The 144,179-nt window shown below is 41.4% G+C and overlaps 1 pseudogene; it reads right to left on the bottom strand.

The window, feature by feature from the left end:
• Nucleotides 1-116,587: 116,587 nt before the first annotated feature.
• On the bottom strand, nt 116,588-118,937 carry LOC142838883 (SIN3-HDAC complex-associated factor pseudogene; annotated as a pseudogene).
• Nucleotides 118,938-144,179: the final 25,242 nt, after the last annotated feature.

The raw sequence follows: 144,179 nt of genomic DNA, 5'->3' as shown, positions 1-144,179 counted from the left end.
TTTGTAACATATAGACATATAAACAAAGCAAAAATACATATAGCACAAATATGCTTAAAATCGTAAAACACATAAAAGCATATGTGTGTTATTAATATGTATATATACTCACACACGAATAACATCAAAACATGAAACACAGCAAACTTATAGTGGATGTTAGGGCTTCATGCTCTCAAACTCCATTCTACCTTTCTTACAGCTGAAGAAATTAGGAAACTTAAGACTAAATATTTAGGTGTGTTTGCATTTAAGATTCTTGATGCAACTTAACCTGTGTCAATTAATTTATGTGTCCACATGAAATTTGAGAAACAAAAATAAACTGAAAGATGGATGGTCCTGCCCCTCGCTGGACACTGCAGCAGCAGAGTTGTATAGGAGAGAGGGATGTTTTTTCATGCTGGCCACCCAAAACTGAAATAATCACACAGAAACGGTATCAACTAAATCATTGCATGGCCTATTTGCTCTAGCTTCTTATTGGCTATCTCTTACATATTAATTTAGCCTATTTCTATTAATCTGTATATTACCGCAAGGTTGTGGCCTACCAGCAAAGTTTCAGCACATCTATCTCCAGCAGTGGATCCATGGCATTCCCTGACTCCGCCCTCTTTTCCCAGCATTCAATCCAGTCCTCCCCGCCTACCTAAGTTCTTCCGTATCAACAGGCCAAGGCAGTTTCTTTATTCATTAATGGCAATCAGAGAACACAGAGAGGACTCCCACATCAGAGTTGCTCCTTCCCCTCATCGTCCCTCTTCCCCACCCCCACCCCCACCCCATTTCTGATTCACATTGTCCCATAACAATGGATGCTGTTTTTTAACCAGTGATCTATCGTGATGCATAGTCCATCGATGTGCTACTATAGGAGTTAGAGACACTTTATATATGCATCTTATTCCTGGCTTTCTGATCTTTGGATTGCAGCTGCAGGTGCCTTCCCCAGATTCCTGTGTGAAGAGAACATATTGCTTGCGTCTATGCTTGTACTTCCTGTCTGCTTCCCACCAACCTCAAGACGACAGTTCTAGGGCACGTCCTGGAACTCACACACCAGTGTGCGTGGGACTAGTGTGCTGGGAGACTCGCGGAGACTCGTGGATTTCCTGGGAAATCGTTTCCTGTGCTAGTCCCTAACTGGAAGGCACAGTGTTTTTGTTCTTACACAAAACTCCGGTGGGTTTCATATACTCTTCTGTGTGGTTTCTTCAATGTGTTCATCTATTCTCTGGTAATTCCCCTTGCCACAGCTGTGCTGGCTTTTTTAGGTGCGTCCTGACAGATGAAGGCACTTAGTGTAATATTCTAAGAATTCGCTTCCATTGTTCCTCTCAGTAATTGGCTCCCATCCAAAGCTGTAGTAACTTTCATTGTCCAACATACTCTAAGGATATTTGCTTAAGAATTTTTTTCCCTGAATCTTATCATTTTAGATCTTATGTCATTTGCTATCTTCCTCCTTAAATTTCTTCTTTATTCTAATCTTGATGGCACTTTTTTGCTCAAAATACTTAGAAATCAATATTTTTTTTTTATCTCTGATAAAGTTATTTTTCTTTCCTCTTTCCTCTTGCGTATAGGCAAATTTTACAGAAAATCATTCTGCTTTGGGTTTTAAAAAAATAGCAATAACAAATCATCAAAAACCATCCACTATGGTTCTTACTCCCTGTGTGGTGAAATGAACCAATAACAAAGCCAGTTGGTGATTCAGAGTTAGCTCCACAAATAGCTTTTGTAAAGTCTGCATTTCTCTTCTCTACTTGGAATGTCAGGGATTTTTCCCCCCACATCTTTACCCCTTTCTTCTGTTCTTAGGACTCCCAGGGGCAAAGCCCATCAACACTGTGGACCAAGACTCCTAAGAGAGACCATGGGAAAGCAAAAACAAGGACTGTTGCCCCAAACATTTGTAAAAGGCATCTATGTTCTTTTAAACATGGGGGTTTAACATTCATTTTCTTTGGAAAACAGTCTCTTGCCCACTCTATGAGATCTTATTGGAAATGTCACAGATAATAATCGACCATGTCCTATCTACAAAGTAGTTTCTGGTTCTGGATGGCCAATCAGTCACTCTTTCTCTCTCTCTCTCTCTCTCTCTCTCTCTCTCTCTCTCTCTCTCTCTTTCTCTCTCTCACCCTCTCTCTCTCTTTCTCTCTCACCCTCTCTCTCTCTTTCTCTCTCTCTCTCGCTCCCTCCCTCCCCCCTCTCTCGTTCTAACATGGAATGGAAAGCAAAATCCTGAACACAGATAGCTGGGCATGTATTTTGTAGGTACTCTAAACATCTGTCCTCCTTGTATTCCTTCACATCCCCTGGTGTCCTGTGATTTTTGAGGGGTATTTTTATGTGTATTTACTCCACCTGCTCTTGATTGTGTTTTGAGGTTTGAATTTTGTTTCTTTTCAACCAGAGGACCCTAAAATGTCCCTTGATCTAATGCTCCCTCCTTGCCCTATTTCACCAGAGTTGAATCAATGCCACAAGAAGTAAATTTTGAGCTTCCTATCAGTCAACATTCCAGTAAACACAGATGGGGATTTTTCTGACTGCTGATGGAAGCTCAGCTTCTACAAGAGATAACACAATGCAGAGTGAAATTAAAGGAAAGGGTTAGCAGAGGAGACAACCTTAGAATTCTATTGGAGGGAGAATGCACATTTTATCAGACGGAATTAAAGCAGGGTGGGCAGGCTGGACTAGGAAAGGATCGTATCCAAACTAGGAGAAACTTTGCCTTGCAGACTAGTAGAGATACGATAAACTAGAATCCAGATGAAAACTAGGAAGTGAGGAGCAAGTGAACTGGAATGAGGAAACAAAATAAACCAACAGAACAAGACTTTTTTTTTTTCATAAGCTAAGAGAGCGAAGGACAGATACCATTAGAAGTTACCTTTTCTATTCAACTATTGTTTCCAGGTTGCTAATCTACTTTGTAAAGAGAGCCACGCCTCTGATAGACAAAAAAAAATGTGTGATAAAAGTCTATAAACATTTCAAAAAATTAAATTCTTTTCATTTTTCGAGACGATATTTCTTTGTGTAGCCCTAGCTGTCCTGGAACTCACTCCGTGGATGAGGCTGGCCTCAAACCCAGAGATCCACCTGGCTCTGCCTTCCAAGTGCTGGGATTAAAGGCGTGCTCCACCATAGACCAGCTAAAATAAAATATTTTTAAAAATTAACTTCTCACAGTCTCCTCCTCCCTCCTCAGAGCATTTGTAATTTTACACTGCGCATACCAATGCAAAACCCAAGAATACATGTGCCAGCTTCTCTTCTCCCTAGTGATGTCTTTTCTATTAGATATTATAAGGTAATGATATCATTTCCTCCTTCCCTTTCATCTCTCCAAACTCTTATGCCTCTCGGTATTCTCTTTCAAATGCATTGCTTATTTTTAAAAATGCTGTTACACACACACACACACACACACACACACACATATATCTGTAATATGTTTGTATATGGTGTGTATGTATGTTTTCAGGGCTAATCATCTGATATTGAATAGTCAGTCAGCTTTATGTAGCTTAAGCCTTAAGTAGTCACAGCAGATGAAGTAATAATCCAAGTGTAACAAAATAAGTTTCAGTTAAATTCATGCCTTAGGACAGACATTAGAAAGCTGAACTGCAAACCAAAGTCGACCCATTCCTGCTTTGGAATAAGCAGTACAAAAAAGAATGACATTTCAGAACACGTGAACATTGTATGAAGTTCATCGCCCATAAAAATGTTTTACTGGAATACAGTCACATCCATTCATTTATTTATTGTCTATAGCTGCCGGTGTCCTGTAAAATCCTAGCTGAATATTTGGAACATGTATCATGTGGTCTGGAAGTCTACAATATTTACAATGTATCTATCCCTTTAGAGAAAGAGTTGGCCAACCCCAGTTTCCCATGATTGCTTCAGTAGGTGAAGCAAATTTTCTGAGGACAACGAGACTAGAATAAAACAAGAGCCAAGAAGAGAATAGCTCAGCGAGCAATGGGGAAAAGACGGAAGGGAGAAAACCAAATTTGGAGCAGTGGAGAAAGCAAAGTGTTTAAGGGTATGCTCAGCTAATGACACAAGCACACCTGAGTCTCAAACCCACAGATGCACTGGGGACAAATGAAGGTTACCCTTCCTATAAATTACATGAGCTTGACAAACTGTCAAGCTACAAGATGATGATGTATATTTAGCCTTTACTAGGTATCATCTTAGAAAGCTCAGAGTCACAATTATCGGCTTCTCTTGGCTTTATAAACACTTATTTTCCCCCATCTTAATCACAGTAATCTCTGAACTTTGTCCTCAGAAGAAACTTCCTTTTCTCTGGCTTGTCTGGACACTTCTAGAGAACTTCTCCCCAATATTTATTGCACACAGGAGCAGGGTGACCACTATGCCATCTTCAATCCTGGATCCAACTATTTCCTTCAGATTTCAAAAAAAAAGGCAAAAACAAAACCACCACTGTTCTGGGTTCCAAACTCTTGCCTGTGACCAAAATTACTGCATATGAAATTGCATAGTTATCACCTGGCACCATCATGTGTGTACCTTCTCTTCTTTTATAACTAATAATTAAGTCAAGCCATATGTGAGCATATTTTTAACCGGTCTACTAAAAATAATCTTTACAGTCATGTTTTAAGGCCTCATAAGCAATACTCAAACCCCAAATAAAAGTCGCATACCCTGCCTTGGCATTTTGCTCTGATGGTTTATTGGGGACATGACTTCAATGGATGGGTCTCTACTCTGAATGCACCAACATGATATAAGCATCGCTGAATTCATTCATCATCCATTCATCCAATTAACAGCATCTTTACATCATTATTATGATTCAGGAGGTCCGCCTGGCACCAGCAATCCCAGACAGATACGGCTCCTTTTAGTAAAAGGACCAGGTTATTACAGCCTATAATGATGGATAGGATCTAGAAAACAAACATCCAGCACAGATTGGAGGATGTGGGGGGAGAATTCTTCTTAGAATGACTAAACTGAGAAGCAGAGCCTGAGTAGAAGGCATCCAAGAAAAAGAGGAAGAGGGGGAAAAAACATACAGGAGTGGCAGCAAGAAAGAACTGGAAGAATAACAGACTCTGACCCCTACATGAAGTGTGTGTCTCCTCTTCTATCACCTCTCTGCCCCTTTCCAAATAGATACTACCTTGATGCATGAATTCAGGGACAACAGCTGGTATTTTGTGCCCCCCACACATACACACACATCACCAACAACACCAACACCTGTATTCTTGCTGATTCCAGATATCCAAATCGTAGCAAATGAAATCGTAGCAAATGAAACCCCATGAGGATGTACCCCCTGGAACTGGGCTACCCACCATCAGCTGATCTACACATTGGATTCATTGGTGGTTTTCTGTGATGGTCTCCATCTTCTGCAGAGAGAGGATTCTTTGATGATGGGTGGTAGCTACACTTATCTGTGGGTGCAAGGTAGGATTTAGAATGTAGGAAGGAATTAGTCTGCTCTAGCAAAATGGAGGCAAAACTTCTTTTCTAAGGTCTGTGACCTCACTATAGGTCTCTAGTACCAGGCATGATTTCCATCGTGTTGAATAGGCCTTGATTTCAATTAGACACCTGTTCGTTGCCATGCGGGAGTGCCACTCCGTGTGCTTTTATGCTTATCTTGCCGTACTAATCAATGTCATGGATCATAGGTGCTTCATGGTAGGACAGTTTTAGATCAGATCCAGCTTAAGTCATCAGAGTCGTGTGTCCTAAGTGTGTGGTGTCTTCAGCAAAAGGCGTCTACCCTCAACCCCTAAGAGGCAATAAACTATGTTTCGTGGAAATCATTTGGACTACCCTGACCAACCATTTGAAAGATTTCTCATATCTGGCCCCTGGGTCTTTGTTAGTCTCTGGTTCCTGTGGGGAGCACTGTCTGTATATGTGTGCGTGTGTGTGCGTTTGTGTGTGTGCACGTGTATATGCTTATATTTTATTCATAATTGAGATGGAAGTGGTGGAAATATTGTAAGAGTAAGAATATCAAGATGTATGTGATTCTCTTTTAGAAATGACTTCATAAACAACAACAGAACAGTGGCAATGGACATGCTAACATGTTAACACAAAGGGGGGGGGAATTTTATAGAGTTCAACCCCTAGACAAAGAACTATAGGCAACCAAGAATTAGCCTCTGCTAGGGATGAACTTCTTATTGGTTGTCCAAAGCAAAGTGGTCGGCCATGTACATATATATATATATATATATATATATATATATATATATATATATTCCAAAAAAAGTGAAGCTATCACCTTGCCAGTGGAGGTGAATATGGGAAGGGTTTGAGAGAAGACAGCTGGGAGAAACTGAAGGGAGGAAAAGGAGGAAGAAACTTACATAATTCTGTTCCAATTTAAAACATTTAGGGGGAAAAGGTAGAAAAAAGAAACTCCATATGGCTGAAAATCCGTGTAAAGGAGCGTGTGAGGCAAGAACAAGGGCAGAGTCTGACAACCTGGGATTTCTGTCGCTCTGGCTTTGACAGCATCCATTTGCCTGGGGGCGCGGTCCAGAAGCACCATTCCTGGTACCTGCTGGCCAGTAATACCTGCCTGTCACTAACTGAAAAGAACAACCACATGGCACACCCACGCCTGCCTATGCAGAGGGAGACAGGAAAAGGGTTTCCCAGCCCCTGTGATGTTATGTATGATCCAGAACAGGGGGAGGAAGAAAACAGAGAGGGTAGAGTTATTCTATGATCAACCATCACTGATCATATTGTAATGATGAGGGGCTTGTCTTCCTTTCGAGGTAAACATTAGTTCAGGCTTTTTTATGGGAAGGTGTGCTTTTCTCTGGACAATACACAGTCAAGGACTTGGCAGCTGCAGTCTTCCGGAAGATGGAAAGACATAAAAGAGAAGTCAGAGCATTGTGAGTTTGGAACCAGGAGGCAACATTAACAGGAAGCTAAGCTAGTTTGCTTAATTGTATTCCTGTTTTATATCGGGGGGGGGGGGGCAGCGGGTGGACTCACTGTACCTAACTTCTTCCCTTCATTATCCACAGCATTTTAATGTCCTATTTCCCCCACTCCAGCCTATGGGACCATGATTTGTATTGTTGTTGAGAGACGTTTTCCATAACATAAGCAGAGGAAAAAACATAAGTTGAGAATTCTCAGAGCAAGAATTTATAAGGAACAGAATAGTTACTGAAAATTACTTCGTGTTCATTGATATCCTGACAAGTTTGATTTAGAAAATTTCAGTGGCACGGCAGACAGACAGAATTGGTGGATTTGGCGGATTTTCTCTGGACCTTCTCGGCAGCCACCAGTGAAATAGTTTATTTCTTGATGGATAGATGAGTCCAGACTGCAGACAGTTAATATGGAAAAGAGCACAATTTCCTCTCTTAATAGTTTGATGTAAACTGGACGTAAGTAATGAAAACAAATGGCAGGGCAGCCCAGCAGCGACATCCACTAGCTAAGCCTGCAGAACACACAAGAGACAGAGAGAATTCAGAAATCTCTTTTCATGCACTAGTGACTAGGACCTTGTTGAGCCACCACAGGAGTCAAGGGGCTGAATACAGGAATTAGAAGTTGCCAAAAGTGCTATTTGATCAGGTTTATAAATATGTGTGATCTGTCCTTGTTTCTTGATACAAACAGACAAATCATATCTTCCATTTGTCTCCTTCTGCTTATATGGCAGAATACTAGGTTTCATCCACACTTTTCTAAAACCTAAAAGGTAAAAGGAAAACAAAGAAAATGGGAGGAAAAAGATATTACCAAACACTTTATGTGATTTTGGTAGACCAGTTTTATTAATCAGTTTACTTTTTAAATTCTCTCTCTCTCTCTCTCTCTCTCTCTCTCTCTCTCTGGTGTGTGTGTGTGTGTGTGTGTGTGTGTGTGTGTGTGTGTGTGTGTAGGTGCACAGAAGTGGAGGCCAGAGGACAATCTCAGCTGTGATTGTTCCTCAGACACTATCTATACCTTGTTTTTGAGGCAAGATCCCTATTGGCCTTGAACTCACCAAGTAAGCTAGTCTGGCCAGTGGAATTTAGGGATTTCTCAGCTCCATGTTCCTGGTGAGATTATAAGCACATACCACCACGCCCATCTTTTTAAGAAATGCTAAGGATTTAAGTTCTCAGAGCTTGCAAGGCAAGTATTTCGTGACTGAGCCCAATTGACTCATTGGCTCATGAAATGAATGATTCCGCAGTCTAAACTTGCTTTCCTCAGGAGATAAAAAGTTACAGAGATTACAAGTAGGCTATACACACAAAAACAGACAGGGTCCTAGAATTGCTATTTTTATTGCTATGTTTTATTTATACTAAAATAAAAATAATTTAAACTCTGGGAAAGAGCATCAGGAAAAATTAGGATTGTAGATAATATTAAGGCATTAATTATTGACTTCAGATTGTGAATGGAGTAGGAATTATCTTTGGCTTGCTGTAATTTGTAATTGTGTTTATAATTTGCTGTATTTTCCACCCAATACTCCTCAGATGTCTCAGATTGTTAAATCATTTTGTTGATTCTTACAAATTGTTAAAGTGTAGGTTTGTTTAGTGTGTATTTCTGTAGATTAAAAGGCTAGTTTAGCCTGATGGTTTACAGCTTTTTACCCCTTTATGTACATTTCTCATTTCACTCTTCCAATACCGCTGAGAGAGATTTTTCCTTCCTCTTACAGATACAAAGGAGAGAATCAGTGGAATTCAAAAGCTAGCCCACTGCCACACATGCAGAGAAAAATGACAGAATCAATATATAAACCCATTTCTTCTAGCTCTCTAACTTTTTTTCATAAATGAAACAAGGTATCAGTACAGTGGGTAATCAAATTATCACCAATTCTTACTTAGATAAATGAAACTGATATGTGGCTACATTGTCATAATTCTGAGTTAGAACTCTAAGGTACACACAGAATGGCATGCTACCAACAACATACATAGTTACACCCATGGTTTAGGATCTGGGTGCTAATTGTTGTCCTTTCTTTCTGAAACTGAAATACAGCAATTTATCCATGCCTTCCCCCTAAGATGGATGGAAGCCCTCTGAAACCAGGAGCCAAGATTTGTGCCCCTAGATAGTCACTGTTAGATACGTTGTCACAGAGATGCAAAACTTGCTGACACCGTACTGAAGGGCTAGTTTGTCATGTTATTAAGGAACTCATTTAAAAACAATCCAGTCCATGTACTGGAGCAAATGGGAAGACTGATGTGAACTGAGATGCTGTGTTCATACATGATACTGTAGCAGAGAAGTCATGCTAAAGGTGGTGTTTGCATGTGAACTTTGTAGCTCATGGTTTTACCTTCTTAAAAACTATGCTCTTGTCCAGGCAATACTGGTGCATGCCTTTAAACCCAACATCAAGAGGCAGAGGCAGGTGATCTCTGTGAGATTGAGGCCAGCCTGGTCTACAGAGCTAGTTTTAGGGCAGCTAGGGCTACACAAAGAAATCCTTTCTTGAAAACATAACTAGTAACAACAACAACAACAACAATAATAAAAGAAAAAACTGTCTATTGATTTATCATATCTGCCCCCTCTGTATCCATCTCACTCTGATCTTTTCAGTCACCATGTAAACATGCACATAATACCAATATGTTCAAATGCACACCCACATTCTCCTCCAGATCCTTGGCTTGTTAGACTGGATGGATTGTTTGCACTTGCTCCCTTCTCCTCCTACTCCTTGGTACACTCCAGTCTGCTTTCATCTCACAGATTTCACTGAAGTCAAAAGTGATCCCCACCTCCTCTGAGCTTCCTGTCATCAACATTTGGCATGATTCCTCTTCAACTGTGTCTCCCCTGACTCTAACAGCACACATTCTCTGCCCTCCCTTTTGTCCTTATCCAGGCAGTGCAGTCTCAATCATCTTTAAAGATACAACCCCCTGCATCTTTCTGCATCATCCTGCATCTTTCTGCATCATCCTGCATCTTTCTGCATCATCCTGCATCTTTCTGAATCCTCCTGCATCTTTCTGCATCCTCCTGTATCTCTCTGCATCCTCCTGCATCTCTCTGCATCTTTCTGCATCCTCCTGAATCTCTCTGCGTCCTCCTGCATCTCTCTGCATCCTCCTGTATCCTTCTGCATCCTCCTGCACCCTTCTGTTCCCTCTTATCAACAGTGATTCTCAAACTCAAATGTGCATCAAAAATACCTGAAGGCCAATCACTGGGCATGATGATGAGCCCCATTTCAGAGTTTTAGATGCAGTGGGATGTTTTTGGCTCTCTCTCAGATTTCCAGATGGTTGGCCCAAGGGCTAAACCTGAAGAGCCACACCATTAAACATTATAGCTCCTTCAGGCTCAGGTTTAGGTCCCTTCCCCTTTCACTTTCTCTTCCAGCTGGGGACTTCTTGGACATGCCCACTTTCAGTTATTCACTTGATATCAAGTGCACAGACTTACCTTTCTATTCTGCACCTCTTATCTTAGATGCGTACTCACATGGAGTGAAGTCTCTACTTGCATTTACACGAATTACCCAAAACTCTAAGTATGTCTTCAGATGAACTGTCAAGCCCATTTCTTTACCAGGATTCCGTCCCAAATAAATCAAAGTCTTGTCTATTATACTGTGGAGTCACCCTCTTACTATGTATAAAACTCGAGTATTTCTTCTTACTGTAGCTCCTAAGCATCTCTCCACAAATCCCTGCCTCTCTGTGTATTTCATACAATACTCGTGATGGAGATGAAAGGAACCCCAGTTGTCATCGAAGAGGCAGCGTTAATGGCCGGAATGAAACTGGAAGGAAGCATGAAGAACGCTGCTGGATGGAAACTGACTTGAAAAATTCAAGTGCAGTAGGTGCCAAACAAGGGCAAGCAAAGATTGTACCGAGCAATTGGAAACAAGCAAACACAAAATATTCCATGGCACCTTTAACAACTGGGAACCTCCCTCCCTGCTGCCACCAATGCAGGAAGCGAAAGAGACCACTGACAGTATTGCAAATCCTGTCAGTAGGATCCCTGTCTTCACCAGATGTACCAACTCTCTCTGGAGTGGTCTTTGTTTTAGATTTTATTTGCACACGCATGCATACACACATAAGCAGGCCCCAAGTGGTTCTACATAACGAGCAAGCTCTTGCTCGTCGGACTTCTGGGATCTGTAGTTAGAGAAGAAAGAAAGAGAAGACTGACTTTGGAACTGGGAACAGTCTCTTCAGAATCTTGCCACCCCTGAAACTTCTGTCACAGGCAGGGAACTCATCTGTTGCCCATTGCTTCAGCCCCCAGGGCTGCACCCACAACTGCAGACACAAGACTCATGCCCACACTAGCCGCTGGGACTATGCTGTAGCTGAAAATCAGAATTCATTCTTGCTGGAGGACTAACCTGTTCCTTGACTCCCAAGATTCGCCACTCCTGAGACCTGCAGTTGTAGCCCCTGGCCCCTCGGGAGCTGCAATACTTCTTCAACATGAAAGACTTCTAACATCGTCACCTGGCTCTTGGCTAGCATGCCATTCTGGGTCTTCTCTCATTGTTTCATGAGACTGTCGCTCCACAGACAGCAACCTGCTTTCCCATTGGACTGTCAATCCTGTGTTAATACGGTTCTCCTTGTTTGATCGCCTCTCTCTGCCTGCCCGGTTAGTTCTTGGAGAGAGCAAGATAAGAACCCATTTGGAGAGAAGGAAACTAACCACTTCATTTGTCCAAATTACCATACACTCCCCCCCCCATGACTCTGGCCACAAAAATCTTGACTTCTCCCAAGCTTTCCTTCATATTTAGCCTGGAAGCATCATTTCACAAGACTTGTGATACCCCTCTCCCTGAATGTCACTGGTTTTTCATTATTTACAGAAAAAGAAAGAAAGAAAGAAAAATCTTTGTGGCCTGCCTGGTTTAGTGCAGCGGTTCTCAACTTTCCTAATGCTGTGACCCTTTCAGACAGTCTTGTTGCTGCTTCATAACTGTCATTTTGCTACTGCTATGAATCATAATATAAATATCTGATAGGCAGGATATCTGATATGTGATGCCCGTGACAGGGTCATTCAACTCCCAGGGGTTTACGACCAACAGGTTGAGAACCACTGGTCTATGAGCTGCCTAGCCAACTCTGTCTCAGTTCATAGCTTACTCCCTCTGACTCTCCTGGCTGTCTTAGTCTCTTAAATCCTTGGGCCAAGACTCTTGACACGTATTTTCCCCCCTTGCATGCCTCGTTCTATAAGTCCTAACAATGCCTCATATCCCTTTAACTCCCTTCCTGGTCTGAGTATTTCCTCTGATAAATATTTTTCCAGCACTAGACGCCTTTGCTCCAAAGCGATTTTCCTAGTTTGCAGATGCACATTGAGTTATACGGATGGCTCGTTAAAGCCCATCTCCCTATAGTCTTTAAACTCCGTGAGGTAAAGATAGAGTTTGTAGTTTCTCGCTTGGGCCTCTCCAGGGTGTAAGCAACACTGACATAAAGGAGGGCTTCGCTAAGTATATGTTGAATGAATAAATAAGATTCACTGTTTGCTTTGGAAACAAGGAGTGTATCCCTGGTTTCATAGAGAGCTTCATTGTGAGCCTTTGGGGCTCTACTTCAGCATCAGAATTTCATCAGCACATATCAGCATCTTGGTTATTGTTATGCAAAAGCTACTAAGTGTGCATCCCTGAAGTCTGTATTTCCCTTAGACCCTCCTAGGAAACGTGAGTGTGTGCGTGCACACAGACTGCGGATATTGAATATTAGCTGACCTCCTCCTGTGTTGCTCAAAAGGCAAGTTGTGATCTGCCACCGCTTTAATTTTCTTCCTAATATTGTATCATGACTTCTGAATCCTCGACGGGTTTAGAGCAGTTGTTAGGGGATATAGGAAGTAAAATTTGATTGTGCCTGGGAAATTGGCTTGCATATGAGACAAATAGCTTTGGTTTCTTTTCCCCATTTACTGTAGTGCAATTATCTGAAATCCAAACCTCATTGGGTTGCAAGAAACTGCAGCAGCTTTAATTAATGCTTTTGCCACTGCTCCTATTGATTATTGCAAATGTCTGCATGCCTCCCTGAATGTTGCTTCAGAGGGTTCTGGATACTTCAAAGAACTCCATTGTTGCTGCAAGAGAGAGCTCATTACGGCTCCTATGAAAAATGACCCCTCTGCCCCTCTTTTTCCAGATTTTACAACAGCAGGTCCCATGCTGGTTTCAGATTCCATCCCTGCACCCTGATTGGAGAATTTCTGCCTTCCTACGATGTACCCCTGTGTTTCTAAATATCAACTCACATTCCATTTGTAGCCATATTGTTTAGGGGACACTTGTTATAAGATCCCCGGGTGTATGAGCTTTCAAATACCATCTTACAGTTTGCTAAGTGGTATCATCAATTACAAAGAAAATCTCTGAGAAGTTTTGGCTTTGTGTTTTGAAAAGGCAAAATGTGACACTGTTTTAAGAAACCTCTTCCTTGATTGGCTGCTGATGGAGGGAAAGTCAGTTTGGGGATTTGGCTCTTGCAAGGCTATCCATGTTCCAGTAGATGCTCCTACACCATGATCATACAGAGAGCACTAATGGGACTCAACGGATTCTCTTTGTCATGAAATCGAGATTGGAAAGTGGTGGGAGCAGAGGGAAAAGATTAAAAGAGAAGGATAGGAGAATAGATGTTTAAAACATGTTATAAGCATGTACAAAATTCTCAAACAATAATAAATAAAACAATATACATAGCAGTTTGAAAAAAGAAATCTCTTCCTTAAAAAAAAAAAAGTCAGTGTCCTGACTTGTTTAAGGGGAATTATGTGAACTATAAAATGCGTAATTTAAATTTTCAGGTCACTTGAATGGTTACCCTTTCAGTCTAATTAGGACCCATAGGTTGTGGAATGCCTAAAGCAAATCCATTAACACTTATGCACTGGCCCCCAAGATGTGATTGTTACACACTTGATGGAGACTAATGACATACAACAGTCATGATGTCAATGTTAGAATGTGCACCATTACTGTAAGAATGGCAGGGAAGAGAAGAAACATTTACAGATACGTTCCTCCCTCCTTTCACTGGAGCGGTGGCAGTGGTAGAGAAATCTCCAGTTCATATCTGCGGTGGCAGAGAAAAGATCCTACGGTATCAAGGTCTTCTTTGTAATGATGTCTGTCTGGAAACGCAGTATGTGAGGGGAGGGCTCACCTCCCTTGTATGTGGGCGAGGATGTATGTCAGCATAGATTCTGTGTTCATCAGTAACAGCTTCATCTTTAGCTAGGCTAGGTGATGAGAGATCTCTGGGGGCAGGGAGTAGTGATTGCAGTTACTCCCCAGTGTTCCCAAGGGTCAGGTAAGGTGACAACATGCTGTAGGATGTTGCGAGGAAGATGGTATTGAATGAATGAGTAGGAAGTCTTTCCCAGGAGACAGGATGGCTTCCGTGACAGTCAATTGTTGGAACCAAGACAGATTATAGCAGAATAATAGGAGGAGGGACAACTTCCTGGCCATTCAGAGGTACAAGTAAAAAGTCAGTCAGTCAGTCTCTCCATCTATCTATCTATCTATCTATCTATCTATCTATCTATCTATCTATCTATCTATCTATCTATCTATCTATCATCTATCTATCTATCTATCATCTATCTATCTATCATCTATCTATCTATCTATCTATCATCTATCTATCTATCTATCATCTATCATCTATCTATCTATCTATCATCTATCTATCTATTTATCTATCATCTATCTATCTATCATCTATCTATCTATCTATCTATCATCTATCTATCTATCTATCTATCATCTATCTATCTATCTATCATCTATCTATCTATCTATCATCTATCTATCATCTATCTATCATCTATCTATCTATCTATCTATCATCTATCTGTCTGTCTGTCTGTCTATCTATCATCTATCTATCTATCTATCTATCATCTATCTATCTATCTATCTATCTATCTATCATCTATCTATACACACACACCTTCCTCTTACTCTCTTTCTTTGACTTATTAGAATTTAATCACTATTTATTCTTATCATCTTTAAATTGGCAAACAAAATTCTAGTGACTGTAAAGCTGCAACCACCAGTTGGTTGAATTTTTAACAAATGCTTTTACATTATATAAACAAGTCCATCCCTCTTTTATAAAAAGAAGCTATTTCCTTAAAGCCTTCTACTGGTCTTGCACCTATTTAGGAATGGCTCTGAGAACCTGTGACACAGTCTTTTGATACTGTCCAGAGCAGCCAGTCTGCACTGACTCGGGTTCTATCTAAAACAGAAAGATGATGATCAAAGAAGTCATTCAGAGACAGGTTCAGTGACTAAAACAAACGCCTAAATTGGAACAAGGCTTCAGTCTGGCATTTGGTTCGACACTTAAGGGTCTGTTTTTCTCTGTCTGCTGGTTGACCCCTCCCTCTCACCAGCCCACCAAAGGTAGCCACGCACCTCCCACTGGTGTGTGTGTGACTTTTATCTAGAAACACTCCTCTGCCTGTCCTTGGACTTTCACGTTCGGAGGGATTGCTCGGTTCTCTCATCTCCGCCCTACTCCAAACTTTCAGACCTTGGCTATAGAACTGGATATTACCTCCAGGTGTCTGAACTGGGTGCTGAAAGTGTTTTCTCCAGTGGATGATAGGACTCTGGCTGAAGTGTAGGCAGAGGCTGCTTGTTCTTTTCCTGGATGCCCCAGTCCAAAATCATCGCATGGAAACTGTATTAATTAAAACACTGCTTGGCCTATTAGCTCGGGATTCTTATTAACTAACTCTTACATCTTAAATGAACACATTTCTACTATGTTATATTTTACCACGAGGCTCGTGGTTTCCTGGTAAAGTTCTGGCTTGCTTCTTTCTCCTTAGTTGGCTACATGGTTTCTCTTTCACTCCGCCTTCTCTCTCCATATATCTCTTTCAGTCTGGCTATATTCTGCCCTGCTACAGGCCAAAGCAGCCTTATTCATTAACCAATAAAAGCAACACATATACAGAAGGACTTCTCACACCACTGAAGGACTCCGAAGGATCAAAGGATTCTAACCAGTATAAAAAGTTCCTACCTTTTATTGAATTTTTCTTTCACAGTTTTATACATGTATATAACACACTCCATTTACATTCCCTGCCTGCCTTCTTTGATCTCCCTCACATGCCGTTGTGTATGTCTCTTCCTCTCATTCACATCTTTTTTGCTTTGTTTTGTGACCCACCAGTTTAACAGAGCAGTCTGTGGAAATGTGTGTATTCTAGGACCACAGGCACATGCTGCCACACCCAGCATTTTATGCGGGCACCGAGGATCTGAATGTAGATAGTAACACGTGAGTGTTAGGCATTTACCTGCTGCACCATCTCCTCAGCCAGACCTTTAATGTACAATTTTTAATAGCTCCTACCCATGTGTAACTGTTTCTGTTTATTTGAAAGTGTTCCCTCAGACGTGGTTATCTAAACCAGGAGCTAAACAGGGTGAAGACACAACACTTAGTATGCCTCTGTAGGATCTTTTCATCTTAACATGTACAGCCAATTATAAAGGAAAGTTTACCTGTTGCATTTAAGTAGAATTTCATGGCTGGATTGAGCATACAATTCTCATAAAAAGCATGTTGCCATGAAGGGAATAAAGGAATAAGCTCTACAACCTGCTAAATGAAGAGGCGACAGGTGCCTAGGACCTTGATTTTGATTGACCTCATATTTTAGCTTCTTCCCTTCCAATTTCAATTTATAAAATACGAATGCCATTTTAGAATAAATTTAGTGTTTATAAGCAATATTTGTAAACATCTGCCTCTTACCTTCCAGTATGAGCTTGCAAAAGTAGTTTGTCCTAATGCAGGCGCTCTGGATTACATTATCTTCCATCCCTTTATGCTGCACGGCGGGATCCCTGCAGCCTTCACAGTGTAACAGGAGTCAGTCGGCAATGTGGGTTCACACTTTGAGATTCTGACCCCAGGAATCTGAATGTTTCCTTTAGACATATTTAAATACAGCACAATCTGATGGGAACTATTCTTGGGATGATTTTCTCAATCTTGCATGCACAACAGAGCATACCTGGGGTTTAAAAGAAAATGGCCTCCAAAGGGAATGGCTCTATTAGGAAGTGTGGCCTTGTTGGAGTAGGTGTGGCCTTGTTGGAGTAGGTGTGGCCTTGTTGGAGTAGGTGTGGCCTTGTTGGAGTAGGTGTGGCCTTGTTGGAGAAAGTATGTTGCTGTGGAGGTGGGCTTTGAGGACTCATATATGCTCAAGCCATGCCCAGTTTTTCAGACCACTTCCTACTACCTGTGATTTGAGGTGTAAGAACTCTCGGCTCTTTCTCCAGCACCATGTCTGCCTGCATACTGGCTTGCTTAACACCATGACAATAAAGGATTAAATCTTTGAACTGTAAGCGAGCCACCCCCAATTAAATATTTTCCTTTATACGAGTTGCCATGGTCATAGTGTCTCCTCACAGCAATAATAACCCTACCTAAGTGTAGTAATATGGAGCGGCAGGGCTGGGCTGCGTCCCCAAATCCCCAGCCGCCTGGCTCGGCTAGCTTATGCCCCAAATAATTACACGGACACTGTATTCTTTTAAACACTGCTCTGGCCCGTTTCTAATCATCTGTGTAGCGCCCCTAGGTGCGCTTACCGGGAAGATTCTAGCCTAAGTCCATCCTGGGTCGGAGCTTCATAGCGTGCGTCTTCCCTGGAGCAGGTAGCATGGCGTCTCTTCACTTCCTGCTCCGCCAGCGACTAGACTCCTGGTCGCGTAGAGGGCTGTTGCCTGGGACAGTGATCTGTAAGTTTTTCCCCTTTAAATAAATATCACCCTATTAATCATAATCCCAAATTGGGTGGCATTGTTTGTGACTTACGCCTTCACCTAAGAACAAAGTAAGCTAGATAGAGTTCAGATGTGACTACATCAAAATTCCTTGTAAAGTACCTGCAACACCTACCGTAAAGATAGGTCCTGCAGTCTGACTGAGATAAACAAGTTGATGAGAAGGGTCTGGAGAAGGGTCCAGTGCTGGCTCTGGCCACACAGATTATGCAAAGGTCACCAGGCTTGAAAGCACATCTATCTGCCCTAGCTTTCTGGTTAGAGAACAGGCTTTATGTCCTCTCCTTGAAGGAACAACCTTGTGTCTTTAACATTCCAGGCCCCTTACACGTCCATGAGCACAGAAACCTTCATGTTCCCTACACTGCGTAAATCTGGAAGTCCATACACTCAATATACTGCATAACAAAGAACATTTCACATAAAATTGGTAGATATTTTCCAAAACAGTATCCAGTGAGAACAATATCGTTTAATTTCTATAAAATCACAATAAAGCCCTAACTTCTTGCCTGATATAGGACCTAACTATAATCTAACTGGCAAGGTAGATGAGGTAAGAGGATTGGTAAATTGAGGACAGGATGGAGTACTTAAAGGGTTTAAGTCAAGAAAGTAAGTTCACTAAAGAGAGAAAGAGAGAGAGGAGGAGGAGGTGGTGGTGAAGGAGGAGGAGGAGAAGGAGGAGGAGGAGGGGGAGGGGGAGGAGGAGGAGGAGGAGGAGGAGGAGGAGGAGGAGGAGGAGGAGGAGGAAAGCAAGGAAAATCCTATTTAACTGCCATCAATTTTATGTTTTAATTAGCTGCACTTAAACTACACGTTTACCCTGCCTTCCCCTGCCTTCTTATATCTCCAGTTCGTGTTGTCCTTCTCCAGGGTCTATCTTCCATCTAAGTTTTTCCACTGTATCCAGATTCCACTGTAGCAACACAAGTAAATATAACAAAGCACATAGGTTTATCTTCTTAACATGAATGCCATCTTGGCTTTTACAGACTCAAACCCTTTGCCAGAGTTCCATGCACAATTGCACCTATGACAACAGTATCTACATTTCAGGAAAATACCCATGCCTGTTATCTGTGTTTGAAATTTATTTTACCTAATAATATACCTATAATATAGGTATTTATCCAAATATATACATAATATATTTATATGTATATTTACATATACATATGAATTTACTTAAATATTTAAGTAGCTATATAATATATTTACATTGAATATTATATAAACATAGCTATATTTTATATAAATGTGTCTGTGTATATATGGTGTGAAATATATATATGTGTATAAATGGTGTGATGTCTGTGTGTTTAAACAGTGTGATATATATATATGTATGTGTGTATAAATGGTGTGGTATATATATGCATGTGTATAAATGATATGATATATATATATGTGTGTATATAAATGGTGTGATGTATAAATAAATACATTAAAATTTATATAGCTATTTAAAGTATATATATTTATGTAAATATATTACATAGTTATTTAAAGTGTGTATACACACACACACACACACACACACACACTCACATTTTTCCTGTTCGTGCTGGGCACTAAATCCAGAACCATGCACATTCTAGGAAAGTGTTCTACCACTGAGCTGCGCTCATATCCCACCCCTATTGTTTGACTGGTAAGGTAATATAGCATCATTATCCCAACTCTTATAGATATGCTGTATGCATGTGCAAACACATGTAAACATACACACCTAAAGTCATACTATAAGCTTGAGGGAATTACACACAAAACAAAGCAGTTAGACTCGGGACTGTAACACCTGTAGAAGAAATATATATATAAGAGTATCCATCTAACATTCTGATCACTTTTTAAATAGTAAACCTTTAAGACCTAGCAAGAATTCAATTTACTTGCTCTCTCAATGAGTTCTCTTGAAAATTCTCTTCAGCGTGTGTTTTAGTTCAAATGGGAGACTGATTTTTCAAAGAACTCTCAGGGCAATTTCTTCCATATACAAAGGGAAGAAAGAATACAAAAAGGAAAGAAGAAGCAACCCTCTATCTTTCATCCTGTGACTAATGATCTGCGAGATTGCTTATACACTTCAAGCTTTGTAAGTTTCTTCTAAAAGAAGGCTCTGCCAGACCTTAGCATTGTTCGCGGATAGATAATGAATTCCGCAGATTATTGAGAACAGCTGGCCAACTGTGGCTTCCCCACCTGAGGCCTCAGCAGGTTGCTAGGCCAGGACAGCTGGGAAAAGCCAGCCAAGACTCACACTGAAGAACTAGAGAAATGAATGGCCTGGTTTCCAGGGCATGTACTCCGATGCTTCCCAGAAATAAATGCAATTTATTCTTACAGCTTTATTGTTGTTGATTTGAAAACCCCGGTCTAATTTGCTCCTTTCCACGGCCATTTCAATTAATATAGACAAAAGAAAGTAAGCCACTGTGGGTAATGGCATATATATAATCTTTTTCATTAGTCCAATTATTTATTAGACATCTAACATTAAAAATGTAATACAGAAATTTAAAGGCCTAATATACCAGAAGATACAGAGGTTAAAAGATATTGATGGAATAGTTTGTGTAACAACTTATAGAATACAATAAAAATAAAAAGCAATTGAGAGATACTTTTTACTAGCAATTAAGTTTGAGTTCTTCTAGACAATTAATCACGTTATTCAGAAAGGTTATAGATTATTAGTTTTCTACCACTCCTAATCAAGATTTTGGCCCCCATCTCAGGTCACCTCGTGAGGCTGGGGATTCAGCGCAGAATCCAGCCCCATACCCAGTCACCACCCCGCTCTTACTGCCCTCTCCAGCAATTCTCATTCATGTAATACCCATGGTCAACATAGGAGGCCACCTGGTCCCTCGCCGTCTGTGCCTCTTTCTCCCTTCGTATCTTATTATCTTCCTTTTATCGCTCCCAGAGAACACACAGTGTCTAGTTTACAGGCTCTATGACTCAACCTCCTGAGAAAAGAGACTGTTCTGCATTATCTGAGTACATCTTAGCAGAGACTCCCACACCTCCCCACCCCTCTTTTCTTTCCTTTCTTCCGTATTCACCTTTCTTGACTTCTTCCTTGACTCCCCTTCCTCGACTTCCTCCTCAGCATACTACGAATCCTACTCACTAATCACAGTGCGGTTTCTATTTATTTTTTCCACTCTTACCCACAGTCATTAATGTACTAGTTCACTAGTACAGGCTCCCAAAATGTAAGTGACTAATGACGGTTTAGTAAGTAATCCACTGACACTGTGGGTTGACTGCTGGACAGTGTCCACAGTCTCAGACAACACTTATGTCATGGTAGTGGTCTGGAGATATGACCTAGTGTCCTGAAAAACAGCCTAAGAGAAGAAAATATAACTTGGACCCTGACACAACATAGTCCCTCCTGAAAACTAAAAACACCTCTTCTAAAAGTGAATTGGATTAAAAGACAATTAACAAAAATCTTAACTGATGGTCTCTTCCTAGGACAAAACAACAAACGTGAAAAAAAAAAAAAGACAACTAGTCTCCTCCAGAAGTTATCAGCACCACAGTAACAGCCCCCAATGAAAATGATATAGATAAAACTCCAGAAAGAAGAATGATAGCTGTTTTCAAACAAACCAAATGGTAAGGGAACATCAATAGCTGCATGAATTAAGATGGTCAATTTGTGGTATGAAAAGAGAACTTAATAAAGAGATAGAAATACAGAAGTGAAGAGCAAGCCAAAGTGACGGCAGAAATAAGAAATTCAATCGGTCAAATAAACATTTCACTGGAGAAAGCTTCATCAACACGATGCATCTGTGGATCAAGTGGAGGATAGAATCTCAGAGCTGGGAGACGAGGTAGAGGAACTGATCATACAGCCAAGGTCAATAATAAGTTTTAAAAAAAAAACGTATCAGTGGGACATTCAAAATCTCTAGGAACATGTACAAAGACAAAATTCATGAATTATGAAAACATAAGAAGGATTCATGCCAAAAAAATAGGAAATATTTTCAATAAAATAACAGAAGCAAATTTATCAAATATGGGGGAGGGAGCATTGCCCACCCAGAACCAAGAGGCTCACAGGACACCAAGCAGAACCAGGAAAAAGCACAGCTAAAATACCAAATAAACAAAACAAAGAAGGCCCATTGCATATTGCAAACTTCAATGGAAAAGCACCAAGTCACTGAGAAAGGCAGGCCCATCAGAGTAACTCCCATTTCCAGGGAAAACCTTAAAAGTTAGAAGGGCTTAGAGAGATATATTTTAAATTCTGAAAGATCATAGCTGCCAACCCAGCATAATATACTGGGGAAGATTATCAATCATAAATGAAGGACAAAAAAAATCTATGACAAAAGCAGACTGAAAGAATTTACGACTACCAAGTCAACCTATAGAGGGCATTGGAAAGATTGCTTTAGATAAACACACCCAAGAGGGTACAGGGAGACATGGATGAGATGGAGGCAACTGTGAGACAGAGGAACACAAGAAAACACACCTATGAAACTATTGGGATCAATAAACAACAAGCAGCTTTCAATAATAACTCTGAACTGAATATGGACCATCTCAATTCCTGGACCAAAAGACACAGATAAATGGAATGAATTGGAAAAGAAGATGAGCCTTTTGATGCCTCCAAGAAACATCCCTGGTCATCAAACATAGGCACTACCTTAGCGTAATGGAAAAGGGTCTTCAGAGCAAATGGGGTCCAAGGCAAAGGGGCATTGCTACTCTATAATCTGAGAATATAAACATAGACTACAAACTGAATCTAGTCAGGAGCCACTTCATATGATGAAAGAAACGATCCATCAAGAAGAAATTGCAATTCTAAAAATATACATACCAAGCACAAATTCACCCAATTTAAAACAAAAAATACTACTAAGATATAAAGACACAAATTAATGTCAACACAGGGATAGTCTGTGATTTCATTACTCCGCTCTCTCTACTGGACAGATTAACCAGTGTTCCATGTTACACCCCCACAGAATAAACAAACTCTGTAATTAAATGACCCCATCGATCAAATATAGCCTTGATTTTACCAGAAGCACAATATGTTTGGAAGGTCAACATTGCAGCATGCAAGACCCCACACTGGGTAAGACCATAGATGTCTTTTCTTCCCTGACGTTCTGCATAGCATTTCCTGGTACTATAAAATTTAGCCAGAAAGGGAAAGTTTCTACTTCGTCTGAGATTGGTTTTTCTACATCCTGCTGCCAAACTGTGTGATATCTTCAAAAACGGGGTCTTACAGTATAGTCATGGTGTGGAACTGAGGGCAATGGCAATAGCCTGTGTCGTTTTTGAAGACTTCTGGAGTCTCTCTGACCCATAGCTGACAGCTCCCATATCTCCTACTGTAGTTTTCATTTAACAACCATCGTCTTCTGGGAGTGACCGAGTCCACCTGTGCCTACACAGTAATTCCATTCTAATTTTTTTTTTAGAGTTGGACTTTGGGTCAAGGGTGAGGAAGAATGATTTCAAACGTTGTCCTCTGGACAAGACATACTATCAAAATCATGAATTCATAGCTGCTGTGGTTACCTTCACAAAACCTATACAAGATTAAATGAGCCAAATTGTCAGCATGGACCGGGCAGAAGCTCTCCAGATCACATCCTTTGCTGAGAAGCAGTGGGTGGTTGCTAGGGAGGGGGGAATCATTCTGTTCTGAGGATGTGGCTACTTTTAGGTTTCCCAGGCTTCAGTGCATAACTCAGTATCCATGACTATATGAGCAACACTAGCTGGACTGGAAGGAGTGTATGTTTTTAAGACATGAAACTGAAAGGGAAGAATATTGGGCGATATGGGGCTTAGATAGGAGAGATGGGGTTGGATATGATAATATTTTATTGCATACTGCTGTGGGACAATGGTCTTTTATCCTGTCACTTATATTATTTTTAAGAAAATGCTGATTGGCCTATAGCCAGGCAGGAAGTAGAGATGGGGCAACGAGAATTCTGAAAAAAGGGAAATTTAAGTCCCAGTCATGACCCAGCTGCAGAGGAAGCAAGATGTGACTGCCTCGCCAAAAAAAAAAGGTACCAAGCCACATGGCTAACTCAGACAAGAATTATGGGCTAATGTAAGTTATAAGAATTAGTAAATAAGAAGCTTGAGCTAATGGGTCAATCAGTTTATAACTAATGTAGACATCTGCGTGATTTCTTTGGGATGAAATGACTGCAGGAACCAGGCAGGACAGAAACCTCAGACAACAGTATACTATATGGAATTCTCAAAAATTAAGAAAAAATGTTATAAGTGTAAAGTGTCACTATCAGAGAAACTCAAATTAAAAGTGCTTTGAGATTTTTGTCTTACAGGCTGTCAGAATAGCTGTTATCAATTAAAAAATGGCAAAACTGGCAAGGACTTGGTGACAACCGAACTAAGAATATATTGAAAGATGCATAGAAGCATATTATGTTATTTCATGATCTTATTTTAAATGTAATCAGGAATAGAAATGTTTGAACAGAGGCATACCGTCCATGAATGGAAATTGTTCCTAACAGAAGCCATTGGTTGTTAAAAGAAAACCCCAGTGCCAGGTATGAGAAACCTCCCATTGAGCTGCTCACCAGAGAGATCCTATCATTTTTTCAAATTAATGCTAGCACTTGGTATTGCTCTTGGTTGATCATCAAAACTTGATGGTAAGGGCTTAATGCTGTAGACACTGTACACTTTTGTCATAGGACATGGAGAATTCAAGCTAAAGCTGAGTTAGAAGCCTCTACCCAGGAAGAGTCCTGCAGGATCCTGGAAGGAAAGAATCATCAGCAGTTGTACACAGCTGTGCAAAGCATACACGCTAGCACGGTGGCTCTCAGCCTGTGGGTCACAACCCCCAAAGGTCACACATCAGATATCCTGTACATCGGCTATCTACATTACGATTCATAACAGTAGCAAAATTACAGTTATGAAGCAGCAATGAAATAATTTTACGGTCGGGGTCAGCACAACACGAGGAACTGTATTAAAGGGTCACAGCCCTAGGAAGGCTGAGGACCACTGCCTAGCAAAATGGTGACATGATGGGTCTGGGAACGACCGATGACCTTCTGAATAGATGTGCAGCCTGTATAGGCAGGAAGTCATGACTGTTTCTGTGAATCCTGCTGAGGTTATCGGCTCTAGTAGGGAGGCTAAACGATCCTGCAGTCAAACTGTCTTCTAACACTCAGGTTTCTGCACCTGTTCTTCGTCACAGAAGCATCCTAGGGCAGCAGATGGAGGCTAATGCAGAAACCCAGAACGCATCAAAATGCAGAGAGTAAGTGATGGTGAGGTGCTGAAGGAGGCAGTTACATCACCCCCTCCAATGCTCAGGGAACATCGCCAGAGAAAAGGTGGAGAAAATGTCAGAGCTAGACAATGAAAGGGTGTGTAGCAAAGAGACATCTTCTGGACACATATTGCCTTTCACACTCATAAACTCAAGTTGTCTCGTCATCTGCATGAGACCTGCATCTGGCTAAACCTGTCAACATGTCCATGATGCACCACTCTTCTTTGAGGGGCTCTTGGCTGCTAATGACTATTGGAGAAGGGGGTTCCTTTTTCATTTTTCAATGATATAGCCTCTGATATGCTGCCCATGTTCCAGTAAACAGTCTCCTACCAACACTAAAGGAAGAAACTAAATTCATTGGTTCACATACACACACACACACACACACACACACACACACACACACACGACTGGAAAGGAGGAGGGGAACCAGTTGGGAAGAGGGGTTTCATCGGAAGACAGATAAGAGCAGAGTCTTAGGGGTGAAAGTATCTAAAATTCATCGCTTCAGTGTATGAAACTGGCCAGACAATAAAAAAAATATGAGTTTTGTTTTATTGTACTATTATTACAATGTATGAAAAAAGAGCATAAAAATTGTGGTGATATTTTGTCTGTGCTTTAACAAATAAAGCTTACCTAAAGATCAGCAAGGAAAAGGAACTAGCCACTAGAGAGACCTTTTACTGCTACTGAATCCTCATACCAAAGTGAACAAGATCCTGTTTTCACAAATCCTCAGACTGAATGGGCTGAGCTCCTGTCTCCTCCCACCTTATATTCCTCTCTCCGCCCAGCCATATCCCTTCCTGTCTCTGTAGCTGAGGGTGAGTGTTACAGCTCTGAAGCTGTAAAGACATCCTGACCTATCAGGAAGCCAGGCTATTCTTGGAGCTGCAATAGGACAGCTCTGGAGGGGTAGAGAGACACAGTAGGACAGCTCTGGAGGGGTAGAGAGACACAGTAGAACAGCTCTGAAGACTGGAGCCACTATAGGACAGCTCAGCCCTAGCGGGAAAGTGTACTGACTTGTCAGGAAGCCAGGCTACCTGAAGTTGGGGTGCTTTGGGGTATGGTCTTCCCACAGGATAGAGCAATCCCGTTCCCCTCCTGGAGAGCAGCTACAGCTGAACTCTGCTGTGACCCTAAGGGAATATCCTAGCAGAACTATCAGCTTCTTCTTCTGCCCAAGATGTTCCTTCTTTTACTAACACTCTGTTAAAGGGGAAGCAGGTATAGAAATGCAGCAGTCTCCTCTGGATCCGGCAAAACTTTTTCTGCTCAGCCTTGCTCAGCCCAGCTAAGGAAGAATCCCAGCAAGGTTCCTCAGCTCTGTTCTGCTCAGCCTTGCTCAGCTCCCCTAAAGGAGCATCTCAGCAAAGTTTTTCAGCTCAATCCCCTAAGGGACATCCCAGCCAGGTTTTCCTATTCTACCCTGGCAAATTAAGATCTTCACCCAAGATTTTATTTGGGAAGGAGGAGTCCAGGGGAGTGACTGCCTCTGCCACGGTGTTGAAAGACAGCCTCCAGCTGAACAGGCAGAGAGGCTTATATAGGACTTCTCAGGGGTAGAGTTTTACCTGGCAGAAGAGGGATTGGTTAGTTTAGTTGATCAGGGGCAGAGATGGATGTGATTTCAGGATCAAACCATGTTTCTTCATTGATCCTTTCCAGCCTTTTGGCTCTAATTTTAGGGCCAGGGCATATTTCTTTCACTGGCTCTGATTCTAGGGACAAAGTGTGTTTCTTTGGCACTGGTCTCAGATTCAGGGCATGGTTCTTTGGTTCTGGGTTCAGAGCTGAATGTGGTTGATTCTCAGGTGTCAGATCCAGGATGTGTTTCTTTCACTGGCTCTGTGTTCAGAGTCTGGGTGTTCATGGATTGGTTTGTTTCCTGGTCAGGGATTGGTTAGTTTTCCCACTTCAGTTGGTCATTTTACCCTATAGTCTCCACCTCCCTACTGTTGTGATTAAAGACATATAACTCCCAAGTACCGGAATTAAAGGTGTGAGCCACCAATGCCTGGCTCTCTTTCTCTTCTAGACTGGATAACTCTCGTGTAGCCCAGGGTAGCCTTGAACTCACAGAGATCCATCTGCCTCTGCCTCTGGAGTGCTGGGATTAAAGGTGTGTGCCACCACTGCCAGGTCTCTATGGCTAACTAGTGTGGCTACCTCTGTACTCTGATCTTCAAGCAAGCTCTATTTATTAAAGCACAAATAAAATGTCACCACAAAAAAGTAAAAAAATATACTTGCATTTGTAATATTCCTCAACCAAGAAATCATTCCAGAGAATGTCTTATACCTTAAACCACCCTCAAATCTATTAACACATTCTTTCCTAAGAGAAGACCACCATAACAGATAGATAGATAGATAGATAGATAGATAGATAGATAGATAGATAGATAGAACATACATACATGCATACATACATACATAGAAACATAGATACATAGATAAATGATAGATAGATAGATGATAGATAGATAGATAATAGATAGATAGATGATAGATAGATAGATAGATAGATAGATAGATAGATAGATAGATAGATAGATGATAGATAGATAGATAGATAGATAATACATACATGCATGCATACATAGAAACATAGATACATAGATAAATGATAGATAGATAGATGATAGATAGATAGATAGATAATAGATAGATAGATAGATAGATGATAGATAGATAGATAGATAGATAGATAGATAGATGATAGATAGACAGATAGATAATACATACATACATACATGCATACATACATACATACATAAAAACATAGATACATAGATAAATGATAGATGATAGATACATAGCTGGATGATAGATAGATAGATAGAAATATACATAGACACATAGATGGATGATAGATAGATAGATGATAGATAGATAGATAGATAGATAGATAGATAGATCATCCTTTACTATCTGCTCTGCTTCTACAGTTATCTTCTGAATGGGAGCAATTTGCAAAGTTCATAAAACATTTGTTACTTCTATAGGTATTAAAATATTTTTGTGGGTTAAAGTTGGTATTAAAATAATTTGCTGAGGGGGTTGAGAACACTTGCTATGGACTCAAGTTTGATTCCCACACACACTTGGCAGCTCACAACCATCTGTAACTCCAGTTCTGGGGATCTATCATCTTCACAGGTCCAACATGGTGCACAGACACACACATAGGTAAAACACTCATCTCCTGGGTAAATTTGGGGGGGGGATGGGAATGGGGTATGGGAACATGAGGGATCCGGATGGTCAAGCTGGGGGAGGAACAGAGAAGGAGAGCAATGAAAGAGATATCTTGGGCTGTTGGTAAGACAGTTACCCCTGCCTGATGCCTAACCACTCAGCTGGGGTCAAGCTGGCAGTGGTCCTTAATGTCCTCCAGATCCAGTTGCTGCCATGCTGGGGTTCATGGTTTTACCTTGTCTGTGCTCTGTGCTGAAGTCTGGGCCCTGCACTGCCACCAAAGGTCACACTGAGGTCCATGCTTAGGGCCACAACCTGAGGCCTTGGTGGTGTACATATGGCCACAGGAACCATTCCCACCTGAGTGGCCATTCCTTCCACCTAAAGCCACCTGGGTCCAAACTGCTGCCGAGGACCATGTCTGGGTCCATGGTCATGTCTGTGGCCCATGTCACCTCAGAGGGCCTTAGGAACCATAGGAGATGAAATCAGAGGGCCATGCTGAGCCAGCCCAGGCCTTTTCTGGCCCTGAGAAATTGACCTTGCCTCTCGCTGGACACTACAGCAAGAGAGCTGGTCTCTGAATGCTGGAAAGATGCTCCCACCCCTCACCACAGGCCAAAGTGAACCGACCCTGTGAGCATGCGCATAGGGGACCAGACCCAACTGTTATCATTTCCACCATCCAACGTTGCCAGCGTTCTGGCAGAATGCTTAGCCACCCCAGGCACTGGCACTTCCAAGGTCCATGACCACGCATGTGCCATCAAATATTCGGGCAACTTACACAGATTCCCAGGGTCCGCAAGCCCTATGTGATCTGCGTGGGGCATGGTCACGTGATCTGTGCATGACATGGCTACTTAAGCGCCTGTGCAAATGTGCTAGATGGCCTGTAAAAGCTGAACATGCTCACTCCACACTGTCTTCCTCCACCACTTTGCAGACAGGATTGAACACTCCTCTCACACTCCTCCCTTCTCTGTTAATAAACTCTTAAAGTGGGTTCCATTGTGTGTCTTGTGATACCTCCTCGCACCTGGTAATCTTTCATCCACCCCCTTACCCAAGGCAGGTGGCCCCAGGGGCCTGGACTGGCCAGCTAGGCTACCACCCAAGCCCACAGCCAGGCCTTGGGTTGACCCATCTTAGCATCTACTCCCAACTAGGACCTACTGGAACTGGTGAAGGGACTGGTTCTGTGGTATGATACCCGGAAGATCTCCAAGGCTCCTGGACGCCTCAGGATGCTCCAAAAGAGTTCACATAAGGATGCAGTGATGGTGGTGTACCAGAAACCAGAGGCCCTGAACCAGACCAGTGTCTCAGTGCAGTAAACATTTGCCAATAAAACTGACAGGACAGAGAGGTATACTATACGGCACACTGAAGCTTCCAGTGCCACCAGGATGAATGAAGAGGTATTGGAGAGGCAGGAATGAAGAAAAAGAAAGGAGGTTTCTCTGTTGTGGTTTTGTTTTTGCTTTTGTTTGCTTGCTTACTTAACACTTTGATTTGTTTCCTTTTGGGGGGCAGGGATGAGGGGAGGATTATGGGGGTCTAGGAGGTGAGGAGAATTGGGTTCAGGATATGAAACTCCCAAAGAGTCAATAAAGGTTTTAAATATTAAAAAGGAAGGAAGGAAGAAAGGAAGGAAGGAAGACAATAAAGACATATCTTGATAGAGAGGGCAACTATGGGGTTAGGGAGAAACATAATGACAGAGAAAGTCCCAGGAATCCACAAGGATGACCCCAGCTAAGACTCCCAGGAATAGTAGAGATATCTAAAGGAGCCTTCCCCTGTAATCAGATTGGTGACTATCCTAATTGTCATCATAGAACCTTCATCCAGTAACTGATGGAAGCAGATGCAAAGATCCACAGCCAAGCACTGGGCCAAGCTCCCGGAGTTCAGGCGAAGAGAGGGGAAAAAGCAAGGGAGTCAAAATTATGATGTGAAAAACCACAGAGACAGCTGGTCCAAGCTACTAGGCGCTCACGGAATCTAGACCAACAGCGAGGGAGCCTGTCCCGGACCAACCTAGGACCTCTGCATGTAGGTGACAGTTGTGTAGCTTGGTCTGTTTGTGCGACTCTAGCAGTGGGACCAGGATCTATCCCTGGCCGTGAGCTGGCTTTTTAGAACCTATTCCATTTGGTGGGATGCCTTGCTCAGCTTTGATGCAGTGGGGAGAAGCTTGGTCCTGCCTCAACGTGATATGCCAGGCTTTGTTGATTCCACATGAGAGGCCTTACACGCTATTGGAAGAGTGGATGGGGGTGGGTAGAAAGGAGACAGGGGAGGAAACAGGAGAAGAGGAGGATGGAGAAACTGTGGTTGGTATGTAAAATAAATTAAGGAGTTAAAATAATTTTTAAAAAAGGTTTTAAAACATAATTTGCTGATAAGGAACTCTTGGTATGCCAATATGAATGTTCTAATCCTATTGAGTTTAAATGATATCAAAATACCATCAGAAGAACATTAGAAACCAATACTACCATGGAAATAAGAAACTTCTATTGCAGAGTCATGGAGAAACAATGAAACAGAACGTACAAAATGTCTCTCATTTTTATTGTTCATTGAAGCAAATCTCACAAATGCTGCTTAGAATATCCTAAGGACAGCTCCCTTCAGTGAAGCCATTTCTGTCTCAGTTGCTGTCCCTTCTGTCCGTCTGTGACAGATGGCTAGGCTGCAGGCCTTCCTGGTGGTCTGGCACTAGCCTTGGCCAATATTTAAAACGAGACAATATTATTTTGACTATAAAGACTCACACCAGAACACTTACTTTCCCTATACATAAGTATAAAAATACACACAGACATATATGAGCAGAATCTTCCTATATATAAACCTGTATTCTTAGAGCTGCTATTTTAGGCACCTCACAGAGCCTGTACCACTTGCTGTTTAGCTGAAGTGCACAGAAGCTTAGACACAATTTCCTCAAATGTCCCTCAATGTGGTCATGCACCAAGCCCCCATAGCATTGCTCCTACAGCCCAGAATCACACAGTTCAAAGGTCTCGTCTTAAATTTCTGGCTAAAATTCTTAACCTTCCAGATCTACAGGAAAGCAAAATTCTTCATTGGGATTCAAAATGTGATCTGGCATCCATAACAGATTTTGCTTTCAAAATCTCTCAAGGAAAACATAAACTAGATGTTTGGGAGAAAGAAGAAAGATATTATGCGTGATATTATATGGGCTGGAATTTCCTACAAATGTTTCATGTAATAATTATCTGTGGAAGCAATTGCACCATTTAGAAATGTTATAAAAGTCAGAACTCCAAAGAAGATAAATTCCCTTTACAAGTTAATTTACTCTTGGGTAGTATCTATATCTATACAATTGCAGTAACTCATTATCATAAAGGAACTTTAATGGTATTATTTATTATTAGGGTAAATAAAATAATACCTTTAAAAGACACTTCTAGCACATGTTATACCACAGTACTAAATGATGTGGAATGTCCTACTGTATTATATGTGTTGCTTTTATTGGTTAATGAATAAATCTGTTTTAGCAGAATAAATTCAGGCAGGCAATTTGAAGAGAGAGAGAGAGAGAGAGAGAGAGAGAGAGAGAGAGAGAGAGAGAGAGAGAGAAGGCAAGAGGCAGTGTAAAAGGAGACACCATGTAGCCACCGGAGGAGTAACATGCTGCACTGGTAAGCCACAGCCTTGTGGCAATATACACATTAATAGAAATTGGTTAATTTAAGATGTAAGAGCTAGATAGGAATATGTCTGAGCCATTTGCCAAACAGTGTAGTAATTAATACAGTTTCTGTGTGATTATTTGGGTCTAGGTGAGATGAAAGCACAGTCTCTGTATATACCTACTAAAATGTAAGAAAGCTTAGATCAAGGGAAGAAAAAAAGCAAAAATGCCAAAACCAGATCTTTATAGTTACTCTTCCCTCAGAGGCAAATTTTCACCACAATAAACAATGGAACCAAACTGAAAGACACATCTGTAGTGTAGAAATATCTGCCTGCCATGCTGCAAGTAGGCAGGTGACATTTTTCCACCTTCCATCTTTCCTCTGCTTCATAAACACAAAATTTAAATCAAGCAGAAAACCCAGTGGCTATCTTTATACCATGTGGAAAAATAAAGGAAATTAAAGTGTAACTGTTCTTGCTACAAATATTTTTATCTAATATTGCAAATGGAAATTTCAAATGCCGAAATACAGAGTATGAAGCTGTGGACAGAGGTCAAATGTGATCACAGCACTGGAAATCAAAAGATTGCTCAAAATCCAGGCCCCAAAATGGAAATGAAGCCAAAGACTAAAATTTATTTAACTTAGAAACATGCCAGCATTATAAGTTGGTTGCAAAACTAAGTCTAAATGTCACCAGGAGTACTTTAAAAAATGATGAAAATGTAATTGTATAAGGATAAGTTAGGTTTTGAGTCCTAGACTGTATAAACAAGTGGAGAGTTGGTGCAATGCTTCCTCTCTTGTCTTCTCAGATCCAGTTCATCTGTGAGTCCCACTGGTCCTGCCCACCTTCGAACTGTGTGCAGACCCTAGCCACTTCCCAACCTCTACACGAAGGTGCTTTCTTCTTCCCTTCAGATTGCTACAAGCAGCCTGGTAGTTCATGGTCCCTTGTTCCCTTCTGTCATCCCTTTGCAACACTGGACTCAGCAATGGCATCCATTTGCGTTTTCTAGTCTTTAATCTGCTTCAATGTGTAGACTAAAAGTTGAAGCCCTACAGTGGCCACGGGATTCACTAGAAGATGACCACTGTTTGCTTCTCCAACCTCGGTTATCTCCTTCCCTGAACTCACTCTCTGCCTTGAACAGGCTCTCTACAGTCTAGACCAATATCCTCATACACGGAGGACTCTTAACTGCTTCTCTGGGTATTCATCTATACTGTTCTCTCCCATGGCTATCAGATAGTCTGGAAAACTAGCACTTCTCAGTGGGACTAGCAATCTGTCAAGCTAAGAAGCATACAGTCTATGCAGTACCACACCCTCCCCCATAGTTTCTCTCTCTTCTCACAGGCCACCTCTTCAGGAAAGCAGCCCTTTGTGCTCCCGTTTAAAATGTAGCATGTCTCTAGAAGTCCCCATCCCCCTTCTCTATTTATTTTTTTACCATAGCACCCATCTATCACTACTTGACAAAATACTGTATTTCATTTAATGAAAGATCTCATCAATTATGAGCTCACCATTTTAAAAACACTCTACTGAAAAAGACACAGCCAATTAAACTGTGATGTGTCATCAATTGTAAGTGGCATCTTGACTTTCAAGATGTTAAATTGTGAAGAAACTGTATTTTATAAATCAACAAAATATCTTTATTCCTTATTATTTATTATCCACATGGCCATTAGAATTAAGTTCCATGGAGGCAAGGGTTTTATCATTTAGTTTTGTTTGTTTGTTGTTTTGATTTTGTTTTGTTTGTGCAGACCAAACAATGTCAAGACATAATTCAAGAAAAAGTTTTAGTTGAATGAATGAAATTATATCTGAGAACTTTAAATTTTCCATATGGGACAATCTCCCCCATTTCATATAGGGAAGATTTAAAAATTGATAGTTCTGTACTCTAAAACTGGTCCAGTCTACTATGTCTCTCGGTTATAGAAGAGAGAGGGGCTCATGGACCACGCCCCTCACTACTGAACTATGGGTAGATTCAGGAAGAGGAAGGGGTCATCGTCTTTAGTTGCACGCCCACTGCTGGTTTCACTAGGCTCCAAAGGCTAGCTCCAAACCCTCACGCAAATGGCCCTGATAAAAATCTGTGGTCGCAAAAGAAAACACATACAGAGGAATGTGAAGAAGAGATGTGGAGGAAGTGTAGTATATAGACAGGGTGGAAGGTCATTAAGGGAAAACGAGACCACAACTGTCTTTGCCCTGACCAGTTCCAATGTTCCCTTGGAGGTCTCTCAAATTCCTTATTCTGCATGAGACACCAAGAGAACAGAAGGTAGAATCTTGGGCCTACCCCAGTTAGGAAGTTAAAAAATAAAAAGAGACATTCAGGTAAACACTCTGCCTGTTATCCCTCAATCCAATAATAAATAAAAAGGCAGGGGAAAGCCTATAATTCTACTTCTTATTTGCCATCTCATCTTTTAAACTTTCTAGATAAAATACACGTTTGTTAACATTTAGACAAGATTTAATGCATAAACTTCTATGAGAGCTTGGGGCAAAGAGAAAGAACACAGACCAGGCTCTGGCAGTTTACCCCTGGTTACCCTCTCATCTGCTTCCTTCAGCTTCATGCCCTTGTAGGAGGTTCTTCTGCCTATGTGTTGCTTTCATGGGTTGAATAAAGAAACTGCCTTGGCCTTTCGATAGGGCAGAATTTAGATAGGTGGAGTAAACCAAACTGAATGCTGGGAAGAAGGGCAGTGTGGCAGATGCCACGGTTCTCCCGCCTGAGATGGATGCTGGTTAGACTCATGTCGGTAAGCCACAATCAAGTGGCGATACCCATTAATGGAGATGGGTTAAACTAATATGTGAGATTTAGCCAATAAGAGGTGAGAAATAATTGGCCAGGCAGTGATTTAATTAATACAATTTCTGTGTGATCATTTCGGGTATAATCTAGCCAGGCGGCCAGGACAAACAAAGGGCCCCCTCTCTCAACATGCCCTGGCTGGCTGTCAGGGTCCTTTTCTCCTAGTCAGGTCGTTTGGATGGAGCTCATTGTTATCCCAGCACTGATGACATAACATCTGACCTTGATGATGAAGGTCAGCCACAGTGACAGTTATCAGTGCCAATCACAGACAAAATTTATCTCAAGGGTTTCATAAAGCAACAAATAGAGACGCTGACTCTTCTAAGGGAACAGAATGAATGTCTACGGCCACTGGAAGTCATCTTATACCACAAGGAGCCAGCCCTTCTGAAAATGGAGCCAATGTAAAGAACTAAGATGGAGAAAGAGAAGGCAATATCATCTGAGTCCCTGGAGCCTGTGTGGACCAAACCAGGACTTCTCTGGATGGATCAGAAACGTGCACCAAAAACATAGTCTCCTGAATTCCTTAAAGCAGTGGTTTTCAACCTTCTGAATGCTGTGGTCCTTCAATACAGTTCTACATGTTGTGGTGACCCCCAGGCATAAAATTAATATCAGTTCTACTTCATAACTGTAATTTTGCTACTGTTTTGAATTTTAAATACCTGATATGCGGGATATCTGATATGGGACCCTTGCGCAAGTGCTGTTTGATCCCAAAGGGGTCATGACCCACAGGTTAAGAATCGCTGCCTTAAAACACGACACAATGTGTTTTGTGTGGTGGAGTAGATACAGAGCTGATACATAAGTGTGTGGCCGTGCCACTCGTTTCTGGGACAGCTAAGTGAACGGCTGGCAACTGTTCTGACTGATTGGTGACCATGCCATGCTTACTGTTAAATCCTTTATTCTGTCTGCTTTCAGTCAAAACAATTCCACTAATACCAAAAGTATAATTTAGAAGCACGAATACATCAAGGGTGAAGAGAACATTTTGGTCCATAAAAGAGATTAAACAGGGTATGTTGGCATATGTCTGTTTAGTCCAGCACGCGGACAGCTGAGGTGGGAAGCTGGGAAGTGTGAATCTAGTGTGGCCATGACGGTCCTCTTGTCTGTTTAATCAAGTTATAAAGAGTCCAACCCACTATTTCAGTCCAGGAAAATAATTCGCTCCCTAAGAATGAGTTTTATTTTGAAATAAATGGAAATATTTTTTAAAGACTGATCTGTCTCTCCTTTTAGCATTATAAGTGTTAAATGGGATTCTACATACAAAAACACTTTAAAAAACCATTTGTATGATGGAATAATAATAATGCTTCCTGAACACTTCATAAATGTAAGGTATTATTGTCCCATATGGTTCTAATATTCTGCATTTAGGGTTAGTTCTGTTTCCTTTTAAATATAAAATATCAAGTGAGTTGTCGTGTTAGAGAAGGACTTTGTCATTGCAAACAACAGTAGCATTTTAACACCTTAGTCTTTAAAAAATCATTCCCACTTTATTCTTGGTACATTTTCTGTTTCTGATTCTCTCTTCTCAGTTCTCTCTATAACACCAGTCAGAAAATTAGGAAGTTGACTCAGATCACAATCTTCCATTTAAAACCATCCAAATTCTCTGAGACCCAAAGTATGTTAATCTTCTTGCTACATCGCATGATCTCAGTGTCCAGAAAAAATGACTAATAGCTTTCCAAGACTAAAGTGGTGTTTCTCAGCCTGCCCATGTTATATAATGATTTTACATTGTAAGAATAACATATACATAATTTTGGATTACTTTAACTGATATGTTTATTAACTCTTTAAGAATCTTGTAAAAGGAGTTTTGATCATATTTACCCTAATGTCTGCCAGATACATCCCCTGTCTCCTCCCAGATTCATGTCTTCTTTATTTTTATTCATAGTCTATTGGGTTTAAATTTTGCTGCCCATATACTTGTGGGTATGGGGCCATCAGCTAGGGCATGTTCAACCTAATGGGGGTCACCCCTTTATAAAACAACTGACTCTCCCTTCCTAGAAGTCATCAATTAGCACTAAGGATGCTTGAAAACACACTAGTTTATAAAGTTCCTATATAAATATATAAAATGTGTATAATATAGTATATATTGATATATATCATATATATATATATATATATATATATATATATATCACATAGATGAGTACAGTTGAAGCTACCCTACATGGGGATAATGCTCCTCTCAGAAGCCACAGGTTACCAAATAAAAAGCCCAGTGCCAGTTATAAACACCTTCTGCCTCCAGTTGCTGACCCTAGTGACAATTGTTTTAGACCTCCAAAACAATTCAGGTTATTGCCATTGCTCTAGATATCCCACCAGAACTTAATGATAACACTCTATTCCTGAAGACTACACACACTTTGGCCACAGGACATGAAGAAATCACATTGGTGATACTAGGAATCCTCCTCCATGATGACAAGCTTTCACAGTACTGGCAGCTGCTATGGAGCCAGCTCAAGGGATAAAGTCATCAATAGTCTTGCCCATTTGTAAATCCTTCCTTATTAATAACTGTTACTTTAAAGAAGTCTCTGGTTCGTATCTTAAAGTAGCATTGATTATTATCACTGTGTTACTCCATGCAACCAGAGCATAAAACATTTTAGGAAATATACTAGGCCACATGCCAAAAGATCAGTTACACTAGACAATTTGAGAATGAAAGAATCAATAATTCTTTGATCTACTTTACTTTAAAATAATTTATTATTAAATTTGCTATAGTAGCCCACAGAAATGGGTCTGTTCCACATTGACTAAAAGTCAAAGACTTCAGGCCTATTCTTGCTTCCTAAAGCAAGAGACTTGAATTAAGGTGTGGCTATTAACAAGATATTTTGACCTGGGGTGTGATTACTTGGTGTTTTTGGTTATTTAGATGGCCCACAAAGGTAGGTCCATTTCACCTTGACAAAGGTCAGAGGGTTCAGGCCTGTTCCTGCTCTTTCAAGCATATGACAAGAGGTTTCACCCAGAGAGTGGATGCCTACAGGATGCTTGGCCTAAGGTGTGGTCACTAAATATTCTGCCTTGCAAACAGAGACACCATTTTCGTCTACCAGCTGCCCAGACCCAAATAATCACACAGAAACTATGTTAATTACAAAAGTGTTTGGTCAATGGCTTAGGCATATTCCTAGCTAGCTCTTACATCTTAAATGAGCCCATTTCTATTAATCTATGTATCACCACGAGGTTGTGGCTTGCTGGTAATCTTTCTCCTCCTGTGGCTACATGGCATCTTTTCAACTCCACCTACTTTCTATCTCTGTTCACATTTCCTGCCTGGCTTTTCTCTGCTAAGCCATTAGCCAAAACAGCTTTATTCATTAACCAGTAAAAGCAACATATATACTGAAGGACATCTCACACTGCCTAAACAACAGAATACTTAACTCAGGGTTTAGTTGCTTGATGCTTCAGGTATTGAAGAGATAATTTCTCTGTTTGTTTTTTGTATCATATTACATAAGTCTTTTGCATTCTTCCCATTTTTTGGATTGCTGTATATAAGCTTATGGAAAATAAACGTGAGCAAATTCAGTATTCACTGAGTTGTCCTCCCGACTCTATTCTATGTCTCTGTCTTTTTCTTTCATTTCTCTGTTTCTTCTGCCAAATATTTCTAATCCACATGCACCTACCCTGAAAGGTGCAAATCCTGTGGAGGATGGACCCCGACAATTTGCCTCATCTAGGGGTACCATGAACTATAATCTTAATAGCAACCGCCATGTTGTTTGATTTTTAAGAAGGAAGGCCAGAATAGAAGTAGTGACAGTCACTGATACAGAAGTTCCAGTGGTCCAAATCCATGTTGCATAACCACCATGTCTTTCAAACACAGCATTCACCAGTTCAACCCAAACCCCATTTACCAGCTTGGGAATGACTAGAAGATATTCTACAAATGCAGCATAATTTAGTTATGCTTTGAGTTAAAGCCATTAATGACTATTAGAGAGAACTAGATTTGAAGTGTAAATTAATATCTTTATTATTCAGTATGCATGTTGACTCAATTTCTAGAACAATGTGCTCAAATAAATCATTTGTCAGTTCTTCAGCTCATCAAATATGTCTCCAGGGACATCACTGGATGGTAACAATCGCTGGCAAACTGCACAAAAGCCTCTTGTGTGAGTTACAATTTATTCAACAAAATATTTCTTAGACAAATTTATCTTGAACGCTTTTTAGCTTTTGAGGAATTATCAACATTAGCCTTTAAAAGTTATGACGTGGGGCCTAAGAGTATGTAGATAATATTCAAAGAAGCAGTTCGGCTACCAGTCTCTCGGAGCTTTCAATTCCGTTGTTTACACGAGAGAGCTAATATGCTCTCTTTAGCAACATGAGACTCCGGTGGGGCCCGGGGAAGGAATTTACTGAGTGGGGTGCAGGGATGCAAGTGGCATTGGCAGTGACTGGTGGGCCAAAGGCATGCTGGGACTTCTAAGTCAGCATTACATTTCATGAGATAGTCTCAGGGAAATGTTTTACAGAGAGCTGGACTTAGAGAGATGTCAGAGTAAACCTGTCTATGGATTAATCAATCAATACAGAGGCAGAGATTAAGAGTAAAAGGAAATCATCTATTCTTTGATCAGATGGAGAGGTGAGATTCAATTAACACATTTTCCATTTTCTATTCATTCTAATAAGATTTGACTCAGTAGTCCAAGAAATGTATTATAATTTTTTTAAAAGATGTTTTGATCAAACTCTTAGATCTTTTCTAATATAATAAAACAAAGGAGAAAGAAATAGAAGTTATGGAAACTTAGGAAAAAATACAGAATTGGATTCCTTCAAAGACTGCCCTGCACTAAAATGTTTGGTTTTGTTTTAAAAAACTAACCTTTGATCTGGTATAGAAGTCAGAATTACTGCGCTATGCATCATGTAGACTCAGGAAGTTTATTAGCTGCTTAACTTCTCCTAACCTGTCATTTGAGGAAGGTGGATGAGCTATTCCCTTTTAGTTCAGGAGCGAACACAACTCAATTCTAAGTGCTATGCACGCAGCTGAACATTCACGCTCTTCATCATCGAGCGAATCCTTCTCACTACCCAGCAATCCTTTTGTGCCTGTCTTGGCACATTCTTCATAGGAATCTTCAAGGCTTGGCCCTCCCTATCATCCACATCAGGAGAGTGTGAATTCATGCTCTGCACATGGGCACAGGCCTACCCCTAGCAGCTGGTTTGTAAGGAGCAGGAAGTATGAAGATAAGACCTCTCAAAACTGACTTGGCAGAGTTAGCTCCTGCCCGGTCTTGATGAGCAATGCATGTGGGATGCAAGGCTTTTTCTACATGCTGATGCAACTGTCATTTTTCCCCCACAGGCATCTGCTGAAAGACCAAAGTTGGAGAAACGCATTAAGTGCCAAGAGTTGTTTTAAACCCTAGATGTATGCCAATTATATTAATTATATTTTACACCTTTATTTTGCCCTAATTGTTAACATTAAACGGTTGGTCCTGAAAGCGGAGCCACTTCACAGTAACAGCGGAACTGGGATATTATGTTAAAATTAGAATAAGCTTTATAAGGAATTACACATTCTGACCAAGGTGGGGAAACCGGCTAAAAATATCTGCCAAAGGAAAATGGGAAATTCTAAGGCACCAGATGTCTCTGTGGGCTCCAAATTTGGAATTCTCTGCTGCCTCTGAACGCTCCTCTCCGAAGTAGCGAGCCTTACAATAGTACATGCGGCTGTATATGTGCTGTCATCTTCTGCTTCTAGAGTCTGAGTCTGCCTTCTCAGTCAGGATCTCAACAACTTCACAAAGCTCCCTGGTAATCCAGGGGTACCGCGCTCTCAAGAAAATTAGCAAAATTCTGTGTGCACGAGTGTGTGAATGAGAGGGAATATCCCAGTCTTCATTTCCATTTAATCATAAAGAGCCAGCAGACAGGACTCAGAGTACACTCTTCTTTTTAAGAACGTCTTTTTATCGCCAGTGATGGGGGCTCACGCCTTTTATCCCAGCACTCAGGAGGCAGAGGTAGGTGGATCTCTGTGAGTTTGAGGCCAGCCTGGTCTGCAGAGCAAGTTCCAGGACAGCCAAGGCTACATAAAGAAATCCTGTCTCTAAAACTTAAAAAAGAGAAAGGAAAAGTCTTTTATACTGTTTATATTCAAAGTAGAGTAGTAGATACAAACAGACTCCCCATATCAAGTCTTCATATATATATATATATATATATATATATATATATAAAAAATCTTTTAATAGAGGGCATTTTAGACCACTATACGAGAGCCATATATTTCTCTTCAGTACAAGCAGTTTGTTAGTCCAATGATGTAATAAAAACAATAGGTGGGGATACGGGTGAGCTGGGGGGTTTGGGAGGGGGCTAGAGCAGGAGAGTTGCCTCTCCCTCAGATACCATGGAGTGGCAAGGAAAAAGGAAATATGCTCTGCCTCCTGCCCCTCACCATCTGCACCATGCAGGCGACCTGGCCTCAGGAGCATGAGAACCGAAGAGCTGGCCCTGCCCCTCAGCAACTGCAGCAATCGGGAGAATGAGCCCTGCACCTTGCCTGAGAAAAAGAGCAGAGCTGCTTCTGTGGGTGTGGGTGTGGGTGTGGGTGTGGGTGTGGATAAGCTGGACCTAAAGGCGCGACAGCACAAGAACTGCCATGTTCCTTGCCGTCTGCTACATTGGGTGAGCTAGCTGGGGCAGCGCTGCAGAGCTCTCCAGGGTGGAGAAGATGAGGGAACGCTGGCAGGCTGACCACCACAGCTCCTACCCACAGCCAGAACCAGGTCTATGAGTCAGCCCACCCCAACATCCACCTCATCTATGATCTGCTGGAGCATGTGAAGGGGCTGAACCCGAAGATCCAAAGCTACAAGATTTCATGACACAAGGCGATAATAAAATATCCAAGAGGAGTCCAGTGAAGGCCCAGTATCAAGGGTGCAGCAGAAGCCAGAGTCCTCTAAGCAGACCAGTGTCTCATTGCAATGAACTCTTGCAAGTAAGGATGTATGGACTAAAGGATAAACTGTGTGACTCACTAGGCTACACTACAGCTTCCTCAATGTGATTGTTTTTATTTGTTTGTTTTGCTTTTTAGGTTTTGATTTTGGTTTTTGTTTATGCTTTTAAATTTTGTTTTGTGGAGGATGTTGCGAGAGCAGAGGGTGGGATCAGGATGCGTAAGGGGAAATCCACAAAGAAGCAATAAAAAGTTAAAAGATTATTGCCTTCCTTATTTTAAGTATTGCTTTCTAATAAACACAGTAAAATAGTTCTTTAATAATAGTGACAAACCTTTTTGAAAAAGGAGTTCTATAATGAAAAAAAATTATATATACATACACACACACACACACACACACACACACACACACACATATGACTAAGCATTCCTGGAAATAGTAGAGAAACCACAAGAATGTCTAACGATGGAAGAAAATACAGATGCTCCACACCACTAGCCATTCCCAGCAGAGGTTTTTGGATCCAGAAACTGGAGGAGATAAGAAGGGATTATCTTTCCCTTTAATCTTAGACACAGAAGCAGCAGCCATAGGGGACGAAGAGATGTCAAAGACCTATTATGAGCCTAGGTCCTCTTAGGCTTAAAACTTAAAAGTCAAAAAGGAAGCACGGAAGTACAAGGTTGTTGATCATACGTGGCACGCCATGCAAACAGCGAAGTAGGAGAATAGAGGAACATCTGCCTCTCTGGCTATAATCATGAGACTTACTGATTGGAGCAATGGGTAAGACGAAACCCACATCCTAAAGATCCCCACTGCCATCTCACACAAGACTGAGGGAGACATCACAGAAGTGGTGGTCTGGGAACCTGGCCAATATAATTACACAACAGCACCTTGATGTGCATTTGTGCTAAGGAAATGACAGTGCTGCAGGGGAGGCGCATGTCCGCATCCTGAACCTCACTCGGCGGCTGGCTCCTGCACTGTCTTTTGCATCAAAGCCAATCTCATTCCTTGCCAATCATGCTTCCGTGTTTGCCAATATACCTTATAAGGGGTTGTGAGGGCAGGGGCCACACTGTCTAGTTCTTGCCAACAAGTCTCGAAGAAAACTCTAAGAATCGGCTAGAATATTGACTTCCTTTTTCAGACCCAGGCCAGCTGGCCTTGGTGAGTTCCCGATAGAACATCCCCATTGTCTCAGTGTGTGGGTGCACCCCTCGCGGTCCTGAGTTCCTTGCTCGCGCTCCGTCTCCTTCTGCTCCTGATTTGGACCTTGAGTTTTCTGTCCGGTGCTCCAATGTGGGTCTCTGTCTCTGTCTCCTTTCATCGCCTGATGAAGGTTAATATTCACGAGGATGCTGAGAACTCAAGAACAATCGCAGTGGGTTTTTGATCCTACTGCACGTACTGGCTTTGGGGGAGCCTAGGCAGTTTGGATGCTCACCTTAGGAGACCTGGATAGAGGTGGGCGGTCCTTGGGCTTCCCACAGGTCAGGGAACCCTGATTGCTCTGCGAGCAGATGAGGGAGGGGGACTTGATCGGGGGAGGGGGAGGGAAATGGGAGGCGGTTGCGGGGAGGAGGCAGAAATCCTTAATAAATAAATAAATTTAAAAAAATAAAAAATAAAAAAAACTGAAAAAAAAAAGAATATTGACTTCCTGACCTAGAAAAGTCCCTTTCTCCAGTCCATCCTCTGGACCGAGCGTGATGGCACCAGGCGACAGTGCTTCCTTGGCAGCCGCCCTGTAGCTCCGGGTCTCACCCACTGATAAGATGAAGACAGCAAAGCAGAGCATGGAAAACTTCTGGCTCCTTGATAGTCTCCAAACCTAGCACCACGTACTCCCACACTGACTACTTCGGGAACTAATTAGCGATATTTTTAAAGTAGTCATCTACTCCATCTATGAGCTGCTGGGGCTCATGGAGGGGCCGGTGCTGTAGAAGCACAGCTGCCGGATCTCTATGTCACAGGACAACAAGAAGATACCCAAGAGGAGACCCTGGGACACTCCAGTACTAATAGTGTAGCAGATGCCAGAGGCCTTGAACCAGACCAATGACTCATTGCAATGAACATTTGGAAGTAAAGTTGCTTGGGACATGCCATGATACAGCACAGCTTCCATGGTGAGAGTTTTATTTTAAAGTTTTTTTATTTTTTTTTAATTCTTTTCTTTTGTGGGGAAGGTTTCAAGGGCTTGAGAGCAGATATGGAGGGAAGGGGAGAATGTGGGATTGGGATGCAAGATGTGAAATTCACAAAAAATCAACAAAAGTTTTTTTAAGATAGTAATAATGCTTTTTCCTTTTCTTTAGCCTAATGTTTTATTAATTCTTTGAAAAATGTTATTCATTTTGACTATGTTCATTCCCCTCCCCCAACTCCTCCCAGGTCCACCCCTTCCATCCTCACCTCCTTGCCCACTTAATTTTGAATTTTCTTCTTCCTTTTTGCTTTTTAAATCTAATTTGGATTACCCAACAACTCTTGGGAAAGGAGCCTATCCTTTAAATATTAATTAATATTAATCAATTAATTTAAATCAATTAACATTGATTAAAATGTTACTATGTATCTTTATATAGCTGGTAAAATTATATATTACATATGATATTTTAATCAATTTTCTAAGAATTTTACATGCATATAATATATCCTTACCAGACTCCTCCCCTAACTCCTCTCAGATCCAGCCACATCTTTCATTTCCCCAACCCACGTCATAGCCTTCTTTATTAGGATCCACTGAATCCAGATTTTGCTGAGCATACACTCAAGGATGTAGAACCATCTACTGCGACAAGACCAATCCACCAGAGACCGCAACCTTAAAGAAAATCGACTCTTCCTCTCCTAGCAGCCATCAACCATCAGCAAGGGTGAGGGATGGGAGCTACTTCTCCTTCTGTCCTGGAATGTTGGGTGGCTTGATCTTATTCAGGCCTGGTGCAGGCAACCACAGCCACTATGAATTCAGGGGTGCAGAATTCTTTATCTGCAGAAGATGCTGTTTTGCTCCAGTTCCCCCAGCCTCTACCTCTTACAACCTCCACACTCCCCCTTTCTACAATGAATACCCCATAAGCCTCGAAGGCTGGAGGTATGACACAGATGTTTCACTTACAGCTGAGCTGTCTGTGGACATTTATGCTCTGCGCTTGAGCCACTTGTGTGTTTCTGTTAACTACTGTACCCTGCCCTAATAGCTTCTCTGATGAAGACTAAAGGATGAATTATCTATGGGCTTACTGATATTTTATCTCCCAAGCTGCACACAAATCAATTCCAAATATATCCAAGGAGTCAGTGCTAGATCTGAAACCCTGAAACTGCTAGAGGAAAGAGGAGAGTGTATACCTAAGGACATGAGACCAGATTAAAAACTTTCTAAACTGAACCCCAGTCACACACAAGATATAGGACTAAGAAGCAACAAGTGGGACCTCACAGAATTAAAAATCTTCTGTAGTCCACTGGAAAGGTGGGCTAAAGGTGTATGCGTAGGGGCAGGGAATCTTTGCCAGCTATATGTCTCGCAGAGGATTATTGTCTAGAATATAAAAAAAAATCTCAAAAAACTAAACACCAAAAAAATTAAGAGCCCAATTTTTAAAATATATGGAATTGAACAAAGGCTTCTCAAAAGAAATATTTTTACAAGTGTTCAATATCTTTAGCCATCACAGAAATGGAAATTAAAACTACTTTACAGTTTCATCTTACTGCCATCAGACTGACTAAGATTAAGAAAATAAATGACAGCCTAGGTTGGTAAGGATTCAGGTAAAGGTGATCTCCAATTCACTGTTGGCGTCGAGGGTGCAATGGTACAGCCACTATGGAAGTTGGTGTCAAAGTTCCTTAAAAACCTAAAATAGATCTACCATATGATCCATTCATACCACTGCTGGGCACACATTAAAAAGTCCCTCAACATCTTATTATATTTAAGATTTATATTTAAAAGGTCTATTAGTTGAGAATTGCATTACTTGCTGGCAAATGGGATATCTTAGTTTGAGATTTTTATTGCTGTGAAAAGACACCAAGATCACAGCAATTGTTATAAAAAAAAAAAAAAACGTTTAATTGAGGGTGACTCACTTAGAGTTTCAGAGGTTCAGCCCATTATCCTCATGGTGGGGAGCGTGTCAGCACGCAAACAGATGTGGTCCTGGAGCTGAGAGTGCTCCATCTTGATCAGAAGTCAACAGAAAGTCGATTGACACACTGGGCAGCATCCTGAGCATAGGAAACCTCAAAGGCCAACCCCACCGTGACACACGTCCTCCAACAAAGCCATTCCCACCCCAACAAAGCCACAGGTCCTAAGAGTGCCTAAGAGTGCCAGTCCCTATGAGTTAATGGAAATCAATTATCTTCAGACTACCACATGAGCCCTCACTGATATGGAGATTTCAACTGATGTTTTGCCACGAGCAATAAATGGTATAATAAAATGCAATTCTTTTCATCTAAGAGAAGCTTTCTTTCCATGATTTGTGGGAAATGGTCCTGCTTTGCTCTGTTTAACCCAGAGACGAGTGGGGAGAGATGAAGAGACAATATTCTGCTGGGAGACAGAGGGCAGAGAATCCATGTTCAGGATACATGCCTATGCTAATTCTCTCACTGGTAATGACCGTCCCTATAATCGTGTATGAGAGGACATGTTCTTCTTTAACAAAGGAAGTTAAAAAAAAAACTAGCAAAATAGTCAACAGACTCTTCAATCTGTTCTGTATCTTGCCTGTGACATTTTGTTTCATTTGGCCTCTATATCAATAAATTAATTAAAGATAAACATTTTGCTTCAAAGAGATAACAGGGAATTCACTAGTGCCTAGAAATCTCTCAAATTTTGGTTTATTTGTGTAGAGCTTTACATATGCTTTGTGGTTTCATTTAAATATGTATTACACATGCGTGTCTGTGTCCATGTAGGGCATGGAGGAAGAGATAGAGGTGAGAGGTTATGTTTAAAGATGGGAGATAAACTTCTTATTTTCCATTTTAAACTCCCCAACCTCAGTGAACAACTGCAAGTCAGTGTGTTGTATTTACTGGACAAACTAAAATCTCAATAAATATTTATTTTGCATTATAGACATTACTTGGGTATTATATAATATTATGTCTATGTTCTGCATAATTTTTATGTCATAAATATCTAAGGAAAGAAATGAAATGATGATAACAGACTCTCAGAGCTTCCTTTTGTCAGTCCTGGGTTGGATTGTGTGATTGACTGGGAATCTAAATTTTACTGACACTTCCTGACTCTTCAAAGTCTATGCCAATGCCCAACTTTGCTTTTTTTCACCCTTTGCCTTTATTGTGAGTACCAAAAATATACAGGAGCTTCCGTTTCTAGACTTTGGGGGAAACATTTTCACACTTGCATAACTCATGCAGTAGAAACAGCTTGAAATCAACAGTCTCTAGAAAGGCAGCCTTGAACATAGAAAGAGCTTTTAAAAAAATCAGTGTTTCAGAGAAGGACTGGAAAAGAATAGTAACGGGAGTTCCTGTGACACAGGACATGGAAACTAACCAATACCCAGAGTGGGAAGAACTTCATTCTGGAAACACGGTTGTTTAGATATTTTCACATGTGTGAACTGGGGGTGGGGGTGGTCATCACTAAAATTTTCCTGAGTTTACAAATGTTTGAAGTGGCCATGTCATCTCAACGCCTCTTAACAGTAGAATGCAGTTTTCAGAATAGCTTTCATGGTGACTACAATATTTAGACAACTGGCATATATGAAAAAAATAAAGATTGAAGATGGCTAGGCCCACAGGAAAGGAAAGAGGGAAAATGTGGAGTCAAATAAATAGCAAAGTCAATATGATGGGTTTGGTGGTATGGGAGAATAAAATTGTTGAAACAGCTGAGGAAAAGGGCACAGTTGGGGGAGGCTGAGTGAGAAACACCTGAAGGAGATTTGCTCAGAAAGAGAAGTCTTAACAAACCTAATACTCTGAGCTTCTCCGTGTGACTTAGACAATCGGGCATGCGTGCATGCTAACACACAGTTCCCTATAGGGGAACAAGGCTGATGCCCAATGTCTGTGTGGGCAGATAAAGGGTGCCAGGGCAGCTATAAATTAACATTCCCAGGAAAGCACAATTAGGCACTTGGGTCCCCAGGACCCAGCAATACCACTCTTGGGAATATACCCAAGAGATGCCCTATCATATTACAAAAGCATTTGTTCAACTATGTTCATAGCAGTATTATTTGTAATAGCCAGAACCTGGAAACAACCTAGATGCCCTTCAATGGAAGAATGAATACAGAAAGTGTGGAATATATACATATTAGAGTACTACTCAGCGGTAAAAATCAATGACATCTTGAGTTTTGCATGCAAATGGATGGAAATAGAAAACACTATCCTGAGTGAGGTAACCCAGACCCAAAAAGATGAACATAGGATGTACTCACTCATAATTGGTTTCTAACCATAAATAAAGGACATTGAGCCTATAATTTGCGATCCTAGAGAAGCTAAATAAGAAGGTGAATCCAAAGACAAACATATAGTTATCCTCCTGGATATTGGAAGTAGACAAGATTTCCGGGCAAAAATTGGGATCTTGGGGGTGGGGTGGGATGGGGGTTAGGTGAGATGCGGAGAGAAAAGTGAGAAGGGGAGGATTGTAAAAACTAACATAAGGGACTTTCTAATGGCTGTACCTATTCTGGGGTCATATTTCATTCACCTTGTAAATGACAAGGTGAAGTGTGATCCAGAGATGAAACATGAGGTTGGATATTTTGTACATAAACTGACTAGGTATACTGATGCATCCACTTGGTCTATAACTGTAGAGGAAATCTGGTGTGTATTCAGTTAGCTGGCTCTCAGAAACTCCTTGTTAGGCATTGTTAGTGAAGAAGGTGGGAGACTACTTTGTTTTTTCTGCAGAATTCCTTGACCAACTGCAAGAGATTTATACAGATTGGGAGTATCAAATTGCTGTGGGATAATAGTCTGTACGCTGTCAATTGTATTTTAATAAAACGCTGATTGTTGAGTAGCCAGGCAAGGAGTATAGGTGGGGCAACCAGGCAGGAAGTATAGACTGGGCAGTGAGAACAAGAGAATTCTGGGAATAGGAAAGAGTCAGTCTACAGTCGTCATCCAGACACAGAGGAAGCCAGACACAAAGCAAGCAAGATGTGACTGCCTCGCCGAAAAAGGTACCAAGCCACGTGTCTAACGTAGACAAGAAGAATGGGCTAATATAAGATGTAAGAAAGAGTTAATAGGAAGCCTGAGCTAAGAGTTTATGATTAATGTAGACTTCTGTGCATTTCTTTGGGACTTAATGACTGTGGGACCTGGTGAGCCAGAAACCCCTATCAACATCAAATAATCCCAAATGTGAGTTTATGGGATGATTATTCAAGTTCAAACTCTACAAGAGTGTAGACAACCCTTCATACCCACATGCATTACATGGCACTTACTGAGACATTTGTTTTTTTTTTTTTTGTTTTTGTTTTTGTTTTTGTTTTTGTTTTTTGTTTTTTTTTTAATTTATTTATTTATTAAGGATTTCTGCCTCCTCCCCGCAACCGCCTCCCATTTCCCTCCCCCTCCCCCAATCAAGTCCCCCTCCCTCATCTGCTCTACGAGCAATAAGGGTTCCCTGACGTGTGGGAAGCCCAAGGACCGCCCACCTCTATCCAGGTCTCCTAAGGTGAGCATCCAAACTGCCTAGGCTCCCCCAAAGCCAGTACGTGCAGTAGGATCAAAAACCCACTGCGATTGTTCTTGAGTTCTCAGTATTCCTCATTGTCCTCTATGTTCAGCTTCTTGAATTTTGCATACAAATGGATGGAAATAGAAAACACTATCCTGAGTGAGGTAAGCCAGACCCAAAAAGAGGAACATGGGATGTACTCACTCATATTTGGTTTCTAGCCATAAATAAAGGACATTGGGCTTATAATGCATGTTCCTAGAGAAGCTAAGTAAGAAGGTGAACCCAAAGACATTTGTTTTTCAAAACATTTCCTAAGCACAATTCTTCATTTTTGGCCTTATCTGATTTCTAGCAGCCATGAAGCCTTAATTGTTATTGTCACAGTAACCAATATTTTCTCTTGAATTTTTTTAACTAATAATCTCTTGAAAATCATGTCCTAGATCTTTTACAGAACCAATTTGAGTCTGTGTCAACACAAAGGTATTCCTGAACCTGCTTTTGTAGAAAATGTGCTATGCTTCTATAAGACCAGTATCTAATGTTTCATAGGAAATCACTTTTTATCTGTTTGAAAAGCAAAAGTCATTCAATAGATCATGCCTGCTCATGATGTAATGACAGAAAAGGCCAAAATATAACAACTTTGAACTTTCAAAAACACCAACTTGCATTTCTGAGAGGCTCTCCTGCCCCTTTTATTTCTCTATTTATTTTCAAGTCCTCATGAATGTGTGTGTGTGTGTGCGCGCGCGCATGCATGAATCTACAATGTATGTATGTGTGATAACGCTGTGTGTGTGTGTGTGTGTGAGAGAGAGAGAGAGAGAGAGAGAGAGAGAGAGAGAGAGAGAGAGAGAGAGAGAAAGAGAGAAATTACCTTTTTAATGAAATAAAATGGAGAGCTGAAAAAAATCAACAAAAGAATGAGAGTAACCTTAACAGTAACTCCACATCAGGACCATTTGGGTCATCATTCCAATCACAATGAGTGAGTACCAAATATCATACTGTGTATGTCTGATTCATCTACTTGAGCCAGTAAAGACTTTCTACTTGGTCAAGATCGTGCAAGTCTTTTCCAGACCTTCTGTCCATCAAGCCTCACACTATAAAGTACAAACCTGGATGTTCCTGCCCTACAAAAATACATACACTGAAGGGAGAGCATTTCATCAACAAAAGGTGTGATGTTATTGAAAGATACAGATTATAAATTGAAGGCTGGGAGTGAAGGCTTGAACAGCTGTATGTCATAGATACTCCCAAGTGGCATAATCATCGTACACATGAAAGGGGCTTGGCAAATATTTGATAAATACTGAGTCAATAAAGTCCTCCCACCTCCCAAATTCTAGTGAAAGGTCACCTTGAGCCGGATTACTTACACAGTTATTAATTTTCAAGTCCGTTCTGCTGTGGTTTCTTCCTGGAGCAAAGCCAAATGAGTCTCTGAAGGAAATAAACTGTGAGGTCAGATACGGGGTGAAGTGAAGACTGCAGGAGATGGGGAGCGAAGCCACAAACACTCAAGCTCTTTGTGCTCCCCCCGTCTCACTCACTTGTCTCTCTAGTTCTGTCACCTTCCATAACTCTTTAACTGTTTGGGACACCCATTGTTTCTGTTTCCTGCTTCCAAGGCAAAAATGGAGTTTGTTATTTATTGTGGGCTAATGTCATACCACAGGACTCTGACGAGAAGTAGTCACGTTCATTAGAAACTTCTATGTGGGAATTCATTCCTTTAACCAACACAGTTGGCTTTTTTTTAACGTTCTTTGAAACTGATTTTATTTATTTTTTCTTCATCAGAACACAGAGCAGCACTTGGGGAAGGAAGCCCTGGTAGACCTGTACTTAGTGAAAGATGCGCATCCCTCTTCTCTTCCGTGGTACCCTTCCATTAGTTCATGGACTAACATTCAATTATTTTTGAGAATGTAACCTTTTGTGTGTTTGCTTCCAGTGACAATCTTCTTAGTCACGGCTTTCCTTCACCATGAAATGAAAGGCAGTCCTTCATTTTCTTCTGGAAACTGATTATGACCATTAGTAAGTGCTCCTTCCCCAGTTCCTTCTCATGCCACTATGTCTATAACCAGTGAAACCAATGGTTGGTAGGAAATTTCTCAACTTGAGAAATTTTTTTGTGTCCTGAGAAAATTAGTGTCATCAGCAGTTATAGCCAAATGCCTGACATAATCTTCAGGAAAGAAGGCTTCTTTTGATCACAACTTCACAGACTTTGGTCTGTGGTTTGTTGATCATGCATGAGTTTGGTATATGAATTGTTGATGGTGCATGCTTGAGAAGACCATCATAGTGGTAGAATTACATTAAAAGGAATCTCTTCCTCGTTCTCCATTTTTATTGGCTGGGATGTAGATAGAACCTTCATAGACATGTCCCCAGCTAGGTTCCACAACCTCCCAAAATAATGTCACCAACCCAGGACCAAACGCCCAACATACAAGCCTTCATTTTCAACTGTTACCATAAACAGTACTAATAATCCATTAATGATAGAAGGAAACAAAAGTAAAAAATGTCATTCAATTATTACAATTCAGTTACTTTTGGTGTAAGTTCGAATACAATTTGGATAATTGTTTCAATCTAAAATATGACAAAGTTGATGTATGTATTCTATAATCAAGGACAAAAATAAAGAAGTGACAATCTGAGCTCAAACTTTTCAGAACTCCAACATCTAGAATGCCACCTTATGCCCTTTTACAACTCCAGTCTCCTCAGAAACAAATACCCTTAATTCCTCTTTCAATTTAACAAACAAACTGAGATCCAGAGCAGAACCTACAATGGGAAAAGACACACAATCAAGGAAAAAATGCTCATGTTCTATCTGAGTGGAAAAAAAGCAGCATGAAGCAAAGTGTCCAAGAAGGTGGTTCCAAGTCTGTCTTCCAAACCACACATGTGGGGAAAGACACAACAAATGCTTTCAGATCTGTCAGTCCACTGCAACTCACCTGGACACACCATGGACCAGTTGGCTGGAAACTGTGAGCACATAAAAGGAATGTTATCATTGCCCCTGGGAAAAATCTCTTTCCATATTTCTGCAAACATGAGGAAATATGCTTACAGCCTCTTTACTTTACAGGCTTCTGTGGGCTGGATTTGTGATATTTATAAAGGTTTAATTCTCCAAAGGAGACTGCAAAATGAAATTTGACTTCTTAAGCTAACACCGTAAAATACATAAAAAATATTGTATTTCTAACACATTTCCTTGCATAAAAAAATTAATATAAAATAGAGAATACCACTTTATGTTTCAATAAACTATGAAAAACATATCTATTCTGCATACAAACAGAAACAAAAATAGGCAGAAATCAGTGGTACTTAAAATGCTGGGTACATGCCAAGAGTGGCCTCTCATCCCTCTAGCTGCAATAAAAGATTATACTAAAGAATCTGGATGTCATAGAAACAAGGACCATCTCATTCCAGCATCCCAAAGCTTATTGAAAAGGTTGGTGTTGAGTTGATGATAAGACTTCAAGAGTTAATTTAAAGTGAATGTGTAAAAATCTACTGAAATATTTTGAAAGGAAGAAAAAACTCAAAATAATTCTGAGTAAATTCAGTCTGTATAAGACAGCAGTTCTCAACCTGTGGGTTACAAGTTCTTTGGGAATTGAATAATTCTTTCAGAGGGGTTGCCTTAGACCATCATAAACCACAGACAATATTTACATTACAGTTCATAGCAGTAGCAAAATTACAGTTATGAAATAACAACAAAAATAATTTTATGGTGGGGGGGGTAGTCACCACAACAAGGGAAACTATATTAAAGGGTTGCACCATTAAGAAGGTTGAGAACTGGGGGGAGGGGGAGGGATATAAGAGGAGGGGAAGGAGGTGGAAATTCTTAATAAAAATAATTTTTAAAAAAAGAAGGTTGAAAACCACTGTCTTAGCCAAAAATGATAATAGGGACTGAGATATGGAAATTTTCTTGACTTGTGGAAGAATCTTTTAGCTCTTAGAACTTAAAGAAACGATTCTGGGATGTCTCACAGCGGGACAGTTCTCCACCATTGGCAGTGGACTAACGGAGTCCAACCAGCCACACCGTTACTACCACTCATTTGAAGAGCTCCCTGCCAAGTGTCAGGGTCTACAGTAAGTGCTGTGCCTGGAATATTTCATGCAGTCTTTCATCTCCAATCCCGTTCACTATATTGTTATTTCCACTTTGCAGAGTACATGAGACACAGAAGATATATCTTCTCAAAGTCATGGAAATAATAATGTCTTAGTTACTGTTTTATTGTCATGATCACACATCATGACCAAGGCAACTTATAAAAGAAAACATTAAATTGGGGGCTCATAGTTTCAGAGAGTAGTGGAGTCTGTGACCATCATCGTGAAGACCACGGTAGCAGTCAAGCAGGCACGGCGGCACTGGAGCAGGAGCTGAGAGCCTACATCTAATCCACAAGTTAGAGGCAGAGAGATAGCTTACTGGGCATGGCATGGTCCACCCACAGTGACACACCTCCTCCAAGACTACACCTCCTAATCCTTCCCAAACAGTTCTACCAACTGCGTACCAAGCATCCAAACACATGAACCTGGTGAGGGAGTGGGGTGAGGAATTCTAATTCAAATTACCACAAATAGTAAGCAGTTGCGGTTTTAAATTTCATTATGACCCCAAGTCAATAATACAACATTATTTCACTAGGGTTGCTATGAGAAAGACTTACACAGGGTTATTTCCAAGGGATAGCTAAAATCAATGATCTAATATTCATTTGCATAATGTGTTTTAAAACCTGGAGACTTTACAGATCTACAAATATGAAGACTAGATAATTAATGGATGAGTGCCACAAAATTAATCATGGTGAAGTTTTTACTTTATAGAACTTACTTTCTTGGACTCAATCAGTATTGTGTTCTTTGCGAACTATTTCTCCTTCCTAGGATAGATCTGGGTATAGGGAAAAGAGAAGAATAAATATACAGCATAGAATACTCTATCCAGTTCATGCCAAGAATAAGCAAATCTGGCAGGAAAGGCATATGTTTTTCAAATGGTAGAAAATGGATAAAGAAAGAGGATGTAGCCAAGAACTCAAGTTTCATGAGTCGATGAGAAAAGTCCTCAAGGCCTGAAGGAGAACTGAGCTGCTACAAGTGAAGGCATACATAGATGCTGCCCTCCCCCACACTCATCCCGCTCTTCTCTGAACAAAGGAAAGGCCATCATGACGGCAGTCACACACTGATGTGCCTCTGGCCTCGCTAACCTCTTCATTGTCACCTCTCATATGCCCATCATGTATTTCCTTCTTCGCTCATTTTGAAGCTAATCTACTTTTCTATCAATCTTCTTGTCAAATGCTCATTAATAACCTTTCATATCAACAGGAACTACTATAAGCCGGTGTTCATTTTATAAATAAAGAAAGTGAGGGCCATGAAGGTGATTAAAATGGCATGCAGTTCACACATGGCCAAATAAAAGAATGAGGATGTGCTGACTTGCAGAACAATGTTCTTATACCACATAGACTCTCTTCCCCAGAGTATAGACAGGACACGGGGATCTAAAATGTAGGGGACCTAGAAACAAGCATATCCTTAGTGATATGTATCCATGGCCTTCTCCCATTATTGTTTATCTTTATAAAGCCTAAAATTTTTCACTCTACAGAACTGAGATGCAGACAAATCCTTCATAAAGCACAGCTGTATATATCCGTTATTTACTCCTTACATTTCAAGGAGAGTCCTAGATTGGTGTATTTTGAACATTTTCTTTGGGAGATGAAGGAATGACTCTTATTAAAGAACTTGTCGTACAAACTGGAGAAGCTGAGTCTGGCGCCCAGCACGTATGTAAAAGCCTAGGTGTTGGAGTGTACTCTCATAGTGCTACAGAGGCAGAGGTAGGAGGATCAGTGAGCCCAAGTTACAAAAGCAGTCTCTTTCAAAAAAAATTAAATTTAATTGGATTGTTCCTAAGGAATGACATCCAAAATTAACCTCTGATTCCATTGGGCACACAAATATGCATGCGCCCCACACCTGTGCATATGAACACACAAACCTTCATGTGTACACATAAATAGTAATTAAAGGTTATGTTTTTCACACATCCAGGGGCAACTATAGGTCTTAGATTTCTATGTATTTATGAAAACTACACAATAAAAACAAAACGTATTTGAAAACTGGTATATGAGTTATTTTAAACAGGCACGTGCTTAGAAACAGAAAAGATCGCAAGGGGAAAAAGCAGAAATCAGGAATGTACATCTTAACCTACACATGAGCCAAATTTGAACGCACCTGTAATCCCAGCACTTAGGAGGCAGAGAAAGGCAAACCTCTGTAAATTAGAGGTCAGTCTGGTCTATACAGTGAGTTCTAGGACAGCCAGAGCTACATAGTGACATCTAGTCTTGAAAAAATACAATATTAAGGGGCTGGAGCGATGGCTCAGTGGTTAAGAGAACTGACTACTCTTCCAGAGGACCATGGTTCAATTCCCAGCACCCACATGGCAGCTCACAACTGTCTATAACTCCAAGATCTGATAACCTCACACAGACATATATGCAAGTAAAATGCCAGTGCACATAAAATAAATATAAATAAAAATAAAAATACAATAATAATCTACACATGATTAAAAGGCATATACCAGAGAAATGTTATTTTTAATTTGTTATTGTTTTGTCTATCTATATCCGTTTTTTATAAAACTCATTTAGAAAAATTCAAGAGTAATAAACTAGAGATCAAGTCCTCCAGATTTCCCTGTTTCGGGAGGATGGGGTTAGAGAAGTCAAAAATCTTGATAACATCAGGAAGACTAACACTGGGGTTTGGAAGGCTTTTACAAAAGATCAAGGCATTCTCAAAGGAAGCAGCGAGGCAATGAAAGAAAATAACTGGCTTGCATCAGCTTGAGATGACAGGCTACAATTCTGTTTTCAGACCACTTCATTGTTTGGAAATTGTAGTCTCTCCACAGAGAATCTGCCTGCTTACCTGGACTGGCAAGCAAGAACCCTAAAAGAAACATGTGTCTGGATTTTGTCACTATTTAATTATTCATCAGAAGAAAACCTACTTCTTGATTACAGAAAATAGGGTCCTCGTAGATTATTATAGCTCAGAGCAAAACCACAGAGAGAAAAAACTGTTTCTCTTCCCCCTACCCCCCCCCAAAATTGTCTACAAAGTAATTCATGTATTTGAATGTGGGCAACATATCGCTAAGAATTAACAGCTAATTCTAACATGTTAGACACTTGTAATCTTGAGGGTAAGAAAGTACTGGAATATAATAGAAAGCCTTGGAGTACTCTAATCAAGGCTATAAAGGCCAGGTTTCCAAGGAAACAGTACTACACATGTTCTAGAAAGCTGGATTAAACCAGTAGGCAACGGGTACTTCAGAATGAAATATTGACATGGAAAGATGCTATAACTCAAGCTCATCAAAACCGGAGACACAGAATTCTCTCTCTTTTTAAGCAAAGTACAACAAAAGGGAAGTCTGTGAAATGTAACACAGAGCATGTGTGCATCCTGGAATCACACATGTGCTAACAGACAAGATATTCTTAAAAGAGTGTCTATTATTCCCAGTGTAAGGACAGGAGTTCCACCTTCAGAGGTGTATCACAGTCTCAGAGTCACACAGGTAATAACTGAGAGAAATCATGTCACCCAACTGTCATGTCTCACGTTGGTTCTCTCTCATCAAGGTCACCCCACGTAGATAGGGTGCTAGACAATGCCCGACACCATGTGAACTTCTGCATGTTTTGATGGCTATAGTTCAATCCCCATTCATGCTTTCATTGTAGATCCTTTCATAGCTACTTGTGGATAGATCAATGTAGCTCAAGAGATGTCTCTAGGTTCTGTAAACAGACTTGACGTTTTTTGCCTAATGATGGTGGGCTGGCTCTAGAATTTTGGATGTACCAGAGATAATTAGTGTGAGAATGCCAGAGAACTAGTCAATTCCAGGAAATATGGATAGCTAATGGGGTCAACGAAGGCACAAACTCAAGGGAACACAGGGACATTGGTTTCTCAGAACGAAAGTAGAAAAATCTGAGAAGTTAAGGGAGAATCCAGAAGCAATGGTTTAATAAGGAGAATCCTCCAAGAAAGAGGAGCTACTCAACTCTGTAAACACCAGACAGGTCAAGTACAATGCAATAGTTTTATGAAGTCCAAGGCCAGAAGTATTCCTGACCTCCATAAGAGACTAGAGTACAGACCTTGTCCTAATGAATCCAGAGGTAGACAAAGCTATAAGAAGTGTTCTTCTTTTGTTCTAATGCTTCTAGGAAATCTAGCTGCTACTTCACTGAGCAGGGTCACAACTCCTGTAGCTAGGAAGTGACATCGGCTCGCTCATAGCAGTTTTTTGTACATCAGACAGTACAAAAATCCAAACCCCGCCCCAAGACCACTCTCCTTAATGCACATATAAAGTCCCCAAACACCTTTTTCACCTGAGCCTTCCAAACTCATCCTTTTATCTCCTGTGTGGCATTCATCTCCCCCTCCCTGCCCCATGCTTCTATGGTGATGTCCGATTATAATCATGGGCATGCTAACTCTCAATGAACATTTATTCATTTTATGTCAAGTTCTTCACGTGTCGTTTCATTTGCATGCCTCAAATCTGATCTCAGAGGGGTGAAGGAGTTGCCCAAGACAAATGATCAGGAAGCAGAACCAGTCTTCTGATCCAGTCTGTCTGTTGCCGCAACCTGACCTCTTCCCCACTGCACCATATTTAGAAGGTTCAGATAACGCACATCCTACCGACTCAGGTAAGGAGATAATAGCATAGCTATGAACACTGTGTTTCATATTTTCTTTAATGCTAGGACTATTACTCTATTCTGTGCCTACACGTAGGCCAAGTGGTGTTAGTGTAAAACCATAGCTTCATTCAGGAGCACTTACTGAAGACCCTACTCTCACATTCCAACAACAGAATCAACACAGGTCAAGTTCTTTAAGATTTCTACATCGACTTACGATATTTGGGGTTGGTGAGACAGTCCCCAAAAGGCCATGAACATATCTAGGCAAATCTGAGTTCAAAATAGGATACATTTTAGAGACAATTATATATTCTCAAAACATTGTATGTAATTCTGCTCCAACTCTGGTGGGTGTTTTTTTACAATGTTTTGAGAATATATTTTTGAGAAATAGAAACAAGACTAAAAAGCAATCATTTTAAAATGTCTTGTATATAGATTATTTAAAATATCCATATATAACAATTCTTTGGGAATTTCACATCATACACCCCAACCCCAGTCACCTCCCATCCCTCTATATCTGCTCCCCACCGCTACAGTGTCCTTCCAAAATAAGACTCCACAAATATTTATTTAAAAACAAAACAACAACAACAGAAAAACTGCCGTGCTCCTCCATCTTTCCCTTCTCTCCAGCCTCTCCTCATTCGGCCTAGTAGCATTGAGAACTGTGGTGTGTCACACCGTGTACCCTTTTGTCCAATCAGACCCACCCACTAATGTTCACTTCCATGAGTCATTGGTTTGACTCAAGGCCTCTGGCCTCTGACACACCAGCATCACTGGACCCTCACTTAAACTCCCCTCGGAGATCCTGTTTTTGACCCGAGTCATGAGGATCCTGGGGCGACAGTTCTACAGGACCAGTCCCTCATACCCTCCAGCAGCTTATAGATGGGGTAGATGTTAGGGTGGGCCAGTCCAAAGTCCAAGATGTACTTCTGAGTGGTAGCTGAGCAGATCAGTCTGGGTCACTGGAACCGCCCCTTGAGGCGAGGGGCAAACCAGCTCTCCTAGGCCCACACCATTAAAGCCTGCTTTGTCAAACCCTTGGTGACGAGTGGGGGCATATCTCCTAAGTACAGGGACCAGCTCTCCCATGGGGGCGGGGCCAGCTATCCCAGGGCCAGTGAAGGGTTGGGGCTGGCTCAGCCCTGTCCTCTGATTTCAACAGGCATGGTTACTATAGCCCCCTGTGCTTACTATAGACCCCAGCTGCAGCAGAACCAAAAACCCAGACATGGCCCCCAGAAGCAATTCAGGCCAAGATGCCACCATTGCCCTGGTGGCAGCATGGGTCACCCAGATAAAAATGGCTCTGACCACTGCATGACCCATGGTCTCAGGTACTGACCAGATCCCAGGTATCCGCAGGGTCCTTGCTGGTAACAGGAGCCATGGACATCAACTCAAACCCAGGATGCTGTAGGTCCAATGATCCAGACATGACCCTTAGTAGCAGCCCAGGCCCAGATGACACCATGACATTGCATGGGAATGCAGGCCACTCATGTCAGCATGACCTCAGAGACGGCACGACCCTCAGACAAGAGCATAGCCGTGGCCTAGACCACATGCGAAGCACATTATAATCTCAGAAAAGGAATGTAATTAATTAAAAAGACACACACGCACACAACACACACACACAACTTTACAGCAAATAGGGAACTAGCAGCCATTGCACAGGCTGCAGATTCTAAGCTTCATTCGGTTGGGGAACATTGGGAAAGATGTTTTCTTTATTAAAAGAAGTTAGTATTAAGTGCTCAGAAGATATTTGCCAAGTTAAGGTCAGTGTAAGGTTAGCCGTAACTTAAAGGAAGGAAATTAATAAAGCTGTAGCAATTCAAGGCGCCAGAAAATCAAAGTTAGAACTTGAAGGATGCCTCCATTTTCCATTATGGGAAAGTTAGGCAAAAAATTGAGAATCATTTTCACTTTAGCTACTCAAATGTTTGGTACCAAATTTCAAGCTTAATTGTAACAAGCTTCAAATCGTTAAGCATTGGGGTCCTGACAAATCATGCTTCTCCTTCTAGGAAATTAGACTTAACCCTATTCCTAAATCTTACCTATACTTTATTTAACCAATCCACTATATATAAGCTTTTGAGGACAAACTTTGATTATATATAAATAATCAGGAATGATAAACATAATAGATTATCAGTAGATGATTGAGAAACCATTGAAAGGGAGCAAGGAGAAATTAACAGGCATTTGTGACTCAGTGAATATGAGACCTGAGAGAATTAAAGGATCCCAGGACAGCCTCATTGGCTCTGTAGCTCATTGACTGTGCAGAAGGTAACTCACATATAGGATAATCAGTTCAGTTTATGCTTACCGAATAGCAAAAGCTAGAAATAACCAGGAAATAGCTTTCAAAATGAGTCCAAAGCTTGAGGAAAAGTTCTGAGCTAGAGATGTACATTAGTTTTCGGCAACAATGTAAAGTATTTGACATGGGAACGAAAGCAGTGAGAAATCTCAATGAGAAAATGTTTGTTTTTCCTGAGCTCGGCAATAATAAGCTTTAGAACAATTCCAGGATATAATTCCCATAAACACCAGAACTGATGGGGAAAACAGGATAGGAAAGCAGGCAAAGGGTCCTGCATAGAAGCAGGGAAGCACAGCGTTTAGAAAATAAAGACCAAGTGTCCAGGGGGAGCAGAGAGGACCAGTAAGGAAATGTTAGAAAGGCTGAGAAGCTGGGACAGTTTGAAACTCCGCTCAGTCACAGTCTCCAGAACCTGCTAGAAGACATTGTCTCAAGAAGTAAAGGAGAATGGAAATGTACAGAGCATAAGCCCCCACTGGTGTAGGAGACCGATGGAAAGTCAAATCCAAAAGGGAGTTGACTTTTCTACTGGGAAGCCTTTTAGACAGGTACTGAATGGGTTAAGAAAGGCAACTCGCTGCGCATCCGGAGAACAGCCCTCATGAAGAACCATGTAGCTCAGCCCAGTGTCCAATAAACATGGTGATGGTTTCTTCTCCATGGCCACCAGAGAGCACACGGAGGTGCACTGCTGAAGGATCCAAGAAGCCAGGAGTGTATTTGGCTGCGTTGCAGAAAACCACAGGCCACAAGGTCCGTAGAGAATGCATCTGTAGTAAGTGTCACTAATGCGTGTTAACCCTGGGGCACACTCTGGAACAATCCTAAAGATGGATTTTAAAACACTGACTCTTTCCCGGTGATAAACAAGTTTTGAGGCAGTTGAGTGTGTGTGTGTGTGTGTGTGTGGTGTGTTGCTGTTGTTCTCATTATGAGGTAAATAGAAGGTAAAGATCAAGATGAACCCAATTATTTAAAAAAAATACCAATACATAATATATTATATTACATATGTATATTATATAAAATTATATAAAATACATAATATAATATATAAATATACTAACACATAATACATAATATTATGTGTTAGTATATTATATATATTATATATATATATATATATATTAACCACAACATATAAATAGTCACCCTTCTATACTTTCAAACAAAAGCCATACCCAGTCAACCAGGAGACTGGTCTAACTGTGTTGTAGATCATGGGGATGAAATAGTGCCCACAATTTTATTCAGTGTGGAGAGCTCACCAATAGGAAAGCAGGTGATGGAAACAAGGGGAAAGATGTCATCACACATGCCCAGATCTTTAGTGAGTGGCAGAACCTTTCCTAAGGGAGATCAAAGAAGAATGGAATTGCAGAAGCTCACTGCAGAGAATAAGGGCACCATCCTTCATTTAAGAGGAGCCAATGGAAATCTTGCATCATTCACAGAGAAGCCATATTTTCAATAGTGTGGGAAATTAGCAAGTGCATCCTGTAAGTATCGGCTTATCATGGATGAAGTTTGTGTGCGGAGGGACAGTGAGGTCTGGTCCTCATCACAACTGGAGACAAGAGAAACCCATAGAAAAGAATATACCTGGGCCATGGGTAAGGTGATACTATGAAAAGAACATTGGTGCAGATGGTTTCAGTAGAAATTATAGCTATGTGTAGAGACTCTGTGAACATACTTACCTGTAAATCACCAAGGTCAGAGTCAACCAGTCACACACAGGAAAAGGAACATGAATGGTAGGTTTGGAGGTCAGTTCTGATAAAGGCTCTGATTAAAACTGATCTGGATTCTTGCTAGAAATCTAGAGGTAAAGTCTCTGCCAACAGAGCAATGAGCCCAAGCTACCTCTGTTTCTATTCCGTGAATAACGCAAGCTAACTCTAATTCTATTTGGTGAATATCCCAAGATATCTCTAATTGAATCTGGTGAATAGAATCATCATACCAAAGTGCAGACATCTAAAACACAAAACCGCTCGCCACCCAAACTCTCTGGTTCATCAGTCCCCTTTTTATGGAATATTTTATGGAATATTAAGTTCTACTGAGAGGCAGCTATGACTCAGAGAGGGAAAAATCATATTTAAGCGATAGGAAGGACATCAAAGCGCTGAGTGGTAAATTCCAGAGAAATTCTGTAGGTCAGTCAGAACTTATGGAGAGCAAGCGATACTGGAAAAACAAACTGCCAGTTATATGGAATGGTTTGAAGTATTTTAACCTCACGGGTGAAGGCCATCAAGACCACAGTTTTACCAAGCAGAAAAGTCTTATCCAAGTGTGTGACATTGATCCACTTCTCCTCCTCCACCTTAGAGAGAGTTTCTGTTGTTTTGCTTGCCTTGTACTTTTGTGGAATATTAGTTGAAGATGCGTTGCATTCATTTATGCTGTGGAACATTTGTTTAATGATGCAGAGATGTGCTGCATTCTTCTATGTTGCATTTGTTTAACTCTGTGAAGCTGTGCTACTTTTCCTGCCTAAAAACACCTGATTGGTCTAATAAAGAGCTGAACAACCAATAGCGAGGCAGAGAAAGAAAAATAGGTGGGGCTGGCAGGCAGAGAGAATCAACAGGAAGAGAAACCTAGGTGAGGAGAGAAAAGCAAGTAGCAAGAAAAGGAGAAGGAGAGGAGGACGCCAGGGGTCAACCACCCAGCCACATAGCCAGGCACGAAGTAAGAAGAAAAAAAGATATAGATACACAGGATAAAGAAAGATAAAAGTCCAAAGGCAAAATGTAGTTAAAAAGAAACAAGATAATTTAAGTTAGAAAAGCTGGCGAGAAACAAGCCAGATTTGGTGACAGACCCTGTCTCTAAGGAAAGAAACAATGAAATGAGTGATAGAGCAGGGTAATTGATGTATTTCTCTGGGCTCCACACATGCATGTGCACGCGCGCGCGCGCACACACACACACACACACACACACACACACACACACCATTAATGATGGGCTCTAGCTGGAAAGGAAACTAAAGGCAAAAACAAAATTGTACTGCACAGGCTTAGCCTTGACCCAAATAGTGTGAGCTTTCCGGGTATTTAACCTTTTGAAAATAAATTCCTCACCCCTTTCCTTCATGAGGACCCTGAGAACGCAGCCCAGAAAGGAAGCATCTCACCTCAGAGAAGACAGTCAGCTCACCTAACGTCGCCCAGAGCCCCTTCCTTCTACCAGTGCTTGGCTCTTGCATTTTATGACTTGGCTTTTTATTCTTTGCTTATAGCTTGCAATTTATTCTCTCCCTGGAGTGTGACCTGTCACACTGTATCAGAAGTGTCCTTCTCTGCGTGGAAGAAGAAAACCAGCTGCGAAGACTTCCCCTGACACCACCCCTAAGCCACACAGGGCTAAATTCTCAGCTATTCCAGATGAGACTGCCAAGCGAATGTTGCATATAGATGGGGGGGTGGGGATTTGTCTACAGCGAAACAGCTAATTCTGTGGACTTCTTCCTTTGGAGGAGGCAGATTAATCCCTGAAAAACGCTGACATGTATTCAGTTGAACAGCCTGGTGCCTGGCGGAGAGTTGACACTCAGTCATATTAATTAAATCTGGTTCTGAGTCTTACCCTTAGCAGGAATCCATGGGTGTGCTTTTAACTGACAGAATTGATAGTGAGAATAGTCATAAGGAAATAACCACATTTTAGAGTAGGAAAAGCCACCAGCAGATTCTGTATGATACAGCTGAGATGTTTTAGATCTGGAATACTGTAGAGAGTGCTCAGGAGATCTGTTCGGGAAGCATCTTCAACCCACCAGCCTACATACAATCTAGCAACTTCATTTCTGAGCCTATAAGAATGGATTTGTTTATGCTGACCTCCTGCCTGTTTCACGTTTTCAATTTAGTGGGACGCTCAGTTCTCGATGTCCATGTCTCCTTCGCAAACGGCGTTTCCCATCTTCTCGCTCCCATCTGCTGCCTCTTTGGCAGTCTGGTATTCCATCACTGGCCTTGGTAGACCCAGCCTGAGAGCCCCGATCTCTAGGAACGGCTCCGTAACTCACTGGCTGCCGTAACAGCACCAGCGACACAACTCAGAAACCTAGACCTTCGAGAGCGTGTTCTTGGCAGCTAGAGAAAGAGATAACCATGCTCCATGCCAACTCCAAAATAAAGGAGAAAGAGGGAAAAAAAAATAACATTTAAATGTGTTATTCTCTTTTTTAAGCCTTTAAATGCTACAGTTCCCTGAATTTGGTCCTTTGTCGTTTTTGTCTTCTTCATCTTCACTCTCTCTTAAGGGATTTCATTAAATCTCATGGCTATAAGTATACTCCTTTACTTTTGACTTCCAAATTTCTATCTACAACCTAGTCCCCTCTCCTGAACTCCTGCCTCATATACTCTGGCATCTTCACTGAAAATCTATAAAGTTTCCAAGCATTAAATTTCTGCAACTGTGCCGGGCAGTGGTGGTGCACGCCTTTAATCCCAGAACTGAGGAGGCAAAGGCAGGAGGATCTCTGTGAGTTTGGAGCCAGCCTGGTCTACAAGAGCTAGTTCCAGGACAGTCTCCAAAGCCACAGAGAAACCCTGTCTCAAAAAAACCAAAAAAAAAAAAAAAAGCCACATCCACACTGGCCTCTTGATTTCCTCTTTGAAATAGGCTTCTTCTCTCCTGCCGATCTCGCTGTTCAGCATGTTCCAGGGGAGAGAAAGAGGGAAGAAATAGGGTTGCAGTGGTGACTGAGTAATTAAGAAGATAATGTGACAATGACAAACCCTCTTAAAACTGCTTGAGGGGCTTACTTCTGCTTCATTTGCTGATTCAGATCCCAAATAAACTCTGAAGAATGAGAGCCTGGCATCATCCACGAATAATAGTAAAATAAATAAATAAACATGAATGGTCAGCAAATGCCATTTAAAATGTCTCCCTATCATCAAGAAACTACTGAAAATGGTGTTGCCTGTTGTTTTTTGAAATATGATTGCTAAGATGATGTGGGGACTCCATGATACACATGAAGAAAAGAAAGATTAGAGCATAGTCATTTGTGCGGTGTCTAAATGCATGTTAAGAGGGTTTTTTTTATTATTTTCATTATTCCAAGGCAGGATTTAAACCCAAATCTGATGAATCAGGGCTTCAAGATGTGCTAAAAGGAATAAGGACTGGGAAGGGTCTCCGGCACCTTCTGCTTATCTTCTTTTCAGATTGTGCGTGTGTGATCCTCATTGACTCTGTGTTCCCTCCCAAGAATTCGCCCTTGGATAATAACCAACATCTGGCTGTGATTAGCGTTTCCACTCCTAGAGGTATCCATTGTAACAGTAGACAGCGCCCTGTTCCCCTACACACCGCCAGGCAAGTCCACAACCATTTATTAATTGGGTGCCCCTCTGGCACACAGCGTGTGCTGTGCCCAGGAAGACACCTTTCTCACTTCAACCCTTTCTGACAGTCAGAACTCCTTATTATTTTAATTATCACTTGTTATTAAATTTTAACTAAAAGTCTATGCGGTGTTAGCACTACCAAAACACTTTTTCTTTCCAGGAGAGAACAAACTGTTAATTAAGAGCTGCTTGGAGCTTAGGGTGATGAACCCCTCACCTCCTCTAATTCCAGGCATTTTTTTCTCTTCCTTTTGGCTCAATCATGAAGTAAAACAGCACACCGATTCCAGAAATTCCACCAGATACCCCTGACTAATGGCTGTGGGACTTCTGCCAGGTGGCCTGTGAACACATCCTTCCCACTGGCTTATCTTGACCTGTTATTCTGTTCTTTATGTCCCTGTGCAAAGAATCTGAAGATTACAAAATAACGAGGTTTTCCAATACGTTGGTGTCCTTAAAGATGTGATCATTCAAAGGGTGGGGGATAGTGCAATGGGGGCATTTGTGTTTAATGTCCAGCCAAGGCCAAAGCTAAGAGCCCTAGAAATGAAAGACATTTTGGTTTATTCTCTAGAGGCTAGGTGAGCGCACAACCATATAAAACCTACCCTCCACACAACATGACTTATTAAACCCGGACAGTGGAACCAAGTAACACCCTGAGCAGGGGACTAAGCCTCGGTGCAAGGTTTCCACGGGTGGAGCAAAGCACCACACTGAACTGAAAAAAAAAAAATATTGGTGTGCTGATGCCGAATCTTCAGATACAAGCACAGATAACAAAATACAGATGGGAATTTTCTCTAACGAGTATTTTCCTTTACAAAATGCTGACGGGAGTTACGCAACAACATGAAATACGAAATTGCAGTCTGATTCCAGCTTTTTGACTCGGCTTCCTATATCAGTTCATGCATTATATGGGGCCTACACACTGTCATAAGATAAAGCCAGCTTTCTATTGGCTTCTGGGTAAAACAAAATGCGATGTTTTCTGAGGTGACAATAAAGCACACTTAGATTTTTAAAGAGGCTTTTAATGTAAGAAAAATAATGAATTTTTCCAATAATTCAGCTTGAAAAAATTCATGTTTCTATAGATATTCAATATAGGATGGGGGGGTAGATTGCAGGGTGAATAGCTGTATTTTCATAAAACTAGGCACAGGTCCAAGGCCAGAGATGGAGATCTTAAATATGAAACAGCCTTTTGTTTTGCTTTTCTTATCCTTTGCAAAGCGCATTTTGTGGCTTTAAAAATATTTACTCAAGAGATGCTATCCTCCAGAACTAGAATCTCAGAGTTGCTGACTTGATATTACTTGAGGGGTTGCCAAAAACGGGTCCTTGCAGAGACCACCTTCCCTTCCCCCCTAAGATGCCTGTGATATCAACAGCTCTAATTCATTCCATGGTGTTGATATCTGACATCTCCCTGTGGTAAGGAGGTGGGGAGAACAGGAAAAGATAGGACCTACCGCCCAAGCAGCCTCAAAGAGATGCCTGCGCTGTGCTCCCACACAGCGTGCCTTCCTCCGTATGATTGACAAAGATGCTTTAATTCCTTCTGCTAATTGACCGGTACCCAGAGTACACCGTCACTGGAGAAAGTGTTAGCAAACATGTTGAGAGAGGGAAAGAGGGTTTCCTAAACAGTTTTTGGGTAAAAACAAAGGATATTGCAGCTTATGTGTGGGCAGAGTATACTCCTATGTATATGTATGCCTAAGTATGTATATATGTACCAGTGTACCCATTCCACCTACTCTCTCTCTCTCTCTCTCTCTCTCTCTCTCTCTCACACACACACACACACGCACACACACACACACGCACGCACGCACACGCACATATACACACACACACACACACACACACATGCACACTCTGAACACCTTAGAATGAAGATGAGGAATAAGATTGGGTTCTGGTGACCTCCACATTTGCTTCTAAACACTTGGGAACCACACTCTGGAGATCTTCTCTGCAACTTAACCAGAAATTCCCTCTCTTTAAAAAAAAAAAAAAATAGGACATTGATCCATTTTAGGGTCTCCAGATTTTCAGCCATTGCTGGGAATTTCAAAGAGTTCTAAAATAAACCTAAAATGTTACTTCAGCATCCTTAAATATAAGTTGGTGAAGCGTGAGCTTGTGAGTTCTTCTAAAGTAGGTCATTTTCTCTTTGCATCTTAACCTATAATAAGACAGCAGCTCCCCTATAGGTTACTTCATAGACACTTTCCCGTCTCAAGACTGATAGAGAAAATTGAATGGAACTAGAAATGGCTGGATTTTTTTTTATGTTAAGGGTCTTTTGTCTTAGCAAATCTAACAGAACTAATTGACTAATCTAAATGTGCGTGTGTATATAATACCTGATTTTTAAGTAGCCCACAATAAGGAACCAGTGGCTCTGGTCTGTAATATTCCAGAGGCATTGGTCACATTTTTTTTAAGAAACTATATAAAATCCAAATCATCTCCCAAATTTGGTTCTTGTACTTTTCATCAGGCACTGAGCACTGAAAAAAACAAAAAACAAAAAAACAGAATTCTCTAAATTGTCTTGATGTCTACAGCTTCCCAGGCTTTATTGTCAAAAGGCCTTGTGGGTCTATTTTATGTGAAAGACCACGGTGTGGTTTGCAGCTCCTATTCTTTTCCTCATGAAAAAAAAGAATACAAAAATTCAAAATGATGGGGTTGAAGAGAAGCGATGAATGTTGGTGTCCAACAGCACGGAGGGATGGCGGTGGTTCAGATAGCCTGTTATGTATTCATGAAGGCCAAGAGACTCAAAGGCTCCAAATAGAAAAGGATGACAAGGAGAGAGGCTGCTTAGTGCCCTGATTTGATGAGTACATTGCATAAGAGTGTGCTGAAACATCCCACTGTATCTCATTAATATGTCCCATTAATATTTGATAATAAAAATAGCCGAGGGCCAAGCAATGAAGTCAGTGACTAAGAGAAAGAGAGGCTTTGCTCATAGAATAAATGGCTATAAGGTGACCTGTTCCCTTATGTGACAACAGCTACTCACTGCTAAATTACTGAGCCATTTGTTTGCTACCAACAGACACACAGAACAAAACCTAGAAAAGAGACAAAGAAGGTAGCAGTGAAGGCCTTTGGCTTGAAGGGACTTCGCCTTCCTCCCTGGCTCCCGTGATGTCCCCTCTGCTCTGCAGCAGAAAAATCTGATTTGCTCTCAGGGAAGGGAAACCTTAACTTTACCATTGCCCTACTGAGCCTGAGGGTGCTATGCCAATGCTAGCAAGATAAAAAATCTCCCACAGTTTCAGGAAGAGAATACTATCTTTACCCATAATTCCTTGCTCTGCCGGGAGAAGCTGCTCCAGAGACTATAGTGTGAACTTGGAGGCAGGTGTGCCTTCTTGTTTAAAGATAGAATAAATTTGTTTGCTTCCTGCACTGTCTAGAAATTAAGAATGTGTCTTTATTAAAAAGCAATGTCTCTTTGATTCTCTTAAGTTTGAGAACTGGAAGAATCTTAACAGCAGTTTCCTGGAAACATCATATAGCTGTAAGTTCTGAAGGGTTACCTTGCACCCCAGCTCCTCCGTCTGGGGGTTGGGAAGTAGAGAAGCCTCATCGATGGATTCTCATCATCCACCTGCTGTTTTGTGTGCTATTCAGTGTCTGGATTCACGTCTTTGAAGCTTGGCTTTTTTTATTGGCCAAGTGGGTTGTCCTCTAAGCAACACATAGAGTGCCCTTGTCATGTATTATACAGTAAGTCGCAAGGAGTTGCAGTTAAACAAACATAATACAACCTTTCTTATTGTTCTACCACATTCTGTGCGCCCATCCTATACTTTCCAAATCTACGCCAATTTCATGAGAAATTCTGCAGGATTAGTAATGGGAGCAAGACCTTTGGACAAAATGGCAGTAAGGCCAAACAAGTCTGATTATATTAGCCCATTTTCATTGTTATAACAAAATACCTAAGGATGGGTACTTTATACATAAAATTAATAGTCCATTTTCATTGCTATATCAGAATGCCTGCGGATGGGCACTTTATACATAAAAATATTTTTGCTCACAGCTCAGAAGCCACATTGGTATATTGTGACGAAGTGCCGTATATACCCACCTCATAAAAGAAAAGGTTGATTTGGTGCTCTTGGTTCCAGAGAGCCTCCACTCAATATAGCATGGCTGAGCATAGAACAATGGCTGGGGAGGGGGATGGCAGCCTCTGTTCATATGACATCAGACCCAAAAGCCGAGAGAGCAGGACCTCAACCAGAACTAGGCGCTAACCTTCCAATGCCCGCCCCTAATGGCCTACTGCTGCCAGCTAAACCCCACCTCCTAGAGGTTCTGCAAATCCCAACATTCAAAACATGAAAGACGGTTTGGTTTCAATTCATAACAAAGACTGGATGTCCACGATTGCATGGCTTTCTTGTTCTTTCTCTGGGGAGGTCACCGTTGGGGGTGTCACAACATGACAGAGAATTAGAGTGAAAAGTAAGACCATACAGAAAAAAGGATGAGCAAAAAAAAAAATGAGGAAAAAATGGGGTAGCCTCGCTTTATCAGAAGATACTGTTTTAAGAAATAGCAGGGTCCTACAGTATTAGTTATGTTAGCCTAATCCCTTCCAAGGGCAGAGCACGAAGGACAATCTCCTTCCTCTGGGTTTTTCCTCTTTAGAGCACCCATGAGCCTCCAACAGAGCCAGGGTTCCGAAGGAATCCTCTGTTCATATGCAACCCTCTGAAGAGAATGAAGTAAAGGGAGTCCCCTGGCCACACGAGTAAGAAATGTCCCCAGAGATGCTTATTATCACCGGGAGACTGGAAGCTTCCTGAGATGCCCAAGTCGTTCCAGCAGGACAGCTAAGACAAAACTGCCAGAGAGGAGCAAACTACCTCAGAAACCTGGGGAACCCACTACAACAAAAGGGGAGTCCTAAGAAGAACCGGCCGGTTGCCGATGACGGCAGACGGGGAAGGGGAACAAACACGCTCTTAGTACCCAGCGGGCAGTGGTGCCCAAATATACAGTCAAGCATTATTCTAAACATTCCTGCGAGGCTCATAGTGGATGAAATTAGCATTTAAGTCAACAGAAATTTCTCCTCGTGTTGTGTGCCGTCGCCATCTAATAGTCGAAAGTCTGAGGAGAGCAACAGCAAATGCCCTTAGACGTTTCGTGGAGAATTATCATCTCCTACCGTGGACTGGGTGAATTGGGAGTGTACCATACTTTCCTCTCTCAAGAGGGATTTCCACTGGCGGAACTGAACTTGAATGGCAGATATCCTCTGTTTTAGGCCCTGCCCATTCTCTTCCTGATTGCCAGCCTTCAGCCCAGATGCAGGATTTTTTTAAGCATGAAAGCTGCCATCATCCTGGGAACCCATCACTTAAATAACCTTCTTACATAACACAGACGCTTGATCAGTTTGGCTGGAAAAACCTAGTACAATGGAGTTAGGTCAGGGAAGGCCCTATTTCCCACCAAGTGTATAGAACTGGGTTGTAGCTACCATCATCCTGGCTCCTCCTTGTGACCCTTGCTGATCTGCCCCCTCTGTATACTGGAGCAGCCTGAGGAAGGAAGCAGCAGCCACAGCTGAGAAGCACACATCTGTGCACTTACCTTGTCTCTGTTTATTTCCATGAATTGGTTCACTGGGTTATTCTCTCTCTTACTCTTCCCATATGATTCAGAGGCAGCCTGCTGAAAGCAAAGAATGCAAACAATAAGATTATTAAAATAATAAAGATCATGGCCTGCTAATGGGAAAATACCTGGAAGATGTTTAGGGGAAAAGCTTGTCCTAGAATTAGAATCTCTGAGTTTCCTGTAGACAAAGAAGTAGTTGGCAACAGTGCGTTTAGACACGTAAAGAGGATTGAGTGGCACTCGCTGCTCCTGGTCCCTCTTTTTTCTGAGGAACACTGCCTCTATCAGCTCCTTAAGGTCGGGCAGGGGTAAGGAATAAATTTTTTTAACCAACGAATTTTTAGCAGAAAGAACACACGTACTTCCAAAGGGAAGCCACACTCACTAGCACCAACTCCCTGGGGCACTGTGATTGATTTGGTGGCTTCGCCACATTCAGGCAGCTTGGATCACAAGCAAGCGGGAACTCTGGAGAGTGGCGTGACCCACAGAGGACGTTGTCTAAGCAAGAAATAATTTGTGTGCGCTCGGGGGCGGGGGGGGGGCGGTGAGCTTCGGTGTCTGCTGCCCCAGCAGGAATCAGCCCATTCTAAACAAGACCCTGGAGCTGGTGTCTGGCTAGGAGGCACTGTGCTACACGGCCCCGTGAAAAAGTAAAACAAGTATCTGTGCATTTTAAGAGCAAGGTGGAGGGTGCTCAGAGAGCTAAATCCTTAAAGAAGATTTTATTTTTGCACAATTTGATTCTATTTTAGTTTTTGGAAATAACAATAATCTAGGGATCTAGAAAAGATCTTTAAAAGTAGATTTTATAAGTGGTAGGGATGTCTTCTTCGCTATTAACAAAGACAGTGAAAACTTGGGCTCACCATTGTAAGGTAGCTTTAGGGAATGAAGTCCCTAGGTCATTCTTGGCAGTCTGAGAGAGAGTGTAAATACAGACTTCAGGCAAACTTCACAGATGTGTGGCCTGTTAGGCGAATCCAGGCAGCAAGACTAGTTTAACTAGCGCGTTTAGGTGTTTGATTGTTTGTTTGTTTCAGTAATGGCCAACATGGAACTACAAACGACACCCATTCATATAAAGCTCTAGGTGAGTCCTGGCTTCTCTTGCATGAAAACTCAGTTCTATGTACACTAAGTACACATTCCCAACTGGCAAGGAGCCCCCCACGGTGGATTGGTTGTCGTCTGTTTATCTGTGGCCTGCTGTTCAAGTCCCAGCATCACCACTGGGCGCATCCTCAGTAATCCCGATTAGATCTTTGAGGCATTCCCATTTATGACACTAGGTGGCAAGAAGTCAGAGCTCTTGAACCACCCCAGGGAATCAAGAGTGTATGTTAGGCTCCAGTTTCACACGTCATCCATACCGGACTTCTGTATTCAATAGAATTGCCAGCTGGCAGAAAGATAAAGACACCCTGAAAGTGAGATACATTTGGGGCTTTTTCCTGTGGGGACAGGGTGTGGGAAGTCACGCGTGTTAGGCTATCACCCTGACCTTGGATGGAACGGATTGGTCAAAGAGAGATGCTATTACAGAGTGTCACCTATGGAATCCACCAGGAGTTATGGTCTTCAGAAAAGGGACCAAAGGCTGGAGGCCTCCGACTCTGCCTCCACTCTGCTTCCGAACCCCTTGCTTGCTTGTGTTTCCTGTGAGTTGAGCTTGAATACAAGTCAGTGGGAAAAGCCTGTTGATTCTCTTTTATTAATTTTCATTTTAAACTTTTTGTTTAATTTTTAAATCGTATTATGGATATAAGTTAATGCACAAAGTGATGGCGGATCTCCTTCACCATTCCCACACATATATGCCTTTGTATTTTGTCCTTACTCATACCCCTGTCCAGATCTCTCTCATCCACCTACTGCAGGTCCGTCCCTCCCTCACTCATCTCGCAGACAGCATTATCCATTATATTCAAAACAAGAAGAGGGGTAATGGGAGAATCAGGAACAGTCAAAGCCAGAGCTGCTTTAAGTAGAAACGCAGGCAAGAAATAGTGACATTTCTGCTAAACAGATTCTAAGTGGGAAAGTAATTCCACCGAGGCAGAGAACCAGACACCAGCTGTGCGGGATCACTAATGTAACCTTAATAAAGCGTAGGCAGCTCCAACAATGGACACGTATTGACACAGCGCAGGAGCCTTAAAGTCCAATATCAAAGCGCTGGCTGGGTAATTTCTCTCTGAGGACCACGGAGGAAAATCACCTTGCATCTCACTCCCGGCTTCCGGAAGTCTGGGGCCACCTTTGGTGCTCTTCGGCTTGCGGCGCTCATACTGCTTCCTGCCTGTGCCCCTAGACAGCGTGCTCCCTATGCGCATGCCTGCCCATGTGTGTGTCCACACACCCCCTTTCTATGTGGATACCAGTTACGATGGGTCACCCCACACACACACGCAGTAACCTCACATTGACCATCTGCAAAGGTCACAGTCACAGGTTGTCATGGCTTGAGTGTGAAATGCATCCACAGCTCCTGTGTGTGGCGTGGTCCCCTGCTGGTGGTGCCGATTCAGGGGATCATCGACACCTTAGGACTGGGGGCGTAGCTAGACGAAGTGGGTGTCTGGGACAGTGTGCATTGTGGGTTGTGGGCCAGCACTACCTCTAACTCTGGATCTCTACTTGGCTACCAAAGTGAGGGGCCCCACTGCCTCCCCCTCCTGTAGTAATAGGAGCGGCGGGGCTGCATCCCCAGCACCCGAGCTGCCTGCTAGCTTATGTCCGAAATAACAACACACAAACTGTATTCATTTAAACACTGCTTGGCCCATTTCTATCTAGCCTCTTCTAGGCTAATTCTCACATATTAATTTAGCCCATTTCTAATCATCTGTGTTGCACCCCTAGGTGAGCTTACCAGGAAGATTGGAGCCTACGTCCATCCTGGGTCGAAGCTGAATCGAGTCTGTCTGCCCGGGAGCGGGGCATGACGTCTCTGCTCCTGAGAGCAGAGCTGTCGAGTCTGAGCTCACTTCCTCTTCCTCCCAACATTCTGTTCTGTTTACTCCACCCACCTATGTTTTAACCTATGAGGGCCAGCCAAGCAGTTTCTTTATTGCTTAACCAATGAAATCAACAGATTGATATATGACACTCCCACATCACCCTCCCGTTGTCATAGCTGCTAACAGCCACACCCATAGCAGGCGTTCTTTGCCATGATGTCTTTCAAATGGTAAGCCCAAATAGATGTTTCTTCCCTTACTTTTTTCCGTCAAGTATTCTGCCATAGCTTCGGGCAAAGTAACTAATACACCAAGGGGTTAAGGCATCAGCATCTTTTAGGGGAACACGATTCCATCTTTAACACCAACTTCAAGTCAGTGGTTCTCAGTCAACAGTACAGAATCAGTCGTGAAATGCGGCATTCACTACATGCAGTGAACGGTTGCCCCCAAAGATGCCCCAATTTTCACGCATGTTTTCTCACACTTCGATCTTAGCAGGAAAATGTGTCCCCAGTGTTGGCACGGCAGTCATTGTTTTCGTGTTTTCCGAGGCACTATAGCATTTAATTGTGTGCTCCAAAGTATTGTTTTGATTTTCAAACACTAATGTAATTACTGCTTTGGGTGGTTTGTGCGTTGATGTTTAAAAATAATTCCCAACAAGATAACAGCAACGTAAAAGGTGTAAATTATCTCTATGCTAACAGTATGGCTCTAAATATAAATACATAGGAATCATTGGGGAAGAGATGAGATGTGTTACCTATTATGGTGAGATCTAGGTCATCAGATAGGAAGTGAGTTCCACTATCTGGGAGGTTACAATGATCCTTCTGTCTGATACCTGTTGTGATAGCAAAAACAATGCAATTGTGCTTAAAATCACACACATTTAAAGAACCTGTTCTTCAAGACTTTGTCATGACTTGAACTCCTGAAGTATCAAACAAAATTTTGCATCTCTCCAGGTTTAAGCTGAGACACTACAGGCAAGTTTCTACCTCCATTAGAAAATACTAGCCAGTACCTCGCCCCAGACTACATGGGCAACTGGGCAAGGCCTTACTTGAAAAAAAGGCTGGACATTTTCCATCAACTCGGTCTATAATGATGAAGAGCCGCACTGGAAATATTTCTGTCATTTTGTTTGATGTCTGCTGCTGTAAAAGTAAAGCTGTCTAGGCACCTATTTTCATGTCTCGGAGCTGTGCTCCAAGGCAGAGCCAGAGCTTGTTCCCTGCAGAGCCTATTTCAGACTCAATCTTTATCCTTGGTCCACTTAGGAAATCATCTGGGCTAGCATTTAGCCTGATGTTCATTCTCTCATCCATTCATTTCTCCCTTCTGATTTGTGGAGAGTCTAGGTACAGGCTCTTTATTGCTAAAGTAACTTCTAAAGCATTATCTTCAGAATTCTCCTTTTGATCAATAAATAGAATTGGCCTTTCAGGACCCTCATCCTGTACTATACTCATCCCTACTTCTGGTTTTCCTTTCTTAGAGACTCTAGAAACATCTTGGGACTATGCAGATACTGAACGCCATGGGGACTTTGTTGCGATTATTTTTTAAATGCTTGTGAGATACAGCACAAGATTTATTCATAAATTTCTTTGGGGTCATCTTCCTAAGGCTTAGCATTGAAAATATGGCAGTATTGACTCTCAGCAAAGATGGTAAGTTTGTTTTAGAAGGGGTCGGTGGCAATGGACTTACAAAGCAAACTTAAATTGACAGTATATATGAAGGGAAAGGTCCTAGCCCGGGGAAGCCATGATGAATGGAATCAGAAGGAAACAGATGGAAACTTGAGAACCAAAATAAGCTCCGAGATGTGAACTTGGTTGGAGCGAGGCATGGTGGCTCACCCCTGTTTTCCCAGCACTTGGCAGGACACAGCAGGGGGTTATCATAAGTACAAGACTATCCTGTACCAGATGGTGAGTGCCAGGACAGCGTGGGCTGGAGACAGAAAAGTCTTTTTATTTAAAAGACTAGAACTCAAGCTCAGAAGTCTGCATGTGAGGCCCCAATGTCAAGATTGGACTTGAATTAGGGACACATCCAGCTGAGTCACCTGATGACTCAGGCTCTTGGGTGACTCCTGACACCCAGGACGGTTGCTGGACACAGGCGCCTGTAGCTGAGCATACAGGGAAGACCAGGGTGTCAATGGCAAACATGCTCCATCCGCTCAGAATTTCATGCACTGCTTTGGACCCCAGAATCTCACAGGAATCTCCACCAAATCACTGAGTTAAATTTCGGTGGGCATCTAACCTAAAAGAATCTGCCTGCCTCTCTCTCTCTCTTTCTCTCTCATGTGTATGTCTCTGGTGTGTGTGTGTGTGTGTGTGTGTGTGGTAGAAATACAAGTACACGTACAAATATATAGAAATTAATATTTGTTCAAATGTATCACACCTACTCTTGTCATTGGTACTGTATTGTGGATAAACTAATGCACAGATAAGGAAAGACAGTAGTGTTGGAAAAGCAGGGCCAGAGAAGGAAGGAAGGAGGGTGTCCAGATTGGGCTAAGGATGAGAGTCTCATTCCAATCTCAGAGATGCTTAGAAGGACCCGTGATCCTTTCTGTTTGTTTGTTTGTTCTAATAAATATCACTTGACTGCTGAGGGTCCAGAGTAACACAGACAAGTCCACTTTGAGGGTTATCATAATGACTCTAGCAAGAGGTCTTAGTGCCTCAAACTAGATTGGAATAGGGAAGGAGAGCGTGCTTGTAGAACTAATGGGGCTTGCTAAAGGACAGGTGCAGAGCTGAAAGAAAATGAGTGTGAAACCGCAGCTGCTGGGTAAACTGCCTGGTACACAACCATGAGGACCTGAGTTCACATCCTCAAAACCCACACAAAAATCAAGCATGGTACCACACGCTGTAGCCCCAGCATGAGAAGGAAAGATATAGGTAGACTCTGGATTCTGTCCAGCCAGTCATTGCAAAAGAGCCAACTCCAGGCTCTGGAAGAGACTGTATTTCAAAACTTAGGGAAGTGCAGTAGAAGAAGATTCCCAAAGTTGGCCTTTGACCTCCACACATACTCATAGATGAGCATAGTCCACGTATACAAATATACTCTACACATGCATGCATGTATACATATATATATATATATGTACTTACATAAATTCAGACATGCATGCACACACACATAAAATAAAATAAAATTGTTGGCCTAAACGATTGACTGGATGAAGATAGCACTGTGCAAGATGGACAAATGGAGAAAAATAGTGAAGTCTGGGGAGAAAATAAGAAATCCTACTTGAAAAAACATGAATATTGTAATATGAGACATCCAAAGGGAGCTTGCAAACAGGAGTGGAGTGGGACAGAAGTCAGAGTTAAAGTGAACCTGAACACATGCTCCAAATTTTCTTATGACTTTTCTTTCTGAGATGTCATTTAATTTCTATGTAATTGATGCATCCATAAAGTCGCTACCTTTAAACTATGCAAAATAGAACTTGTTATAATGCACCTAGGCTTTAAAATACTTTGTGATGCTTTTTTTTGCTCCAGGGAACCTGAAAACGCAACAGGAGAAATCTTTGGTTTGTGAGGATAAATGATTATCCGTACAAGGAAGATGAGAAGACAGAGCTCTTGTCTCTGTGGAGCTCTGGTTTTAGACATGAGACAATTACGGGGAACTCTGTAATGTGTAATCTAAGGCGCAGAAAGGTCAGTGCACGTGGGTTGCGGTCATAGATTCCCTTGAAATACAAAGAGTTGTTGCTGAAGTTAGATAATTACGGGTGGAATCTAAGCGTTCTAAAACAATTTGGCATTTGCTTTTGTCCCAAATTTATAGGCACGCTGAATACTTCATACTTTTTATGATAAATATGCATTGCATGTTGAATTGTTCCTTCTTCATGAAGGTGCCCAGATCTGATAAAATATATTATGTCCCTTGTGGAAAAATGAATAGTCCCACAAATGAGGCTATGAGCAAGATTACCTCATTCCTTTTTCTTCCCTTCCCTCTCGAGATCTCTCTGTAATTGACCACACAGTGATAAGAAAGGCCAGGCTGAGACCTTTTTGTACAGCTGGCCAAGACTGATTTAACTGGTCTGGCTGAGAAGCAACTGCCCTCACTCCCCCTCCTTCCTGCCTGCTCACTGACCCCTTGCAGAAAGTGAGTTCAGTACCCTCCTTGAGGGAGACTAAGCTTCTACAACCCAGATGTGGAAGGCAGGCCTCTTGCAATTGGTCCATGCTTGTGAAATACAGTACCGTAGAAAAGTTAAAAAAAAATAGATAAATAAATAAAAAGCTCCTCTTGCTGGGAAGGGACGTTTTTGCAATGTTTGAATATGTCTGAAGGATCATGAAAAACGTTGGTTCTAACATATGCCACACGGGATTACGTATTAGCCATCCTCGATAGCTTCAATTATTCAACTTACCACACCCTTGACTTCTGGGGAGATCGCCGTTTACCTTCATCTACCACAGATGAAACCACTTTATCAGCATGCTAGGATTATGCATCAACTATTGTCTCCCTTCCTCAAAAAAAATAGCTTTTTTTCTTCTTAAACTAAGAAGATTCATAGATTTGTAGATTAAGATGATTTTTCTTAATTAAAAAACAAAGGCTATTTGACATGATACGTACAAACTTAGCTGCACAATGTGTTTCTTTGCATGATAATTGGGGGGGGGGGAGATCATTTCTAATGGGAATATACTGCTCTACCTAAAGATAATATCCAGAGTATTTCTGCTTTAGTTGTTTTCAAATTACTTTTAAGCACTTATGGTTTTAATAACAGAAAACCCACCCAAGTTCAAATTCCTTTGTTGTGATGCTTGTATTAATTTTTCAAATTTTGAATTATAACTGTTCCGTAATTGTACTAAAAGAAGTCTGAGATGTTCCTCCAGGTAGCAGCAAGGATAGTTCATCAAGAGTCCCGCATCATTAGACCTTGGTGTGTTCTAAGTCCCAGCATGGCATATATACATGGTATCTCTCCTACAGAGCCTTTTGAAAAATTGCGTTGTGAGATTTGTAGCCTAAAGGACCAAAAAGTAGAGGGGAAATGGAGCCAGGGTAACTTTTGGAATTTATTTCTACCACCTTTAATCTTTATCCATGCCCTATTCTTGTCTATGTTTCACTTTATTTTTCACTGTAGGCTTGCCCAAGGATGCACCCACATCCCAATGACACCACGTCCAAGAGTGTCTCCCCAGGTCTCCGTCCTGTGTACCATGCTCATGTATCAGTAACTTTTCATCTCCACCCAGATCTCACAGGCAACTCCAGCTCTACTTCATCAAAGCCGATCCCGTGAACTCTCCGTCTCCAGGCCGTCCTATTTAAAGTCTTCTATGGCGATGTCATGTATCATCAGTTCAGACAGGAGCATCCAGGCTCTTAAGAACCTACCTGGGACTCGGGAGCGCATCTAGACATACATGCGCAGATCCATGCAGAGAGCAAAGAAAAATAACAAAGTCCTGGAGAAGGCGACCTCTGCACTAAAGCTTAAAGCGAGTCGGTGTGTAGGCTCTGCCAAGCAGTCGCGTGTGTAATGTAGGGTTGAGCAAAACAAACTGCAGGCTTTTCAGCACAGCTGGAGGAGCCTGAAGCTCCGCCGACCTGGGATGGGGAAAACTATAGGGAAAGTAGAAAGCCAAGTCGTAAGCGGGGCCTAGTGAGTCTAGTTTTGTCATCATGAGCAGCTGAAGTCCCTACAGAGCTTTAAACAGGAGAGCGATAAAAATCGGATCCATAGTTTGGGGGAGTCGCTGGGCAGCGTAGGTGGTAGATAAGGGGGAAAGAATGAAGACGCTGCTGCTGTGATCCAGGGGGGTCAAGGAAGAACACTAAGGTGGACTGACTGAGCAGCTTGAAGGATGGCAACACACAGCGATGAGGCTGAAGACCTGAGACCCTCCTTCCCAGACTCTGGTACCCACCGTGTCCTTATCGGGTGTATATCTTATGCTGTTGCGTAAGCTTTTCTCCTTCAGCTTGGAAACTTTGATCTGCGGAATCAAGCATCCCAGGGAACTCTGGGTGATGGAAACTCTAGGAGACCGTCACCTCTTCCCTCTCCACTCTGTACCTGTGCCTCCTCCTGCAGCTCTCGCTGCTCCTGTGACCCCACCTGCAGCTCCTCTCTGCTCTGTACCCCCTGCCCCCGCCTGCTGCTCCTCTCTGCTTCTGCACTCCCCCTCCCCGCCTGCGGCTCCTCCCTAAGAGGGTCAACACCTCTTTTGTCTCACAATTTCCGTGTCAGGGAGGAGGGAAGGTGTATTTTTTTTTCACCACGCCCGCTTGTGTACTTCACTTAGTAAGTAGCTAAAACTGCTTGTTAACACCTCCCTCCCCACCACGCACATATATGTAACTTCATTAATTACATTGGAAATTTTATGTCTTCAAAGTCAGTCATGCCACAAGAGCAAATTACAGGTGAGATTACATGACAATGTAGACACACATGATACTGCTACATATCTGACCACCATTGGGATCATACTGGGAGATAGGTCTTGCAGGTGAATGAAGTAATATAGAATGTTTACTAACCCAGAAAGAAGCAATCCCTAGCCACACTCAACACAAATGACAGTGGCTACTATTATTGGGGGGGGGGGTACTCTTAGATGATAGCTACTGAAAAGATTGGGGCAATCAGAGCAATCAAGTCCCAGAGGATCATGGGGACACTTGGCTATTTTGAAGATATCAGGAACCAGGTTTTACTTCTCATGTAATGGCATCATAGACATCGAAGACCCTATGGCGTTTAAATGTTACTAGAGAGTGGGAACTCTGTCTCAACACTAATAAAACTACAATCCTGGGGAAGACATAAAGAAAACGAAGAGGAAGGAAACATTGCAGATTTTTCTGCTTATGCCCTTGTAAACTTGTGGATTTCTGTTGCACCTTGAGAGAGAGGTTTTCTTGCTAAGAACAAAAGGTCTCTCAATGATACCCATGGCAGATTATGTGAAATGCTTCCCTTAGACATACAATCGAACGCAAATTCAGTATCTTTATTAAATGTCAATTTAGCAAAATCTACACCCACCGGTGACAATGAGCTTCTGAGTATGCCTGAGGGAAATTATCGGATTTGGTTCATTGAGATAGGAAAACCTGCCTACTGTGAGCGGTACCATTCCCTGGGCATGGGGTCTTCGACTATGTAAGAGTAGAGGAAGTATATTGGGCGCTAACATTCTTGCCTCCATGGCTCTCTTTTCCTGACTGCTGATGCATTGTGACCAGCTACTTCAAGTTCCTCACACTTTAATTTCCATGCCAAGATTGACAGTGACCTGTAACTTCAGGCTAAAATAAACACTTTACCTCTTAAAATGTTTCTGTCGGGGTGTTTTATTATAACAGCTGTAGAGAAACTAAGAAGGTATCTTCTATGTCAGTCACTTTCATTGTTGAACAGCTCAATCTTGGGATCTTGAGTTTAACCAGAACATGATTTAAAAAAAAAAAAAACAGACAGAATTTTGCAAATTGCTTATTGAAAGCGAGACTGAAAAAAAAATCCTAATTCTGGGTCAACTACATTTCTATAAATGCCTTTCAAATATCTTCAAATATTGACTATGGTAACAATCAACCTCGGGTTAAATGTAGCCTCTTCTATCTTTGCCTTCACAGTCTGATTCTTTAATATGCTCATTAATAGTGTGAAATTCTTCTCAGCTGTATTACAGTAGGGAAGAGAAAATTGTGTTTATCTTACAACTTTCATGAATAAGACTATCAATCTGATTAGCAGTTTTTTTAAAATATTCCGAGCAGTGCTTTTTTTAAAAAACCTTCTGTTGATGCTATAAGCTCGCAAATGAATGAGAAACCCAGCGAGGGTCAATAGAGTTTTCCCTTGGTCACTAATTATACAACCCTCAACAGAACAGTTAGATATGAGGTGTGGAAGAAACAGCCCCTGAAAAGAAGAGCAAACACGTGGATTGATTGCCCTGCCACATTCTCCAAAGAGAATCAAAATAGGTTAAAAATTAATGAGGGGACTTGGAGAGATGGCTCAGCAGTTAAGAGGGCTGGCTGTTCTCACAGAGGACCTAAAGTCTATTCTACTCCCAGGAGGCTTACAGCCATCTATAACCCCAGTTTAAGGGATCCAGCTCTGGCTTCCGTGGGTCCCAGGCACACACATGGTACATGGGCAAACATGCAGAAAAAAAACACATACAAATAAAACACAGTGCTAAAGCATTTTTTTTTAATTATTGAGGGAAAGCCCCTTCAATAAAGCTGGCAGTCTAGGAACAAAAGGGTTAAATGTGTTTACAGCTCCCCGGTTAGTTTAGAGATAGCAATAAGGAAGTTTCATGGGACTTTGAACCTCTATAGACAATGGAAGGTGTTTGTTCAGTTGACTTTTCCAAAAAATGACTTCCTGCCAAGCAGTAGGCTGTGACACTCACACACAATGGTCTGCACTTCCCACACAAGCCACTGAGAAATACTGATTTCCTGTGGGCTGTTACAGGCAAGGAAAAGTGTGGGGGGGGGGGCGGAAACGCCACGTTCAGTTCTTGCAGTCTATTTCTAACGCGCCTGAGAAAGTTTTGAGCTATTAATGTAATGAGCTTAGATCCAAAAACAAATGGAGAACCTCAAAGCAGCCAAGGCCTGCCATGAAGGAACGATAGCCGAGTCCTTAAGGATGCTAACATCTGTTCGGGTGTCATATGGGATGTCATTACTCATCAACACACATTTAATTTGAGGAAATCCTGATTAAAAGCAACTATGCACAGTTAATGAATTGGCTTTCCCTCTGATCCTGGTTTTCGTAGTCTACGGAGTGTTTCCTAATGCTCCATTGTGCGCCCTCCGGGTTTCGTGTTATTACATACTTGTGGGGGACAGATTTGCACCCTGGTGGTGCTCTAAGGTCTTTTATTTATTTATTCATCAAAAAAACATGGATTTGCTCACGGGGCTGTGATCCAGGACAGGTATTGATTGCTGAAACACTGAAGGAATAGCTAAAGCTAGGACAATATCAATCAAGGTCAAGCTAGCCCACATTTCTATAATACCGTGGAAGCCATATCATAATGCTCTACCATTCGATTCCAAAAGGACAAAATAATCAACAGCCTCCGCTTACAGCAAAGGCAAAAATTTTAGGTGATTTTTAAAATTATCTCCCACAATTTCTCCCTCGCTTCATTTGACAAAAGGCCGGTTTGACAGGCTGCTTCCCGGTGAGCCAAGCAGACACTGTTAAGAAAACAGGAGTATCAGCTGGAGGTGTATCAACTAGTGGGGTGCTTGCCTTTCACACATGAATTTGCAGGTTCAGGCCCTAGCATAGTCTAAGCTGAGAATGTGGGCACATGCCAACAATCTCTCAGGAGGCAGAGACAGGAGGATCAGAAATTCAAGACTGTCCTCCGTGACATGGTGAGTCTGAGGACAGACAGGGCCTCAAACATGACTCAGGGCCTCCCCAATGAGACTCTGTCTCAAGAGGACATCAAAAGAAGTAACAGCAGCGAGAATTTATTAAGAACCTGTTAGTAAGCAAACATAGGAGTGAGCATTTCACAAAGGGCATTTTCGTTAGACTATCTTTTGTACTTATAGAGGATAAAAGCGGGATCCTGTACACTGGTTGCTTGCTAAGGCAGTATTACCAGTAAGTGATAAAGCTATTTTAAATCAAAGTCCATCTCTCTCAAGAGCCCTGAGGTTCTTTCCTCGCCTGTTATTCCACTTTCTTGGGGTACCCTGATCATCATGAGAAGCTCACACCTAAAAGATAGTCGGCTTTCTTCTCAGAGACTCTTACGCAGACCCGAGGCACGGAATATACTGTTGGGCACACCCCCACCCCTTTCAATCCCGACAAGGATGGAGGGAAGGGAGGTGGAAAGGAGAATACATGGACTGCCATTCACAGCCTTCACGCACCCTGCACCTTTGACACTTGCATTTCAATCTAGGAGAAGCAACTTCATGATGCTGATTCGCTTCCTCTAAATGTGGCTTTATTGTTTGACTACCCTGAATAGTCCGCAGAAGAGGACCCTGGTGGGGCTATACCATCCACCATACCTCTGTCATAAACCCATAGCTAGAAATGTCTGTAAATGTGTCTAAAAATAGAGCACAGCTTGAAAGTGTCTGAAAGGTCAAGAGTAATTAGCAAAGGGAATAATAGCGGGCAACGCTTCAGCTTGAAACAGAGGAGGAGGGAATAGCTGGGAATGCTTCAGCTTGAACCGGGGCAGGGGTGGGGATCAAAACCGAGGCTGCCCAGATTCACGCAGAAATGAGTGGAACTGGTTTCTAGAATGGGATTCGCTTACTTGGGCTGATTTCTCAATTCTCTCAGCTTCTTGTATTTCTCTCCTTACCACCCTCGCATTCCGTGCTGGGCCTCGTTTGCCACAAATCTTTACGCCATAATATAAGCTAGGACAAAAATTGTGATTCTTGACCAATAGATGATTTTGCTAATACTAGGGTAAACAGACAAAAATAACTGATATTTCGACATCTACCTAAAATAATTTTTATTGAAAAAAGATTCTTCTGACCACAATTTTTCCACCCTCCACTCCTCCCAGGCCTTTCTCCCATTTCCCCTCTCCCCCAGATCCACTCCCCTTCCATTTCCCTTCAGAAAAGAGCAGGCCTCCAGGAGACAACAACCAGACATGACAAAATAAGATACAGGAAGACAAGACAAAAGCCCTCATGTCAAGTCTAGACAAGACAGCCCAAGAGGAGGCAAAGAGTTCCAAGAGCAGGCAAAACAGTTAGAGACACACTCACTTCACCTGTTAGGAGCAACATGAAACTATCAAGCTAACAGCTACAACATCTATGGAGAGGACCTGGTGCAGACCCATGGATGCTGGTGCAGACCCATGGATGCTGGTGCAGACCCATGGATGCTGGTGCAGACCCATGGATGCTGGTGCTTGCTGCTTCAGCCCCTGTGAGCCCATATGAGCCTCTTAGTAGATCCAAGAGTCCCTGCTAAGTCGCACGATGCTCTCCCAATGTTCTCCATCCCCTAATACTCCTGCAGTCTTTTCCCACCCCCTGCCATGAGATTCCCTGAGCTCCAGTCCTACGAGAGGAACCCAGTGGAGACCTCCAATTTAATCTCTCTCTCTCTCTCTCTCTCTCTCTCTCTCTCTCTCTCTCTCTCTCTCATACACACACACAGGATGTCACAGGCAAATTGGAATATAGACTACACCTATGCATAATTTTGTAGAATCTGTAAACCAATAAACTAAGAAGAATTGGAGGGCAACTCTCCTATCAGATAAGTGACTGCAGAACAAGAGATAGTCTCTGTTGCAAGGCAAAGAGAAAACCTTAGATAATGGAGCAGGGGAGTATGTCCAGCGTCACCTCCTGGAGGCTCAGCCTCAGTGCGAATAATTGCACAACCAGTGAACTGTGGAGATCAAAGCCGTGGCTTAGGACAAGGGAAGAGTCTCAGAAAACTCACACTCCACTCTCAGTACCCAATAATTAGACAGGGTGGGAGAGGAGGAGGAGTATAAGAAAAGGCTCACAGTGATCACACGCATGGACAGAGGAATGGGAAGAGACAGAAAGGAGAAAAGACAGGCAGACGCTCAGAACCACTACAGGACGCACCCCTCAGCAGATCTGCCGTCCCACCAGGCAGGACTGCTAGGGTCTGTACTTTACATGGACCTGGTGAAATCCTCTCTTCTCCCCAGACAGGTGGTTCTAAAGGCCAAAGTCCTTCCCTGCAGGAGCCACTCTTGAAGCCAGGACTATTCACTGAGCCCTGGAATGCTGGTTAGCTCCTTCTGGGGAGGGAAACTCAAGAAAAGTTTCACTGAGGCAGAGATCTAGGCTGAGCCATAGGCTGAAGACTCTCACTAGTTCCCCAGAAGGGGGCAGATGAGCGCTAAAATGTGCCAGGGTACAAAGTGAGCCAGTGCCGAGCTTACAGACCTTCCTTTGCAATACCTAGAAGCTGAACAGCGCCTAATTACAGGAATATTCTAAGGCCAGGAATGGTGGCACATGCCTTTAATCCCAGCACTTGGGAGGCAGAAGTAGGCAGCATTTGTGAGTTCAAGGCCAGCCTGGTTGACATACCAAGCTTCAGGACAGCCAGGGCTCTGTAAAGAGACCCTGTCTGGAGAAAAAGAGGATTACAATGCCTACTGCCTAGTCCACGAGCCCTATACCCCAGTTGTGGCGCAAACAACATAAAGGTAAGTGCAGAAAGCACAACAGACAAAGCATATGCTTGAGTCAGAAGACACCATGTCGACAGCCAGAGAAAGATAATATAGAGACAGGATCTGTGCCTGTGCTCGGGGAAGTGACTACGTGGAAGCAGACTCTATTTAATACCTGATTTTAATATTGTCAGTTGCTTTCTCCCGTAATGTTTACTTCCTTAGTCTCCTTCCCCCCCCCCTCTCTCCTCATCCTACCATCTTCACTGTTCTATGTGAAACGGGCTCTTACAAAAGACATGGAAGAAGAGGGGACAGAAATAACATGAGAACCAGAGGAGCCGTGAGTTTGCTGTGAGATTGTGTCTCCTGGAAATGTCAGACAGTCCCTCCATAAAGTCTCACCAGTATGGCTGCCTAACATGAGCTGAACAAGAACAACACCATTAGACACATCAACACAGGTAAGAAAAAACTCACAAAAACTCTGTCCTGGCTAGTTTTATGTCAACTTGGGACAAGCTAAAGTTAGGTGAACGGAGGGAATTTCAATTGAGAAAATGCCTCCATAAGATCCAGCTGTTGGGCATTTTCTTAAATAGTGATCATAGGGAAGGACCCAACACATTATGGGTGGTATCCTGGGCTGGTGGTTCTGGGTTCTATAAGAAAGGCTGAGCAAACCATGATGAGCAAGCCAGTAAGCAGCATCCCTCCACAGCCTCTGCATCAGCTCCTGCCTCCTGATTCTGGCCCTGTTTAAGGCCCTGTTCTGACTTCCTTCAATGATGGACTATGATGTGGAAGTGTGAGTTAAAATCACCCCTTTCCTCCCCAAGTTCCTTTGGCCATGGTGTTTCATCACCGTGCTAGTAACTCGAGCTAAGAGAGACTCAACCCTGCACAAAGAACTACAGGCAACTAAGAAATGGGGAGAGCAGGAGAAATAGTCTAACCCAGAGTAGAGAACTCAAATTGGTTATCCAGTACTAAACAGTCAGCCAGAAAACATATCCATATAAGTCACATTATACAGAATGAGCAGGTTGTGTTTTACATATTTTGGAATCGATACACATATAGATAATATTTAATATATAATAAAATATAAGCATACAATTAAAGGAAAATAGGCTATGTGCTCGGAAGAGAGCAAGAATGGGAAGGCACATGGGAAAGTTTGAAGGAAGAAAAGGGAAGGGGGAAATTATATAACTATATTATAATTTCAAAAAAAATAAAAAGATTCTGAGACTTCATATGAAACAATATTCTGTTATGTGAAGATAAGGTATACTTACATATTAAAACACAAGGAGATCAGAAGTGTTTTAGAAGACGTACAGAAACGAGGAAATAGTAGAGACAGCCTGGGATCAGAGCAACAATATATGTAAAGGACAAAACAATAGCAACACTATAAAAAGCATGAAGAAAAATTGAAATCCAGCACCAACATCGTAAAATTGCATGCAGCAATGCAATAATTATAAAAATTAACTAAATTACCTCAGCACACCAATCAAAAGATACTAACCTAATAGTTTAAAACAGACCTTACTATAAGGCTCATAGTGAACAAGGATGTACCCTCAGGTTAAACGCTAAAGGACGGTGCAAAAACTACCATGAATGCACTCAAAATAAACCTGGAGAGGAGCCCATCGGGTTGGTTACAGTGTATTTTTGAATGAAGATATTACCAGGGATGATGTTAAAAGGATCATGACAGAAGGCTAGAGCCACAAGATGCCATAACTGTCATAGATGGTACTTTACCCAGAAAATAAATAAATACATAAAAGCCTCACCGTATGTCAAGAAGAACTAATAAAAGCGCAAGAAAAACAAATAACTAACAATAACTGTTCAAGTCTACAACAACCCTCTCAGTAACTGGCAGAACAAATAAACACAAAATGAGGAGAGAGGTCACACAATGATGAAGGACAGCGACTTTGCTCTCAGCTTTCTTTCCCTCTAAGGCCTGCATATCTGCTTTTACCTTTCATGCTTTACACCACAGTAGGAATATGGTGTAATATTCCATTCACTGCAGTAAGGCATGGAATGTAGACACTTTTTAAAAGCATACACAGTGAAAACGAATGGATAAAGCCGCATCTACTAAAAAAAAAAAAATCATAGGGTGCGTGCCTAAAATGTACAAAAGGATAAAAAACAAAACCAAACAGTAAGCTAAGATACTCATAAATGGATTTAGCAGGGATATAGGACACATGTTCAATATAGAAAATTCAACCCTCTTTTTATAAACAACCAAGTTTGATATCCCAATAAAAGTAATTTCAGAATATGAATAGAATCATACAACTGACCACTAAAGTGAAAAACTGAAATCATATTTAATATTTTAAATGTATAAACAAAAATGTGTCTATAAAGTTTGTTTTAAAAAAAAACTACTTTCTTGTGCATGCTGAATTAAACCAGATTGGCTTTTGTGATTCTAGCAGTGACCAGTTAACTATTCATTGGGGCAGGGCAACATTGTTTCCAAACTAAGTTTTCTATGTCAACCAAAGAAAACAGCAATTTTGGTCCTCATTGTGCCATGTTCAGTGATATTTTTACTGATAAATGTTGTTTATGTCTTCGTTTTCTGCATTTGAAGTAGTATAGAAACAATAAGAAAAAATCATTACATTTTCCTCTTGTCTTCTAGACAGCAACGTGGCAGTTCTGTGCCCGTGGAGGATGCCACCAGCCACACCACCTTCGGTCACTGGCAAACCTCAGAAACTCCTTGGTACTGATTATCCTTAGAGTTAATGGTCAGAGGGGTCAACACATGGACCGAAAACCTGCTGAGCCCACAATAATAAAAATCAAATTCAAATTCCCCAGGGAATGAAGTTGTCTACAGTCTAACACACCTCCATGTCTGTCCTGTCTTTTCTCTCTCTTCCTTTCTGCCCTTTCTTACACACTCATGGATCAGTCTCTACTTCAACCATCAAGTCATCCCTTAAACATCTGGGCCAGCAGAAGGTATTTTCCTTATGGATTCCCATTTCACACGTAACCACTGTCCCGTTTTAATGCAAAATTTGTCCCTCTTTTAATTCCTAACCTGATAGATATACAAATGCATGCTTATTATCTAGTCTTTCACTACAGAAGCCAAAGTAATAAGGAATTCTATATTACCATGGTGACATTTTCGGCTATTCACTGGCATCACCATTATATGAAAAACCTAAATTGAAAACTCCATTTCTTGACCAGTAAGCCACACCTACCTCAAACCAATGCTACAAGAACATAAAGCTTCTTTGTATGAATCCATCACAAAAATAACAACACTACTCCTCCATCATAATAATTTTATTCCTGAAAATCAAAAAAAGATACTTATTTATAAAGTTATAAAACCTAGCCTGAAGTTATGACTTTTTTTGGAGACAGGGTTCCTCTGTAGCTTTGGAGTCTGTCCTGGAACTAGCTCTTGTAGACCAGGCTGGCCTCGAACTCACAGAGATCCACCTGTCTCTGCCTCCCGAGTGCTGGGATTAAAGGCTTAGAGACTAGTTTATAGCTTAGAGGGGAGACTGAAAAAAAAAGTCCCATGAAAAAAGTAACCTTAAACAATGGGTTAATTTTGCTATGTTTGACCTTAAGATTGGATCAGAAATCTAACAGAATAAATTAGCCCAGTCTTAAAATGTTGAAGTAAGAGGAAAAATTGGGGAATAACACTTGCTCTCTGTGAGCTACCTGGACGTATACCTGGGCAAACTTGTGGCTAGAAATACGGTGATTTAATTTTCACTCAGTTGACTTGCAAAGCTAAAACCGGCTCTGCATATCTAGTTAAGCTAGGAAATTTTATAATCACAGCAACCCATGCTGAGACTCTATTGTCTGAAGTGGTGGACATTTCTAGCTTCATTTTCAACATCTGCCATTTCAACGCTGTACACGTTTTTATTTTCATGTTCTTATTACTCTTTCAGAATTTCATACAAGAGATTTGATCATATTCTTCCTCTTCCTTCTGAAGAGATCTTATGGATCTCTAAAGCATCAAAATATGATTGTGCCCACTGGTTCTCTTTGTTTATCTAAAAATTTCACGGTGACTTCTTTTTCTCTAAGCACGTGGCGTTTCCTACCTCAAACTGAAACCATTATAAATTCAGATGCAGACATTGAGGCCCATAAAGAATCTGGTGTATTATAAAACAAATAAAAAGAGCATGCCTAATGAAAGTGGGTCCCCGCTGTTTCACATAAATGAAGATTTATTGCAGTTTAATGTTTGCTAAGCATTAAAAATGCTCCAAAAGAATTTGCTCAGAGAGTTCTACATCACTTTTTTTTTCCTTCTCTAGCAAGTCTCTTGTCTCCTGATGATTCCCCTTACTGTGTTCTCTGCATCACTGCTGTACACTGAGGAGGGAAAGGAGATGGGGGGATGCAGCGAATCAAAACCTAAATACTGACTAACCCTGGGTTAATTTAATGCACTTCAGGGTTTATTTTCACCTTTATTTTCTGGGTTTTACCAAATGTACCATTTAATTTTATTTTTCACAATTGTAGTTTATGCCGTTTATATTTGAAAAGAACATATTGATTTAAAAGTTCCACTCACCCTTCGCTGTCTAAAGCTGAGCTCTTTATGGTTTCCTCTCCTGGGCCTTTTCAGGATTAGTTAGGATTTGGCAGGCCTCACATTACTCCTTGAGGTGAGAGGGCAAAGAGGAAGGTGTGGCGCTGGTCAGTTCACCAAAAAGAGCACACGGGTGTGTAAGCATGAACACACACACATACACATACAAGCATGCACACGTGCATACATACACACATAGCACACGGGTGTGTAAGCATGAACACACACACACACATACAAGCATGAACGCGTGCATACATACACACATAGCACACGGGTGTGTAAGCATGAACACACACACACATACAAGCATGAACGCGTGCATACATACACACATAGCACATGGGTGTATAAGCATGAACACACACACAAGCATGCACACGTGCATACATACACACATAGCTTCTCCTCTGAACCCAACGTTAGAGTTGGGGGACTACTGTAACTATTTTCTTAAAACTTCTTCAAACAAATAGTATGCATTTCTCTCTTCATTTTATAATTTTACGTTACAATTTGCACGTTTTTAAGAGGAACGTTTGTGTTTTAAGTTTATCTTCACTGACAAATAAAAAATATATACTGGTAGAGTACCAGTGAATTTTTAATACTTGTATACATTGTGTAATGTTTTAAATAGCTATTTTATGAATTCTTTGCAAACGTCATATGATATTTTTTGATCATATTTCTCTCACTCCATCGGCTTTTCTTAGATCCTTCACCACCTCCCTAATCACATTTTAACTTTATAATTTTACAAAATTCTCACTGATTTTCCTCTGCTGACTCTTTGAGAGTAGAGAAAAATACATATACCCTGTATTCATGTGGTCAGAATACAGCATTATAGTATGTGTGTGTTCTCAGAAACTCAGCAGAACCTGACTCATTTTCTGATCTTTTTAATGGTACTGTGAAGAAGTAGAGACAAAAGAAAGGACAGTAGGTGGATAAATAGGTACATGTTAGTAGTTTGCTACTTTCATTCAACACTCAAAAAGAAATTGAGGAAAATTATACCTTTACCTAGGAAATATGGGAAAACAATACAGACTGCATACTTCAATTCATAAAGTGATTATTCAACCAGCAGTTACAAATTTAGTTTTTAAAGGCTACCTGAAAGTTTTAATTCTTTTTGTGATTTGGCCTCATTATAATTTGTAGCCACTTTTTTTAATACAGTTTGAATTTTTTTTTTCAAACAATGATCTATCTTTGAATGGTTCCACTGCATTGCAAAGCTAAGCTAAGACCTGGAAGAACTAAAGCCAAAGAAAAGGACTCTGATCTTATTCACACACCAGAAAAATAAAAAATGTCTCCAGGTTCTGTCTCTGATTGCTGCCCACAAGTGAGTTGATAATTCAGTTTATAATTTCTCTGCTAACAACAGACCTGCAGCTTTTGAGTGATCGCAGTAATCCCCTAGGGCCATTGTTTACAATGAGGTTTTTAAATTCAATGCTGTCACAGCGGGCGGTTTTCTTCTCTAGCACACTGAACTTGCTGATGGTCCATATGCTCCTAACGAATTTCCCAGGTGCTAAGCATCACCCAACCCATATCCTCGGCATCCTATATGGGAACTTAAGGCTGCTTTTGTCATTCTCTTAAGACTATGTAAGTTGCTCTTTGGGGAGGAAAGTTTGAAATGGCTGGTGGAAACAATAGAGTTTTACATGCCTGCATTATCAGGGCAGATGTACTGTCAGGAGAATCCACTTCTGAGAGAAGGAAACAAAAGCTATTCACTGAACAACATCTTTGGGAAACTCTTATGGGAATACATGTTTGAGATGTCTTGATATGTGCTTTCATATTGCAGAGGAAAAAGTCTTGTCTTCCCCACTGTAAAAAGCAGTATACAGGGTTTTTTATCTCCATATGTCTGGCTACATTTAGGGTAAGTGACCAACCTATCCCATTGTTAGCCTTGAATAGTACAGGATTCCAAATTAATTTTAATTATCAAAATATGTATTTATTTTCAAGCTAAATTGAAATAAGGGTTATTGAGTTAATTACAAAAGTGTATATGTAATAGTACAAATAGAAAGTACAGATATTGTCTGCTTTTTCCTTAATTTATTTAGTTCCTACTTTAAGTATGTTATCTAAAAAAAAAAAAACTCTATGTGGTATACATAATTCATTTCCCCATTTTACAGAGCAACTATAACTCCAAAACCCCACCTTTATGGACTTGATAATTTTGCTCAATTTGGCAGATGCAGTAGTCAATATTATATAATGCATATGGGAGCATTAAGGGGCTTCTCAGAAAATGAATCCCTTTCCATACTTTGTATCTACCACCAGAGTGGCCAGACTTCATGGATGACAGACTTCTGCATCCTCCGGAGAGTGTCCAGAAGATAAGACACATAACCCCCTGCCAGCCTCTACCACCAGAGTGCCAACCTGGTATTCCTCCCTACCTAGGATTTTGAGCCTATCATGAGGATTCAAGGAAAAAAAAATATTGACCATTTGCTTCTAGCACTATAACAGCACCAAAGACCTAGCCTTCATTGATGATGTTGGTAGCAAAATCAAAAATATGAGAGTGTTGAGGCGATGGTACCGGGAGCATCGTTATCAGTGTTCATTCCAGTGTGCCTGTGGAGTCCTGAATCTAATGCTGTGTCTGGCTCTCTGACTTTTCATCAGTTTTGTGGTCTACCTGATGCCTTGTAGACAAATATCTTCTCAAATGAAGCTAACCTTAACTGGAGATGTACACACTCAACAGCTTTCTAGGGACTACTGGAAACCATCTCCTTGTTCCTACACTACTCCCTCAGTTACCACCAACAGTAAATACAGCATTATTGGTTGTCTCCTAAAATTCCTACTTCCCTTTTTCCTTCAGCTGTAAAGTTTCTAGCTCTGGTGTGGGAGGACTGTCTGTATTCTGTCAATCATGTTTTAAATAAACACTGATTGGCCAGGCTGGGAGTATAGGTGGGTCAACCAGACAGGAAGTAGAAGGAGGGGGATGAGAACAGGAGTATTCAGGGAAGCGGGAAGCTCCCTCCAACAGTTCTGCCCAGACCACCAAGGAAACAAGATGTGAGCTACCCTGCTGAAAAAGGTACTGAGCCACGTGGCTAACATAGATAAGAATAACGGGTTAATAGAAGCTACAAGAGCTAATAAGTAGCCTGAGCTAATGGGCCAATCAGTTTTATAACTTATGGAGATCTCTGTGTGATTTTCTTTGGGACTTACTGGCTGTGGGGTACTGAGCAGGACAGAAACCCCAACAAGCTGGCCCTCATGTTACATAGCTCTAATTGGGCACATGGTCAATTAGATGCCATTTCCTACAACTAGTTTGGTTCTTGTAACCAAGTTCTAGATTATGACAAGTGAGTGTGTAAGGACAATGTCAATGTCATGCTAAAATAGAAAGCAGCAATTCTCCCCAATTCACTTCTCCCCTGCCTTCCGTCTAGAAAGCACACATAATGACAGGAATTGCAGCAATTATTTTAGACTTTGAGTAGAGAGAAGCAGAGCAACAATATAGAAGGAGTACAGGTTCTGAATGAGGTGCAGGCAACAGTCAAGGTCTGCAACCCTTGGATGAATACTTGTAAAATCAGCAAGCATTTTTCATCTTAAAGCTGTTGTTATTGGGGCTTAGTTTATTCTAGTAATGTGGGCAGAGGCATCTTCAACAGTAAACAACTGCTTGTCAATTATCTTCAACTTTGGGGTCTGTTGAAACTTTTCTCATGAGGAAGGAAGAATCGCTTCCCCTGCCCACCATTTTAAGTCTTGTGAAATTCAGTCACTTTGTCCAGTGACCATAACAACTATTCAGCAGTAACACACACAAGAGGTAAGCAAAGGGAGCTTCTTGGGCACTTGACCCACAGCGGCAGAAACTGAAGCCTGGAGTTGCATAGAGAGACACCGAAAACTCTAATGAGCGTGGAAAGGTCAGGTCTCCATTTTACAGGCTGCTTGGAAAGTGGCATGGGGCCTTTCTTTAGCATTTAAATAATAGTATCAAGCTGGCTTCCCTTCTGAGGTTCATGACACACTTTCTAAATAGAAGCAGAAATCAAAGAAAACAGCTGTGTTGCAGTACGCGATACTCACTTCTGTTACTGACAAAATAGCAGTTGGGGTCATTCTTTTTTTTATTTATCACGCTGAACAACTGCTCCAAAAGTCAGCTTCTCTTTTTCCAATTAAGCATAATCTCTGTTTCATAAATTCGAGTTAACTATGTCGAGTGCAATTCTGTTATAACAATTGTCTCGTCTTAGCTCACAGTTGACTATTCCCATGTGCATGAGATAAAAGTACAAGAAAGCAAGTGGCTTTGCTAAACATTTTGGAATGCAGAGAAGCCAGCCCAGCGTGGACGCTATGTGGCTGCAGTTACATTTAAGTCAGCACGAACCTAACCGGTTGTCGTAAATGACCGTGTATGTTAGAGTCTTAATTCGACTGAAAATACTTCATAGTGGATATTTTTCTTCTTTCTTTAGGATTAAACAGAAAATCCCCAAATTTTTCCCTTCTTCAGCTCGTGTTCCCTAAGCAGTAGAAAAAACAGAATGCTAGTCCTGTACGTCTGAGTGACTGACTGCAAGAGCTAAGGTTACCTTTACTGATGGTTTTCTTTATCCATCCAGAATCCTGGAAAATTTCAAGTACAACTGAATATTAGAAGAAACAGAAATACATACACCGAGTCACCTTGAAACACAAGTTTCTTCCAAGTGTGTTAAAAAAAAAAAAAGCAAAAGGTTCCTATCTTTCCCCTCCGTTTTTACATTTACCAGGACAAGTCTATCTTTAATTGTATGAGAATGACCATCAAAGAACACTGCTGTCAAAAATGATTGATTTAAAGTGCTGGTAACATTAGCCTACGGCAGCCTAAGAGATGAGCAGGAAGATTAATCACAGAACTTTGAATAGAACTAAGCGAACCACAGCCAAATAGATAATGTTTCACAAAGAATTCATGCTCTCTGAATGCTGGGGTTTCTTCTACCACATACATTCCATAATGGCTATAAATTCCATTAGCACTAAATATCCACTGAGCTCTGAGCCAAGAAGAGGAACAAAATATCAAAACAGCATTGTGTGTTTCAACTACGATTTACAGAGTGCCTCCCCTGTGCTGGGCATTGGAGTAGGAGATCACAGTATAGCAATGAATAAGACACAGTGCCTACAGCCTGGATGGGCTTGGAGAAGTGGTGATTTTAGACCTTGGAATGGGTCATTTCGATGTGTGGATGGTGCGATGTCACACACAGAAGTGTGTGTGGAAGTGGCTGGGTTCAAATTCTGACCCAACTGTGCACTTACGTGCTTCCTCACTCATAAGTGTGAATAATAATCGTACCTGACTTACAGGATTCCTGCCTGGATTCGAGGAGAGAATATATTGAAATCATTTTCAAATAACTTTTGGTATAAAATACTCAATAATTACAATTAATACTTATTTGCTAATGAGAGCATCCTTCAAAAGAACAAAAGGGAGAGACTTTACCGCCTAGTGTTGTAGTTGTACTACATCCTGGAAGGAAGACACCACGAAAAGAAGAGGATTACTTGACAGTTAATGACAGAGGGGATCAAAGAGTGAAACCATGCCACCTGCGCTGGTTAGTGTTGCCCAAATGCAACCATTTGCTTCGCGCAGATACGAGAATCTGGATGGAGGACGTAACTTTGACCTGGATATTCTAGTATCACAGACACAACAGTAGCTGCAAATGCGGACTGCACAAATCCCGTATGCAACAGAAACCCAGGAAAGCATTTTATGCACGGGGAGTGGTCCGATTTGTCCCCATTGAAAGACCACACTTGAGGGCTGAAGAGATAGCTCAGCCCTTAAGAGCATTGGCTGTTTGTCAATTCCCAGCACCCACATGGCAGCTCACTACTGTCTGTAATTCAAGTTCCAGGGGATCTTACACCTTTACACAGACATGTGGGCCAAACACCGATCCACATAAAAATAAAAAAAAAATTAAAAAATATCACACTTGATCCACGAGGACAGGGTACTGGAGTGGGGTGCAGTGACACCTCAGAAGACTATTGTTCAAGTTCGGGCCCCAAATTTTGAAAGTAAAGTTAGGATAGAGCCTACAGAACTAGAAGGTAGAGGGTGGATTCAAAATCCATTATACATGTTAGAGGCCTCAACACTTGATATTTCATTTGTGTAGAGTGAGGGAGAAGGGGAAATTGAAATTTTCCAGGATTTATATTTGAGCAAGTGTGAGTACGACCTATTTACTTAAGAAAGAAACAGAGAGGGAGAAGAGATTTCAAAGAGAAAGTTGTGCGTTCACACTTGATTGCCCACAGGGCAGACATCTAAGTAGACATCTCAGGGGAGTGTTTAGGCTTTCCTAGGGGGATCTTGAAAGAAAAAAAAAATGGTTACAGTCTTGGACACTGTATTGTGAACGGATAAAACTGCCAAGGAAAGAAAAAAAAAGGAAGGGGAGAAAGGAGGGAAATAAATGGGGAGGAGAAGAAAGAGGTAGTAGAAGTGTCAGGAATCCATCAGAGAGGAGAAGAAATCTCTGGGTGAAAACCGGACATACTTCAAGGTCATCTGAAAACCTGGAGGGTTTAGCTCTGTGCCAAACAAAGGCAACGGCATCTCTCAATAAGGAGGCGAGGGTGAACCAAACTGAGAACTAAAGAGCCTGTGAGTGGGCGGGAACCGAACACCACCCTTTGAAGTCTCGGGCCTTTGGTGTTCTTAACGCAAGCCAATCGCCGAAGCAGTGTGGGCACAAGCAGATTGTACAGAAATGAAAAGTCAACAGGAGGTGGGGGACGTCTGGCTTTGAAGTGGCGCAGCCTGCTGGGGCAGCAGCTGCCAGGCCGTGGTCCTGAGAAGGCGTGGGACAGGAAAAGCTACAGAGTGGGTTCAAATAGCTGGTAGCCACAAGTGGGTGGCAAATGAGAGCATCCTCGGCAGGCCTTTCCAGCTTCCGGTACACACCCAATTATCCTTGCTTCTAATTTGCGGAGGGTCTAAACTAACCTGGGTGCTGTGACGTAGGAATCCGTTAAACCAATCGTCGCACTGTAATGTTGGCTCTACCTGAATTACTCACTAAAATGGACTGCACGTGACTATGCAAATTACCTATCCGGTACCATGATTGGCTCACTCATCAAATAATCAGGCCTAAACATGAATAAAATTAATATGTTTAAAAAAGAATCAAATATATTTGAGTATGGTGAAAGATGAAAAACTAGAGGATTTTGATAAGAGTCGCAGCATAGACTTGACCTTAACCTACTGAAATGTATTGGAACAGGCTATGCTAAATAAATTATTGCTTCTCTAGGTTTCCTGTAAACACCATATTTTAAGCATTTTGTATCATTTCCCCATGTCCAGCAAGACTCAGAACATTCGATAGGGGTTTCCCATAAATATTTATGGATTGATCTTTATTTTTTTCTGCTTGAAATGTTTTCTATACAAAGCACAGAGGTTACCACTGTGACCAACAGCAATGCATCCCTGGTGCTACCCGAATGGTCTGTGTCTCCCATCAGTGTCCCAACGCTGTCCCCACAACACAGCAAGTAAGTGAATCATGGCAAACACCACCATCCAATTGCCACATAAAGTAGATAGATTGGGCTCTGTGCAATAGGCAATCTTCTTTAACTGGGAAGTGATTAAATTGCCAAGCTCACATTCTAATTGTTTAAACGTGTTGGTGCTGGGAGCTGATAGTACAGTTAGCCTGCTCATCAGAAGGCCTCTGCAAGGCAGAGCAGTTGCAGGAGGGAACCAAGAGAACAGTTGTGTTCTCTGGGATGAATTTACACAGGACATTTTAAGTCTATGCAAAGCATAGTTGCCGCTATTTCATTGCTGCTGCTCCTGCAGCCTCAGGCACAGATATGCTTTGACTAAAGAGGCAGAAAACAGCCAACATTCTGGCTGCAATCTTTCGTAACTAAAGAAAAACTTACCAGCATGTCAGTTGGCTGGTACTGTATTTATATCTTCATGATAGAGGTTGCTGATGCATCTGGATCTGTGTTTTAGAGATAAAATAATTTCCTATAAGGATAAAGGGGTAAAGAATATTTTAAGCCACGAACTCAGAACAATATTTAGGAGAAAAATCGGGCCTGGTCATGTGGAGACTGATGCTTTTAGATCTGGGGAAGAGGGTAACTCTCCTTTAAATGGTTCTGTAACAGTTGGGGGCTCAAAAGAAATTGAGAATCAAGTCTTTATTTCAAGCTGTTAAATAATGCAATACTGGACTAGGGAACTTAGACACGGTGTGCTTCCCAGGAGCACAGCCTCAGCTTCACTCTCAAATTCCCACTGTAGGGACTGGTAGAATGCTCTGGTCAGGAATTAAGACCTAGCCCTGGACACTAGAAGAAAAGGACTGTCCTTCTATGTTGGAAATGAAAGGGGTGGGAAGACCTGCAGGATACAAAATGCTAGAAAGGAAGATATCCTAGCCACAGAGCACCCAGAGCCACAGACAGGAAATAGAATTCTGGGTAGATTTCTCATCTCCTGCCGTGACAAGGTGATAGCACAAGGAAGGGCTGCCATGAACACTGGACGGGTCTAACGGAACTGAAGCAGGCAAGAGGGCAAGAAATCCAAGATGTGATGTAGAAACCCTTGCCTCCCGCTGTTTACTCTTCTGGATGCCAGGCCTTCCTGGGTCTTCTCTCATCGAGAATTTAATGTAAGGTTTCTCTAGACTTTGTGGTTTGCTTTTCCTCCCCTCCTTCTTCCTGGCTGGACTTGAAGGACCCTAATGAAACATGTGGGAAGAGCAGGAAGTGTGCTCATTTCTCTCAGAACCCACTCAACTCCCACGGAGCCTGGCAAGTGTAGGCTACCTTCTGGACGCAAAAGAAAGTTGAAAATCATGAGACTTTGCAATTGAGGGGGAATAAACGAAGGGAAACACTAAGGAAGCTACACTTATCTGTTGACTTAATAAGCCTGCTTCCAGAATTCACGATGTGCTATTCACTGAGCTAGGTTAAAAAGACAGAGCTGTGATGTTGTCCTTTTGAGAAAGAACTTACTGATTTGTCTCCACAACTAAATAAAGAATTCTTTAGAGAATATCCAGTACATGCATTAGCAAAATTAAAAAAATAGAAGACCACCCATTGAACTTGTAGCATAGTAATAAGGGCAAATCTGATATTAAGCATTAGTTGGAAACAAAAATATAATCAAGTTAAAGCATGACCAAGAAGAGTAAACAACGGAAAATAAAACCAGCAAACAACAAGCTAAGTTTGAAAAACGTCCATGAGATCTCTACAGAATTAAACTCTGGGGGCAAATATAAGAGAGACAGAGACAGGGCAATATCTTGATACTTCAACGTGTGACTAACTAGAATCTCAGAGAGGGGGAAGAGGGACAGGGAGGGAAAGAGAAAATAGTACCATCATGATAGAGGAAGACTTAACAAGCCTACAAGAGGCATGGCTTCCTGTGGCCATAGGCAGGCGGTTCTACTGTGCATATGAATATTACAGGGACTTTTAAAAAAACGTTTCAAAATGCTGAACAAGAAGGAAGTTGGAGTGTTACTATTTCCTGATTGTAAGACTTCCTATAAAAGCATAGAACCCAAGATAGAATGACTGATGTAAAGGCAGAAAAATAGCGCAATGAACCTGTCCACTCCTCCATGTCCAGTTGACTTCTTACTGTCTTTTTTTCTAAAATTAAACACTTTATGAATCAAATTTGTCTTTGATGATTCCTACATGTATATGCCTCCCATGTTCCCTTATCTCCATCCTCTTAGCCGCCCCTTCCTCCCTTCAGGCCATTTCCATGCACATGTCCTTTTGTGTCATAGAATCAACCAAGCTTAGTCAGTGTTATGACTTTAATCGCAGAACTCTCAAAGGAGCCTAAAGATAACAGCCATTATTATCTTCTCTCTAAAGATACTTTATAGCCAATAGCTGAGCAAGCCTGGCTCTAGAGCCCATGAGCTTCTCTCCAATCTATGCCTGGTTCTTGATGGTCCAGGCTTATAGAGGCCCAGTGTCAGGAGCCCTAGCTACTGTGAATGCGTAGCTGCAATGTCTGGGTCATGCCCCGAAGATAGCATTTCGCTGCCTCTTCGCTCTCTTCCAGAACTTACATTCTATCTGCCCTGTCTGCGATATCCTCTGAGCCTTGGAAGAGGCAAAATAAACATCCTTTTTAAAGCTGAGAGCTCAGCATCCTTTCTTCTCAGCACTCTAAGCAGCCAAAAGAATCTACGACTGTTTGTTGTAAAGAGAAATTTCCCTGATGAAGGCCGAGGGTAAGCAGTTGTTTGTGGATATAGATATGGATGTTTACAAGACAGCTTGGACTCCCTTCTTTTTACAGTATTTTTTGTACAGTGTTAAATAAAAATTAACCGTATGCACACAGTATACAGTGTGTTTGGATATATGTGTATGCCTGCAGAATGGCTATTCACCAAACTAATACATGTGTTCGTTACCTGATACAATTTTATGTTTTGGTGAAGATGTTTAAAATGCACCCTTATCAATTTTCAACTTCATGATATCTTTCAAATATTATAACCATGTTGTACAATAGAGTGGTGTAGGAGGTCCTTCTGTTGGTGTGTTGCCTGTATTGGTTAATGAATACAGAAACTGCCTTGGCCTTTTGATCGGGCAGAACTTAGGGAGGTGGGGAGACAGAACTGAATTCTGGGAGAAAGAAAGAGTAGGGAGATCCGCCATGGAGCCGCCAGAGACAGACATGCCGAATCTTTCCTGGTAGGCCATGAACTTGTGGTGATATACAGATTAATAGAAATGGGTTAAATCAAGATGTGAGAATTAGCCAATAAGAGGCTAGAGATAATGGGCCAAGCAGTATTTTATTTAATACAATTTCTGTGTGGTTATTTCAGGTGTAAGCCAGCCGGGCAGCTGGGACAAACAAGGGGCCCCTCTCATTTACAACAATAGAGGGCCTGAACTTACTCTTTCTAACTTAAGTTTGGGGTTATCTCAAATTGTCCCCATCCTCTCTGTCTTCATGACTGACATTTTAGAGTTGACAACTCATTGGGATTCTGAATATTTGCATTTCTGTATCTGGCTTATTTTACTCAGCTCAGTGTACAATCATGGTTTTGCAATTAACAAGACCTTGTTCTTTGTAAAGGATGAACATTGTTTGAATGTGCATCTATACAACATTACCATATACACTGATGGATACTAAAGTTGAATCTATCCTTGGCTATTGAGTATAAGGCTATAATTAACATGGGCACCATAATGTTCTTTATGTTAAATACTGACTCAGATGTAGAATTTTTGTCTCATTTTTATTTTTGAGTTATCTCTATACTGTCTTCTTCTTTTTGGTTTTTCTGTATGACCCTTATACTGTCTTCTATAATGAATGTACTAAGTTACATTGATAAATTAGTATACAAACATTGCTTTTCCTTCATAGTCTTGCTAACACTTGTATTTTCTTTTCTTGATAATAGTCATCTTAGCAAGCATGAAACTTGCTGAGGCTTGGATATTTGCATGCGTCTAATCATTACTGAAGTTGAGTGATGTATATGTGTGCGCAGGCACACACACACATACACACACACACAGTCAAACCTGGTTGAACATCTGTAAGTCTTCATTCGATTTACAAATATCTTTCAGGCCTTTTCCCCAAGTGGTTTTTTATTTTCAAAAGATCCATTAAGTAAATCAATAGGCAATCCCAGCTACCTACTAAAATATGACATTTACCTGATTTGTATTTTCAGAATGTGTGAACTACTGGGGTTCAATAAGAAAAACACTATCAAATAGGAGGTAAAAGCCATAAACAGCTCAGAAAGATAGTGTATAAATGGAAAGAAGAGACAGGATTTTGTTCAGTATTCTAAGACATTACAAAAATGCAAAATAATATAAAGCAAATCCATGCTTTGCCCTCTATGTGTACAATAAACATTACTGGCAACACAAAATGCTGTTATTAAGGTGAAGCAACTGGAATCTTTTCACCTATGAGTATAAAATGACAAATTTGTTTTTTGAAAATAGGTTCCCAGATTCTTCCAATGTTAAAAAATATACCCACTCCATTACCCAGGAATTTTTCCAAGAGAAATAACAATTCATGTCCATAAAAAAATATTTTCATAAAAAGGCTCACAGCAGCTTGGTTCATAATCACCCCTAAGTCAAACCAGAGAAATGAAAGTCTCACTGTATGAAACTATATGTCAATAAGAATAAAATTAAAGGTTAACAAGTGAAGGAAGTTCTGAGTGTGAACATTTATAATATATTCCACATCCTAAGCAAACTTATTTTAAACATATTAGCATAATTTTCTAACTACAATAGTGAAGAATTAATTTGCCTTAAATTAATATAAAGGTGTGTACCAAATTCTTTCAATGATATTTAATCATACCATAAGTTGCAATCATGTCTATGGTAAAAATTATAAGTAATGATTCCAGAATTCAATATCTAGCAAGTGGCCAAAAATATTTGGAAGTACTGCATTCAGAATATCGGATGTGGAAGGGCTCACCAGTCATACAGCTACCCTTTCAGGGCGTTATCTACTTACTCTATGTTGTATGGAATAGTCCTTTACAGTATGTGAAGTCTCTGTGATTGGTTTAATAAAGAAGCTGATGGGCCAATAGCTGGAAAAGATAAGTTTAGGGGGAGAGCCAAACAGAGAATGCTGGGAGAAGTCTGACAGAGTCTGGGAAGATGGGAACAGATGCAGAAAGAAGCAAGATGGGCATGCAGTACTGAGAAAAGGTGCCATGTGTCAAAGCACAGATAAGAAATATGGGTTAATTTAAAAGTAATAGTTAGCTAGTAACAAGCCTGAACTATTGGCAGAGCATTTATAATTAGTATTAAGCCTCTGTGTGGTTACTTGGGGGTGGCTTGTAGGACAGAAGCTTACACTAACAAAGCTATTACAAAGCAAAGGAGGGGCAGAGTGAGAATGGGTATGAGAACATTGTCATAGAAAACAATTGATGGTGATATTAGGATATATATGTGAAATATCAGTGTCTTGCATAAATATCTAAATGCTGGTATGCTCAATAATTTTTGTTTACATACATTTATATTCTCTAATACACAATCTGTATTGCATTTCTACAGAACTTGTCCTTCTCTTAGTTGTAGACAATGATACAGAGAAAAGAATTTGGATTCAAGGAAATCGGAAAAGGAGCGTAGAGGCCTTTTCACCTGATAGCCTAGTTTGGTATGGATATATTCTTTCCAACTCCAATTCCTTCCTCTATAAATCTAAGAGAATGCATTCATCTAGAAGTCACTGTGATAATTAAGTATGATATCTCCCTAAAACTTTTTGAAAAAAGTGGCTAATGAAAAAATATATCACCTGCACATGTTTGGTTTTTTTTCATTACTCCTTGGCCTTTTGGCTAAGACGAGAGGTGAAAATTGACTTTCCCTGGGATCTTTGCTTTTCAGTTGAAGGGGTTAGATATCTATCAAGAAGTGTGCTGAGGAGTTCCACAATACAATTAGTGCAGTCAACTGTATCAGTTCGGTTCTTCAAAGGAAAATGAGGCTATAGTTGTAGTATCTCAATTGTTGAGTCCATAAACCCAAGCTGAAATTAGGTTAATGTATGTATGCTATGACTTCTTGCAACACCCATTGGCTAGTTTTTAGCTCTCAAGGAGACACTAGCTAAAAACCTCAAAACAAGAAGTTTGCATTTTAGAGATGCGTATTTTGATCAAATATGGCCTAGAATCTTATCTACAAGATGTCCAAAGAGTACAGTTTTTATACATAACTGTAATCCTGAAGAATGAGTACTTATAAGTAGAGTTCAGCTGTTTCTAAGAGAAATAAAAGATGGGATTTTCTTCCCCTTCATCACCATCAATAGCTTTCGTAACAATAACAGAATTGTATAACCTAGGAACAATCCAACTATTTTGTTCATACAGTTCAAAAGGATTGATTGCAAAAAGAAAAGAAAACAAAAACAAAGAAAACTAGCCAATGGGTGTTGCAAGAAGTCATAGCATACATACATTAACCTAATTTCAAGAGGCCCTTTTATTTGAACTCAGACAATTATGTTGACAAGGAAAGTATGTATTCAGAAAAAGAGTCTGCATTTAATTGCCCTGATTCCTGGATGCTATTTGAATGAACCTCAGTATACCTTCCTGAAGCAAAAATCGTCCACTTTCCTTCTTAAATTACAGTAACATTTTATTTCAATGCCATACAAAATACATTAGGTATCATGCCACATCCGGTCCATGAGAACATTGATAAACGCTCAATTTCACTGGTTTTAGGAAATAATCTCGCAGGTGTGCTATTAACCCACTGTACTATTTGAAAGGACAGCAAAGGAAACAGGAGGCGAGCCCCGGACGGTCTATAACAGGCTGCCACCAAACAGCCATAACGCTCCCTTCCCTGCTTCCCTGCGCCCATGTTTCTTTCCAGACTTGACTTAGCATATTTCAGTCACATTCCATATCTTCTAGAATAAGAACAGGTTGTGTGACTTGTTCTGGTGTTCTGAATGGAGTGAGCCAGAAGCAACTTTACTACGATACTGACCTAGATAGCAAGATTCTAATTTCTCCTTTAGAAGACACAAGGAAGCTCATGGAGCAGTTCAGCCCCATCTCAACGCTACTCTGGCCATCCCACCCCAGCTGAGTGTATTATTGGTCTTAGACCCACGAGGCAGCTCAGGAGAGCGGAAGAGGTTCTCGTCCAGATCTGACACATACTCAATAAAGGGTGACTGTCTTATGCAAATACACTTAGACACAGTTTTTCAGGGGGCAATAGATAGCTGATAACACAGAATGCAGGTAGAATCTGTAAATATGAATGTCATAAAAAAAACGCTTTGACTTATCTTTAGAAGAGGAAACTTTACTTAATAAGTCATGAGTAAATTTAACCTAAAATTTCTTTTAGAATTATGCAAGACACTGTTATGGATAATAAAATTGTCATGGTTTGTGAGCATCATAAATAACATGATTTTGTGTTCCACTTACTTATACCGCACATGCTTATGCCTCTGGGCACATTAGTATTCACAATGGTTCTTTCACACAGCACAATTTTCCAAACAGTTTTGGGATGACTGATAATTTCTTAAATTTGAAATATACTTTAATAAATACACCTGTTTTCTTGAAATGTAGCAGTTCCCCCACCCAGACTAAATGTAATCCAATCTGATTTGCTTAAGTCTTTTAGAGGAACTGGAGAAATGGCTCAACAGCTAAGAACATAAACCACTCTTTGAGAAGAACTGAATTCAGTTTCTAGCACCTACACCAGGCAGCTCACAACCGTCTGTCCAAAGTCCAAGCACCCAGTGCCTCTGGCCTCTGAGGGTATGGTTACACACATGCACAGATGCATACATACACAGATATACACAGAATTTAAAAAAAAATAAGTCATGCCTAATGAGTCTTTTTGAGATTATTGTTTTTGTTATCTTAACTCAAGAACCCACCCTCTATTCTATTTCATCTATGATAGTAATCAGCTCTCTGTCAACCCAGCAACACAGAAAGAAATCTGTCCAACTTCTGCTTTTGAATCTAGAGTGATTACAAGATCATATATTATTGATATACAACTGATTAAATAGAAATGTGTATTAGAATGTTGATATAGTACTCATGAACCAAGGATTATAGTTTATCTAACCCTCTTTACCTCTTCATTAATCCAAACTATGATAATGTACAGAGGGAGAAAAGAAATTACTGGTTTTTTTTTAGGGGGGGTCTGCTTCTGACAACATAATCTTGCACATTAGAGAACTTCATCCACACAGACACCGACTCTGGTGTGCAGAACTCTACGTGTTGTCTTGTGTTCCTTGCCTCCTAAGTTTCTGCTTTGACACTAGGTTAGTATTTCTCTGACTCCAGTTCCACCCTGCAGGAAGTGAAAACCATCATTCCTCCTTGGGGACCCTGGAAACGCCAGGACAGACACTGCACATGCCCTAGGGACCAGTCGTCTTTGCTCCTGTGTGCCGTGCATTTCCACCTCACCTGTCAATAGATTCATGCAGTTACATTGCTATTATTGCCTCGGAGCAGCAGCCACGTTGAGGGTCCACACCCAACATCACTCACAGCTGGGAAGAAGCAAAGCCAAGGCTATCTTGGTAAGTGTCTGCAGGTGCCATAGGTGAATTGTCATTACCTGATGTCCAGACTCTGGGGTCTACCAGTCTACCATGTACCTCCGTGAAAGCATCTGGAAGTCACCCCTCACAGAAGTGGCCAGCACCAAGTTAGAGACATATTGTGTTATCCGTGGAGTAAAAATTATTACAGAATAACTGTCACTTTAAGTTTTCTGTGGGAGGAGTTTATCTCTCCCATGATCATGAGAGGTCAGGGGTTGAGTCACAGAGCAATCCATAGGACAGGGTCGGAGATGATTCTTTAAATTACAGGCCTTAGATGTTGTCTTGCAAAGCTCCCCATGTAATTCTCTCCAGCCAAATCCTGCTACCTTTGAAAAGCAGTCGATAACTCAATTATCTTCTCTGGGGATGGATCCTTCCCCAAGGCACCTGAACTTCTCATACAGTGGAAGCTGAGTTCCTAATAAAGACTCAATTTTTGATTTGGTTTTTCCTTGTTAGTAATAAACTATCAGAATTGGTTTGTAGCTGCAAGAAAGTTATACAATATCTCTCAAAAGGGAGCCAAGTAAACAAGCTTCCGCACGGTCTCTAATGTCTTTACTTCTGACACGCAGGCCAGATGGCAGAGAACAAACAGGTGAGAGCTACCCATGATAAGGGGGTGTCAGCACCGGCAGAGTGATGCCCAGGCAGGAAAAAGGGAGGAAAGGAGCTGGTATCCTTGGCCTAAGAGACAGCATACAATTGAGGTCAGATTTGAGGTCAAGGATGTAAATGGTATCCATACAATGAGCATGATGAAGCTGTAACGACCTCCGTGGAGGGCAGCCCAGTGGATACACCACCACACCCTACTTAAAAATGGTGACTCACTGGGGCCATCTATTCTCCTTCTCTCACTAATTCTCTGTCACATCTCCAGCATATCTCGCCATCATCCCTTCGTTCTAGAGGACATGCTCCTCCAACAACAATCTTGAATACCTGACAGGGACACAGGATGGTTGTACATCGGAGGGGTTTCTCTAACTATCTGAGGATGAGGACACTTAGGACTTCAGGAATAGACTCTTTCAAATGAAAAACAGAGAAGTAAAAGCAAAGATTGTAGTCTCACAGTGGACACTGAACAGTATTCTTCCCTGGCCCCACCAATGTGCTTCAAGCTCTTTTATAGATGCAAATCCTGGGATGAGGGCAACTTCCTTTCAGCTGTCCATCCCCACCCCAATCAATCCTTCTTCTATGACAAACTTTAAAGTACCTCAGAGCAGTTATCACGTCCCCTCAATTGTCTGTTCTCTAGGCTAAATTTCCCTCGATCTTTCAATTAGAAAATAATCATGCCTGAATAGAGCCATTCAAACAAAAACCCCAGCAGCATCGTTGAAGCGAGGAATCCCATCTGCAGGCATCGGTGTAAATATTAAGTAGAGAAACCCTTCGATGCTGTCTACAAGGCAACCATCAACACAGTGAGCCATGCTAGACAAAGTCATCAGTGTGGGTCTGGTGAAAATTACACAGACTGGAAAACTGGGTCCGAGTGGGAACAAAGAGTTTGCTTTGTCTCACGGGAAAGCTGTCTGGCTATTTGCTGTTACTGTGCTCGCCATTCAGAGATGTCAGAGAGCACTGGGGACAGAACCAATATGCCATATCCCTTCCCACTCAACATTGGGTATACAGTTCACATTCATATCCTAAAGCATATGCCCACTAGTTAAATGGATAGCTGGTATTTATTCTTCAAAGACAAAGAATACAACTGTCTGTCAAATCAGTAATGGATCTGGTACTTCAATAATAATAATCAGTAATGGATCTGGTACTTCAATAATAGTACTTCAAGATGGAGGAATTTAATGCATAATATCCCAATTCACTGTTGTCCACAACACCCTTAAGGAAGCTACACTCCTTATTTGGTGGAGACTGGGATTGGGTGCTTAAAAATACAAACTGCATTTCAAAAGTTTAGAGTTGTATTTCACTAAAGGATCAGTATTATAAGACAAAATATTTAGAGAAATATGACATGGCCCATTTTGAGATCAAATCAGAAGAGGGGGCTCAAATATAATCACCTATCATAAAATTGATTTAACATGCACAGATTTAGTTATTCAATAAATATTTATTAAACCCGTGCTGTGTACCACAGTGCTATCCCACAATCTTGAATTGTATAGCCAATTATTAATTATTAATGATATTATTAATTATTAATTAATGATAATTATTAATCATTATCAATTATAATTAGTCAGCTATTGCTTCAATAGTTCTGCATAAGGAATAAAGCTAAAATTTGAAGGCATAAAATTACTAATATTTATTCTTTTTCTTCACAAGTGTTCGTATAACTGGAGATTCAGCTGGACTGCAATCCAGTTTATAATCCATTCTGGTTGACACCAAATAGTACCCACAACACAATCCTCACAAAGATGTCTGAAAAAGGAGCCTGTGGAAACACATGTCTCTCTCAAGACCCATTCTGTAGACAGTCACCTCTACCCACGTCCTCCTGACCCAAAGAAAATCTGACTAAGACCATTTGTAGAGTGTTAGGGAGATAAAAATCCACCCACTTAAGGAGAAAGAGCTAAAAGGTCAAATGTTTAAAGTCTTGGCTGCAAGATTCTTAGGGAATATAAATAAAATGGAGAACAGTCTACCATAAGGACATGACTGCACTCATGAGGTGATCATAAATTGATTAAGGTAGTAAACAAATTAATAAGTCCAATGGAGCTTGGTTAATCACTTTAATGAGTTCTATATAGTGGATACATTCTGAGATCACTTGCAGCTCTTGAGAGAGAAACACGCAGAAGTATAAGTAGGGAGAATAGTCTGTGACCTGTGGTAGTTCTCGCAGCGAGACCTGATGGCCTGGCCTAGAGAAATGAAGTCAGGAGAGGCAGTGAAAGTCAAACCACATCTTAAGTAGTTTGATCACTATTCGATGTAGCAGGTGCAAAGAAGCTTGTGGGTACTGCCATTTTAGCTTCTGACTTAAATAACAAAGAAATGACGGCAAAAGAGGGAGAATATTATATTCCTTGTAATTAATGTCTATAAAGCATCCTCCCAAAATAACTAATTAAAGCCAATAGTCTTAATAGCACAAGTGCCTTCCCTCCTGGGAGTTCTAGGAAATGTGGGGGAAAGAGCAGTTCAAAATTTTCTAATGACTAAGAGGTGTTACCTAAATTTTTCGTTCACAGTCCCTGCATGGCAATGATCCTGAGACACAGGATTCATGGAATATTCCCACAAAATAAAGAAGTGAATTTTTCGATGAGAAGTACCAATATGTTTCTTTTTTTTTTTTTGATTATTTTTTTTATTGATAAAAGAATAAAGAAAAAAAAAACAAATTTCCACCTCCTCCCAGCCTCCCCTTTCCCTCCCCCTCCTCCCACTCTTCTCCCCCTCCTCCCACTCTTCTCCCCCTCCTCCCACCCCTCTCCCCTTCCCCCCACTCCTCTCCCCCTCCCTCTCCAGTCCAAAGAGCAGTCAGGGTTCCCTGCCCTGTGGTAAGTCCAAGGTCCTCCCCCCTCCGTCCATATCTAGGAAGGTGAACATCCAAACTGGCTAGGCTCCCACCAAGCCAGCAGATTGCGTAGGATCAAAACTGCGTGCCATTGTCCTTGGCGTATCATCAGCCCTCATTGTTCGTCATGATCAGAGAGTTCAGTTTTATCCCATGCTTTTTTTGGTAATAGTCCAGCTGGCCTTGGTGAGCTCCCAGTAGATCAGCTCCACTGTCTCAGTGGGTGGGTGCACCCCTCGTGGTCCCGACTTCTTTGCTCATGTTCTCCCTCCTTCTGCTCCTCGTTGGGACCTTGGGAGCTCAGTCCAGTGCTCCAGTGTGGGTCTCTGTCTCTATCTCCATCCATCACCAGATGAAAGTTCTAAGATGATATGCAAGATATTCATCAGTATTGCGCTAGGATGGGGTCATTTCAGGTTCCCTATCCTCAGCTGCCCAAGGAACTAACTGGGGACCTCAGCTTGGGCACCTGGGAGCCCCTCTAGGGTCAATTCTCCTGCCCACCCTAAAGTGGGTCCCTTAACTAAGAATTGTGGTTACGTGCTCCCCTATCCAACCTTCCTTTATCCCGATCCTCCTATTTCCCCAAGTCCCCCCTCCTTCCCTTCTACCTTTTCTCTCCCCATCTCCCCTTACCCCCTTCCCACCCCACCCCCAAGATCCCACTTTTCTCCCCGGCAATTTTGTCTACTTCCCTTATCCAAGAGGATAACGATATGATTTTCCTTGTGTTCACCTTCTTACTTAGCTTCTTTAGGTTCGCCAATTGTAGATTCTGTGACCCCTATTTATGGCTAGAAACCAATTATGAGTGAGTACATCCCATGTTCTTCTTTTTGGGTCTGGGATACCTCACTCAGGATAGTGCTTTCTATTTCCATCCATTTGCATGCAAAATTCGAGAAGTCATTGTTTTTTACCGCAGCGTAGTACTCTAGTGTGTATATATTCCATACTTTCTTCATCCATTCTTCCATTGAAGGGCATCTAGGTTGTTTCCAGGTTCTGGCTATTACAAATAATACTGCTATGAACATAGTTGAACAAATGCTTTTGACATGTGATAGAGCATCTCTTGGGTAAATTCCCAAGAGTGGTATTGCTGGGTCCAGGGGTAGGTTGATCCCGAATTTCCTGAGAAACCGAAACACTGACTTCCACAGTGGTTGCACAAGATTGCATTCCCACCAGCAATGGATGAGGGTACCCCTTCCTCCACAGCCTCTCCAGCAAAGGCTATCCTTGGTGTTTTTGACTTTAGCCATTCTGACAGGTGTAAGATGGTATCTCAAAGTTGTTTTGATTTGCATTTCCCTGATTGCTAAGGAAGTTGAGCACGACCTTAAGTATCTTTTGGCCATTTGAAGTTCTTCTGTTGAGAATTCTCTGTTCAGTTCAGTGCCCCATTTTTTAATTGGGTTAATTAGCATTTTAAAGTCTAGTTTCTTGAGTTCTCTATATATTTTGGAGATCAGACCTTTGTCTGTTGCGGGGTTGGTGAAGATCTTCTCCCAGTCAGTAGGTTGCCTTTGTGTCTTAGTGACAGTGTCCTTTGCTTTACAGAAGCTTCTCAGTTTTAGTAGGTCCCATTTATTCAATGTTGCCCTTAATGCCTGTGCTTCTGGGGTTATACCTAAGAAGCGATCACCTGTGCCCATCTGTTGTAGGGTATTTCCCACTTTCTCTTCTATCAGGTTCAGTGTTTTCGGGCTGATAATGAGGTCTTTAATCCATTTGGACTTGAGTTTTGTGCACGGTGATAGATATGGGTCTATTTTCATTCTTCTACAGGTTGACATCCAGTTGTGCCAGCACCATTTGTTGAAGATGCTTTCTTTCTTCCATTGTATACTTTTAGCTCCTTTATCGAAAATGAGGTGTTCATAGGTTTGTGGGGTAAAATCCGGGTCTTCTATACGATTCCATTGGTCGACTTCTCTGTTTTTATGCCAGTACCACCCTGTTTTCATTACTGTAGCTCTGTAATAGAGTTTGAAGTCAGGGATGGTAATGCCTCCAGAAGATCCTTTATTGTATAGGATTGTTTTGGCTATCCTGGGTTTTTTGTTTTTCCATATAAAGTTGATTATTGTCCTCTCCAGATCTGTGAAGAATTTTGATGGGATCTTGATGGGGATTGCATTGAATCTATAAATTGCCTTAGGTAGAATTGCCATTTTTACTATGTTGATCCTCCCAATCCAAGAGCAAGGGATGTCCATCCATTTTTTGGTATCCTCATCAATTTCTTTCTTCAATGCCTTAAAGTTCTTGTCAAATAGATCTTTCACTTCCTTGGTTAGATTTACCCCAAGATATTTTATGCTGTTTGTGGCTATCGTGAATGGAGAAGCTTCTCTGATTTCCCTCTCTGCTTCCATATCCTTTGTGTATAAGAGGGCGACTGATTTTTTGGAGTTGATCTTGTATCCTGCCACATTACTAAAGCTCTTTATCAGCTGTAAAAGTTCTTTGGTGGAGTTTTGGGGATCGCTTATGTACACTATCATATCATCTGCGAATAACGAAAGTTTAACTTCTTCCTTTCCAATTCGAATCCCCTTGATCCCATTATGCTGTCTTATTGCTATTGCTAGAACTTCCAGCACTATATTGAAGAGGTATGGCGAAAGTGGACAGCCTTGTCGTGTTCCTGAGTTAAGCGGGATGGCTTTGAGTTTCTCTCCGTTTAATTTGATGTTAGCTGTCGGCTTGCTGTATATAGCTTTTATTATATTTAGGTATGACCCTTGTATCCCTAATCTCTCCAAGACTTTTAACATAAATAGATGTTGAATTTTGTCGAATGCTTTTTCAGCATCTAATGAAATGATCATATGGTTTTTTTCTTTCAGTTTATTTATATGATGGATTACATTGATAAATTTTCGTATGTTGAACCAGCCCTGCATCTCAGGAATGAAGCCTACTTGATCATAATGGATAATTTTTCGGATGTGTTCTTGGATTCGGTTTGCCAGTATTTTGTTGAGGATTTTTGCGTCGATATTCATGAGTGAGATCGGCCTGTAATTCTCTTTCCTGGTTGAGTCTTTGTGTGGTTTTGGTATCAGAGTAACTGTAGCTTCATAAAAGGAATTTGGTAATGACCCTTCTGTTTCTATATTGTGAAATACATTAAGGAGTATAGGTATTAGGTCTTCTTGGAAGTTCTGGTAGAATTCCGCGTTGAAACCATCTGGTCCTGGGCTTTTTTTGGTAGGGAGGTTTTTGATAACCTCTTCTAATTCTTCGCGACTAACAGGTCTATTTAGATTGTTCACCTGGTCCTGATTTAACTTTGGTAAATGATATTTATCTAAGAAAGTATCCATTTCCTTTACATTTTCCAGTTTTGTGGCGTATAGGCTTTTGTAGTAGGATCTAATGATTCTCTGAATTTCCTCTGTGTCTGTGGTTATGTCCCCCTTTTCATTTCTGATCTTATTAATTTGCAAATTCTCTCTCTGCCGTTTGATTAGTTTGGATAGGGGTTTGTCAATCTTGTTGATTTTCTCCAGGAACCAGCTTTTTGTTTCATTGATTCTTTGGATTGTTCTCTGTGTTTCTATTTTATTGATTTCAGCCCTCAGTTTGATTATTTCCAGTCTCCTACTCCTCCTAGGTGAGTCTGCTTCTTTTTTTTCTAGAGCTTTCAGGTGGGCTGTTAAGTCTCCAATGTGAGCTTTCTCTGTTTTCTTTAAGTGGGTGCTTAATGCTATGAACTTTCCTCTTAGGACTGCTTTCATAGTGTCCCATAAGTTTGAGTATGTTGTTTCTTTATTTTCATTGAATTCCAGGAAGACTTTAATTTCTTTCTTTATTTCTTCCTTAATCCAGGTGTGGTTCAGTAGTTGGCTGTTCAGTTTCCATGACTTTGTGGGCTTTCCGGGGGTAGCCTTGTTGTTGAATTCTAACTTTAATCCATGGTGATCTGATAAGACACAGGTGGTTAGTAATACTTTTTTGTAACTGTGGATGTTTGCTTTGTTACCGACTATGTGGTCGATTTTCGAGAAGGTTCCATGAGCTGCAGAGAAGAAGGTGTATTCTTTCCTATTTGGGTGGAATGTTCTATAGATGTCTGTTAAGTCCATTTGTTTCATTACCTCCATTAGTTGTCTTATTTCTCTGTTAGGTTTCTGTCTGATTGACCTGTCCATTGGTGAGAGAGGAGTGTTGAAATCTCCTACTATTAGTGTGTGCGGTTTGATGGCTGCCTTGAATTTTAGCAATGTTTCTTTTATGTACGTGGGTGCTTTTATATTAGGGGCATAGATGTTCAGGATTGAGACTTCATCCTGATGAACTGTTCCTGTTATGAATATAAAATGCCCCTCTCCATCTCTTCTGATTGATTTAAGTTTGAAGTCAACTTTGTTAGAGATTAGTATGGCCACACCTGCTTGTTTCTTAGGTCCATTTGCTTGATAGGCCTTTTCCCAACCCTTTACTCTGAGTAGGTGCCTGTCTTTGTGGTTGAGGTGTGTTTCTTGTAAACAGCAGAATGTTGGATCCTGTTTTCTTATCCAATCTCTTAGCCTGTGCCTTTTTATAGGTGAGTTGAGACCATTGACATTAAGTGATATTAATGACCAGTGGTTGTTAACTCCGGTCATTATTTTTTAGTCGTAGAGTTTGTGTGTATCCCTTCTTTGGTTTGTGTTGATGAAGGGTCTCTAGATGTCTGAGTTATTGTGGTCATTATTGGATTCCTTGGTTAGTGATTTTCCTTCTATTACTTTCTGTAAGGCTGGATTTGTGGCTGCATATTGTTTGAATTTGTTTTTATCCTGGAAAATTTTATTTTCTCCATTTATAGTGAACGAAAGCTTGGCTGGGTATAGTAATCTGGGCTTGCATCCATGGTCTCTCAGTTTCTGCAGTACATCTATCCAGGACCTTCTGGCTTTCATGGTTTCCATGGAAAAGTCAGGTGTAAGTCTGATAGGTTTACCTTTGTAAGTAATTTATTCTACCACCAATACTGCAGCCAAAATGTACAAAAGAAACATCCCGCGTCGAAGCAACGCGGGAGAATGGTAACGGCTGGACTCTGTACTACACCAAGGGCTGTGGAGAACCAACCCACTCACTGGGCAGTCTGTGCATGCGGTGGCTTGTACTAGGTAGGTTTTTCCAAAAAGGAAGAGACACACAAAATGTAAAACTATAAAACTATAGGATGCCACAAACGGTGGCCCTCCCCGTTGTGAAACACCAACAGACTCTTAAAAATCCAGTTTTTAAAATATCATGAGCGACAGAATACTAAGGCAGCCACACACCCCTCCCTCTAGGAGAGGTCTGAAATGGCACTATTTTTCCTGAACTTTGAAAAGAGGCGGTTGGACAACTTCAGTCTGGCTCAGCTGAGCGCCCTCACTGAGGTCTCCACAGGAGGAGCTCCACTCAGCTATCTTGATGTTCAGAAGCCCAACTCCAAGAAGCCGACCCAATCCAACCAACCAACTTAGCCTCAACACACAACTCTTTTCTTCTAATCAAACTTTAAATAGAGGGAGAAAAACAGTAAGACAAAACCCAAAACCCTAATAAAGTTATAACAAGGCAAAGAGCTACTCTATAGATAAAAAAAAAAACCTCCACAAAAGGTCAACTGAGGTAATCCAGAGCTAGAACTGAATCGTGCGGATTTCAGTGAATCCCAGACAGCTGTGTAACACCAATGTCAATTATTTACACACTGCAAGCCCTCTAAGAAATGCGTCCCGAGCAGCACCCACTGTGCCCCTCGCATCCCCAGGACTTACACATCCTGTTTAAGTAGTTTATAACCACGTGTTCTCTACCGCATGGTGATGCTTTGGTTCTGTCCCTATAGGACCTTGTTCATCCTACAGGCTGGCCTTCCCCAGAAGGAGCTCTGGTTCTGTTTTATAAGATTCACATAGGACAAGGGGAGGCGACTCGGTGCTGCCTGTGTGTGTTCAGAGATTGCTTCGTCTTCCAAGCTATTTGCAGAAAGCTCAGTCTGTTCTGCTTAATCATCAGTAGTACAGGTCTGAATCATCAGAGCCTTGGCAACACCTTAGCATTGAAAAATTCTTAACTACCTCTAGGGGGCAGGTTGTGCTACTGAGTTATGACAAATCATCATGAGGGAAAACAAGTGTAGCCAGCCATTTAAAAATGCCCCAACCACTGCCTCTCCACAGAAAGACTAAAAACTACATATGGTTTATCACACACAAATCCCATCTCTGTCCCCTGAAATTCCCCTACTTCCATTCATTAGAGGGGATTTAAAAAAAAAAAAGACTTTAAAGAGCACTTTACAGCAGCATTCAGCTTTCCTATGAAATACCCAGCATCTTAAATATTATGTACACTTCTTTCTTGTAGTAAGCTAGAAACTGGCTTCAAAGTTTGTTGGATGGGGGGGATGGGTAACCCATGAAACTATTCTAGAAAAATGTCTTTTGGCAGAATAGCAGGTATCCAAGTTAAAAATAGGAGGGTCAGTTTGTTGCTTTGTGGTCTTTTCAAAGTTTAAATTCGCTCTTTGTTCCCTTCTCCATGAACCTCAGTCACCACTCCTGAGTAGAAATGGGCAGAGGCGCTGGCCCCTGCTCCTCGGGCTTCTCAGCAGCTGCCTTCTTACTGCTGCAGCAGGGCTTGAAGAGATGCGTGTCGATGAGGACCTCCCCAAAGCGGCCCTTGTAGATGATCCCACAGCAAATCTTCTGTCTTTTCCAGTAGGTAAGATCTAAGAAGGAAAACACTGGAGTCCTGTTAGAGCTGGACGCCATCTCTGTATCTGAGCCGTCGTCTGACTGGTTACTGTAGCAGGGAGACTGGGCTGGGGAGGCACTTGAGGTGGTGCTGTGAGCATCCGAATTGTGGCGTTTAAACTCCTTCTGCAGTTTACTGATCTGGTTGCTTTTCATCCTGTTTCCAGACAGAGTTTTCACTTTCTTTGGTTTCAACGTTGTCTTCAGACTGGGTCCTGCCCTTGCATCTACCACGTGATTCCAGTTTTTTTTTGATCCCGCCGGCAACTTCTTCCATCTTTTCACAAGCAGCACACAGGCATTGCAGATGTCTCCCGAGCGAGTCTCGTGCAACCCAAAACAGCTCTGGAAGTCCTTTTTGTAGCGTTTGCTGTCCGTGAACCGAGAACTGGAGGACTTGGCTCTGCAGATACAGCAGCCCTCTATACTTCGGTACATCTTTGGCTTGTGAAAACCAAACATCTTCTCTTCTGAGCAATAGCTTCCACGCGCAGCAGCGTCCCCACGGTGCGGACTGCACCAGGCCAAACCCCTGCAAGCACTCCCTCCGCCTGCGCCGAGTCCAGAAAGATTGTCTCCAGCCCCAATATGTTTCTGTTATGACATACTGGCCAAGACCCACTGAAGTCAAAATGCCTCACCCCCAAGTGGTCAGCCAGAAACAGGTCTGACTTCATCTTGACCAGAGATACTGGAGTGGTGTCCTCATCAATAAGGCCACAGAAAGAATCAGTCCCTTTCTTCCTCAAAACCCTAGATAAGATGTCTGGGGCTCTCTACAGACATCCTACGCCAATCTGATGCCAAAACTCAGACAACAGAAGAAAGAAGGATGAAAGGAAATGAGGCTTTGGAAGCATTAGTGAGTTGTTGAATCACACAATCTTGGACTCCCCACCATATGCACACAAAACTTAATTAGAACTGGTTTCGCGGTTGTTGCTGTTGTTTTGGTTGTTGATGTTGTTGAGGTTGCTTGGGTAACAAAGCATTCTAAATCATAAATAACAGATTTATTAAACAAAAAATTGAGTCCTGTTTACTGAAAGAACTGGGTCTATGCCTCAGTCTCTCAACATACAGGTCTGGAATATAAACAAGAATGGATCTTCTCTTGGAGATATAGATACATAGATGATTAATAGATGATATACATACATACAAGATTCATAAACAGATACAAATAGACGATAGGCAGTTTACAGACTAGATAGACAGACAGACAGACGGGTAGATGGGTAGATGATAGATAGATAGATAGATAGATAGATAGATAGATAGATAGATAGATAGATAACAGACAGATAGATGATAGATAGAAATAGATATGTAAATACATAGATACAGAGATGTATAGGTGATAGAGAGCTGCATAGCTACATAGATAGACACATAGTTAAACAAATAGATGGATACACAGATAGAAACATTTTTCTGGACTGTGCAGTGAACTTCACTGTCACGGTTCATACCATTAAAGATGGCATACATAAAATCACTGTGCATTTGACTAAATGTTCTGGCCTTTTGTTCAAGTGCGGGCAAGAAGATGACTAGTCATCTCAAAGTCATAAAGCACATGTTTGTGTCTCCTGTTGTCTCACAGATGCTTGGGGGGGCTTCCATGTCTAAATTATTGTTTCTTAGAAGGCATAAATGAAGTTATTCATTCCACACATAACAAATCTTCAGATAGAATACATGAAACTCAGGTGGTTTCATTGAATTCTTACATCTCAAAAATCCCTTCTTCACTGTTGTTGATACTGGTAAAAATAATTCTACTAGACTATATCACATATGTAAACCCAAACATTATAAACTATAGACCCCAGGTATGTAGTACACAGCTTGAAACAGGGAGCTTGTCTAAGTGAAGAACATTTGCATGGTTAAGTGCAAGGTCCTGAACTCAGGACTCACACTGAAAATTATATTTTTATTAGGCCAGCACCAATGTTGGAAACAGTTTCCCCAATTAATATCTGGGTAAGTGGCTTCAAATGAAGATTGGTGGCACTGTTGCCATTTTCCAGTCTGTCAACAAAGGGGTGGAGCCAGCAAGACTTTACTCTCCATACCTTGTTGGAGGAGACTGCTTGTTCATTCCCAGCGACCAGAATCCTGAAATAGTCACTCAGAAACTATATTATTTGCAATACTGTTTGATCAATAGCTTAAATGTCTTTTTAACTAGCTTATATCTTACATTAACCTATTTCTATTAATCTGTGTATTGCCACATGGCAGGCATCAACCCTAAAAAACAAAGCCAGAGCTGTTCCTGTAACTAGCACAGGAAGCTTGCCCTTAAAGAAACTGTGCCACTAAAGCTGAGTCAGGAAACCTCTTAAAGGAGTCATGTCTCTGCTTTCCACCAACAAACAGAGCAAGAAGCTGCATTAAGCTCTCTCTCTCTCTCTCTCTCTCTCTCTCTCTCTCTCTCTCTCTCCCTCCTTCCCTCCCTCCCTCCCCCCCTCTCTCTCTCTCTCTGTGTGTGTGTGTGTGTGTGTGTGTGTGTGTGTGTGTGTGTGTAGAATTCCTTTTCAAGCTCTCTCAGGTTTTTAAGGGGATTTAGTTGACCATATTTAGCCAATCTGTTGGAGGAGACTGCTTGTTCATTCCTGGCTGCCCTGACTCCCAAAATAATCACTCAGAAACTTTATTATTTGCAATACTGTTCGGCCAATAGCTTAAGCATCTTTTTAACTAGCTCATATCTTAAATTAACCAATTTCTATTAATCTGTGTATTGCCACATGGCTGTGGCTTACTGGGTAGTTCTGTCTGGCTTCTGTCTCTGGCAGGGCTACATGGTGTCTCTCTGACTCTGCCTTCCTTCTCCCAGCATTAAGTTTAGTTCCCCCACCACCACCAGCCTAGCTCTATTCTGCCCTATCACAGGCTCAAACAGCTTCTTTATTCATTAACCAATAAAGCAACACATATAAGGAAGGACTTCCCACACAATCCCTAACCCTCAGTAGCTGACTTCACTCACATTCCAATAGGGGTCCTTTATCTCCCTGATATCAAGCCCACTCTTCTGCAATGTTTGGGTTCAGTGTTGTGACCTGGTTTTAAGGACTGTGTTCTCTAAAGGCCTGCCTCTTGTTGTAAAATAATAGAATACTACTATTTTAGACGCCCCTTCCCTTCTATCTCATGTACTCTTCAGTATTTAGTACTAACACTGGTGGTCCCTGGTTTGGAGCTGACTGTATTGCCTTGTAAAATAATGGTCCAAGTTGTTCTGTGGCTTAGTCAAAAGTAAGTCTACAGTTTCACCTCTGTGTGTGTGTGTGTGTGTGTGTGTGTGTGTGTGTGTGTGTGTGTACATGTGTTTACATGAGTATAAAGGCAAGAGTTTGATGCCCGGCCTCTTTAGCTGCTCTCCATCTTACTGTTTGGGACAGTCTCTCGTGGAACCCGGAGCTCAATAGTTTGCCTAGACCTGCCTCAAGGATCATCAGGTCTTCATCTCCCTAGCTGCTGGGTCACGGGTATGTCTTGCACACCAACACAGCCACTGAGGGTCTGAGCTGAGGTCTTCATGTTTGTACAGCACACACTTTACCATCTGAGCTGTCTCCTCAGCCCCACAGTTTACCTTTGTAGGTTTACAGTTTACAGTGTTGATAAGCAAGCATCTTCTGCTTTGCAAAAGAAAGAAGAGACAGGCCGGGCGGTGGTGGCGCACGCCTTTAATCCCAGCACTCTGGAGGCAGAGGCAGGCGGATCTCTGTGAGTTCGAGACCAGCCTGGTCTACAAGAGCTAGTTCCAGGACAGGCTCCGAAACCACAGAGAAACCCTGTCTCAAAAAAAACCAAAAAAAAAAAAAAAGAAGAAGAGACAGAGAGAGAGACAGAGACAGAGAGACAGAGACAGAGAGACAGAGAAGCTGGGTTCAGCCCGAAGCAAGTCTACTACTGCTCTAGCAAAAGAAGAGTGGCCGTTCATCTCCCCATCTTAATAATGAGCAAAAGGGAAATAGCTTTTTAGAAAGTTTCCACTGTGGGCGAAATTTTGCTAATTTTTATTAGAAGACACTGGGCAGCTGTACCAGATGCCTCGAGCAGATAAGGCAAGTCTCAAGCTCTACTTTCATTTTCAGTAACACATCTTAGCTCTCCCGCCCTGTGACACTTGGACACGTTTTTCAACTCTCGAGCCATCCCTATGCTCGCTGAGCTGCGCTAACAAACAGACCTCATTTAATCGGTTTTAAAAACCTACGAAGAGTAAGGACATCAAGAAGGCAGCTTAGTTCCTGCTCATATCTCACTTTGACTAAATAAATGCAGATCTGTGACCAACAACTGTATTCAGATACAAGTATAAGGTTTTGTGCATGGTATACTGTGCTACCCTTTCCTACATTCTAGAAATATTGTATCCAAAATATTTATCTACAGAGCACTATATTAAGGGCTTAGTATTGACACCGAGTAAATGATATTCATACAGAAAAAGCAAGACTAAGTGTTTCCAACTGCAGAGAAAATAAGAAGCTGAGTCTCCCGAGAGCAATGAATCGGACAAATACCCTTTATGTCATTTGCCCAGGCACGAAATGTAGTGAAGAAGGAATGTAAATCAGATGGTTGTGGAAATCCTGGGACTATTATGGCCAGCCCACGATGAGGAGGACATATGAGGGTGCTATCCCATTTGTCTTCAAAATTTTCTTTCTCTCCTTTGAACATAAAACATCTCAATGCCTTTCCTGCAGCATATATATTTTTTTTCATCCTCCGTAATGTATTTAATCAGAGCATGTACAATAGTAGTGAGGGAAATGAGTTTTCAATCACTCAAGGTATTAAAGAAAAGAAGGTTTCAGATTATTTTGAGTTGGATTTGTCTTTCAGCTACCTGCAAATGTATTTAAAGGAATGGATCGCGCTGAGATGCTTTCGAGGACGGTTGTAATAGGGAGCTATTATGCAAATGTGGGAGTAAAGACAGAGACATTTTCTCCACAGTGTTTTCCAAATGCGCTTTCAGTTCTGGACCTACTGGGTAAGCTGTGTACCTACTGCGCGGTGCAGTTCGCGGAACCTCATTGTTTCTAATAAGGCTTCACTGCTCTGGATTCCAGCGATGTCCTCCTCAGAAGAGACGAGCACCGCAGTCGATGGCGTAAGATACATGAGCCCTGACGGGATCTCTGCTCATCATCTCAGAGGCAGATTTAAGACCTCCGGATGCTGACCTGCGTCTGCGTTCTGATAAATTACACCCGCAATCAAGCATTTTATTAGTCTGGCCCAACTCTAATGTTATCTTTAGGTTCCAAGAAGAGAATGTGAGCCCCACTATGGAACCTAAGAATTAGTACACGAGACTGTATTTGTTCTAAGTGTGAACAGTGTTGCTATGCATCTGATATATGTTGTTACAGGTCGTAGAATGATATCGAATAGAGGAATGGAGCCTGTGGTTGTAACATTATTAAGGAGGGATATACGGCATACATGGAGAATTTTGTACAAAAGCAAACTACATTAAATGATATATGACATACATGGAGACATTTGTACAACTGCAAACTTCATTTTATTCATTTTTCCCCTGAAATCTTTCTACATGTGAAAGAGAATGATTTAAAACTTCTTAGGTATCCGGTTCAAGGCAGAGGCCTATGGGGTCAAGGCCAACCTTAGCTACATAGTGCAGCTCTGTCTCAAGAAACACACAACAGAAATCTGAAGTTATACAGCTACAAGAAGAGTAAGGACAAGATCACAGCGCATTCTTATTCGATATGATTTTCTAAAATGTATGCAAAGATGCTCAGCCCACTTTGTTTCTATATATCAATCTGGTGAACTATTGAAACTATTTAGAAAATTATCTCTACTTGGGACTCAACACTTTCATCTCTCCACATATACTCACTCATCCATTGAACATTGATTGAGCCCTTACTTAGTATGTAGTAGGACATGACGGACATTTTAAAAACAGCATTTCCCGTAGTCACAATATATATTACATGTATTATACTACCCTACCCCTTATAGCAATCTATACATTTATCAAAATATGAAACACATGTTGATCCAATCAGCCAGCTGAGGAGAAGGCCTGGTGACAGCCCTGGCCCACGTGCTCCTTTCCTAGGACAGAAAAGCTTCAGGCGGGGGCCTCCTGGGAGACACGCTGTCGCATATGCTCTTCTAGGAGGGATTAAGAAAGCCAGAGCAGCTGGGACTCGTTTTCGATATGAACCCAGCATGAACGGCTTTACATGAATGCCTAAAACTCCAGGTTCAGATAAGCTGGCCGAGCCGAAGGAGAGGGTGCAGCGGTCTTGGTGTTAAAGCAGAGAAAATTGATTAGATCACAAAGTGGGCAGGTTTAACTTTCGATTCGGTAAGCCTAAGAAAATGAAAAACAAAGATCTGTGCCATCATACATCAGTCCTCCCATGTGTCGCGGGCCAGAGGCGGTTAGGATTAATGTTCTGCGAGAAATGCCACAGGGAGAAGCGAAATAAGACGATGATTTGTGTTAAAGGCCGCCCGGTTGCAAAATTTTAGATGACTCTCGATAAAGTCCATTTTCAAAGTTTCAAATATGAAGAAATTAGGGCCTGGTCTTTTCCCCAAGCGAAGGCGTATTTGCCCTTTCCTGTTCCTTGGTCCTCTCCCAGCGAGAGTGCCACATCTATGTTTAAGGGCCCCTTGAACATCTTGATAGACAAGAACAGCTTATTGCCAATTTACACCTCGCTCTTGGGCTTTATTTTCAGACAACAAAATAATGGTGAGCTATTTAAATTTGCATTTCAATAAAATAAGATGGTAAGAGTCTTGAAATTTTAGAATGGTGAACTAAAGTGAAAATAAATATTTAATTCTCTCTCTTTATCCAAGGAATATGGAATGACTAGAATGATAGTCTCTAGACATGTGGACACGTATCTGCAGATGGCACTTTGATGGTCATGCAATGTGAAATCTTTTTTAACTGTACATGTATATGTATGTGCCCATACACTACAGTACAACCAGAATTATTGTTCACCATTTCATTGCAGAAATATATGGAACTGGTTAAAAATAAAGGACAGTTGCTTATTGTTTAATATTTAACAGTCTGAAATGTTTGATCTCTACCCCCTTTCAGCCCATTATTGGTCTGACACCATATTTCATGGAGTAAGAATTAGACACAGCTCCAGAAATCACTCAAACATCACAATTTAAGGTGCAGATCAAAAACTATCTTTAAATTCTAGGTTTTTCATTTATTTTCTATATTATTATTCTAATATTGTTCTTTGGTGATTGCCACATGTGACTCTCATATTATCTCAATTTTTCTTCTCCAAAGAAACCAAAGAATCTCTGTCATTTATAAAAGAGGGTGGTAGAATTGTTGATGTTAGAGGCTCAGAGAATTTCTGTCATTCATAAAAGGAGATGGTAACCATGTTGATGTTAGAGAGTCTGAGAATCTCTGTCATTCATAAAAGGAGATGGTAACCATGTTGATGTTAAAGAGTCTGAGAATCTCTGTCATTCATAAAAGGAGGTGGTAGCATTGTTGATGTTAAAGGCTCTGAGAATCTCTGTCATTCATAAAAGGTGGTGGTAGCATTGTTGGCTCTGGAAAGTCTGCTCTGACATTCTTTCCCCTGTGGGTTCCAGTGACTTTTCACACAGATGGAGGAAACTAGATGAGGTGACAACAAATTGTCCAGTGTATTTAGCAGTCTGTGGTATTGGGTGCATCTGCCAAGGAGTCAAGCTTTCTTGTGTTCCCTGAGCATTCTTCCCCATGTCTAGACTTTGCCCATCTTGGGGAAGTGCAAATCTGTACAGATCTCTCATCCAATACATACATGAATGGCACCAAACTCCTTGTAGAAGTTCAAGGAAGGTAGGCATAGTAATCCCACCCACCGCTGAGCCATCAGTCAATGGAGGACTCCCCGAAATTACATCACCAATCAGATAGTTCATCCTCCCATCCATAAAGGTTTAGAGCTACATTGAAAATCAAGATATTTTTCTTTCTCCTCTGTTTGGGAGGGGTTAATTTTGTGAGAAGTTTCAAAAATACTTTTCTATTAAGCTTGTATTCTTTTAGATAGATAGATAGATAGATAGATAGATAGATAGATAGATAGATAGATAGATAGATAGATAGAAGCATATGAATAAGAAAGAAAGTGAACTAGTAAAATAGTTCATTGAGTGATGTGGGAGTGTCATATATCAATCTGTTGGTTTCATTGGTTAAGTAATAAAGAAACTGCTTGTCCCTGATAGGTTAAAACATAGGTGGGTGGAGTAAACAGAACAGAATGCTGGGAGGAAGAGGAAGTGAGCTCAGAGGCCATGCTCCCCTCTCCCGAGCAGACGCGATCGATGAAGCTCCAACCCAGGATGGACGTAGGCTAGAATCTTCCCGGTAAGCGCACCTAGGGGTGCTACACACATTACTAGAAATGGGCTAGTCCAGGTGCGAGAGTTAGCCGAGAAGAGGCTAGATATAATGGGCCAAGAAGTGTTTAAATAAATACAATTTATGTATTGTTATTTTGGGTAAAGCTAGCCAGTGGCGGGAGCTGGGTGGCGGAATGCAACCAGCAGCTCCCTACTACAATTGAGTAAAAGTATTTGCTGCCATGCTTGACATCCTGAATCCCAAAATCCTCACAGTGGAAATATAGAACCCTTTCCTGCAAGTGTCCCTTTGGCTTCCACATATCCTCTATGTCCTGCCCATACACACGTATACAATAAATAAACATGTGTCTAAAAATGATGAAAAGCATTAGAAATTCTACTGTTTGTCAAGGACACTCTGCAAAATGATTAAATTACATAAGCTTGTTTGCCAGTTTTCTCATTTCCCCAGTAAGCAATTATGATAATAAAAGCAACCACTGATTATTCTATTGACCTAATGCAATGTCATCATAATATTTGCAGACTTCATCACCAACTCTCTCTCTATCTGTCTATCTATCTATCTATCGCCTATGTGTCAGACACACACACACACACACACGTGCATTTGGATATTTGTCTTCCAAGATCCCATGTTTGTTTCACGACAACTGTAGTGATCACGAGGGATACTTGCCCATGCTGAAGGAAGTCCTCTTACTAAGTTATCTCCTCTACATATTCACCTGTTCCTATCATCAGTGCTCAAAACATAGCATCAAAGGGCTAGGTCCTGGCCTCATAGACATTCATTATACAATGTTGCTGTTAGTGATGAATAAAAAATAATAGGCAAGGTCATTTTATGTAGGAACGAAGGAAAAATGTTCAAACTACTCCTCTTGATAGTTGTCCAAAGATTACCCAATTCAGGCTGAGTCTTTGGTACAGGTTCCTCTAAATACAGATGTACCATGAGGTCAGAAGGAGAGCTATTAGGGGATGGAGAGAAATTGGTACGACTTGGGGGTAATGTCATGGTGAATATGATCAAGATACAATGATACATATGTTTTGGAATGAAATTCACCATTTTACATGTTAACAAAAAAACTTGTTTTTAGTCTAGAACAAAAAGAAAGAGGCCACTGGATTCAATTGTCAAGAAAGGTATTTGAAATGTAAACCACTCACAGTGAGATATAAATTAGAATAAGGTGCTAGGCAGACCTAAAATGGGGTGTGTTTTAAAGTTTTGAGACAGATAGCAAGATTCTATAGGTGGAAAATGGTAGTTGTCATCTATACATGAGCTAGCCTATTTTATTCTAGAAACATTGCACTATTAAATGTTCTGATTCTGGCAAGTGGCCGGCTCCTTCAGAAATACATGATACACTGCTGGGAAGTGGCACATGAAAATTTTGAATGAATGGATGAAATCTATGCCCTAGCAATGCTGAAGCATGCATGGGCAGCCCGTATATGGCGGTTCTGTTTAACTTGTCCATATTGGGTTCCATGGTCAAAGTTGATGAGGATGACTGACCAGGTCTCTTCATCAGGAGGGCACCAGATCTCATTACAGATGGCTGTGAGATACCACATGGTTGCTGGGAATTGAACCCAGGACCTTTGGAAGAGCAAGCATTGCTCTTTATTTTAATGTACACTTGTGTTTTGCTTATATATACTCTGTATGAGGATATCAGATCCCCTAGAACTGGAACTACAGACAGCTCTGAGCTGCCATGTGGGTGATGGGAATTGAACCCAGGTCCTTTGGAAGAGCAGCCAGTGCTCTTAACCACTGAACCATCTCTCTAGCCCCTCAGGCAATGCTCTTAAACGCTGAGCCATCTCTCCAACCCCAAATGGCGCATGACTGACAGCAAATCCTCTGATGTTGATTTTCTGGTGGTACCCACAAGTCTATGAGGAGATAAGCGGTACCGATCCAATGTCAGAGCACCAGCTACTGTTTGTTCTTTTAGAATCTTACTCTGAACAAATACATCCACAGTCCCCTCCATGAATTTGTTTTCAGACGCTCTCAGAGCAAGGCACCATACTTGGCATTAGATTCAGTAATAAACCTGATTCAGCACCCCAGTAGACACTTAGACTCAATTAAGCCATTGTAATCCAATTTGATCAGAATTATCAAATGAGTAAAACTCAGGTACTATAGGTGCCTTAAGGAATAAAGAACTCAGAAATTAACCCTTCAATGATGCTTTTCAAATCTGCAGGTACTAGCCAGGCCACATGTCCCACAGTGGCCAGGGGAAGAAAGAGCCTTGGGGAATGACAAGTCTTTGTGCCTGAATCTAGAGGTGATGCAGAAAACTGTGAGCAGATAATAGCGTGGGATCTTCAGCAGCAAATCTGGCGGACACTGTATGCTAAGGGGATTCATGATTATATGAATGCAGTGGGAAGCCAGTGTAGTAAGAAAATGATAAGACAGATCCGTGGGTTTTGAAGAGATTTCGAGAGCTTCCATGTGGAGAGTCCATGGACGGGAAGACACAATGAAGGCCGAACACAGAGAGGAGATAATCCATCCAAACCATTTTCTGTGAAAACTTGAAAGCCACCCTTGAGCTGAACTTTTGCCCAAATTTCACAGTGCTTCGCTTTAAATGAACTAAACCCCACGTGTAAACTGCATTCACCGTTTCTAACGCTCAGGTGGTGAATTCAGTCTCACAAGGTTGCCTTGTATATTACTTCACAGATTTTGAAACATCAGGTTCTCATGGACTCAGCACAGGCTTATGGCTTAGCTGGGGAAAACATGTCAATCTTGAGGTCCCTCCAAACTGCTATTGACGCGCATGACATCAAATCTTTCAAGGTGATGCAAAATTAAGTCATGAATCTTTGCCATGCATTCCAATCAGCTACTTCCATTAGCTGTTTTCAAATGTTAATCAGCTTGGCTCCAAATGAACAATTAACATATTCAGCTTGCTCAGTGGATTCTATGAACGCACTCACCATTACAAGTTATAATTATATTACTTTCAGAAGTCATTTGCAGCAATTGAACAACCAAGAGAATTCTAAATGACTTGTGTGACATTACAATTAAACAATATGAACTGCAAGACTATTACATATTCTGAAATTTAGTTATGATATTATGTTTCAGCAGAAATGATATTTTTGGAACAAATGCAGACATTGTTTGCATTAAAGCTTTATAGTATTCAATTCTGGACCACCAAGTAAAATAAATGTATATATGTTGTGTGCCATTAAATATATTGCTAATATAGAGGAACCCTCTCTCTTTCAACTAAATGCCCAATAAGAATCTTGTCAGCTGAGCCAGCAAGAGAGTTCCTGCAGTTAGGCTGCTCCATTACCCCTATCCCAACCATGAAAGCTACAAGTCCCACCCAGCCCCAAACTCTTAGATAACCCTACAACCCAGTGGAACTCTGAAACACAGCTTGCTACTACACAGACAAGACCAAGAGGTGAGTGACCAGCCACCCAGCAAGACAACCCACTCTCTAGGCCCCCCCCATACCTGGGCAAAACTCTACACCCCTCCCCCACCTGCCTCAACTTTTCAAGCCAGCCAGCAAGAGTTTCCTGCAGGTAGGCTGCTCCATTACCCCTATCCCAACCATCAGACCCTACAAGCTACAAATCCTGCCCTGCCCCCAAACTTGCAATACCTGGTAGCAAGAAAGAACCACAAGCTGAGATAACCTGACCTCCACCCAAAAGCAGACCATTCAAAGAAAATGCCTGGCATTCCAGGCGCTGTAGATAGAAATACCTGCCAGCACACATTTAACAGGACACCCTAGACAAATGTCAGCCAATAAGGGGTCCTGAACCTCAGAGACCCCCTCACCCTCACCTTTACTACTATAAAAACACAATTCTAATTGAGCTCTCTGGTTATTCAATATGTTGGACATGCTGACAGACCAAGTTTGATTAAAATAAATTGATTAAAATAAAGACTCTATGCTTTTATATATGGGACTCGATTTCCTTGTTGGCCTTGAGGGGACTTCGTAGATTTGGTCATAAGAACAGTAAAGGGTTGGGAAGGATTTTCCAACCAAATGGACCTAAGAAGCAAGTGGGTGTAGCTATCCTAATGTCTAATAAAATAGACTTCAAACTAAAATCAGTCAGAAGAGATGGAGAAGAACACTTATTCTCATCAGAAGAAAAACCCATCAAGAGGAAGTTTCAATCTGAACATCTGTAACCCAAATACAAGAGCACCCACATATGTAAAAGAAACATTACTAAAGCTTAAATTGCACATCAAACCCACACTAATAGTAGGAGACTTCAACGGTTCACTTTCATCACTGGACAGGTCAACCAGACAGAAACATAACAGAGAAATAAGAGAACAGATATCATGACTCAAATGGAATTAACAAACATCTACAGAACATTCCACCCAAACACACAAAAAAATATCTTCTTCTCAGCACCCCAGAGAGCCTTCTCTAAAATTGATCACAAACTCGGTAACAAAGCAAACCTCAACAGATACAAAAAAAAAAAAAAAAAATGGAGCAACACTCTGTATCTTATTGGGTCACGATGCTTTAAAATTAGAATTCAACACCAACACTAATTCCAGAAAGCCCACAAGCACATGGAAATTAAACAGTGCTCTATTGAACCACCCCTGGGTAAAAGAAGAAATAAAGAAAGAAATTAGAGACTTTCTAGAATCCAACAAAAATGAAGGCAAAATATACCCAAACCTATGGGACACTATGAAAGCACTGCTAAGAGGAAAGTTCATAGCACTAAGTACCTACATAGAGAAAGGGAGAAAACTCATACTAATGACTTCACAGCACACCTGAAAGTACTAGAACAAAAAGAAGCAGAGTCACCCAGGAGGAGTAGAAGACAGGAAATAATCCAATTGAGGGCTGAAATCAAAAAAATAGAAACAAAGAAAACAATACAAAGAATCAATGAAACAAAGAGCTGGTTCTTTGAGAAAAATCGACAAGATACATAAACCCTTATCCAAACTAATCAAAAGGCAGAGAGAGAACATCCAAATTAACAAACTCAGAAATGAAAGGGGGGACATAACAACAGACACTGAGGAAATCCAGAAAATCATTAGGTAATACTACCAAAACCTGTATTCCACAAAATTGGAAAATTAAAAAGAAATGGACAATTGGCACATTTGCACATTAGAGTACTACGCAGCAGTAAAAAAACAATGACATCTTGAAATTTGCATGCAAATGGATGGAACTAGAAAAAAACATCTTGAGCGAAGTAACCCAGACACAGAAAGGTGAACATGATATGTGCTCACTCATAAGTGGATACTAGCTGTAAAGCAAAGGCTATTGAGCCTATTGTTCATGATCCTAGAGAAGCTAAGGAACAAGATGAGCCCTAAGAAAAACATACATAGATCCACCTGGAAAGGTGAAACAGAAGATTGCCTGGGGATGGCGGGGAGTAGGGAGGGCAGAAGGGGAAGACAAGAGGGTAGGAGAACTTGAGAGAGCAGGACAGTTGAGATGAAGGAAGGACAGAGATGAGAGCAAGGAAATATCTTGATTGAGGGAGTCATTATGGGGCTAGCAAGAAACCTGGCACTAGAGAAATTCCCAGGAATCCACAAGGATGACCCCAGCTAAGACCCTAAGCAATAGAGGAAGAGAGGGTGCCCAAACTGGCCTTGCCCTGTAGTCAGACTGATGACTATCTTAAATATCACCATAGAACCTTCATCCAGCAACTGATGGAAAAAGAGGCAGAGAAACACAGTGGAGCACTGGGCTGAGCTCCCAAAGTGCAGTTCAAGAGTGGAAGGAGTGAGAATATAAGCAAAGAGGTCAAGGCCATAACAGGGACACCCACTGAAACAGCTTACCTGAGCTAATGGGAGCATGCCAACCCCAGACGGACAGGGAAGGAAACAACATAGGTCCAAACTAGTCCCTCTGATTGTCGATGACAGTTGTGTGGCTGGGGCAGACTGCGGGGCCACTGGCAGTGGCACCAAGATTTATCTCTACTGCTTGTACTGGCTTTTTTGGAACACATTCTCTTTGGAAGGATCCCTTGCTCAACCTAGATATAGCAGAGAGGGCCTTGAACCTTCCCCAAAGCCATGTGTTTTACCCTCTCTGAGGAGTGGATAGGGGATGAGGTGGGAGAGTTAGGTAGAGGGAATGGGAGGAGGAGAGGGAGTGGGACTGGAATTGGTATATAAAATGAGAAAAGATAGTTTGTTTTTCTTTAAAAAAAAAAACAATTAATTTAAAAAACGAATCTTGTCAGCCAAAACACTGCCTGGGAAAAGGTGATGAATTTCTCAGAGCACCTATGACATGCCACAGTCTGTGCTGTTCTGAGTCGTGTGATCCCGAATGCCCAATAGAAGAACTCACTTTTCTCTCAGCCTCGGTCTGAGGGCTCATTTTACCCATTGCACAGCATTACTGGCCACTGCTACATAATACATCACCCTAAGTTCAGGACCTTAAAGTAGCAGCAGCCGTTACTATTTCTCACGGTTGGTGGGTAGGCCATGTGGCTCTGCTTCTATGGTGATGGCTAGGACACTGAGTTAGGCGGTATGTCTGTAGTGACTTCACTCCCAGGGCTGGCTTTGGGTCTTTTCTATTGAAAGCCTTTCTACATGCTTGGACTTCTCCACATCAAGCAATTTGGTTCCAAGAAGGAACCACAGCTAAAGGCATGGGTAGTTAACTGAATTTGCAGTCCACTATAACATTCTACCTAGCATAGTAAACATCTAGGCAAAAGCACCATTTCATTCAAGACATTTCATATGATTGATTTTTCTGTTGCTAATTTAATAATAACAAACCACGTGACTCAAAATAACACACATTTGCTAGCACAGTTTCTATAAGGCTTACGTACAGTAAGGATCTTCCTGGGCTCAGGTTTAGCTATTAGAAGGGCTATAGCCCTTACACAGACTCAGGGGAAGAATCTCATCCCAAACCCATTCAGTCTCTTGAACTAAGTTCTTTGATTGTGGAAGCCTGAGGACCCAGTTTCCTTGCTGACTGTCAAATAGGGGCCTGTGTCTTCTCTGTAGTTCATGCCCATGAATTCCTAGATGAACCAAATTCAACTCATTCTGAAAACCCAGAGTTTCAGAAACATGGAGAACGTTCCCTGCTAATAAGGCTATATAATATCCCCATAATACCCCTTTCCTATTTATTTGGTTTTGTGAGACAATGTCTTACTGTGTGCCCTGGGCTGGCCTTGAACTTAAAATCCTTCTGCCTCTACCTCATAAATCCTGCGATTACAGGCATGTGCCACCACATTGAGCTATAATCTCTCTATGTTAATACCCTTAACCTTAATGACCTCTGCAAAGTTCTTATGCCATGCAACAAAACACAGTCTCAGGTTTCAGCGATCTGGGCAAAGGCATTTGGAGGGCATCTTTGGGAGGCGGCTGTCTTGGGTACAATTCTCTGACCCTAGAATCTTCATGCCAAGCAGAGTTTAGAATGCACACCAGTCTGTTCCACGCCCTGTCTAGCAGTAAAACCTTGGAGGCAGGAACAGCACAGATGAATTCATCATCAATCTGCCATTCACTGGCTCCAACAGCTTCGCTAGGAGAGAATTTATCTGAGCTGCAGTTGGGTATTTCATACTCAGTTCTGCCTCCATGTCAAAGGACGGGTTTTCAGATGAACAACAATGTGATTTGTACAATAACCTCGTAAACTTCCTTGCTTGACAATATGGACCACCAATGTACTGAGATTAACTGAGTCCAAATGATCTCATGACATCACACTGGCGGCTATGAACGCACATCATCCACATCTTTCTTTACTCTGCAAATATTGCAAGTGTTTTGATCAATATTCTGAATCAACTTAGTGGTGACTTTGTTGGCATATCTGATTACAACACTGGGAGTGATTTGTGATTATTCCATGTGACAGAGTAGTGAGAGGCACTGAGATAAGGTGGGTTGGGAGAGAGAAAGTAACTATACTAAAAAAAAATTCCAAGGCCTCATTGATTTATTACAAGATATTAAGTTTTAGTATGTTTAATTGGACATCATTGAGAAAACAAAGTTAAGAATTAAGGAAAGGAACAAAGGAATATTCAAAATTTGTAAGAATTTGATGCCAAATTTCTTGTTAACTATTATTCAAGGAGAAGAGAAATGTGATATAAATGAACTGATAAAACCTTGCTAGTGATGAGAATTTTAATTCTGTTCGCCTAGGGGAAAACTCAAAGTTCTACCCAGGATGGAGACAGCATCGAGAATATTAAGGCTGCCTAGAAATTTAAGTCGGGAACCTTTCGTCCTGACTTCATACATTAAGGTGGAAGAGAGCCTCCTTCTGGTCACTGACACGGAAAGGAACTTTCCGTTTCCACTAAAACCTCTTTATGTATTTTCCAGCTGAAGGTACAGCCCGCTGCTTTTCTAGAAGACGGTTCTGCATTGTGAACACAAGAAGAGCAAACAAAAGACTCTCTGTCAGCCTCCTCGATGGAAATGAGTCCAAACGTTCACATTCTTCACACTTAAGGAGCTTCTGCGCTGCTTCAATTAGAAGGTAATCATTTAGCGCAACCGTCATTTCAAACAAAATGCAGTCCACAGGCTATGCTCTTCAACTATTGGCACAAGTGAACTTGAAGTGACCTTCCCTGTATTAAAATATGTATTACTTTGGTGTAGTTTAGATGTAGACTCCTAATATGTGTTTATATGTGTACTATAGGAGCATAAATAGTAATTCATACATTTTAATTCAAAATACATCGATTTGACTGATGGAGTCAATTTTTTTTCTATCCTATCAAGTTAAATTAAATCCATAGTCAAATCCCTCAGTAACATATGAGCTCACCAGGAGATGGCCTGCCAAGGGAGGGCTTGGCACACAGTAGGCAGCCAAACAAAATGATAAGCGTGCGTTTTTTTAAATCAAGATCTATGTAGCATACCAATTTTCAGCCATGTGTAAGCTCTTCAAATTAAATGTTAACAAGGATCCAGGCTGTCCCATATCCAACACACCTGAGAGTTTCTTCTCCTGTTAATTGAATTGCATTCTGGAGAAAGACGTTAATTGCTATTCATTGAGCTTCCTATGAAAGCCACGTGTGAAGCAGCGCCATCCCTAAACACTCTGAGAATGCACAGCAAGGGTCTCAGAGTTGTCACATAGCTGTCCTATCAGCCTGTGCTGACACCTAACCATATGAATGCAGACAGAGACACTCAGCAAGAAAAACACCCAGTGGGACTCGCGCACCTCCTTTTACATGACCTGGGATAGCCCACCAAGTTCTTTTTTGATTTCTGAGATTTCTTTTAAGTTTAATAATGTATACACATGTGTGTCTGTGTGGGTGCCCATGGAATTAGAGGCGTTGGCTCCCCTGGAGGTGGAGTTGCATGCAGCTGGGAGCTTCCTGGTGGGAACTAGGAAGCAAACTCAGAACCCTGGAAGAGCCCGTCTCAACCTCTGAGCCATTTCTCTAGCCCAGCCTCCTACATTTCTACCCATAGAGATCGAATAGGGGCAGGGGGATCTATACTAGGCAAGTGCAAGACAAGAGACAATCCCCTTCCTTGAGAAACTTACAACGAAGTACTGAGACAGAAAGAGTAAACACACAGATGATAAACTTGTCTGTTGAAAAACAGAACTAAGGGAGAATTAAAAATTTTTTTTCCCCAACACCTTTAACTTAAAAGCTTCCTAAGATAAAAGGTGCCTGAATGTCTACATCTTCCTGGGGAGATGTAGGAAGTGTTCAAGGAAATTGGTATGCAGGCAAAAAAAAAAAATCACAGAATAATTGGAAGCTTATTCTTATAGCCAAAGCATTTCTTGCAATAGGCTAGACCTGGTCACCAGGTGTGTGTTCAAATGCCAGATGGAAAATGCCAGAATCCCCTTCTGACTGGAAGCCACACATGGGTGCACATGTGTGCACAATGTGTATTACCTTACATTGTAAATTGATTTTCATATGCAATCTTGAACCCTTGACTTACCAAGGCCAATGTCCTCCCTCTCCCAGCAGTTCTGCAAAGAGATTCATGTGCCCTGCGCAAATAGGAATTTTGGAAGCATGTCCCAGATATTAAATTTGGGGCGAGGGGTCAGGAAGTCCCCTTTCCCACTGCTACCTTACTGACACTTGCAGCAAGTGAGGACAATGAGCACATCGAACACATTAACATGCCATCCTCAGCAAGGCTCCTCCTTCACACTTCTTTCCTGGAACACCCCGGAGCACAGCCTTAGTGCTTCCCAGGGAGCTCCTTAGATAATGACAAAAATAATCAAGCACGCTCCCAAGAGAACCAGGATAATAAAACACCAAGAAGTTACCATGTATTGGAAGTTCTGCCAGGGAGGCGGGGGAAGGGACAGGACAGGACTGGATGGGACGGACACGCGAATCTCGTTGGTGAACAGCACTGTGTACTCTCATTCCCTCTTTCTCGCCGTTTCCTAGAAGGCTGCTGACTGGGATGTGTGTTGCTTATTTGAGCTGCCCGGATCCAGAACACGTAAGTTTCTGTTGATGCCAAAGAAGGCATCGTGGTCCCTTACTCTAAGTCACTATGTGGAGCCAGCTCTACCTGAGGCATGCCTGGGCAAAGTCCAAGTCATCGTGAGACCTTATGTCCAATTTGTTCTTGAATCTGACTTACCAAGTATTGTCCCTTGGTGGCCCCATCAAAGCTGAACCTCTGCTAGTAGAACCAAGCCAAGGAGCCCTGCATGTGCCCAAGAAGCAGGATTCTCTGGTCTCTTACTTGTACCCCGGGTCCTGGAGCCATTAAGATTGTGTTTGTTGTAAGAGCATTTATTTGAAAAATTAATGAACAAAAGGTTCATTTGCTTTAAGAAAGGCAAAGAACAAGCTCCACAATTTATGGGAAGTTTTATTTGACTGCAGGGTCAGTGGTTTAATTTCGCATATGCTCTCGTAAATGTAACCAGCAGTGTTTTATGGGTGATTCATCTTGTAAACCAAATGTGCTGGCAGAGGAAAGTCAGTTTGTGGCACCCAAGACATTAAGGAAATTGGCAGTCACTAGAAACACCTGTAGTGCACTGCTCCCCAGCCTCCCAGCTGGATGCCAGAAGAGGCATATCCTTGGGCCAACCCTATCTTCTCAAGCGGTTAGCTCGTCTGCCAGCCAATCTTTCTGGATTAATTTCAATATTAAGAAGGAGACACTGGGACCAACAATAACTCTTATTTCAGTGATAACTTGTTATATATGGCATAGAAATCTCTCAGCTCTCACAGGGCCAACACCCACATGGAAAAGTGTGCTTGTGGGTATGTCGTGCCTTCGACATTTGCCTCAGCTTGCTAGGGCTCAGAAATGTAACATTGCAAACAGCGTCCTTCTGAACTTGACCACTAGAATGATGCAAGTTTGAACTTATGAGAGGAATTTAAGGTAGTCTGTTTTTTGTGAAGACTTCTGGACATTGGTATCTCTTAGTATGATTACAAAGGGTCTTGACAGAACTCAATAGCTACGGTGGCTAGTTTCTATGGACCTGTCAGAAATGGAGATGAAGCTGGTTTACCAAACTTCACCTCCTTTGGTATGACTAGCATCTCAGAGGACACAAATCCGTATCCCTATTTTACAGACCAGAAGCTGAATCATAGAGAAGTTAAAAGGTATGGGAGGAATATACATCAACTTTCAGTTGGTCTCCAAGGCCAAGCTTTTCCCAGTATATACATAACCACTGATTTAAATATGTTTATAGTATTATTACACATCTTCTAAGCTTAAAAACATCATAACTAATCTACGGTACTAGACTGCTAAACTATCTTCTCACCTGAGATAAAGATCTATAGAGCACAATAGGAAGTTTTTGTTCTTCTACCCCTAAGAAAAAATTGACACACATTATTCATTCATTGGATGATTATTTACTAAGACCCCACCATGGCAAATACTGTTACATGACGAAATTAAAATAATGAGTGAAAGAGAGTGTCGGCCATCATGGGGCTCACAATATTAGGAAGTCAGACCACTAGCAAAGCTGGGGTTTCTATTGGGCGAGAACAACTGGGGGAACAAGTGTGAGGTAACGGGACGCAGCAAGGAGGAAGTTCTGTGGGCCCTCTTTCTCCAAGCTTTAGAGTTCTGTGGGCCCCCTTTCTCCAAGCTTTAGAGTTCCGTGGGCCCCCTTTCTCCAAGCTTTAGAGTTCCGTGGGCCCCCTTTCTCCAAGCTTTAGAGTGCTGTGGGCCCCCTTTCTCCAAGCTTTAGAGTTCTGTGGGCCCCCTTTCTCCAAGCTTTAGAGTTCTGTGGGCCCCCTTTCTCCAAGCTTTAGAGTTCTGTGGGCCCCCTTTCTCCAAGCTTTAGAGTTCTGTGGGCCCCCTTTCTCCAAGCTTTAGAGTTCTGTGGGCCCCCTTTCTCCAAGCTTTAGCGCAGACTGGCACAGAGCACAGGAGGGCTGGCGTGACCTGGCAATCTTCCGAGCACAAGAAGAAAAAGCAAAAGAACACACAAAAACTTAGCCCAGAGGACTTGCAAGCACCCAAAGTACTCAAAGCTCTGGATGTTTCTACAGTGCTGGAGGAGAACAGGAGCAAACATCCTACTGACAAAGGTTAGGACTTCATCCTAGAGGCAACTCTTAGTCAATGCAGGCAGAGTCTCCGGAAGCTAGACCATTGCACATGACCACATCAGGTGCTGGACCATTGCACACGACCACATCAGGTGCTGGACCCCCTGCCCTTGTGTTGTTTGCCTCTCCAGACTTCTCATTCAGCCCTAAGGGGAGGCTAGGGTGTTCTCCCAGTCTGTCATGGTGGGATTCTCTATCCGCCCATGATCATTCACAAACCCAAGAGGGAGAGTGGAGTCATTCACAAATGCACACGCTTGGTCAATCCTATACTTAGCACAGACAATACAAGGATAATAGCTTCAAGCAGGAGCTCACAATCTACTTAGTGTGTGGACCAAATGTGACTCAGCAGCTGCTTTCGTAAATAACATGTTGGGATGCGGCTATGTGTGTTTGTTGTGGTATCTATGGCTGCTTTCACACAACAGCAGAGATGAGCTGTGAGAGCAGGGACAGTCTGTGCCACAGAGCTGAAAACATCCGTTGCTCAACCATTTATGGAAACTGGTAACCTCTGGTTAGTCAGTTCACATACTGGCTCTGAGACCTGGACTTGAGTCTCTCTGTTTATCTTCTCATTTACCAATCAAAGATAAGAATAAAAAGATAATCTTTTACCTAGCAGATTGACCTTGATAATTAAATACTTTTAGGTATAGAGCGCCAAGCACAAATTAAACTCTGAATGTTAGTTGTTCCTATTCATTAATTCACCATTATTACAAAAGTGTTTGGAGGGCTGGGGAAAGGACTATGGTGGATCATTTGTCCAACACCCATGACTGCCGTACTGTTTAAGATGTCTGTTACGTAGCACATCAGAAGTATAGATTGTAAAGGAAAAAAAAAAACTAGGACTTGGTATCCACCCTTGGGAGTCAGTTACATATGTATTTAAAGCAAAACCTAGGTGAATTAACTAGAGAGAAGCTCAAATGAGATCCATGTGGTCAAGAGCGGCAGGCCAGGAACCAAATCTTAGCGTGTCCTAAGTCTGAAAGTTCGGGAGGGTTGGGGTCATCAGGAAAAGTGCTTGAGAGTAAGAGGCCAACAAAGTGGGAAAAAAAATTGGGGGAGTGCAGCAGTAAAGAAGGCAAAGTTTGCTTTATCTTTTTTGAGAATAAAGGTCGACTGTGCTCATACACTATTAATGGTTCATACAGACTCATGGGACATACAGACTAGAAAACAGTCATAGGACTTGACAACACACCAGTCACTGGCGATTTGGCAAGAGCGGTTTTGCCTGCCGGTGTGCTCTCCAAAGCTGGACTAGTCAGAGAAAGTTTCTCTAAAGGTAGCACAGAGGAATGGGACTGAATGAAGAAGGGTCAGAGGAGGGAAACGTCACATGGGAAGCGGTGCCAGCTGAGGATGCTGGTGCAGCTGATGCCTCAGAAAAGAGGAAAGTGGAAATCGGTGCAGCTATCAGTGAGTCGGGAGAGAATCCGGCATGAAGCGGAAAAGCTAGCCTCGGACAACAGCAAGTTAGTTTATCCATTTCGTCAAGAGAGAAGGTAGACTGCAAAAGTACAAGGAGAAATGCCAACAGAGTCTACGGAAAAGGAAAAAGCTTTTTCTGATTTTTCATGGTAAAATATCAAGGAGAGTAAAGAGGAGTACCACATAAATATGAGTAGAGTAGGGGACAATTGAAGAGTGAAACCTAATTAGAGGGTCTCTAAGTTTGAAAAAGGAGGCAGAGTTGATAAGAGAAACACAATAGCATTGCTTGGCTGGGATGTGTTTCCAATTTCACTCTGTGGTTATGAATGTAGTTAAGGAAGTCAAAACTGGTATGTTATTTTCCATCCATATCCACCTGTTCTGGGTTAGGGGGAGAATGGGACCAAAGCTAGATTCATTGAGAGTTGGAATCCGGCCAGGAACAAACAGTTAGGAAAGTGAGACAAAGGAACTCAGGGAATTGATTCGATAGTAAGGGGCTTAACAAGAAAAAGATGGATGCTGGCGGTGATGTGGTGGAAAGGTCAATGCACCGTAGAGCTCCTGGTACCCAAGCCATCATCACAGGAGGAAGTGAACTGGAGAAATCAGAGTAGGGATTGAAGAAGACAGAAAGCCACGCACAGTGATATGTTCAGTAAATTAGTGCCTGAAGTTCTCCATGTGTGGACAGAGACATTGGTTACTATGTTAATAATTTTTAATATTAATAATAAGAGAGCTGAAGGTGGTCTCCCAGCCTAATTTTCACGTGCTTTAAAAGACACGAGAGCTCAAAGAAGAGAGTGGAAATAAGGATACAGGAGCAGCCTTGGGGAGGATGATCACCTGCCCTAATTAACTTCAGAAGAAACTATCATCCATGCAAGAGAGCCTAAATGAAAACAACAGTGTGTTACCAAGGCAACAAACAAAAACATCAGCTGCTCTAAAACTGTAAAGTTCCAAGGCTCAGTAGCTTAATATAATAGAAGTTTGCTCTTGCTCAATAAATTCAATTGTAGTTTATCTCTCCAAAGAGGAAGGGCTCTTTTTTATGTAAGTTATACAAAGACTCAGGTAGATATAAGCCTTGCCATCTTTAACACATGGCTTCAAGACAGGAAGGAGAATAAGAGCCTGGCATTATGAGCCAGGCCTGGATATGCCAACCTTCTTTTTTCCTATTGAGTAATTTGACTGGAAATGGAATCTGTATTCTATGCCCAGAAATAGAGGGAAGTTAATCCGTTGCCTTACAGAGAGCATGTCTACAGAATAGTGTAACTTCATACTTTGATGGAACTTTCAGGAAAAAAAAAATCACAATATATTTTAAGGCATCATGGATTTGGAGGAACTGGGTTCGAAAATCTGCCCAATGAGCTTGAGTAAGCTGTGAAAACTTTTCAAGTCTTATTTATAAAAGTAAAGTAAGTCGGTTTCTGGGTGTTGAAAATATCTTATAAACTCTGAAACCGTGTGTAAATGCATTATTATTATTAATAATACAACTTATATCTGACCCAATCTGACTCCTTTAAATTAAGAATACATGCCTACGCAAACAAATATAATCCTATAAGAAGCTGCTTCAAATACCAGCATCCCTGTCTGTTCATACATAGGTACATATTTATTTGTTTAAGATTCAGTGTGGTATTATACTTAGTTCCCATTTTCTTCCAGTCTCAAAATATGAAAGCCAGACTTTGACTTCCCAGGTTCCCTCTGCTCTGATAAAATAACATTCTCTCAGCTAGAAGTGACACATCTTGAGGTCAAGGCCCTTTTCCTCACCCACATTCAGGTGCTACACAGATGCAGGTGGTCTCAGAGAGAGGTCTGTTCCCATCCAGTTGTCAGAAGTCACATGACCCATTCAGGAAAATTAAGCATAGAGCTCAAGCAGAAGATGCTGTACTTGAGAACCAGAGCTGTCGGTCTCCTCCTAAAAACTGCAGATGAATATTTACTGATTGCCGATGACGCAGAACTGCTGATTAATGATCAAGTCAGCTGGAAAACACGTTTGGGAGTTTGTTACACGCATGCCTGTACTCTTTATTAAATAAACCCACATTGAGATTGTTCATAACTCTGCACTGAATCTCAAACAAATAAACACACCTTTTTAAAAGTCAGTTCAAAGCACCCAACTCCCCAGAGTTAGAACACAAACAAAGCAATCCAGAGTTTGTGTTTTTTATCCTAGGCAGGGGTTTTTTGTAATCTGGATAGCACCTTTATATGTATTGTGGGCAACTGATGTTCCAAGATCTGCTCTGAATTAGAAACTGCCGGGTAGAGTCAGATAAAGGCACACACAATAAAAACAGCCAATGCACACATAACATAAAAGGAATTTGCCCCAAGGATATTATCCCGATACCTGAACTTCTGATCACCACGCTATCTCTGCAGACATTAGAAAGCACATCCTTTGACTCCGTACTGACCCTTTCATCTTATTTGGCCCCTATTCGTGACTTGCTATGATTTATCCCTATCCATCATTATGGACCAAACTCAAAAGCTATATTCTTAAAGGGATATATTTTATAAGATTCTACTTATAGGAATACCTAAAGCAGCCAAATCAAGAGACACAGAAAATGGGTTGGTGATTGTCAAAATTTGAAGGAGAAACTGACTGTAAAGATGCTTTGTGGATGAGACGCTTCAGCTAGCGAGAGAGAAAGTTCTGGCAATCTTACACTCAGCTATGAATACATCTGGTGCTATTGAGCAGTACAGGTGCAGATGTTTAAGATAGTAAGTTGAGATTTTTTTAACCTTGGTCAAAAATAAATTGTTTCATATGCCGAATCTAGGCAATAATATATGCAAATATGTAAACAAACATACATGTGAATACAATGTAATATGAAGAAAATAGAACAAGGAAAGCTAATGTACAGGGACAAGGAAGGACTGAATGCAGGTGATGGACAGGACTTATGAGCGAGGAAGTAAAGCTAATTGTTTTTCTAGTTCTGATTCTGTGGTGGATTTTTTGGTTTGGGTGGTAGATAACTGCGTAAAATATATCTGATACTAAATGTGTCAAATTTCATATGAAGCTTCACAGCTTTCAATTTGAATGCCGATTCTCACTATATATGCATTCAAGTTGTATAGACATGAAGTCTGGTTGATTTTGGTGTGTGACCTTTTTTAATTTTGCAAACTTTTCATAAAATTTAAAAAGTGAAAATTAAAAAATAAAATTTTTATCTGGGCATGGTGATGCATACCTGTAACCCCAGAACTTGG

This window comes from Microtus pennsylvanicus, chromosome 20 (assembly GCF_037038515.1).
Source record: "Microtus pennsylvanicus isolate mMicPen1 chromosome 20, mMicPen1.hap1, whole genome shotgun sequence".
NCBI lineage: Eukaryota > Metazoa > Chordata > Mammalia > Rodentia > Cricetidae > Microtus > Microtus pennsylvanicus.
The sequence above is the reverse complement of the archived record's forward strand: the minus strand, read 5'-3'. Positions and strand labels throughout refer to the sequence as shown.